We start from the raw sequence: 139,478 nt of genomic DNA, 5'->3' as shown, positions 1-139,478 counted from the left end.
CATTGGAGCAGTGTTGGAGCTGAAAACAAAGCTGTGTCATGTCACTTGCCATCAAGTGACTACTTTTTTTTCCTGGTGTATTGACGTCCGTTTGAAGTGAGTGAACTTGAGCAGATGTAGTTTGAGCTTCCGTTTGATGATGAAGTTGAAGATTGGAGAGGGCGGCCAAATTTTGAACTCGTTTGTCTTGATTAACATCCATTTGAAGAACGGTAGATTTGTATAAAGAAAAAGAAAAAACTAAGTTTTGAAGATTGCAATATTATTGTAATGACTAGAATATTACGTGTGCCAGAAACAGATTGTTTCAGAATATCACAGACAAGCTATTTGATAACCAGGGCAAGATCTCACGAGACACTAAGTATCATAGATGGGATTTAAGAGTATTTTAATGATTATGTTCCAAAAGTTTGATGAAAAGGAAGAAACAAAAATATTGCGACAGAGAGAAAACAACCTGTTGCGCGCATAGTGAAGGTCCATTTATGGACAATAGGCCTTACAACTAGAAAGCGAAATACACATCGGATAATTTAAAGAGAAACCGGCGATACGATCTTGATCCTAGGGATTAAGCTTCTATCGTAGGTCCGTTCTTGATCGTAACTAAGTATGTATCCTGTTTTGGAAAATCTAAATCTTAGGCCCCGTTTGGCACTGATATAAATACAGGTGATATAATCACTGGTTAATTCAATAAAAAATACAAAATTCAACATAAAGCCTCCAAATTTTTCTTGTAGGCAACCTACAGTGCTGGTCTCTTCAACTGTGAACCCAGAATCAACTTATCCAGCCATCTTCAGCACCATAATACCAATATATCACTTCATATTGGTCAAAAGTGATATAATGGTATTATGGTGCTGAAGATGGCTGAATCAGTTGAATCTGATTTCAAAGTTGAAGAGACCAGCACTGTAGGTTGCCTACAAAAAAAATTTGGAGGCTTTATGTTGAATTTTCTATTTTTTATTGACTTAATCAGCGATTATATCACCTATAATTATATCGGTGCCAAACGGGGCCTTATTAGTGGCTTGCAAGGAAATTGGTGGATGTGAGCAATGAAGCGGGTACAGGAGGAAGAAGGCAAAAAAAGGCAGTTTTCAGGCCAAATCGAAAAACTCATCACGCGAGAATTTCGACTTAAGGTACAGGCCTCCACTGGCGTGGACAGCTCCGCTGCTCGCTTCCGCTCCCGCCGAGGCCTAGTTAAGCTCGCCTTGCGCAGGCATTGCACAGTGCATTCTGCCTTGCGCAAGCCCGGCGCAATGAATTTGGCGTTGCGCAAGCCCGGCGCAATGAATTTCCTATTGCGTCGGGCCTGCGTCAAAATTGTGTTGATGCAGTGTCATTGCGCAAGGCCTACGCAGATGATATGCCGATGTCGGACCTTAATGCAAGGCCAACATCGGTAGATATGCCGACTGCGGCTCCGACGGCCTCCCGCGTAGAGACATCAGGTCGGCCACCAAACTTTTTTGGTGGGGTTGGGGAGGTCGGGCTGACACAATCTTCTACCTTAAGCTTGCGTCGACTGCGAACAGTGGTGTAGTGTAGCGAGTCCGTCGGAGATGCTCTCAGTCGCTGTCGCTGGGTCGTCCTCGGCGGGTCGGCTGTGATCTCCCAGCGGAAAGTCTCGCCAACCGATCCTCCCCCGGGGCGTCGATGGCACCTCGAGCTGAAACCGGCCGAACGCAGTGCAATCCTTCGCAGCACCAATACTTCTCTTGACAGCTCTTGACCTCTCAACCTTCAACAACAACCAACATCTACAAGTGACTCCCTCGCTTGCATCAGATCCAGCTCAGTCCAGTTTTCTCGCCCTCCGATTGATTTTCCCCGTCCCCATGGCCCCAGTAAGTTTTCCCCTCTGCTTCCTACATACGTATGTACATGTTGAAATCTCCATGTCCGACCTCAGCAGTTAAGGGAGAAATCGAAAGCTACTCCAGCCAAACCCGAATCATCAAAAACTGACGATGAACGCGAGCTCTTTGTGGAAATCCACTCCCAACACGTGAAACCAGACGATCTTTGGAAAAACCTTCTTGACACTGCTGGACGTAAGTGATTCTTTTTGGTTGATTACGAGCTACAGAATAGAAACTGATCTTAGTTCATACTCCTAAAAAAATCTGAAGTGGAAAAGGTGCACGAGCACACCGACCAACTAGCCAGGGTGTTTGACTTTGTGAACCTGGCCACGGCACGCCGCGCAATTGTTGCCTCGCGCTGGAGCGATTTTACCGCAGGGGAAACGGGATCCTGGAAATTGCTCCAAAAGGAGCTTGGAATAAACAAAAAAGACCATGTCGATAGGACGGAGACACTGATCCGGCGTGCCTACTTTGTCCGATTCCCCGAGCGCGACGCTTCTAAATTGGATGGAGATCAGATGCTTGCTGAAATTGAAGGTTCCCCCGCTCCCGCCAAAAATGTACTCGACGCGGCACAAACGTCATCAAAAATTGAGGAAAAACGCGAGCTCTTTGTGGAAATCCACTCCCAACACGTGAAACCAGACGATCTTTGGAAAAACCTTCTTGACACTGCTGGACGTAAGTGATTCTTTTTGGTTGATTACGAGCTACAGAATAGAAACTGATCTTAGTTCATACTCCTAAAAAAATCTGAAGTGGAAAAGGTGCACGAACACACCGACCAACTAGCCAGTGTGTTTGACTTTGTGAACCTGGCCACAGCACGCCGCGCAATTGTTGCCTTGCGCTGGAGCGATTTTACCGCAGGGGAAACGGGATCCTGGAAATTGCTCCAAAAGGAGCTTGGAATAAACGAAAAAGACCATGTCGATAGGACGAAGACACTGATCCGGCGTGCCTACTTTGTCCGATTCCCCGAGCGCGACGCTTCTGTATTGACTGATCAAGAGATGCTTGTTGCACTGGGGTTTCCCAGCGCCGCCGAACAGATAGTTGCGACACCACAGATCAACTGGTCGACCGAAATCGTCCAGCAAGGGTTCGACGCAGAATATCAGGGACACGATCTTATTGTTATCCCAACCCTAGAAACTCTACAACTTTATGCAGGTCAATGGAAAAAAGATGCATACAAAGCACCCTACACTTCAATCATCGGCCCGACAATGACCGGTAAAACCCGCTTGCTCAAGGAGCTGGCTAAACACGTGTGCGTGGTGTATATCTGTCTCCGGAAACAGAAATCCACTGGCCAGCCCCCTCGTTCCGACCTAGCTACACACTTTACCCCAGTGAAACCAATACCGAACATGATTCAGCACTATTCCTACCTAATCATCGCAATTCTCAAGGCGGTGTATGATTTTTTCAAACGACCCGATATACGTACTAAAAGCTTGGAAGAGCAATTATCTGAGTGGTTCGACTACAGTTTTCAAATGAACAATATTCCAAAGGATAAATTCAATGCCAAGGTCGAATACGAATTGAATAACTTGAAAATGAAAACCAGCTCAGAGTCGAACCTAACTTGGGAGGACATACAAATAGGTGACCTAGGCACGAGGGACAAACTCGCTGCTGCGGTATCAGAAGTGGATGAAATTATGGAATCTACAAAACATGGAAATCTCAAAGTCCTCTTGGCAATAGACGAAGCCAGCAACCTGATAGATCATACAGACGAACAACTCCAGATTCCATACTTTCGCGTGTTTCGTCGAGCTTTATCGGGAATACCTTCCGCAATGGGGTTCTTTAGTGTTTTCATAGATACGACCTCCCGCGTCGCCAACTTTAATCCTGCCCTAGACCGAGACCCCAGCACAAGGTTCCACGGTGCTGGTGTTGATTTATTTGCGCCAATCTACAAAATCTCAACACTTGATGCGTTTGTCCCAAAAGAGAAGCCCAGCTCGTGGAGGGATTTGCTATCGCCCGAACGGCTCTTTAGCTATGGCTGCCCATTTTATGGGCTGTATTTCAAGGGTGCAATGATAAAAACGCCGAAAGAAGCCGTCCAAACCACGGCGATGATTGCTGAGGCAAAATTACTGTTCAAGACTCGATCGGCTTCTCCTGAAGCATTGTCTAGCCCGCAATGTTTCGCCATTCTGGGCTCGATCATACAAACTCGGGTATCTCTACATGCGCCGATCAACTCGGAGCTTGTTGCTAGTCATGCGGCGCATTGTATGTTTATCGACCCAAAGAGAGAAATGATTGTCAGCGATTATCCCCCGCAGTTCGTCTATGCATCAGCGGCTAACAGAGTTCTTGCATCCGACGATGAGCGTTGGATCGAGTGCATCAATACTCTTGCTTCCGCGGTGAGCAAAGGACTCGTTGCCCTCGGAGACGCCGGAGAAATGGCGACGAGATTGATCTTGATACGCGCTATGCAGAAAACAAAGCCAATTCCTCACAAGAACACCGACTCGATCCCAAATGGATACTCAGTGCGATTGATAGATTTCCTTCAGACATTGAGCGGCAGAAACCCAAGCGACATGAAATTTGACTGTATCAATCCAGATGACAGAAACACACTCTTGAAAAACGGGCGGATCTTCTTCAATCACTTTACCCGGATTTCATACACACCCAGCGCCACTGACTTCTTGGAGCTTTTATACCGAGGTGTTGCGGTGCAATGCAGAAGTCAGCAACCTGGTCTTGACGAGCTCTTCACCATCTATCTCGCACCTCCATCCGCACCTCAATCTTCAAAGCTAAAATTAAGCAACATCACATTTTGTGGTGTTCAAACAAAAAATAGGCAAGGTCCAGTTCGCATGGATAAGAGTCATCACTGGTCCAAAAGCTTTGCGGGAATTGAAGGCATCAACAATCCCTATCTTATTCTGTTATTCAGCTTGAGAGCCACCTCTGGTAAGGTAACCTGGAAGCAGCCGGAAAACAAGCCGGAAAAACCTGTTGACGGCCGAAGAGTTGCTTACCAGTTTCTTGGTCTGGGCGAAATCGCTTGCCTTACGTCTGAAATGCGCGCTGGGCTAGAGCGGTTGATTACCGCGATACCAGACGACTTGCTGAATCTTCACGATAATCGCGATCCAAATACCGAAGCATGGATCAAAAAATTGACCCCAGTCTTCTATCCGAGGGCTCCCGAGCAACAGACACCTCAGTCACCCTTACCTTCCCCGAACCCATCTCAACATCCCGCACCCGAACCTCCCCAGAAACCAGCCAAACGCCGAGCGGCAAAAAAATAGTCAAGCAGAACCCAGAAGGTGTTCAATCAAACCTGTGAGCAGGCTAGCACAAGTACTGCCCAAGTCGAATAAGATTCTTATTAGCTTTTGTTTTGCAGGATGAATCTCTCCGATCATTCCGGAGCTCAGACACTCCCTCCTTGGATCTGGACAAGACTTTACGTCGACCCTATACCTACTAGCAATCACACTACCCTTTGCTTTTCATTGATTTCTTGCTCTTCTCTCGTCATCCGCACTATGCTCTTTTCATCAAACCGTCTTGCTCTTCTCGTCCTCCTTGCTCATTTATTCCATCGGTCCCAATACAACTCACAACACAGGGTAGCTACGTTATCGCTACTGTATCGATTTTTTGCGTGTTACCCACGTCGGTAACCGTTTCCCGTTGCCGCTAGGGTATTTTTCTCTATTTCTTATTTATGTCCCGATATGTTTTAAGATTTAATCCAAAAAAAATGTTATAGGGGTTTAACTTTTGGTAACAAGCTATGTATGTAAGAGTGAGGAAAAGACATGCACCCGCTTGGTTCTTTGGCCTCGGTACCAAAGATTCCAAAGCTTCTCTCGACTTCTGTGCTCAATCCTGAATTGATCCTATCCACCCGGAATACCCCCCTAGAGTGTCATCACTCGCATTGAACGTCGCCCGCCAGTCAGCAACCCAACACCTAGCTTGACCTGGCCCGCTCCCGTCTTCCGTGGCTTGATCACTTTGATATGAAAATGAAGATTGGTCTCTAACTCTTGATGATAAAGAGAAATACCAGGATGTGATTTATATCCAAGCCAAACAGGCCCTTGACCGGCTAACCCAAGAGGTCAGCAGACCTCATTGTAATTACAAACTCTTCGAACTCATCCTCTCTGCTTTCCAACCACCTCCGCCGGCCTCCTGGGGCATATCACTTTGCTAAAAAGCGATTCTCTCCAATTCTCGCTCTCGAAGATCTTGATCACCAACCAGCCGTCAAAGAAATCCAGTCAGTTCAAAAATGGGCCTGCGAACCGGTTGGCCGGAAATGGGTGATCGACTTCGTGGTCATGGCTACCCCCCAAGATTTAAAGGCCAATGCCTGTCAATGCTGGGAATGGCCGATCGATACTTGTCCAAAAGTATTGCTTTGTCCATTTGATTGTTAACAGACTTATTCTTGTCGATTCTGCCATGGTTCAGGGGACATGCATCTGAGAACCCAAGACTCCCGGACGCCTCAGCGGCTTCGAAACAAAAAAATATCTTCATTGATCCTCCTGGCTCTGCATGGTACTCCATTTTTTTGAGAAAATAAGCTTGAATAAGTAATTTCTGGTCTCTGATCAGATTGATTTTTTCGCATCTCTCATCCATGGAGGATTTTTTGAGCTTAAGACAAACCGATTACCTCAGAGTCGGCTCAGATTGGATGGATCAACTCCTGTGGCTCGACGTAACTTGGCAATTGACATTTTCCAGCGATCCAAAACAATCGATACTCTCAGATCACATGGATATTTGTCTCCACCTGTCGTACCCATATTCTTGATTTCCACTAAAGCGGGTGGCTTTAGGACCCTGGAAACCCCCTATAGATGTGGGTAACCAAAAATCCAAGATTTTGGCAAAATTCATACATCGGGGGGCACCGGGGAATGGCTTTTTTTGGCTGATTCATACATTTTCGTGCCTATGCCTGGGGCAAAATCGCCCCGGGGAGCCCGAAATCCCCGAAGTTAAGCCAGGTTCTGCGGGTTTTAGGGGATTTAACTGAGTATCAGCAGAAATCCATACATAAATGCCATCTTTGGTGTGTACCCTTTTGGGTTCCAAACCCCATTCATACTGATTATGTGCCTAACATTTTGCAAAAAAATGTAAAAATTCATACATTTAGGTTACCCACCTACATCGGGGGTTTCCAGGGTCCTGTGGCTTTGGCATCAATCTCACTGCGGCCCACATGGTCGTCCTCTACGACTCTTCTTGGAACCCTCAGGTTGATATCCAAACAATAGCCCGAGTTCTTCGAATCGGACAGACCCAGAAGGTTACCGTCTACCACTTGATTTGTGCAGAATCAGTCGAGCAGCAGATGATCGGCCGCCTACGTAAAAAACTTTATCTTTTGTTGAAGATCTTGGACTTCAAGGGAACTAACCCAGATAACTCATTGACAACTAGCAACGATACAAATGATGAGAAAACCACTATGAAAATGTCGGTGTCTACTGCCGACCTCTGTGCAATCCTGCGTGGTGGTGCTAGTTCCTTACACAAGCACTGGAGACAAGCAAACGACTTGGATGCAACTACTTGACCATGACGAGTGCTCTGGATATAACGAATTTGTGAATGCCTCCTTCGACAAAATCTTAAGTAGGGCCAAGGAATTCGCCAAGATTGAGCAAACAAAACTTCAGATAGAAGTTGGCCATTGTGAACCATCACAATCTGATGAGGAAATCGTCAAAAAGATCCAAGAAGAAGAGCTAGCCCTTCTGTGAGGCGCTGAAGTAGTCCGTTGTTGGCTCTTCGAAGGCAAGAAGTGCGCGGCCAGCAACAAGGACATACTGGACGTTGGTTAGTGTTATGAGCCCAAAAGAAAGCCTGGATGGCTGATAATCAAGCCTCTTTGACATGTGATTGAGGCCAAAGTTCACAAGGGCCTTTTTAAACAGCCAGCTAATTGGTTGACATCATTGTACATTCCAATAGTATTAACAGTACTATTATTTAGAAAGGATTGGCAATGCTAATCAAGATTCAATGAGTTATGGTTTTTAAAAAGCAATTTGTCCCCTGATGTGGTTTTCTTCAGCCCTCCCAGAAACGGTGGGCCAGCTACAATAACTGGCACAGGGCCCAAAAAAGCGCCCGCTATAGCAGTTTTTTTGGCTAATTTTGCTGCTAAAAGTGCTGTAGCGCAAGCGCTGTAAGACTTAAAAGGTGTTGTGAAACCCTTTTGCTGAATGGCGAAAGGTATAGATGAGGTGCAAGCTCTGCCTTTCTAGTATCAGAAAACAAGACCACCAAGGTAAGCTTGGCAATTTATTTTGTGATAAAGGATATGTTCAAGATGAAAGTATAGTTGGATGTTGAATGTGTTGTTGGCGAGAGTTAATGAGAGTCTTGTTGAGTTATATGTGAACGCAAGGTCTAGATGTCTTTGATGGGGACCCAGGTCAAGAGGTTGAGAGTATAAAAGTTCAAAAAGAGAGGGCCAGGATGGGCACTTGGCTTTGGCCGGGATTGGATCCAAAGACGTTCGTCACTTGTGAAAGGTAATGTGAAACTGAGTGGTGATTCTGATATTGCAAACTAATCCGTGAAATTGATGTGAAATAAATAAACTGTAACACTGAGTGGGGGTGATATATATATGTGTAAGGTGAGATGTGCCAGATGGCATGAGGAGGAAGGGGGTGACCCCTGAGGGAATTACCCAATGGGATGAGGAAGGATACAACTGGCAGGCAGAGGCCTCCTTATATAGGGAAGAGTGAGGGATTTTGGCCCCATGGAAAACAGGCTATGAGGGATTTTCAGCTAGTCTAACTACAAAGGAGCCCTTCACATGCAGAAAAAAGTCTAATATATTCATACAAGGATTTCCTACAACCAATTAAGGTATGCAACTAGAACTCAAACATATGCAATGGAAAAATAGGAGCTAAGAGATAAAAGGAACAGAAATAAAAGAAACAAAGGAATTCAATACGCTGTATGAAAGGCTATTCTTGAGTTTGAGATTGTGTGTGAACCGTGTGTGATCCTTCTGTGAGACTGTTGGACTGGTGCGTGAAATGTGTGATTTGGCTATCTTCTGATCCAGTAGAGATATGAGGGTGGTTCCAGTGAGTGACTAGGGGTTATTTTGTGTATAGAATCCATTTCTGAGGTCATTTTGGGTGTATCTTGAGGGGGTTAGCTTATAAAGAATAAATTTTTAGTTTTTTTTTTTCCTTCAAACACAGGAATATTGACCACATCCTCCCCCAACTTATTGGCTGTCCCCAGCCAATTCCGACTGATGACTGTGTTTGGTTATTCTGCCTGGGCCTTTTTTCCGGGGAAGTTCTTGGGGGGGGGGGGGGCGTAGTGTCTGGTGATGAGAGGTTGAATAACTTTGAGGTGTTGAATCCTTCTGCGGATGAGTCGTAGTGAATTTTTGGTTGAGATGGAGGCTTGAACCAGTATCCTGTTGGTTGATTAAACTTTTTGTTGAGGGTGGGGGTTGAACCTGCGTGCTCGTGGTGTCTGAACGTTGTTGTACCAGGTGGGAATTGAACCCGCAGCCATAGTTGGTTTGTTGTGATTGTCTCCCTTGGGGCTCGAACCGCGGTCCTGCGGGACAGTCCGCAGCGTGTTACTGTTGTGGCCATGCTCTGCTTGCGCGCCTCAAGTATTGAGTACTATTTGTTAGGACATAGGTATGCTTATACCTATGGCCTTATGGGTAGCCGACTACGGCACAGTTATGCTTGTACATAGTTCTATATATAGTGTTCTCCCCTCTTACATATGCAATCATCATCCTGTGTGCGCATCCACTCACAACAGGTTATGAGCCCTTAAAGTTCTCCGCTCAAAACAGGCTTTATTCAACCAAAGTCAACCTTATATACACCATTAAACTCAATCTCTATTCCCTTACTTTCTCTAGTTGCAACACGTGAAGGTTGCGAGGTACCAACAAGATTGAACCCTTGTTGCAAGTATTGAAAAGTTCTACCTATCTGTAACCGTTGAGATTAAGCTTTCTCCTGGCCAGTTTAGGCGCATCTTCACAGTACGGACAGATAAGTAGTCCGGAGTATTTACTAGCTTCATAGATTCTTTCTCTGTAAAGGTACGAGGCTTCCAAGACCCGCCTACCTGAGTTAGTCTTCCTTTTTTCTTTTCAACTTTATACCTATATGTCTGATCCCACCAACCCATCTCCCAATACCGTTCCAACCGGATCCTCTCCATCTTCTTCATCTGGACCACCAGGCTCCCAAGACCCGCCTACCTGAGTTAGTCTTTCCCTTTCTTTTCATATTCATACCTACATGTCCGATCCCAACAATCCTCCTCCCATTACCGTTCCGACTGGATCCTCTCAATCTTCTTCATCCGGACCATTGTCTCCAAGTGTTCAATCACAAACCAGAGTTTCCACATCAACTCATATTCGGAATCAACAAATCGATAAACACAATGCTTTGACTATCCCTTTCCTTTCTCTCTCGACATCCTCCCCATCTCATCCCGACAACAAAAAACCTATTGTAACTCTTCCCCTCAGAAACCCTACTCCTCATATTCCCCACTATCATTTTACCCCCACTCAGTTCAATACCCCTGCTCCGACCCACCCTTCCGTCGACTCATCCAATCCCGCTATGTCAACCGCTTCATCTAATCCCATCCCTACCACTCCACTCCTCCCTATTGTTACTCCTGCTCCCAACCCGATAACACCGAACACAACTGCCCCCCCTGTGTCGAAGAAAGACGAGAACCACGAGATCCCTCCACACATGGCTCAAAATCCCGCAGCTCAAGCAATCAATCCGCCGATGCCCGATTTTGCCAGTTCTCCTTACAGTTTCTATCACCCCTACCCCTATGCTCCCTATCCTTACCACCCTCTCCCACCACACTTCGCCCAAAGACAGTCTCCAATCACCCCTTCGCCGGTTTATCAACAACCAGCGGCAGTCTCGCAAACACCAGTAGCTCAAACCCCGCTCCAGGCACAACCTCCGTCCCCTCGACTCAAGCAAGACAAGACGCTCTGGATCAAGTTCTGGAAGAGACACGCACCCTTTGTCTTGCGGAAGAAGATTGCCAAAAAACGGCGTCCATCATAGCATTGGCGATCAAACTGATCCGCGACCGGGACGTCCTACTTGCAGATGGAAGCAACTACCGACAATGGGTGAGAAGACTTAGAGAACTGGCATCCCAACTCCTCTACAACACCGATTTTTTTGTGAAGCCGTCTACCAATATTCACCATGAGAAAATCGGCCGGGCAGGCCTCTTGCACTCCATTGATCAATCACTAGAAGACGGCATATCGAGCATGGCTACATGCCATGACGGCTTCAAATCTCTCAAATTGTGTTTCAACTCGATCTGTCGTGCGGCTCAAATTTCGACACTTGACACTCTTCTCTGGGTTGAACCGGACTCCTTCGCAACGGCTGCAGCATATGGCGCCCGGGTCAGGGACCTCATCACCGATTTGAAGGACCTCAACGTTCAATTCACGGAGGACAACATTCTCGGTCTTCTCCTGCAACGCAACCAAAGAGCGGGACCAACCAAGCACGAGATGGCCCAACGAGTGGAACACATCATCTATACCAACCCTCTTCAGAAGGTCCCGTCTTTCAATGACCTGCTGAAGATGTACGACGTATGTCGTAGCCAGGTTGCCATATCCGAGTCCTCGAACAGCCAGGCTTTGTTTCCCAATATTCAAAGTCCTCATCACATGATTGCTGACATGTCTTCTCAGACTCCTGATCCTGATGAAACTACCAAACCAAATGGTAATGCTGCCAATGCAGCTCGCCCCAACAACAACAACTGCCATATATGCCGCCAACCTGGACATTGGTCAGCCAGCTGCCCTGACGCCACGCTAACGCTACGGTTAGCGTAGCTGGCCCACCGTTGTGTGTTGGAATCAGTGAGCAGCTTACGGTGTGCACGGTGTACGTTACGGATTTGTGCGCGGTGCTCTACGGACTCGGACTATGACGTCAACATTGTGGACGCACTGCGAACACTTCAATTCTAGAGCGCTGCTGACCGTCCTTCATTGATTCCAGTTTACCACTCTTTCTTTTTCTTCCTCATCTCGACACCTATCTCTCAACCCGCAAGACATCTCAAATTGTCAATTTCGTCTTGGGGAATTTTGTCGAGGTCATCTGTCTAGGCGGCTCAACAATAAGTTCTTATTTGCTTTGTTATTATCCTTGTTGACCATGTATTCCATCATCTAACCTTATCTTATTTTATTAGCCATAAAACCTAGTGTGTGGTGGTGGTTTCCTGTTCTGTTCTCATCTTATCTTTTGTTCCTGTTTCTTTTAAGGTAAAACTCATTCTTTTTGTATTTACATTTTTATTTGTTTTTACTGAAATCTATTTCTTTTAAGCCTGATTTTATCAGAAAAGAGCAGAGCGGAGCGGGAAAGAGCGGAGTAAAGCGGGAAAGAGCGGAGTAAAGTGGGAAAGAGTGGAGTAAAGCGGGAAAGAGCGGAGTAAAGCGCGAAAGAGAGGAGTAAAGCGGAAAAGAGCGGAGTAAAGTAAATGGAGGCTGTGCAGAGGACTGAGGATCTGGGGTGGGTGGTTTCATATGGCGGAGGCGGAGTTTATTTTGAGGATTTTCGATGTCCGTGGAGCCCTGTACCGGTCTGGCTACCACAATGGCTGCAAGAACGTTACAGGGTTTGGAATAACCCTTTTGGGTCGGCAGAACATTTTCAAAACCTCATAGAAATGTTTGCCCACACTGCAGGGTTTCAGGGACGTTTCAGAGTGGTCAAGGAAAAATTTGGTTATGGCGTGAGAAACATTTCCAAGAAATGTTACGGTGTTCCGGCGCAATGAACGTTTGGCGTAGTTGAGAACTCCTGGGTGCAAGATCAGGAGATTCTTGCATTTGGGGGCATTCAAAGTAGAGCCCCCAGGTTGGTGTTTTTGGCAGTGATTTTTTTTCCTGGAAATCAGACCTGATTGGGGTCCTGCGCGACCTGATTTCAACTTTGTAACCCCCTATTTTTGTTACTGTGTTCTGACCGTGCTTTCATGGGTCTTGTCCAAACCAGACCAGGCCAAAAGTGCTCTGGGGCTGCTGTAACCTGGAGTTTGGGATTTGGTGAGGACCTGGCAAAAGGACCCCGACCCGTTGCAGGTACTTTGATTATGAAATCTACACCCATCCACCTCTTCAACCGTTTAGGATGTATTCCTTCAAGTTACTGGGGCTGTATGTTGGAAACCAGAAAGAAACCCTCCTGGTTTCAGGGATTATTAAACCTGGGCAACAAGAAGGAAATCCTCCTGGTCAAGAGGTTAGAAAAAGTCAATATATTTTCTGAGCTGTAGCAGGTGCAGGTACCTGGCACCCATGGGGATCCATGGGGATTACCCTTTGTGCCTTCTGTGCACCCTCCAGGAGGTGCTGGTTGTGAGCCTGTGTGACAGCAGGACACAAGGAAATGGGTGGGCAGTATTTGGATTTCTTGGGATAAAGAAATTACAAATAGTAGAGTGTCAGCCGGCAAGCAAAACCAAGTTACCCCTTAACTTGCCAACTTTCTGTTTTGCTAAACCATCTGCAATTATTACTAGTTTCACACTCATTTCACATTTTTCTTCACATTTCACACTCTTTGATTTTATTATTGACATAGCTTATGAATGCTTGTATCTAGTCAAAATCAAGAAGCCTGGTACATAAGTTGTACTCCTCAAGCTCTATTGTTCCCTAGACTTTCAGAAGAAGCAAAAATAATAATCATCTTTTATTCATTCCTCTTTATTTGAAGATAGCCATTTTTGCTCATATCAACATATCACTGTCCAGAAACTCAAGCCTGACTGTCTCAAATACTTATCACCATCTGGGCGTAAACTCTTTGGATCAGATTCAACCCCATCTACAACTTGGAGCCACCGGATTATCCCAGTGAACTTCCATTGAGTGCTTCCCCAGAGTAACCCATCTCTGACATACACAGCGGGGCAAGTGGGATGTCAGCAGGGCGGCCAACCCGACGCCAGCAGGGCCCTGCAGTTGTCGGACGCCCTCACGGCGCCGTCCTGCCACACGCCACCAGGACACCATCAAGCCAGGCCCTGCGGCCATCTCTGGTCGCGCACCTAGGGCAGCCCAGGGGGGCGCCAACCCGACAGAGGCGCAGGGTGGCCGACCTCAGGCCGCCATGGTTGGATCTCCCGCGGGCGTCCATGCTGACATTCTTGTGAGATCGTTCTGGAGGATGGCCTCATGGCGCCTACGGCGACGCAAGGTAGACAGGCTTGAGGATGGCAGGCTCCCGCCTCTGAAGTCGCCGGGATGACATGCCTTGAGGCCGCTGTGAGGTTAGCAGTTGGATTGGGCCCCAGAAGGTCATCTGGGCATGATATTGACAGCAGTCATAGAAGCTGACTGGGGTAGCATCTGTGCATCGGTGTGACACGGTGGACGCGGGCACTGGGCTGCCAATTTGCATGGCTAGGGTCTCATGGGCAATGGTGCCTGACTGAAATGCTCGGATGTATTATATAAATGTGTAATTTTACTTCTACAAACAACATGGAAGGGGACATCTGAGATACAACAAGGTGCACATATAGGCTATTTACACGGCAGGGATACACATGGAGGGGGAGGGAAGGGGGAGCTACATAGAATAGGGATGGGATCTTCCGGAGGACTCTTAATGGGGGGAAGGTGACATACATATCTGCAATCTTGGCAGCAAGGGCACTGAGAAGAACATCACTACAGGAGGATGTTGAGGAAGAGTTGGGAGAGGTTGGTGGTACACCCCACGCATGGGGGTATCAAGCAGCTGAACATCAAAGACGGGAGTTGTTTGGGGCACAAGGAGAGCAGTCTTTATAGACCTGCGCGTGCTGGTCAACCACATTTTTTTGTGGCATGATTATTGAATATGCATATGAATTAAATCCAAGCTGGCTGGATTGCAACATGGGCCCTTCAATGGCCCACACCTGGCCAGGGCGCCGATTGGGCGTTCTAGCACCTTGGGCAACCCCAGGACGCAGTGGGGGCCTCCCATATCCAGTGGCGCCATCAGGACTGCTGCGTCAGCCGGACAGCCGGCATGGACGACCCCATGACAGCCAGTGATGGCGCCTCCCCTACCGGTGCGTCACACAGGCATCTAACTGGGGTGGCCATCTGGCACCCAGGTCGGTGGCATCTCATTGGCGCACCAGGGGCGCCACCAATGCCCACAGTCCCGGTGGCGTCCTGTTGCATGACCGAGTGGCGCCAGTATGGCTCTGGGTCCCTGGCACGCCACCATGGCGCATGGACTGCTGGGACACCTTCTGGACGCATTGGCTTTTCCCAATCTGCCCCGCTGTGTAGAGAGAGAGAAAAAGAGAAAGAGAAAAAGATCTGAGAGAGGATATTCTGAGTTTCAATGATAATCTGGTGGGTACTAACTTCCACCAAAGGAAACGTGGAAGGACTCTGAATTAAACAAGTCTAATCAGCCACAATTTTTTAGACTTCTCTCTGGATAGTCAAGGTTCTTTAAAGGGAAACCTATGTGGTTTGTTTCTTACAAAAACCACAGAAAAAGAAGGATGAATAGCAGCAGAATCCTTTGGTTATGAGGTCAAAATATATGAAGACCTGTGATCAAAGAAGAGCAGGGAGAGAGAAAAGTCAAAGAGGCACAGACTGAGATAATCAAGGTTCAGTGAAATATTGATGCTGACTGTCAATATCCTAGGCGCCTGTGATGGTAGCTGGTGTACTGGGAGCGTGGTATCCTCTTAGGTGGTGATCCTGAGTTATCTGGGGGTGTGGTTCTGGGTGTCTGAAGTCTGTAGATCCTCCTCATGCAAGGGGGATCCTGACTTCAAAAATTTTCACAGTTTGCTTTTGTAATTATATCTGAACATGTGGTTGGTGCACCTAGTAGCGCTTAGATGTCACAACTGCGCATGCGGGCCATAACTCAAGAACTCAGGGAAGGAGTAGAGTTATAAAGAAATGGTAAGTTGTAAGTAGGGTTAAAATTCCATGAGAAAACAGAATATGAAGTCAAAATAAGGATAACTCTTAAGGTAAAAAAGACATAAGGTACTTGGGGTATAAAAGAGTAGAAAAAGGCAGACTTTAGGCCAGCTGTGCTGGCTCTAAGGCTGACACTGGGTGCCATGCTGGGTGTCAGGTTTTGGTGAAAAAATAACCTGGCGCCCGGTTAACCGCCTTCTGTACCTGCAGAGCCTACCACAGGCACCTGAATTTGCTGGGCAATTGGGGATTTTGGCTACCAATACCTGTCATCAAGAGAGAACATACACTCCCCTAAGGGTCAATATTTCAAGACTGTCAAATGAAGATGTGTCTTTTGAAAGTTGAACTCATGATCCCGGCTATGCTGAGACACACATTAGAATGTTGCCTTTACCAACTAGGCTACAGACGCTTGTGGCTTCCTGCTGAGTAATGTTAAGATAGTTGGTTATAGTCCATGTATGCTTCAACCATAATACTTACTCAATCAGAATCCTGTATATAGTCTATACTGGATTATCTTTGGAGTTTCTTCTCTCACTGAATCACAACATTTTAATTTCTCACATCACCAGTGTCACAGGATTTCAAGTCTGCAAAATTCAGTCAACTATCCTGTCTTCCCCTCAATAATTAGTTCTGTATTACTTCTCTAGGTACAACTTCGCAGCTGCTCCAAATTATGGTGGTGCATCATGTTAGCATGTTTAACCTCAACACAATATTGGCAGTTGAGAGAGCATACACTCTCTTAATAGCCAGTACCAGCCCTTGGGAGAGTGTATGTACTCTCTTGATTGCTGGTAATGCCTCCCCAAGGCCCAGTACTAACCATTGAGGGGGTTTAGGAATGTGAGCTCTCCTAATGGCCAGTAAAAGCCATTGGGATAGCTTAGGGTTGCTTACGGCCAATACTGGATATCAAAAGAAAGTTTTCATAATGGGAGTTATTACCACCAGACACCTTCCCAGCAGTGGTGGGTGCGGTGGCTGGTTCCTGTCTTGGGCTGAAAATGAACCTGGTACCCATACCTGCAGGTGGTATCTGGGTCCCAGTAGATGAGATTCCTGAACACCAGTCTTAGGATTATACACAATCCTAGAGATTACACATGATGCAAATGTATTGTTGATTGAATATTGTAAAGTTATCTTGCTTCTGCATTACGGACTTGATAGAGTCTTGGGTCCTGCAGTTAGGGAGATGAATTTGGAAACATTACCAGAGAAACAGGGTCAGATTTATTTCAAAATGAAGTCTAAAAATAGCCACATACCTGCTCATACTTGATTTCAGGACATCTGATTTGGCAAATGGGACATCTTCCTTTTTTTTGGAGAAGTTTGTCCACACAATTGCGATGAAAGGTGTGATTACAACGTTTCAAAGTTCTGAACTTCCAGGGCTCTTCAATGTCAATACTTTCTTCACAAATTAAACAAATGGACTGGAAAAGACATCATCCAGATCAGAAATTAAGTAAATAACCTGAAGGGTATTTAATTTTTGCTTCATCTTGACATTGTGACTTGTATAAGGAATAGCTGAAATTATAACTATAAACAGGTTTGATGGACTTACACTTTCCAAATCAGGATATTCTGTTTTACAAATTGGACAGTGACATTTGATACCAAACCATTGACCCACACAACCACGATGGAAGCGGTGGCCACAATGATGCAAGGTCCAATTCTTTGTTTTGCTGGTGAGTTTTTCTAGGCAAATTACACATTCCGTCTTCCAAAACAATCACATGGTACCAATGAGTAATCAATAAAATAAACAAAGGAGGTAATTAGGTGGATATAGTCTGTATTGTTTCTTGGAAATAGTAAGCAGAAGGCATAGGTAGATTGAATGGACTTACAGTCTCTGAATTGCTCTTTGTAGAACTTGGGGGGGCTAGATTGAGCTCTAGATTCACTGTCTTACCCTTTGCATCATTTAAAAAACCCTCTGTTAGGCTTGATCCAGGCAACATGCCTGAATGTGAAATCTATTGGGAAGTAGGTAAATTTGCAACCCATTCAGAATCCATTACTCCAAGGTGTGATTAAAAGGCAATACATGATTATTTCACCTACATCCATAAATATCAAGATACCAAATGTGATAAAAATGAGATTGAAGGAGAATCTTGGAAGCTTCATTGTGGCTTCTGGTTGCCTGAATAAGAATGTGGGGGTGGGAGCTTTTACTTATGTATACAACTTGGTTTATTGAGTGGCCAGTTGAGAAATCTCATCAAATAAATTTCAATTCAATTATGAAACAAAGAAATTATCATAAATTCTAAGTTAGACAAAAAACTTAAATTATTTTCAAGGCTGTGCAGCACTAGGCAACATGAAATAGAATTTAACTGTTTTTTCAACAGTAAAAAGCTTATGAATTTTATATTTAGACCTGTTCACTATAGTCTGAGACTGTATGATACACCAAATCATATTTATATGAAACCAGGGCATTAATATTGAGGTGGAAATAGGGGCTTTAAAAGTTGCCCACATGCAAATTGCATGCACTTTTACAATTCAGTGTTAAATTTTTTTCTTGAATTCAGTGAGGCTCTGTTTATCTGCCTCAAAAATAAGGAAGAGTAATATCAAATCACACATCACTACAAGAAAAAGTTGCACAACTGCTGGAATTTGAAATGCAAGATGCTCCAGGATAATGTGTGAGCCCCACCTTTGGGGGTCTCACAAGAATCTTTCACAATCCTTTCACATGCTTACATCATCCCATAATACTTAGACTCAAATCCTCCCCTTTCCTTCCTAGTCCGGCAGAGAGTTTTCCCTCTCTCCTGTCTAGGAAAGCCTTTCCCCCCTTTTCCCTCTCTTCTCCCCCTTCTAGTTGTACCAAGAATTTCTTAATTTTTAAGTTTTGAATGCAAAAAAATAAATATCTCTATGGTGTATGCAGTTCTCAAGAGATTTTAAAAAGATCTTTGCAAGGTACCCATTCCATTAATGTTTCATTTTCTAAGATTTGAGGCGGGCAGTGCTGAAAGAGGTCAGCTTGGTTGTCAACAATTCTCAACATGGAGATTCCAGAAAGGAGAGAATGGTTCTGTAAGTAGCTTCAATGGCTGGTGCCAGTGGTATGGTTAGTGTTGTGACATGTACATAGGTCATGACTGCGAAAACTGTCACAGGACTCTTTTAGATACTATATCTACATGATTTTATCACTTAGTAATAAAATCATCATTTCCTTGCAAGCTACACTCTCAACAGTTATTTGTATGGTGGGTATAATTTTGTTAGATGATAAATATAATGTCTTGCATTGTTCTTGAAAACTATTTAGAGCTATTGATTTAGTTTGAGTATTTGAGTATTCTCTTTTCTTTCAGCTTGAAGTTTATGATTTTATGGTGTTATGATTTTATGCAAGTCAAATTTGAAAATAAATGCATAAATGATTCATCCAAGCAGTGGCCGCAACATGTGGAGGCCTGGTTTCAGCTTCAATGGAAATTTTTACTTCACAAAAAGAACACTTTCCCTAGAAAAACCACCATTGACCACATTTGTCAAATGCAACAACATAGTTCTTGCTTGTCTGGTTTTCTGTTTATGTTGCTGTGAGAAGAACCAAATTTTGGCTTGCAACACCATCTTCTAAATCAGTCAATGTGGAAAAACAATGGTGCTCATTTACTCATGCTTAGTATTGAGCTAGGAAGCAGTGAATGAAAGAATACACTGATATTTACATCATGTTTTCTCTGACAAAGTGGACATCAAGAGTTCACATCAAGCTATTGATCTACACAATACCAAGGAGAGACTACAACAAGGCTAAGTCCCATTCTGATTTTTGTCATTCATTTTGTTCAGACAAAATGTACATCCTGGCTTTCAAACCCATCAATCCATCCAGATCAGTCATCAAGAAAAACAACCACAAAGGCAATAAGATATTACTCTGTCTTAGATCTTGGAATAGGCAGAAGTCCCTGATAGAATAGGCATAGTTAATAGGCTTACCATCTCTGCATCTGTTTTGGTAGAACTTGAAAGGGTGAGCTTGGGCTCTATGATCACTTTTTTGAATTTTGCATCTTCAACTAATTCCTCTGTTAAAATTGAGCCTGTCAACATAGCTGCATGCAAAATCTAGTGGGAACAAGGGAAAAGATTGCAACTTGAATCGGCTTGCATAACTTCAAGATGTGATGACAACAGAATGTTTGATTAGATCATGTAGCACAATAGATATCAAGTTGTGAAAATTGAAATTGGACAAAAGCAGCTTGAAGGGGAATTTTGGAAGCTTCATTGTGGCTGCTAATCTGCAGAAGAAAGTGGTAGTCTTACTTTTCAGATCTGGGTTGGATCTCAGACCTTGAGATTTTGGATCTTGCGGATGACTTCCCGTCACATCTGGGTGTGCACTTGTGGATATGGACCCAAAAAGTCTAGATTTTTGCTGGGAAATATAGCTTTTGGGGCTCCAGATCACTTCTGGTAGGCTCTCAGATCCCAACAGGAAGTCAGCCATTCACCCACGCATCCAAAAGGCCCCTTATAAATACACCATGAGTTGTTAATAAGCCAGTGGACACGCTTCACCAAAGCAATTTTTTTGTCAAGCTAGAAGCAACATGAAAATTAATTGATGGTCATATTGAGAGTAGATTGTCTGCTCAGTTGCAGTGTACCACAATGCCAATGATAAATGTACTTAGTTTGCAACCTCTTGCATATTACGTGTGTAATCACCTCAATCTCATTTCCATGCAATGTGTACTTAGCTCAATGGTTAGAGCATCACTCATGAATGCTGAGTATGTTTGACTCTCAATAGGTCAGGCAAAAAGCTTTAAGTGTGATAAGTGATTGAGGCCGGGCTGCAGCACAAAATAGGAAAGTGGAAGTGACCTGTTTTGTCGGCATCTGTGCCTTTGGTATTTAGACCTATCAATAATAGCCAATGAATCAATGTCACACCAAGTCATATGTTTACGAATCCTGGACGGCAGGCGGGAGCTGTGAGCTTGGTCTGCTACACCAGAGCATATCTCTCCTAGTGCTTAAACAACTCTTGAAGCTGATTACATCAAAATTTGGATTTTCTGCATGGCTTTTGTTGACACCAACCATGTCCACTGTAAGTCAGTACATCCGCAAGACTTGAGAGCCTTCAGGAGATGAGCAGTCTGCGTATGTCTTGTTGAACGCAACACAATTTAACATGCAAACAACAATGGTAGAAAGCAGGAGGGTAGTTAACTCGGAGATTTATTCAGTGATGGCTCAGCCTAGATGTAAACACATTCAAAGGAAGTGTTATTAACACTGATATAATTACCGCCATCCTTGAGCTATATAATATTGACGGACGTGGCAGGGTGGTTCAATTTCACAAATCGCACTCTCGTCAAGATCAACCTCTGGAAGCCAGTTTCCATCCCAAACCGATTGATAGATAGCCTGGGTCCGACGAGTCTGAGCCAGGCGCCAGCGGAATTGGTGCAAACGAGCCGCAGTTTGCCAAATCTCAGCCTGCAGTTCACGTTCATTGATGCACAACGGTTCTCTGAGCCTCTCGAAGAAGTCGAGGATGACGTGTTTACTCCATTTTGCAACATGCTGAGCCGATCGGACTTGTCTGTTGAACGGTCTGATGCGACATGATACGCGCGGTGGGTCGGGTAGTTGGATGCGTCGTTGGACCGGGGCTAGGATCCGGCTTTGTAGTTCCTCCGAGCTGTTTGGGAATCCGTCATCGCTGATCAGTCGATATCCAGCCGGAGTCCGCTCCAGCAAGTTCTTATGGAAGCAATCGACTGCTATACTGTCATCGTCCCAGTCTCCGGGTAACATGTAGCATCCACCGAGGATAGTTCCATCAGGCGCAAACGTCAAGATGTTACGGTAGTAGTATTTATCGGCTCGTTGATTATAAAATGAGGTCTCCATGCTGTCGGGCCGGATTGTTCCGATCAATTGTTTTGCGACGATTATTCCGAGGAAGACAAACTGTGTATTTACTTACTCATCTTCCCCCAGTACGAATACAGGTAGATTGAAGCCAACTGAAAATCCGAAGGCTTTCTTGAGGAGTGGATATTTCCGCTCGATCGACATGCAGTATTCGCGTAAGCTTTTTTCCTTAGTCGGCCAGTAAATTTTGGCGCCTGGGAGCTGTTTGAGGACGGCCAAGAGAGCCTTCCTGCCTCTGGTCCAAGATTGGGCATATGCGCGGGGCGAGATGGCAAAGATATCTTGGAGTTGAAATTCGTCCATCGTCGAGCTGAGCCAATGCAAGACCAGGCCGAGTGATGCAGCAGCGTCCTGTGGATCCATCTGGGCCTGACCCGGCGGGACCTCGGCATCTGCCCAGGGGATCGGTGCTTGATGCCAGTGTGCCGAGAAGGGTACGAGCAGGTCCTCGAAGGTCTGGACATCAACGCCCATGGTCTTGATGAATGCTCGGTCGTCTCGAGTGTTGTACAGCCAACGCCAAGCACTTCCGGGCGCCCGGACGGGATCTTCGGCCACATCCTCCCCTTCACTGCTCACCGAACCACGTCGACCGAAGAGCCGCGAGTGGAGATTGGACGCTAACGCATAGAACTCTGTTTCTCGTGTTTCTTCTTCGTGGCGTACCTGCTCCTCTAACATGAATCGGGTGAAGTTGTTCTTCTCTTTTGGCCTGAAAGGTGTTTGGGGATGGAGGCGACGGTCCAAGATAACTTGTGTGTTTTTGGCATCTGCTGCGCGAGAGCTTTCTGGAAATTCTTGGAGACTTCGGTGACCGGAGTCTGATCCGCCGGTGGGACCGAAGTTCGGTCCGCTCGGATGAGTTTGCAAATCATTTGAAATTGGTGATCTATCGACTCGGTAAAAATACATAGCGTCTGTTCAAGTTAAGGTATGTATATACACAGGGCTGGCAAGTTAAGGTATGTGTCTACACCCGGGTGCGGCTCGGGCTGCCGCTTTTTTCCCCGGCGCGCGTATTTTGCATTTGCTCTCGCCGACCCTCCGCTTTCCCCTTCGTTAATTGGCGCGGGCGGTCGCCGTCCCACGGGACCCTCCGAGCGACCACTATTTTACCACTCTGCGGTGGGACTCGGAGGTATGTACTTCGTTAACTTATCCGGGTCCCATAGGTGGAAGTAATTCATGTGCCAATTAGCGCTCACCACGGAAAGCTGCATAACAGTCTGGTGTTGCGGAATCAGCGGACTGGATAAGATGTGTGGTGTCATGGTGTGTAAGCTGATCTTACGAGCCCCCCCCCCCCCCCCTAAAAAGGCTGTTCAGCTCAAAATTCAAATGGTGGACGATGATTCAGAGATCGGAGCCAAGCCTGGTTTGGTGTATTTAGATAAGCTTGTGGAGGGTGATAAGCATCATTGGATGTCCCTCTAGCCTTTTTTGTTGATAATTCCATTCAAATGCCTCCCGCGATGGGCCTGCCGATGCTGGCTGGGTTGTTCAGCCTGCAGTAGCCGACCGGCAGCAATGGCCTCTGCAATCCCACTTCGACCAAGCAACCTCAACATGGCAAGTTTTTATTGTGCCTGGAAGTGCTTTCCTGTGGGCCAGGCAGACAGAGAGAGAGAGAGACTGGTGCGTGCGTCCAAAGGACCAATCCAGCCATCCCAAATCACACCCTTAGATTTAAGTTCATTATAACTCGTGCCCAGCGACATCAATGCTCAAATAATCCGGAATTCCTTCCGCCATCTCAGTTTGATATTTATTTTTTTATCTTCTCTTGGCCGCAATATGGTCGACATCCCCGCTCAGCTAACACCTGCGACACCATCTCTCGGAGGACCCGCTCAACCAGTTGCTGGCCTTTCATTCCAGTCCAGTGGACTCAAGAGCTTCGAGCAGGTCGACAGGCAACTTCCCGGAGAGGGTCTGTCTACCCCAACTACACCAAATGGCCCGGCTCAGGAAAAGGCCGCCCACAGGCTCGAGTATTCGGCTGACACTGTCCATCGTGAAACCCATCTTCCAAAGGGTGACGAGGAGAAAGCACTGCTAAGAAAAATCGATGCACATATGTAAGGACTAGATGGTACATTGGTTCCTCGCTCAATCAGATCCCATCATTAACAAAAAGAAAAATGCGATTTTCTTTGGTGCATCTCTTGATCCAATTCAGGTTCCCTTGCATATGTCTCTTGTATATGCTAAATCGTGAGTTATTGGACCGAAAGGCTCATACTTGAGTTGAATCATCCAACTCAGTTTGATCCTTCTCTTCAAAAATAGATTTGGACAGAACGAGTGTTAGTGGTTCAAAATAGTTATCAAAGGTAAAGAAGCTTATAGAATTAAATTCGAACATAATCGATGTGATAGATTGCAAATGCACGAGTAGGAGGGATGGAAGTGGATCTTAGCTTGAGCTCGACGGACTACTCGACGATTGTCCTGATATTTTTTGTTGGATACCTGTTTGTTACGACTTGATTTTTATACCGACCGGAGTGGAATCAGCTGAAATTCAGTACTGCTAACCTAAATTGGTAGCTCAGCAGAAATTCCATCGAACATGCTTCTCTCTCATGTGCGACCCTCTCTGTTCTTACCTGGACTGACTTTCGTCTGGGGCATAGTGGTAACGCTGATCAGTCTGGTGAAAAACAAAGAAGGCCTGATCGTCGCCAGGCTCTTCCTAGGATTTGTCGAGTGCGTATTTGTACCATTTCTGCTTCGACCTACCACTCGTTGGCTAAACATCCCATTCATTTGAAACTCCTTCAGGTCTGGCTTTTTTCCAGGTGTTGTGAGTGGAAAGAGGTTGATTGATTGAAAAATAAACCGAATAGCTGAACACCAACCAAGGCCTTCTAGCTCCTTCTCCTGTCGTCTTGGTACCGGAAAGCAGAGCTGGCAAAGCGTATCGGTATCTTATACAGTGGAGGTATTCTGGCAGGCGCATTTGGTCAGTGGACAGGTTATGTAAGTTGTCCTGGGGCTCACTGCTGATGCAATTTTATCCACAGGTGGGTTGATATCTGGTGGGGTAATTGATGGCTTAGAAGGCGTCGGCGGCATTCGAGGATGGAGATGGCTATTTATCAGTGAGTGGACGTTGAGCTTGGTTTTTTTTGTAGTGCAAGGCCAATCCAATTTTAGCTAAGCAATATCCCTTTGCGGTCCTTAGTCGAAGGACTCATCACAGTCTCAGCCTCAGCAGTCGTCGTCTTCTTCCTACCTGATTGGCCATCTAATACCAAGTGGCTTTCAGACAAGGAGAAGAAGCTAGCCGTCCTTCGCCTGGAAATCGATCAGGTCGAACATGGTGCTTCTGCAGCAGACTCGACTAAGTTGAGCCATCGGCAGGCCCTAGCGGCTGCCAGTAAGGATTGGAGAACGTATCTCTTCTGTTTTATGTGTAAATCGTTTTCTAGAAGCAGAAAAAGAGACAAAAACTTGCGCTCATTCAACTAACATTCGAAAAAAACCCATTCCAGATATCATGCTTCTTAGTTCACAAACCATCCTGTACTTCATCCCTAGCATCGTGGTTTCATTGGGCTACCATGGACAAGTGGCCCAATTCATGACTGTTCCGCCATACATAGTCGCGTGCGCATTCGCTCTGAGCATCTCCTTTTCGGCTGATCATTTTGGGGAGCGGATGTTTCATGTGGGACTACCGATGGGCTTTTCAGGGCTACTCTACGCCCTCTGCCTGGCCATCCACGAGCCCAGGACCCGTTATGCGCTGGTCTGGTGAGCTCACATCTAATGCTTTTTTCTATCAGTCGGCTCTCACTCACCCTGATCCCACGTTTTTTATTTATTTTTAGTCTGGCTTTTGGCGCGACCTTCGGTGCCTTGCCTGTCGTCTTGGCTTGGGTGTCTAGTGTCGCCGGGTCCCAGAAACAAAAAAGGGCAATCACTCTGGCCATCGTCAACACAGGTCAGTGTGGGATTCAGCCCATCTCAAAATACAGATTGATGAGGCTATTGACTGACGGTGTTTTTCTCCACCTGTGAACAATTCACTAGTTGGTAACTCTTCCAACTTTTATGGAAGTTTCCTCTGGCCCAAATCACAAGGTCCCAATTTTGTTCTCGGATTTGCAATGGCTACCGTATTCGGATTCAGTTGTGCTCTTGCTGCAGTGCTCGGTACGTTCCTATTGGATCGCTTCCCTCGCGTCGAAAGTCTTTCAGTCGAACCCGAGAAACCGATTCCGGCCAAGGATGATTTAACTGGACCAAAGGAATCTGCGATCTAGATTTGGAATATTTTTCTTGATCTGTTTTAAAATTAATCAGTGGGTCCAATATACTCTACTATCGGTTATGTATAATCCAAGGTCCTTCAATTTTCAGCTGGCTAAGATTCATTTTTAGCTCGACTGTCCCTTTTCAAGCCAATATTTTGATTTATCAATCCAAAAAAAGACTACACTTCAAAAGATCTAGAGCATCATATCTATGAGCCATTTCCTACTCAAGATAATTTTGTTATGTGCATGCAGCTCAGGGGAAGATGGGAAAGGAAACAGGGGGGTTCATGACATTTCCAAAACTTTTTCACCAGTTTATGAACATTTTTTCAAAAAATTGGTAAGCTGCACTGATTGATGAGCAACACCCTATCCTTGATCAAACTTGAGTTAGTGGCAAGGGCAACAATGGACGACTTATTGTGGACTAAAAAGATAGATCTAGAGGGCAGGGTTATTTATGGCTTACTGGCTGGTGAAAATTGGCCAAGATCAAGTTTTCACCAGCCAACAAGGTTTAGTGCACCCCACTAAATCTATAAGCCAGTTGGGCTACGGGAAGTCGTCCAATAGTTGAGACAAAGAAAATAAAGAAAAATGATAAAACATCAACAGACTGGGTGACTATCTGAGGGCCTCCCAGAGGTGATCTGGAGCCCCAAGATTTGCCTGCAAAAGTCTAGACTAATTCCATGCTTTAATGTTCTTGATGGTTGTTACTGAGCTGGAGCCGTGTTTCTGTAGTATGACGTCATTCGTGGTGTTATATTCCAGCACACTTGAATCTGGTTTCCTTTGGCCAGGTTTCTGTTCTGGATGTGTTTTTGGTGTGGGCGGAGTTGATTGTGAGCGGAGTCGTGGTGTGGGCGGAGTTGGTTGGTTGTGTGCCTGCAGCTGGGTTGATTCTGGCTCGGACCAACCCAATGTGGCACTCCTCCCCCTCGAACTCCGCCCCCCTGGACCCGCCCAGCGCCTGGCGAAGGATGCAGCCCCAGCCCGCCGGCGACCGCCACCCGGGACAGCCGGCCGACGCACCCGCCCGCCCCGCCGGCCTGCTCTGCAGCTCCGACTCGATCTCCTTCGCCCACCACGAGGTCCGCGGACGCACCAGCCACGGCCCCGCCGCACTCGCAGACGGCCCCGCCGAGGACGACCAGTGGGCCGCACCCAGCCCCGCCGCCGGCACCTCCACCATCAGGCTGCCCCCCTCGGCATCCGCCTTCCAGAAGACTTTCAACCACCAGCACCCCCCGCGCAAGCCCCGGGCCGCCCACAGCCGCAACCGCCCCTGCACCCTGCTCATCCTCCTCCTCACACCCCTCGCCTGCCTCGCCCTCCTGCTCCTCTCCCGCCCCGGCGCATACATCTTCCAGCCCCAGAACAGCAGCCCGACCGGCTCCTCTCCGGCCCGCAATCGTAAGAGATCCTCCCTCGTGCACCCATCCAGAGAGCTTAGCTGACTTCCCCCCTTGCAAACAGCTGCCTCGCACGCGCTCAAAAATCTGTCCGCAACCCACCAAACGCCAGCCGCACTGAACGTCCTGCTCTTCAGCGCCCCCTCGCTGGATCCGGCGCGCGCGCTGGACGCCATACTCTCCTCGCTCGACGGCCTGCCGGTCCATTCGCTGGCCATAGTGTGTTCGCCGGCGCCGCAGTGTCCCCAGCCGGGGCCCGTCTCGGCACACGCGCTCATCGGCTCTCTGAGCGCCTACACCCCCGCGCTCACCGCCGACGCCATCCTGGTCCTCGGCGGCGCCTCTCTGCAGCCGCACCCGCTCGACCGGCTCTGGCTCGCCGCCGCCGCCCAGCTCGCCCTCAGCCGCTCCCGCATCGTCGCCGCCCGTGCCGCGAACCCCGCCCGGAGCCCCCCCGCCTTCGCATGCTCCTCCCGCCAAGCACCCGCCGCCGTCGCCATCCCCCCCTTCCTCCTCCCCACCAGACAATGGCCTCGCATCCACCCCGACGCCCTCGACCGACTCCTCCAGCCCCTCCCGCTCGCCTTCCACCTCGCGACAACCCTCAGATGGCCCACCCTCGTCCTCCCTCTGAGCCAGAACCATCCTCCAGATTACCATCATCTCTCCGAAATCTGTCACGACTCCATCCGAGAACTCGCAGAAATTCGAAGCTCCGTTGCTTCGTCTCGGGATCCACAGGAGGGAGACGAGGATGTGGACTTGATCTTGCGCGGCCATCTGCAGCCGTCCGTCGCCATCCTGGTCACCGAGGCCGACCTGGACGAGCCCGGCCGATCGCCGCATGAGCCGACGGACTGGCTGAACCTCACGTGTCGGCTGATCGAGCGCTTCGATGCGGAGATCTACCTCCTGAGCTCCTGGGACCCGGAAGCCAGCGCGGGCTTCGAGCAGCACGGGGAAGAAGAAGACGAGCGGGAACGGATGCGGGCCAAGATGGGCCGCTGTTCCCGCGCGCCCGACCTCCCCATCCATCTCCTCCCCCACACCTCCACCACCTCCAGACTGCCCCATCCTTCCCTCCTTGCGGCTATCGAACAACTCATCCATTCCCAGCCGAGCCTCGAACTCTTGCTCTATCGCGTCCGGAAAGACGACCCGCTCATGCTCCCCAACAGTCTCCTCAAGCAGCCTCCCCATCGCCAGCCCCCCCGGCAGCAGAATGATCAGCCGTTCGATTCTGATACAAACGATCAGGCGCTTCCCGATCTCGAGTGCGTCCTGATCGGGCTGCCGGAAGATGAGCTCTCGGCTGCCGATTGGATCCTTGGCCTCGAGTTACAAGCCTTAAAAAGTGCGGGGTATCTTTCTCTGCTTCTGATCTTCCGGCTCCCCTTTGCATCGAGTGTGTATCCAACTAACTCCAACGCTGAGTTTTGTAATGGTTGCAAATAAAAAAGAATGGCATCAGCCCCAGATTGATATCTCGGTGATTACGAACGACCGCTCGATGTCGCTGGCGAGGCTATTGGGCTCATTGGAGCGAGCGGCGTACTACGGAGACCGAGTGAACCTGGTGATCAACATGGAGCAAACGGCGGACCAGCAGACCCGCACGTTAGTGGAAGGGTTTATGTGGAAGCACGGATCGAAGACGGTCCGGAAGCGGATCATCCAGGGGGGTCTGTTACCAGCGGTGGTAGAGTCGTGGTACCCTTCGTCGGCGCACGACTCGTACGGGGTGTTACTGGAGGACGACGTGGAGGTATCGGGGTACTTCTACGGCTGGTTGAAGTTCGCGGTGCTCGGCTACCGATACTCGGGCCGGCCGGCGGGGAAAATCTACGGGATCTCGCTGTACCAGCCGCAGCACAGCGAGCTGCGCCCGGAGGGCCGTCGGCCGTTCCATGCGCCCGACCTTCTCGCCGGACTCGGCGTCCATCCCCCCACGATGCCCTACGCCTCACAGGTGCCCTGCTCCTGGGGCGCACTCTTCTTTCCCGAGACTTGGACCGCCTTCGAGCGCTACCTCACCTTCAGACTCGCCAACCAGATCCCCGGCCTCCCGCTCCATCAGCCCGTCATCCCCAGCCCCATCCGCTCCAACCGCTGGCCCAAGAGCTGGAAGAAATACCTGATCGAGTGGGTCTACCTGCGTGGCCTCGTCATGATCTATCCGAACTACCACCATCTCCTCAACCGCCCTAACCCTCCCGAGGGAGACCAACAGGACACTCCCGAGGATGCCCGGGCAGGGGATCAGGTGTGGGTGCCGATCGGGCTGTCGACGAATCATCTCGAGATTGGCACCCATGTCCACAACCGGGCGTACCGGGCGAAAGCTAGCCACAAGGCGGAGTACGAGCAGCACCAACGAAGCAAGCTGCGGTACACGAAGTGGGAAGACACGCGCGGAGGAGGCCAGGCCCGGATGGCATGGGGAGCTGTCGATGCTTCGGAGGAGCGAGAGAGGAAGGCGGAGCTGGCGGCGGCCCAAGTCAAGCGCGAGTTCGCCATCGCCCTCAAGCCGCTCTCCCCCGCCCACTCGCTCCTCGACGGCCTCAGCCCGCCAGGCTTCCCGGCCCGTCTGCCCACGCTCGACTCGCTCGTCGTCTTCGACCTCTGGGCCGAGCCCGGCTCCCTCCTCATCCTCCAAAACCGCGGCTTCTTCGCCGCACTCGCCTCCGGCATCTGTGACCCCTTCGACAGCCTCCTCCGTAACCATCACGCCGCTCGGAACTCTCCCTCTTCCCTCCCCCTCCCCTCTGATCGCCTCCAAATGCTCGCCGCTATTTGTCAGTAATTTGTACGCTTCGCGGCCTTTTGTATCGACGCTTCTGCTCTGTCCTCTGTCTCCCTTTAATGTCCAATCAGCTTGTATCACCATAAACATAGACCTATAGACAATAGAAAAAAAAAAAAAAAAAAAAAAACCGCACACTTCGTCTCTTTTCTCCAGTAGTGTATTTTTTGATTGATTGTGTAGCATGTCAGTTTTGTAAGACTGGTTTCCTGACCCTGTACATCTTTTCGTTTTTCTTTTTCTGTAGACTTTGTCCTCACCTCGATTGATCAGGCCCTCCGACATGGAGGCCCTGAAGCGCCAATCTGGGCACTTTTTTGACAATCCACCAAAGGTTCGAATCCGGTCAATTTCTTGGCGCCCATCTATTCAAAACTTGGCATGCGTCTAGATTGACCCATAAAAAAAAAAGCTGACATGGATGAATTGCTGGGTTTGAAATTTGGCTGGCAAACAAGAGAGATTCAGCTCTCCAAATTCTTTTGAAAAACTTACCTTGGTTACACCACGGGTGCAACAAAATATTTTGAAAACCAGTTTGATTGGTCTTCAGAATATTTTTTTAATTGAGTCCGGATGTCCTGAAGAACGAGTCGGACTAACCATTTTCAGATATTCTTAAAATATTTCTGGAACCATCTGAGGTGGTTTTAAAAATATTTTGGAAACCAATTTGGTTTGAAAAATATTTCCAGAACCATTTGAAATGGTTTTTGAAACCATTTGGATGCTCCTTCTCTCACGGCACGGTTGTTGGCACCTTTTTGGCAACGGAATTTGTCCACAAACCAGATCCAGACCAATTTGGTTCTGACAACCACTATCCAATCAATTTGGTTTTGACAACCTTCCCAAAACCTTTTGGTACACCCGTGGTGTAGTGCTTGGCAAGTTTCAAGTTTCACCAGTCAGATGTATGTTCCAACCGTTGAAACTTGAAACTGGCTTTCTGAGAGGAACCTTGGGGTACATAAACTTCATTTCTGCGTTTTTTTTTTTTTTTTTTTTTTTTTTAAAGTGCAGTTTGTTTTGACATTGCACCAGGGGAGATATGTTCCCACTCCCCAGGGATTGCCTTACCGTAACTTTTTTCCATAACTCTGAGCTGGAGGCCTTTGGTAAAGCAATATTGAATAGGTATGAACAAGACTGGAAGTCAGCGTGGAAATCAGTTGGAAATCATCAAACCATAACTTGCCAAAAAATCATCCAGAGCTCATCTATAATTCATCCAGAACTCATCCAGAATATAGTCCTTTCTTGGCTCCATGACCAGTGTGTCCTTTCCATGGAGATGTGAAAGGCCCAGCCTGTGATTTTTTCCCCCTCATGTACTCGCGTACATCAGGGGGACAATTGGTGTCTCAAAACAATTTTTTTACTTTTCATGTGGCTTTGAAAGGCCCATCCTGTGATATTTCCACCTCAACGTACGCGCGTACATCAGGGTGACTATTAGCAAAGTGCAAAAAGGTTAACTTGCATGTGCACATGTGAATTTTGAAAAGCAAAAAAATACAAAATTCACTAGATCATTTTCGTGAGGAGGACAGGATATATGGCCAAAGTGAATTGGCACCGCAATCCAACCTTGACTTAACTCAGACTTTCACCCTATTAAAACAGTTTTTTGTCATTTTTATCAGCCAAATTCAAATTAATTCCCGCATTTCCAAGAAAATGGGTTTCAATTTCAATGACTGCAACATTACCACATTCCAAAAATCTAAACCCAATAATACCAAGTCAACTTTTAGTCTAATTTTGTACATCAGGGCATATAATGTGAATTAAAAGAGACCCATTTTTTTGGAGGAATTACTTTTGAGAATGGGAATTTTGCTTTGCTATCCTTAAAAAGCAGTAAACAGGAGCAATTGATGAGTTGGACTTTGGTGAAATATCATTTCATCATATTTCTTCCTACAGTTGAACATAGAAAACAAAAGAATTCTACACAACATTGTGTTGACTTCCAAATCAATTGTGACTGACTTTTCACTAACTTCTCCATCCAATTTACTATTTTGGGGATGAGTTACTAATCCACATCAGGCTCACATCCGACCAAAACTCACATAAAATTCAGCTCTGGCACTCCCTGGGGAGTGGGAACATATCTCCCCTGGTGTTGCGCACTATGAGGTACCAGCATTGAGATAGAAACTATCCCTAAAGACAAGAGAGGCCCCAAGGGCTACAGATTTTCCGACAAAACTTTGCAAAAATTTTCCATGTGTAAGAGAAAAAGGAAAGAAGGAAAAAGGGGGAGAAGAAAAGGATAAGAGGATAGGAAATCCAGAGAATTACATTTTCCTTTGACCAAAGATCAGCACAAAGTGCTTCACTTGGCACTACTCTACTTGTCAACAAAATTAATCATTAGCAGGTTGAGTAAAGAGTTCTGTGTTGCATGTGAGAGATCCCTCCAATAATCTATACTGGTACATAGAAGAATAGTTAAGACGTAACACCTCCACATCCACCAGAACTCAACAGATCATGCTTTCCCAATTCTTGGTTGTTGCTCTAGTTTGCATTACCCATGTCTTGGGGATGAATAATCACATCCATCCCATTGTTGAGATTGATCAGGCCAATCCAATTGTTGAGGCCAAGCAGTTCGAGCGATTTCCATTCATGATGGTCCGCGGCACTCTCAATGACGATGATCTCCACATTTATTATTCAACAACAACACCAATCAATGACAGTGAAAATGTGAGGTACAGATGTTTGAACTGGCAAGCTGTGATCACCGCTTTGGACAAAGAAACAGGCGGGGCAGAAGCTATTGAAGAACTGAAACTCGACTCAATTATTTGGCTGGTTGTGGATGAGACCTCAGAAACATCGGAAAAATTATATATGCACTGGTTGTACTGGGAAACTGGCATTGCAATCCGCGGGAGTCAAACTTCAGAAATATTGGATTTGATCAATAAGGTCTGCACCCAGTGACTCAACGCCCAATAGCTGCCAACCATCATCCTCCTTCCCTTGATCAAGGACCATGCATGTACACATACAGTACCCAAAGACCACCCCAAAACAGCAACCAGAAAGACAACAAACACATATGCAAACCACACAGTTTCTCTCTGCCTTGAGCAAAATAGGTTCTGATCATGCAACCCAGGCTTCCAGAGAAATTTATTCAGCCACCTATGTGAACTCAAACGCTCATATCTTTCAATCTTAATTTTTTTTTTGCCCTCTCAGTATTGGTCTTACCAAAATACCACCAAAATACCAATGTCAAGTTTCACGAGATGAATGATTGCTTGGCAGAAGTTTTGGGGCACCATGGCTAAGGTTTTGGGGCACCATGGCTAAGGTTTTGGTGGTGTTCCTTAGTAGGAAAACTGCCAAAATGGGCGCACAGTAGCACACCCCATTCTTGAGGTGTGCTAATGCCATTCAGCTAACCCTATTGATTTTAGGGCTTTTTCTGTGCAATAGGGGGTATCAAATATGAGAAATCCACAATTAGAAACCAGTCAATTAGCCAGAAATCAAATTTCTCACCAGTGGTTCCCAAAATTGAGTAGAAGAAGGACCAGCATGTTTTAAAAATGGTGGGTTTTTTCAAACCCGTCAATTACATAATGGTGGATTTTCTCATATTTGATACCCGCTAATGTAAAATTTTGGGACCCTTTGGGGCACTGTGGCTAAGGTTTTGATGGTGCTCCTTAGTAGGACACCTGCCAAAATGGGTACACAGTAGCACACCCCATTCCTGGGGTGAGATAATGCCATGCAGTTCACCATGTGCTCTTGAGAGGGGTTTCTGACCTCTGTAAAGCTTTGGTGGGGATTGGGCGCCGCAGTGAGGAGTTATAATTTTTCTTAATTTTTGGCATTTTTGCAAAAATTAAATTTCTGGCTCCCAAAAAATATTTGGGGCCTGTGCCATAGCAGCTCAATAAGCAGTTTTTTGTTGAGATACAGCAACAAGTCACAGGATTCATGAACAACAAGGCTGAGAGGGGAGGAATAACTGGAGCACATTGTTCTCTATCATCCGCTTAGGTTTCACCAGTCATTTATATTAGATGATAGCTAGCACCTTGTTTTTCCTTTTTCTCACTCACTTCTTTCTTGTCCTCTCATCACCCGCACCCTCAACAGGTGCTTGTTCTCTCTTCATTTGCTTCTCACACGTCCCATCATTTGGCCCACTGCTCACTGCCACCCATTCAGCATTTCACAAGTATCACTTCACTTCTTGTTTTGTTCTTTTTTCGGGTAGCTTTCTCTCTTTTTTCCTTGAACTGCCATTCACTCACTTCTTTCTTGTCCTCTCATTGCCCGCACCCTCAACAAATACTTGTTCTTTCTTATTTCACTTCTCACACGTCCCATCATTTGGCCCGCTGCTCACTGCCGCCCATTTGGCATTTCACAGGTGCTTGTTCTTTCTTAGTTTGCTTCTCACACATCCCGTCATTCAGGCCCCTGGTCACTGCCACCTATTTGGAATTTCACATTTTTTGGCCAGAAATCAGCTTTTCTTACAGAAAACAGTTTCCCCTCAAAAATTTTCCCCTTCTCCCTCTCCACCTGATATCATTAGATTGTTCCAAGAGCAAGTAGGGGAGTGCCCCCCCCCCTGGACAAATAAGATGTATAGGTATTGGTATGATAGGATCTGTCTAATCTACTCCCTCCAGGTGTCTCCCTTGCAATCCCCCTTGGACTGAACAGTCTATGTACATGTTGGTCAAAACCACCCCTTATTCCTCTCCTCCAAATTTAACTAGATCAGCCCAAGAGGAAGAAGGGGTGTGTTCCCCTTGGACCAGTACAATTTTTTTGTCTGAGGGGATTTGTCTCCTCTTTTCCCTTGGACGGAACAGTCGGTTTATTGGTCAGAGTAGAATCATCTCCCTCTTCCACTCCAACCAACACAGCTAGATTGGTCTGAGAGGAAGGGAGAGTTTTGGCCCTCCTGCCTTTTCTTGTGGACCAATACATGTATATTGGCCTGGTGTTGAGGAACCCTGTTGGCCTTGGACTACATAATTTGTTATGTATGTATGTACATACACAGTCCAAGCAGCAAAGATTCTTGCAGCAGGGAAATTGTGGTTATGGTACAAATTTATGGAGAGCTGTTTTTATTCCTTGATAAACCAAATATTGAAAAAAGAGAAAGTTGTTTTCCTCATGCAGGAAAAACAAATTTTGTATGGTACAGGCCCTTATAAATTCAAATTCTGACTCCCAGAATGTGCCCAGGTCAATTTTTTGTCTGTGCAACCTGGGTACAACATTGACAAGCGGTCCTCCCAACGCAGGCGCCGTTTGGGATTAGGGAGCCAATTAATCAAGACCCATAAGATAATAAGGAGATATGTTTTGAATAAGAAATTATTCCTCAGAGTTCTAGACTACAAGAGGCCACCATATAGTATAATATTAGATCAATTACAGACTAAAACATTAAGGCCCCGTTTGGAGCCAATATAAATATGTGGGTTTACTTCGCGCACGGAGGGAAACTCGTTGCGCACGGGAATTTCTGTTGACTTGACGTCACGTGACATTGGGCCCCCCTCCGTGCGCTCCACCAGCTTCCCTCAAAAACTATCCGCACACGGGGTGCGGTGACAGGTGGCCGGGGTGAAGCACTCCGGCCATCCGGTGTAAGACTCAAAAGCGGTTGCAAAACCCTTTTGCTGAATGGAGAACGGGATGATGGAGGTGCAAACTCTGCCCTTCTATACTATCAGATAACAAGACCCACCAAGCTAAGCTTGGCAAGTTTTAATCAAGTGATAGGTCTGGTCTAGTTCCAGATGAAGTTGTTTGATGACAGGTATGTGAGAGTTGAGAGGGTTTATGATGACGGAAAGGGTGAAAGTTGACTTGATGTTTCCAGTGGGGGTTGAACACAGGTCCTCAAGAGGGTGATATAAGAAGTTGAGAGGAGTGTCTGGACTGAGAAGGGTATATGTCTCAGTTGGGAGTTGAACCAAGAACCGGGTAACTCGTGACAGGTGCGTGATATGCAACCAGGAGATATGAGAGTATGAGAATATGAGAGTGAGCTCAGTGGTTATTGCAGATGAGAGGGATGATATGGTAATGTTATAAAGTGTAAGGGTGATGATAAAGGCTAATGGGTGTTTTCTGTATAACTGGTGGGTACTGAACTGAGGGAAAAACAACTGGGGGGGAGAGAGCTCCTTATATAGACAAATGTGAGGGATTTTAGCTACAAGGGGGACCCTGGATGAGGGATTTTAGCTGGTGGGCTGCGTACAAGTGGTGTCAGAAGATACTAAATACAGGAAAAAAGTGGGGTGAGAAATGAAAGATGATGTCATACTAATGCAAGGAGTGCATAAATGAAGCGGGGAAATGTCAAATACAGGGGTACTTCATGCAAGGGGTGCATGAGTGGTGTCAGACTAATTCAAGGAGTGCAGAAATGGGGTCAGAAGACTGCATGCAGCTGCAAGGGGTGCATAAATGAGGCGGGGACATGTCAAATACAGAAGAAATGGGGTTGGTCCCCTGCATAAGCAGTGGAGATAAGAGGGATAGAAAAGATTATGTGTTTGTCTGGTTCTGAGTATGTGTATACCTGGGAAAGGTGACTTGAGGGTTGTGACAGGTTGATGACTGGGGCTGGCCGTGTCCATGAGGGTCCAAGAGGGTGTAACTTCCAATCCAGCAGGGTTCCAGTGACGCTTCCAGTGGTGAATAAGGGTAAAATTGGCCGTAGAATCCATTTCTGAGGTCCATTTGGTAGTATCTTGAGGCGTATTGTGAGTAAATATGTAGTATAGAAAAAACGTCTGATTTTTCACTTTTCCGTCTACCACACCGGAGGAAACAATCCCCTCAATGACCGGCACAGACCGGTCATTGAGAGGGTATATCACATCTCTCTTGATGACCGGCATTCCGGTCATCGAGAGGACACATCCCCCTTGATGACCGGTACAGGCCGGTCATCGGGAGGCTACATCCCTCTCAATGACCGGTACAGACCGGTCATTGGGAGGCTACAATCCTCTCAATGACCGGAATAGACCGGTCATCGGGAGGCTACATCCCTCTCACTGACCGGCATAGACCAGTCATTGAGAGGCTACATCCCTCTCGATGACCGGAATAGACCGGTCATCGGGAGGCAACATCCCTCTTGATGACCGGAATAGACCGGTCATCGGGAGGCGACATCCCTCTCAATGACCGGAATAGACCGGTCATCGGGAGGTTACATCCCTCCCAATGGATGACCGGAATAGACCGGTCATCGAGGGGACACATCCCTCTTGATGACCGGTCTATGCAAGTCATCAAGAGGGATGTGTTCTCTTGATGACCGGAATGCCGGTCATTAAGAGAGATGTGTCCTCTCGATGACCTGAATGCCGGTCATTGAGAGAGATGTGTCCTCTCGGTGACCGGTCTACTCCGGTCATCGGGAGGGATGTAACCTCCTGATGACCGGAATAGACCGGTCATCGAGAGGCTACATCCCTCTCGATGACCGGTCTATTCCGGTCATCGAGAGGGATGTAGCCTCTCAATGACCGGTCTGTACCGGTCATCAAGGGGGATGTGTCCTCTCAATGACCGGAATGCCGGTCATCAAGAGAGATGTGATATACCCTCTTGATGACCGATCTGTGCCGGTCATTGGGAGGGATGTAACCTCCTGATGACCGGTCTATTCCGGTCATCGAGAGGGATGTAGTCTCTTGATGACCGGTCTGTGCCGGTCATCAAGGGTTTTGTTTCCTCCGGATGGCCGGAGTGTCTCAACCCGGCCACCTGTCACCGCACGGCACCCCCGTGTGCGGATAGTTTTTTGAGGGGAGCTGGTGGCGCGCACGGAGGGGGGCCCAACGTCACGTGACATTGAGTCAACGGAAATTCCCGTGCGCAACGAGTTTCCCTCCGTTCGCAAAGTAAGGGCCTGTACCATACAAAATCTGTTTTTCCCGCGCAAGGAAAACAGTTTTCTTTTTTTCAATATTCAGGCCCCGTTTGGCTGCCGCGGTATACGTCATAAATGGTTGAATTTATGACGCCGCGACCCAAAGTTTGCCCCCCGTTGCCACCAAAACTTTGAAACCCCCGGGGGTTGCGCGTCATAAATTCGACCATTTATGACGTATAACGCGGCAGCCAAACGGGGCCTCAGGCTTTGTTTGGAGCCAATATAAATATAGGTGATATAATCATTGGTTAATTCAATGAAAACTACAAAATTCAACATAAAGCCTCCAAATATTTTTTCCGGGCAACCTACAATACTGGTCTCTTCAATTATGAAGTCAGATTCAACTGATTCAGCCATATTCAGTACTGTAGTACCATTATATTGCTTTTGACCAAAACAAAGCAATATAATGGTATTATGGTGCTGAAGATGGCTGAATCAGTTAAATCTGACTTCATAGTTGATGAGACCAGTAATGTAGTTTTCCTACAAAAAAAAAATTGGAGGCTTTATGTTGAGTTTTGTATTTTTTATTGAATTTACAAATGATCATGTCACCTATATTTATATTGGCTCCAAACGGGGCCTCAGTTTATCAAGAGGTAAAAACGGCCTCCCATAATCATGTACCACAACTGCAGGCTTCATGCACTTCTCTCCTGGCCCAAACTGTGTATGTACATACATAAATACATAACACATGGGTCCGGGGGGGATGGAAGGTCCTCAACACTAGACCGATACATTCATTGTGTATTGGTCCAAGATGAGATCCCATCAGACCAATAAAATGTATTGATCTGAGGGAAACACTCCCCTTCTTCCTCTTGGGCCAATTGTATATCGGGCAGAGAGGAAGAAGGGGAGGATTCCTCTTGGACTGATCCAATAGAGCGGTCCGAGAGGAAGGGGGAGAGAGCTACTCAATACATAGTATTGGTGGCAGAACCCTCTCTCTTCCTCTCCAACCGATCTAGTTGTATTGGTTGGAGAGGAAGGAGAGAATTCCTCTCAGACTGATAATATCAGTCTGGGAGGATAGACGGACCGAGTTGTTGAGTTGGTCCAAGGTGATCATGGGTCGGTCTGAGGTGAGAGATGGACCAATACATATGTTGCATTGGTCCGAGATAAGAGAGAGACCAATACACATGTTGCATTGGCTGAGAGAGGCCCCGGTGTCTTGGTTGAAGGGGGCTCAGCAGAAGGAAAACACACATGAGAAACAGGGTCAGACCTGTTTCTGGAAATTGATCGTTTTGAGCAAAAAACAAGTTCTGATTTCCCCCAGAAACAGGTGTTGTGGTACACATTTTTGAGGGGAAACTGTTTTCTGTGAGGAAAGTTGTTTTCCAGCCAAAAAACAGCTTTTTGAGCCGCTATGGTACAGGCCCTAAACCCGTAAATATAGGTGATATAATCATTGGTTAATTCAATGAAAACTACAAAATTCAACATAAATCCCCCAAATATTTTTTCTAGGCAACCTACAATACTGGTCTCTTCAATTATGAAGTCAGATTCAACTGATTCAGCCATATTCAGTACTGTAGTACCATTCACCAGGGAAAAATTGAGGTCACCTGAGGGCAGGTGATGTGAAGAAGACTCTTGTTCAGTCTCCAATCATACTCCAAAACCCATTGAGTGGGACTCCCCAATGAACAAAAAGGGGCCATTGTTTTGATAATGGAGTCTTGCGACAGTAGCTCAGGTGTCTGAAAATGTTTTACTCAATGTCACCTGCCACCAGCTGTCATCACATTTTCCCTGGTGATTATATTGCTTTTGACCAAAACAAAGCAATATAATGGTATTATGGTGCTGAAGATGGCTGAATCAGTTAAATCTGACTTCATAGTTGATGAGACCAGTACTTTAGGCTTCCTACAAAAAAAATGGATTCTTTATGTTAAGTTTTGTATTTTTTATTGAATTTACAAATGATTATATCCCCTATATTTATGTTGGCTCCAAACGGGTCCTAAATAAACATGAACATAAAAGAAAAGTGATTTTTTGGGGTAAGTAAGAGGAGAGAAGCTGAAATTCTAACATTTAGCCTGGTTGGGGTTTAGGGGTTAGCCCTCAGCAAGAGTGTGTGAAATTTAGACTTGAGAAGAACCACAAACTCAATTGGCCATCCAACCCAAATGACCTTAATCCACTTTTGATCACATATCAATGTTCAGATTTGGGTTTTATTGCTGAGAAAACAGAACCAGACTGAATAAAAAACAAGTTAGAAAAAGATCACAAGTAGAAGAGTGGAAATCAGAAGATGAGGACAAAGAGATGAGGTTTACCAAATATGAGAAAACCACAAAATATAAGAGAAGGAGACAAGGTAACTAACACCAGGGGAGATATGTTCCCACTCCCCAGGGAGTGCCTTACTGTAACTTTTTTCCATAACTGTGCTGGAGGCCTTTGGTAAAGAAATATTGAGTAGGTATGAACAAGACTGGAAGTCAGCTTGAAATCAGTTGGAAATCATCCTGAAATAAACCATAACTTGCCAAGGAATAATCCAGAACTCATCTGGAATTCATCCAGAACTCATCCAAAATATAGGCCTTTCTTGGCTCCATGACCAGTGTGTCCTTTTCATGGGGATGTGAAAGGCGCAGTATGTCATATTGTCCCCCTCATGTACTCGCGTACATCAGGGGGACAATTGGTGTCTCAACACAAAGTTTTTACTTTTCATGTGGCTGTGAAAGGCCCATCCTGTGATATTTCCACCTCAATGTACGTGCGTACATTAGGGTGACTATTAGCAAAGTGCAAAAAAGTTCACTTGCATGTGCACATGTGGATTTTGAAAAGCAAAAAAAACAAAGAAATCACACAATCATTTTTGTGAAGAGGCCAGGATATGTGGCCAAACTGGGGTGGCACTGCAATCCAACCTTGACTTACCTCAGACTTTCACCCCAATACAATAGTTTATCAACATTTTTTTAGCCAAATTCAAATTAATTACAGCATTTCCAAGAAAATGGGTTTCACTAATTTTACTGCAACATTACCACATTCCAAAATTCTAAACCCAATAATACCAAGTTGACTTTTACTTTAATTTTGTACATGAGGGCATATAATGTGAATTACAAGAAGCTCATTTTTTTTACAGGAATTACATTCAAGAATGGCAATTTTGCTCTCCTATCCTTCAAAACTCACATCAAATTCAGCTCTGGCACTCCCTGGGGAGTGGAAACATATCTCCCCTGGTGTAAGGAAAGGAAAGAGAGGGAAATGAGATCAGCCAATGGCCAAATTGGTGGAAGAGTTGTGTGGTGACAAGTGAAGCTTGAAGTTATCAACAAAGTTTAGAGCAAGGAGCTTTGAGGAAGTGAAAGGGTGACAGAAAGAAGGCAAGTGAGCAGATAGAGATGAGCAAGAGTGAGTGGGGAAGCTTGAGGAGTAAGAAAGATGAGCATGGAGGGAAGCTTGAGGAGCAAGAAAGGTGAGCGGGGAACATGAGCCAGGGACAATGACACATTCACAGAGATGCCCCATCCTTTCACACAACAAACTCAACAATCTGCCAACTGGATGACCAGTTTGTGCTTGTCATTGAGCCAGCAAAGCCACAGCCCAATGACCAGCACATGCTGGTCATCAATCTGGGCCTATCTGAGCTTGGTAGGCAGTTACTGGGTGTCAATTGGGACTTCTATAGCGCAATGAACATCACACACTGTCCATTGAGTCCCAGTACATGTGCAAGCTACTTGCCAATATCCACAGCTATGTTTTCCCAGATGTGAGGGTGGACATTACAGAAGAAAATAACAATCCCCGGGGGACACTTCAGAAAACCCACTGGGTATGGTTATGAATATCCAAGCAAGTATACATATGTACATGTGAGGCAAGCTGCCTCCAACCCACTTCAGAATTTAAAATTCTTCAAAGTTCCATAACGTGGTAAAAGCAATAGGGAAATTAAGTGAATCCAGTATTTTCACATTTCAAATTGCTGGGAGTCAAATTGCATTTCACACAGGTTTTCCTAGCTTTGACACTGTTTGATACTTGAAGAACAGAAATTTGATGTCAAAACAGTTTCCTCCCCAATAAATATCAATTTAGATATCATGGCAGAAATATTTCACTCACTAGGATTTGTTGGCCACAAGTTGGGTGATCCTCTGAATTTGCTATACTTTAAATGTAGTGTTGTTTGTTTTTTGAATTAAAACAATTCCACCATGCAAAATATTGCCTGTCACTTGGTTAAAGATATATTTTAGCATAAGGATATGTAAATTCTTGGCAACACTTCTGTGCATTGACACTTGCATCCAAAATTGTGGTCATGATGAGCCAAACAAAAAACCTCAACAGAGAGATAATGATGTGTTGACATTGAGTGATAGATCATTTCACAACAACTTCACCTACAGTTACCCTTGTATTGGATAGAAAGTTGAGCAAAGTTACAGCTGACATTGAGCTCACATCATACCTAGCAACTGGCAAAATTATGGTCTGGCACTCTCTAGAGAGTGCAACAAATCCCTCCCTAGTGTTTATACATTCCCAGTGTCTAATTTTGAGTCATAGTTAGGACTAGAGCTTCAGAAGGTATACCAAGATTTTATTTGTTTATCTTTATGTTTACCTTACTGAATGTCTTGTCTTCCTATTTTTGTTAAGTTGTTTACTACTATTAGCTCTTGGTACTTGCTGTAATAAAGTGTTTGATCTCAAATTCCTATAATGTGCATTGGTGTAGGGGTGTAAGCTGATTGTCTCTGAAGTGACACCTGGTTGATGATTTGAGAAAAAAAAAAAGACAGTATTTTGAACAGTAGTTTGGATATTTGTTGAGAACTGGCAGTGAATTCTACATACAAAAAAGTTGTGCATTAGAGATGGAAATCAGTATTCAGCATGTACCTGTCTACCCTTGCAGGAAGTGGTACCCATGGCAGGTGGGCAGCTACCTGGATGACTTTTCACTAAAATGGAACACACAGCAATTGCAGGTGGGACCTTCAAGGGAATAAAAGTACCTTCCAAAGTGTGGCAGGTGCTCATTGGCATCTCTAATTTCAGGATGAGGAAGCTGTTTGGATCTCCAGCCTCTTCAACTACGAGTGTGCAGTCTGTGAGAACTAGATACAGAGGGGAAACCTGGCTGCAGCTCATTAATGATATACGACCATCTTTAGATCCAGATGAACTGAAGTGCTTGAATGAGATGATAAGAGTAAATTATTTCAGTGTAGAATGGGTAGCTATAGATACCGTCGATTTCTTGAAGATAAGGAGCACTCCATTAATCAAGCACTTTTCCATGCACGCAGCCCCAGGTTGTTCTGCTCGAGGGGCCCGATCGACGGGCAGGCTGGACAAGCTGATGCCCAAGCCTTGATGCTTGCATGGTAGCTGGCCGATGTGATCGTGATGAGTTTATTTACCAAGCCCGGCGATTGCGTTTGTGCACCATAAGCGGTGTCAGTGCGTCTGAGTTTCTTGATCTCCCGATGGGCCGATGGGGGAAGCATGCCCGGTCCTAGTGGGTGGGTCGATCTGTATCGAACTGGATCAGTCCCTTGAATGAGGTGGCGGGAGAGCTGGACCCTCTCTCCAGGAGAGGCTTGCACGCGGCCAGCACCAGCCCAGGCTGTACCGGATTCGACAGGGAGGGGGCCATGTTTCCTGCTCGACAAGATGGGGAAGGCAGCTCTCCGCGGGCCATCATGGGCACGTGATGAGGAGCAGTCTTGCTTAGGCTCGGGGCGGTAGTGGATGGCAGGTGTGTCCAACGTAACAGCTGCCCGGGCTACGTGGGTGGGGTCGGTTGGGCTGGGGCTGGGGCTGGGGCTGGGGCTGGGGCGACTGGCCCAGCTCGGGCTGCTTCTGGCCTGCACCCTGCCCGCCATCCCCCCCGGCGCGACCGTTGGAAAGTGTGCATATAGCCAGCTGCTGCTGCTGCTGCTGCTGCTGCTGCTGTGTTTCTGCCCGCCCAAAACCACTCCCCCTTCCTCCCACTTCCCCCTCCTCCTGACCATCCCTCCTCCTGCCCATCTCCTCCTCCTGACCATCAACAAACCCCCTCAGAAGCGATGGATCCCACGCTGGCACGGCTCAACGTCCTCATAGTCGACGACAACCACCTCAACCTCGTAAGCGCCCCCTCCCAAACAGCCCCTCCACTCCCACACCAACACTAACACACTCTCATCCCCAGCGGGTCATGAAGCAGCTCCTTAAAACCAAGCTATCCGCCTTCCTCCACCTGGACGCCCTCCAGACCGCAGACTCCGGCCTCCAGGCACTCGAGCTCCTCCACTCCAACCACTTCGATCTGCTCTTCCTCGACATCTCCATGCCCGGCATCTCCGGCCTCGAGGTCTGCCGCAGACTCAGAAACAACCCCAGCCACCCATCCTCCAACATACACATCTGCGCCGTCACAACCGACCTGGCCGACTGGCAGGTAGGTATCATCCATCACACCCCCACCGCCAAACCACCATCTAACCCACCCATTCCCCACCCACAGGTTCAGCTCTACAAATCCCTCGGCATGCATGGCGTCATCGGCAAACCCCTCAAAAATCATGACCTCGAGTTCGCTCTCAAAGCCTGTCTGCTCCATCAAGACCAGCCCCAGCCAGCCGTCCAGCCAGCTCCTTTCTACTTTCGTCGCCACGGCGCCCCACAGCTCCTCCCCGATCTCCTCCTCAGCAGCACCCTCAAACCCCTCGCCGATCCCGAGCCCGACCCTGCCCCCTCATCCCCCATCACCTCCACCCCCGCCCCACTGCTCTCATCCTCCTCCATCGCTCTCCTGCCCATCACCAGCTCCCCGAGCACCAACGACCACCGCAAGTTCCGCCAGCAGTCCGTCGTCAGTGACACCAGCCTGGTCGCCGGCGTCCTGGTCCACGAAGAACCCGCCTCCTCGACCTTCCTGCGGATCCCCCGGCCGTGCTTCGACCAGCTCGACCTGATCGACGAGGCCCTCATCTCAGACTACCGGCCCTCCTTCGACTCCTTCGACACCTGCAGCACCTCCGGCTCCGTCATCACCTGCTCATCCCTCGGCCCCAACTCGGCCACCACCATCGAGCCCTTGAGTCCCTCGTACTGCTCCGAGCACCCGCCCTTCGAACACTCCAGCCACAAGCGATTCCCCGCCTTCCCCACCGCCCCCATCCTCACCTCTACCCACGTCCCCTCAGGCCTGCGCTCACCCCGGAGGTGGAGCTCGCCACTGTACTCTCTCGGCTCACCCTCGGCCGACTCGCTGCTTGCGCGGGAAGAGAACGACGTGTTTGCGGCCGGCTTCCAGGCCGCCCTGAACCACATGAGTTCCGACCAGGCCTGCACCCGGTGGGGCGAGGACTGTCTCTCGGCGGCCACCGCCCCTCCGACGACACACGACGAGTCGGCCTACGACGACCTGGACTCGCACGAGCACACGATCACCACGACCAACCTGGCCAGCTGGATAGCGTCGGAGGAAGAGGGGGAGAGGAAAGAGCGGGCGGCGGCGGCGGCGGAGGAGGACAACATGTACCGATGGGCCCGATTGGCCGGCCCAATCGGCTGCGACGACGCCCCCAAGCTCTCCTCAGTCACCCGCCAGCTCATCTCGCGCCGCTCCCACCCCATGCTACGCCTCGACCATCTCGACCACTCCCGCACCAGCAGCTCCGCCGAGCCCAGCCCCACCGAGCTCCGCGTCGCGCCCGACCCCGACTCGCCCTTCATGCGCAAGTCCAAGTCCGCGGCCGGCCTGCCCATCCGGCCCAGCTGGCAACTCGTCCAACTCAGCGCTATCAACTACCAGTCCATCCTCAAGTCTGGAAACCTGCTCGACGAGGTCCTCGTCGGATTAGACCTCGAAGACACCCCTTAACCCCCTCCCCCTCTCCCCTTTTTTTTTAATTATAATAAAATAAAATAAAAAAAGAATTAATTCTTCGCCGTGCTGCCTTAATGATTAATCATCCCTCCCCACATCTGTATGTCCGTACCCCCCTCCTACCCCTCTTCCCCTCGATGGAAAGCACCGTTACTTTCTCTCTTTTTCTGTTTGTCAATATCACGGACCTTGTTCGCCTGTTTCCCTCTCCACGCAACACATACACATATATACTACATATATACACGCACCTTTCCCTGTGGTCTGTTTTTAATGTACATCTATAATGTATTCCTCATCTTCCTCTTTCTCTTCCCCTCTTCTTACTCCTACATACCACGACGATGACGACAACGACAGCGATGATCATGTCCTCTCCCTCATCTCGTACATCTCATCCCTACAAAAATGTGTCATTAATGTCTGTCGCTCCACCCTCGCCGCATGTCCTTCCGTCTCTCTCTCTCTGTGTGTCTCATCTCTTTCCTCCGGCACCTGACGCATTCTGCCCCCTCCCCCCCCCCAAAAAAAAATAACATCACAGGAGTAATGTGTACTCTTGGAGCGCGCTGGCCGCATGGCTCACTTAAACACTTGTACATACACACCACATCAAGAAGAAGAAGAACAAAAATGAAACTGTTGTTGTTGTCCATCCACCTTTTCTCTTGGATCTGTTTATGTGTATATGATTGTTCCGTTTTGTTGTCAATGCATCATTTACTCCCACTACATACCAGAAAAAGTTGCACTGTGGACATGTGAGATGGTCCAGAACAAGATGGCTGTTGGAACTCCATGTGATCCTATGAGCAATGGTGTTCTTTTTGCGCAGTGACTGTGCACGGAAGCTTGATATTAGTATGCAACCTATGCCAAAGGTTCAACTGACACTGGAACATCTGCCTATCGAGCCTCCTGCGTGCCAGCTGGTGGCATCTGAGAAACCTTAAACCCCCAAGCAGAGGTATGGAAAAGTGGGTATTTTGCTTGGCCTGGCAGGTTGTTGGAATATGGCGGGGACAAATCAAGGAAGTTGCCTCCGTTCTGGGGTTTGCACCGTGCCAGATCTATAGCGGCATGGGAAACAGACACCCTGGTCTTGCCTACGTTTGAGGGGCACCAGACATCAGTGGATAGCAAGTAACAATGGATATTGCTTTGCTCTTGCTCTGGTGCTACCACAGCTAGACTACAATCGCCCCTTTGTTTCCTTGACATTCTCTAGGTTATGCCTCTATACAAGTACATATATGGTGTTACAATTTTGTCTGTGATAGTATTGTATTCAGTGAGCAAATGGACTGGGTGAGAGACTGGTAGCTATGCAGCCATGGGCTGCTTCCTAGGAGCTTATCTGTGCACAAGAATGCAAAGACTACATATGGCAATCCTCATCTCAGCATCTGCCAATCTTTGGGGATCATCATCCACTCCTTTCCCCAACTCATCCAAAGATGATCAGTTCACAATTTTGTCTGGCCATGTGGGGATGCATAGAGCATGCCTGTACTGGCGTGTGGGAAGACCCCCATGGCACTCCCTTTTTTTTGTGGGGTTTAATGAAGAGGGCAGGATGTGGATGAGCTTTGGGAATATGTACTCATTGCACATTCCATGGAGAGTTTTGGATGGTTTTGGTCAAGTAATATAAGGCCAAACATAAAAATGTGTGTTTGTGGACAGACTGTCAGTGCCACCACAAAATTAACAAAGTCCTCCTTGCTTGAGGTTTTGCCAGAGGTACTTATGACTGATCAGGAATGTTTGCATGAATTGAGAGATTCAGATAATTGACCACACTCATTGTTATATTCCTCATTACTCTATCATTTCTCAGCCCCTCCTCACAAGACCCATTTTTTCTTACTGAAATTCCTCTCACCAAAATTATCATGTATTTTATATTCCGGGCATCCAGGCTCAGCTATCTTTAACAAAAAATACAGACTTACTTTGCACACTGCAAAAAACCAAGTTTTTTTTTTTACAAATCAATATATCCAGGCCTCTGATTGTCCTTGGTGCATTTTTTGGGAGTTTTTTTAAAGATTCCTTGTATGCTGAAAACACAGTCCTTTGGGGACCTGGAATTAATGTTCCTGCATGCTCAAATTTCCAAATAATTTCTTGAATCATGATAGATATATATTCAAGTGTCAGAACGTTTTGGACACTTTGCAGGAATAAGGCTTTGGAAGACTAGGTGATTGCACCATGTACCGGTGCACTATGACAGATTTCATGCAAAATTTCCCAATTTTTCAAAGCCATATTCATGCACAAAGTGGAAAAAAAAATCTGAAACACTTGAATAAAGTGTTTGGAAATGCGCGCACTGCACAGTGAGCAAAGAATTTCTTTGCCGTGCACAAATTAAGTAAGTCTGAAAAAATGCTTTGAAAATCAGAATAAAAAACAAACTAATTGTGATGTTCATCACATCACTAAATTTCTAACTTAACACAAGTCCCCCCTGGTGGGAGCGCTCTGGCTGGCGGCGAAGCCGCCCCTCCCACAGGGAGGGACTTGCGCATTATCCCAAATTTTACGCGGGAGCAGAAAGTTCATTTGGCTGAGAGGTTTTTAAAATTTTTATAGCTCCTCCCCCAGCCTCTCCACCAATATGCCCTATCTGTACCCTATGCTAATTTTCTTTCTCTACAATTTGGTCTACTCAGATTTTTTCTATCCCAATCTGTTGACCTTTTCAAAAGATCAAAAATGCACAAGTCTTCCAAATGAGGCTCCACTTGTTTGGGACTCCAGGAGTTGTTTTTCTGGCTACAAGATAAGTGAGTGGCTCAAATTCCTTGCAAGAACAGAACCTAAAACTCTGTGTATTCAGTTTTTCTATATTGGTTGGGATTTTTAGTGTAGCAGATCCTTTCTGCTCCTGCTTAAATCAAGACATAACACATAAGCCTCTCCTGTGGAAAGCCCTCCGGGCGGGGTCCCCCGGACCCTCTGCTCGAGAGGCTTTGTTAAGCTAGACTAAATTTCATCTTGATTTCATTGAGGCACACATACTTATATCATGTTGTATCAACAAATTGACCTTGAGATGACTGCGCACGGGAAGTTATGCTCTGATCTGGTGGAAATTCCATGAAACTCAAGGAAATGGATGTTTTAGAAAAATAAAAGATGGAGGAATATGGAGGTGAGGGAGCCTGAAATTATATCAGGAGGAGGGGCAGATTCAGGTGTACCATCCACCAAAAACTTAGAAGGTTTAGCATGGTCAGAGTTGAGTTCTGGTGATTCAAAGGGAAACACCACCTAAACCAAAATATCTCTCATGTGAAAATTCCTGAACTTCACACAAGACTTCAGGGGTGAACTTGCGAAGCAAGCCTTTGTCAGGAGGGACTTACCCCTTAGCTCCCCAAACTCGCGCACCAAGAATGGATTTTGAAGGTAGTTTGTTCAATTTTTCTACAGCTCACCTACCACACCCTCCCCTATATTGTTAGCTCACTTTCATCAGAAGATGCTGCAGAAAATAGTGCAATTTTTTATATTGCCAATGATCCCCTCTATGTTCTGATGGAGAGCCAACTGTGGAAACCAAGTTGGTGAGCACAGACCCTCTCCATGCAAAATCCATATTTTGGGTGGATTTGATGTATTGATTTGGAATGGAAGGAATATCTTCAGATAGCTCAGATTCTATAGGTTGGACAGGCACAAGCCAGTCTTCAACCTCAGAAAATTTAATCTTGAGAAAATTGTGGAAGCAAGGAATTATACACATCTGAAAATTCCTTCCACCCAAATTTAGAATCTAGCCCCCGCAAAAAGGGGCAATAGGGCGCAAGTCCCTCCTGCCAAGGGCTGTCGGAGGCTTGCTTCGCGAGTCACACGCCCGCAGCAGCGAGGGACTTGGGTTAAGTTCGGAAAATTCCTGATTATCCCCCCGGCAAAGCCTCAGGAAAGAGAGGAACTTAGTTAAGTTTGGTGTCACTAGCCTGTCCACCTTGGCCTTCTCAGCGCAGGTCAGGCTGTTTGTTGTCAGGGATGCCTCAGAACCACAGTGGCTTGACTACTCATCTGTCTCTGAAAACATGTTCAACTCTGCGCCACCACTGGGTGGCAAATCACTTGTACATGGCTAGAATTTACTGTCCCTTAAGGAGCGGAAGAATTCTTGGCAGATGTGCGATACTTATTGAACTTGTGAAAAGTATGGTCCGATTGAAGTGGGTATTGAACCCACAACCTCATGTACTGTGAGAGTCGAACTCACATACTCAACATTCATGAGTGATGCTCTAACCATTGAGCTGAGTACACATTGCATGGAAATGAGTTTGAGGTGATGACACACATAATATGTGAGAGGTTGCAAACTAAGTGCATTTAACATTGGCATTGTGGTACGCTGCAACTGAGCAGACAATCTTCTCTCAATACTCCCCCTTCCTAGTTGCAGGGTTAGAAACAATGCACCTATCTTTTCCAAGTTCATTTGAATAGCAGCATAGCGCTATCTGGGCTCATAACCTATTGAACTTGTGAAAAGTATGGTCCGAGTGAAGTGGGTATTGAACCCACAACCTCATGTACTGTGAGAGTCAAACTCACATACTCAACATTCATGAGTGATGCTCTGACCATTGAGCTGAGTACACATTGCATGGAAATGAGTTTGAGGTGATGACACACATAATATGCAAGAGGTTGCAAACTAAGTGCATTTAACATTGGCATTGTGGTACGCTGCAACTGACAAGGGTGAAACCGCTGCGCTGCGCTGACATCAGCGGCACTTTTAGCGCAGCGCAGCGGTCCACCGCTGATTCTCCAGCCCAATCAGCGTTAGCGCAGCGGTCTGGCCGCTGCGCTGACGCTGATTTCAGCGTTATACCGCTGACAATTTCCGGTGATCAGCGTTAGCGCAGCGGATAAATGAGCGCTAAAGCTGACAAAAAGCGCAGCGCAGCGGAAATTGCGCTGAATTGCCGCTGACCGCTATTTCAGCTGTCAGCGCGCTGTTTCCGCTGTGCAAGCGCTGACGGCTGCCGCAGCGGAAGCGCCGCTGTCAGTGAGGCGCAACACATTTTTCCGCAGTGCAATCAATGATCACTGCGCTTATTCGAGAAACCTTTGAAGAACATGAAATTTATCTGAAATCACTTGAAGTTGAACCCAATCCACCTTTGAAACATACCAGCTCGGAGCGCCCACCCGATCCGGAGTCCAAAAGTGATGGGGACAAGTTTAATTTTTATCCGGAAAATTCCCAAGCAGTCCAACTCAACACCGAGATTGAGCGCTACACCAATGGTGATTTTCCCATAGACAAGAAGGGTTGTGTCTTAGCTTGGTGGAAGGTCAGTCTCAAACTTCCTTTTCTTTTTCCTCCTTAGTTCCTAATTGACTAATATTGATATTGAAAATGTTTGATCAATTCCTTTTGTCAAATTATTGACGCTGCTCAGAAAAATCCCAAGTTCAAAAAATATCAAGAATCTTCCGCCGCAACAACCTTGAAACCCCATAAATAGTAATCTACTTTTGATTTTTTCTTGATTATCTTTCCCCAATCTTCTCCCCTCCAAAGCCCCATAAAAAGTCACTTTTTTCATTGGTTTTTTTTAGAATGTTGTACCTAGATCAGCGGTTTTTAATCGCCGATATCAGCGGTTAACCAACTAGGATCAGTGGTTTTTAATCGCCGATATCAGCGGTTAACCAACTAGGATCAGCGGTTTTAGACCGCTGCGCAGCGCCCCACCCGCTGATTGTCAGCTCAGCGCAGTGGGCCCAAAAAACGCTGCGCTGACCACTTTTTGCGCTGTTTTCAGCGCAGCTGTTTCACCCTTGCAACTGAGCAGTCAATCTACTCTCAATACTCCCCCTTGCTAGTTGCAGGGTTAGAAACAATGCACCTATCTTTTCCAAGTTCATTTGAATAGCAGCATAGCGCTATCTGGGCTCATAACCTATTGAACTTGTGAAAAGTATGGTCCAAGTGAAGTGGGTATTGAACCCACAACCTCATGTACTGTGAGAGTCAAACTCACATACTCAACATTCATGAGTGATGCTCTGACCATTGAGCTGAGTACACATTGCATGGAAATGAGTTTGAGGTGATGACACACATAATATGTGAGAGGTTGCAAACTAAGTGCATTTAACATTGGCATTGTGGTACACTGCAACTGAGCAGACAATCTAATCTCAATAATACTGCGGGCTTTTGCTCCGCAACATCTTTGTGGATACACTTGATGAGTGTTGATCCTATAGCTGTTTGAATGATGATGATTGTCTCTGGAAGTGGCATGGCTGGAGATGAATGGTCTGTTGACAAAGGATTGAAATTATTGTCCGCAGAAAATGCAGAAATGAAAGAATTAACTAGGAACCCCTTATCATAGATAGATACATATTTGGATAATTCTGGAAAATTATGCCGATAAATTAGGAGTGATTGTAGGAACAGAATAAATAAGTAATTGTAATTGTGAAGGGATGTGTGTTGCACTTAAAAGTGTTCTTGAAAGTTGGTTGTTTATGCACGGTGATGCGATGAAGGTATCTACTGGGCGGTAAACTAATTCATGTAAAGATAAATGATCATCAAAACCTCTCAGAAAGATGTTGAGTGTATTGAGAAATCAGAAAGTGCTTAAGATCCCATTTGCTTGGCCATTGCCATGCTCCAAGGTCGAACTAGACGCTGCAACTTGCGGAAATTAGGGGTTCCCAATCCAGTTACCCTTAGGCGCGCAACAAAAGGCAGCGTGCGCGGACGAGGAATAAGTATTCAGGCAGATCGCAAGAATTATCACGAGCAGAATTTCAAAACACTTACGGGTCCCAGCCTCGGATGGCTGAAAATCCGGTGGTGTTGCATCCACTAGAGCTGCCGCTGAGGACATCATTCAATCCACGGTATCCAGTGCCATATAGCCATGGGTTGAGGTAGCCCAGCGATGGACCACCTAAAGACATGCTGTAGTCGTTGAGCAATGCGATGATGGAGGCGAACGTGGGTGCCGATGCGGATGTGCCTCCGACTGGAAATGTTTGAAATCATGAGTGCTTAATGAATGTTGAGGCGGTGCTTCGCGCGGAGAGAAGTGCTCACCGGTCAAGAATGACTGCTGCCAAGCGATAACGTATTTGGCACCCTGTGCGGAAACATCGGGGAATCCTCGACCGGTTCGGTTGTAAAGGCCCTGGTAAGTGTCGGGTCCCAGGTAGTTAAGATAGCGGTCAACTTCTCTTTTCTGCCACTTGGGTGTTGCAAAGTAGTTCGCTGAGTAAAGTTAAATGATGAAAGAGATTCCGATGAGGCTGCGCGTCAGCTCTTGCACATGTGCTGGGCTTGGAAGCTGTCAGAGCACTCACAAAAACCGCCTCCACTGTTGAACCCTCCGGGTCCGCTTTCAGAAACAGCTACTTCTGGAAAGAATTTTTCTGTAGCACCGACAGATGTGACACTAGGCATAGAAAAGATGGAGTTAGGTGAGTGCGATACATCAACAACACCACATCAGCAACCAAAATTACCGACTTACTACGGGCAAGTTGCCGGGAAGGTTGGCAGGAAGGTTTCAGTTTGCTAAGAAAAATGACACATCGTCGGGTGAGAAATCCATGTTACCTCAAAAGCTAGACCCTCAAAAATGAAACTTACGTCTCCTCCATTGGCGTAACAAAACCCAGTTTTACCAACGCCAAAGTCACCCGACGAAAAGATTACCGACACGCCGCGGGCTCCCAAAGCTGCAAAGCCTTTACACACTCGACGCGCATAGCTGAGCGGAACAGTTTGCTCGTTGTCGCCGTCTACATGGTTTGATTGTATGAAAATTTGAGTGGATCGCGAATTTCTTACACAAGGGTCAGAAGAAAAAGGGAAAGACTGACACGAAGTGCTAATGACCTTAGGGATTTGGTCCTGTGGTTGACCAAGTATGTACGTTAACCACTCAATGTACGGCTCGTTGGTATTGTAAGGGGTGGTCAAATCAGGCGTGAACGGCGGGCTGCCTCCAACAGACCAGAAGATGTTGCGCGTTGGCAAAGTAAACCCTAGAGCAGTTTGCGTGTCCAAATTTGCCTGTGCGTAAACACGACGCGTATTAATTTCAATGATGGGGCCGCGCTGTTTGGAAGAATAAAACTTGCCTCAACACCGAGCTGGCGGTCGATCTGATCCTGGTCCAAATCTTGACTGTCTCTGCCGTTGTTCACCGACACGACCTCAAATGTCCCACCCACCTGGTCCTGTCTTTGATTTTTCAAAAACATTTCGGCATCTTTGAAGTTGCCTACTTCCTCCAGGTAACCGGTGATGCCAATCATATTGGACTGAGAAGCTTGGACTTTATAGTCATCAGTCTTGTAGAGCTGTCGTAAACAGTCATTTGTTACACTTGATGGGTCGGTACATGTGTTGGGAATGTCGGGATCGAGTAACACTTTACTCTTGGCTGAAGGCAGCTCTTCGATTACTCTTACGGAGGAGCGTTGTTTTTGTAAGCGTCCAAACTACAAATCCAATCCAGCAGAAGAAAAGTGATTAATCATGTTAGCGGCGTCGCGGTTTGATGACAAGATCGCGCATACCATGGTTGTCGGCTAAAAATGGCAGCACAAGCAATACAAAATAAATGTTAGCAAGCAGGCTATAACCACATCAGACCTTTCGCCGTTAAGCGGTTCAAGAGTTGTGAAGGGAAAAAGTGAAGGCTTACTTGGATCAACTCAATGTGGGAATGGAGATTCTTCGGCAGACTGTATTGCTCAGTTCGGATCAAATGTTCACCATCGTGATGTTGATAAACAGAGTAAGTCGTGTCAAGCATGTATTCGACCTTCTTCAATGGTACTTTCTCCAAGCTGATCCAATCTTTGTGAGCGGTCCATTTCATCTGGTGGTTGGCGAATCCGTGGCCTTTGAGCCATCCTTCGACGGCTTCGATGGACTCGTCATCTGGTTGACTTAATTCTGCCAACTCCTTGTCGTTGAGATGAGGTCGGAACTTAGGATGGGCTGGATCAGACATCTGCTCCAAGAGGTCGTCAATGGAATCTTCAAAGCGCGTATTCCGCAGACCAATTTGAAGGGTGATACTGTGGTCATCCCCGGGGGCCTGACGTAACTTTCTGAAGGTGGCTGGCGCTGAATGAGTTTCAAACAACGTGCTAGGTCCTTGTTCCGACGGTGACGTCCTGACCCAGTCGACATTCGCTCCGTCTGCTCCAAGAAGCATAGCTACCAAGGTAGCCAATAGAAAAGCTCTTTGCATGATTCGAGTTCTTCAAAATGTCCCCTGGGTGATTGAACGCTTGCGCCGAAGGTAATGAATCAAGAGGGCGTCCTGATGGGTAGTTGGTCAAGAACAAATGTGTCGTTTGGGTGTTTACCTGTGAATCTGCTGACGAAGGAATGAGAGGATGGAAAAAAGGTTACAGGCCGATTGAATTACGGGTGAAATAACTTGATTTATGAGAGTCGATGGCCAACAGCGACAAATTCAAAGATTCTGATAGAAAGGGAAAAGCGACTGTGCGGGAATCTATGAAGTACGGCTACTGGGAGAAAGGGTACATTTATGAAGGTAATTTTCCTTGGTTTCGCGGTTCGAAGAAGTGGCAAATTGGCGGGTACATCGTATGAAAATTGGTGGTTAGACATATGGTTTGGCACGGCTCTCCAAGCGGGTGTTTTGCTTAAAAAAATCATGACTTCAGATACAACATGGCTAGATCTGTTTGGGTGCGTCCAGCCGGAAGGCTGGCGAATCCAGAGGTTCAGATCACATTTAGTTCTACTTCCATCATGAATGTCTACGACATATTGGGTGTGGACCGACTTGGCAGGCGATGCGCCATGCCCAAGAGCTCGAGTAATACCAAGGAGGTGTTCGCTTCGGTCTATAGCCTCACTATTGTTTCTATTTGTGACAAGAAGTAGAAGATTGTAGTCACGAGGAGAATGCTCACAACGAGCGCATTTCCTCTTGCCTGCCCAAGGCGTTTTCACAAAGAGTCCTGACTAGGAATACGCTGGGCGATCGTGGTAATGGTCGATTAAACTGAGGTCAAGCTCCATGCTGCTGCTGCCGAAGTCGGAAATGCTTGGTGTGTTACCGCCAGCTACGCACTGCTCAGACCACCTGATAGCTGAATCGCAACCCAGCCCTGCTATGAGACCGAGCCTCCGAGGTTTCCCTTGGGGCGCTTGCTTGAGTCTATCCGTAGATTCACCTGGGACAGGTAAGCTGTACTAGAGTTTAGTGGTATTTGAAACGATACCTGCAGTAGAATCTGGTCGACACTTTAACCTTGAGCTGGCGGCTGAACCCTGAAGTACCAAGCCAAAGTTCTTGTGTAGGCATGAAACCTCCGATGGGCGATGTGCAGTTTTGGTGTACATTATGTAAATTTCTCGCAGGAGAAGGCGCTGCTGATACATGGCAGCTTCGGGGCGGCAATGTTCGATTCGGTCGACCGTCGAATGATCCACAGTTCCACTTTTATGCTCGCTTCTGAATTTTGATTGCTGATGCATAAATTCGTAGACAACCATTGGTCAGCATTGGTCGGGACCTGCTTACAAACTCCCAGCGAAACTCGTTTTCTGATTTTGTGCAGGCATCGGCGGCGCGGCGCTCACCTCAGGTCTCCAAAAAGGCCTGCACAGGCGGCCTTGAAAGGCAGGCATACCCTGGTTGGTATAACCGTGTAAATGTGGGGGATGCAACATCCCAAAAACTCTTCATCCCGGATATTTGAGAGATTACCAGTGCTGCGGCAAGTGCTGGACATGCATGTAACACCCGTGTAACTATTGTGACATTGTCACATAGCCTACTCGGCTGCGGCTAAACTTGGAGGTGAAGGTACTTCCTCTTGTGCTCTGGGATGCCGGTGAAGAGAAAACAAGAGAGAGTGAGGAAAAGAGGAGTTCACCGGCACCCATGGGACTCGGAAGGAGTCTTTTAGAGATATTGAGAAACAAGATATAAACATAAGCTAAATACCTATGCTAGTAGTGAAATATAATCCTATTATCTATACATACCACATTTCCCCTCCGACTGCCACTGGGCACCGGAGTAAAATCAACTGCTTATAATACAACAGCAGCAACACCACGGATACCCCAAACAGGGTATGGACCTGCCAGTGTAAGTTGAACCTTTTTCAAAAGGCTGGTCCAACCAAGCTATAATGCACAGTGACACGGTGTTGAGTTTACTGGATGATTTCCCGTCGAGATCTGCGGGTCTCCCCGAAGTGATCCAGAGCCTAAAAAGCCATATTTCCCTGAGAAAATCTAGACCAGCATCTGCGGGTGTCCCAGACTGCACGGGAATTCCTCCACTGTTGCATGCTGCAGTGCAACACCCAGACAAACACATGCACAGTCACTGTGGAAGCTGCAAAGTGACCGCAGATGTACCAACAAACTAGTCTGGTTGTCGCACACTGTTTGCAACACTTAACCCCTCACCGTGTGACTGTATATTGGACAGTGGGTGTGTATATGCCACTATCATGCAATTGGGTGGGTTTACTAGCCTAGTAGCAGTTTGTGCTGGATTATTTCATCTGCCAACATGTGGTAGTCAAGTGGCTTTTTCACGTAGTGTGGGACTATTTGGCAAGCTTGTGATCACCTAGAAAGCATGTTACACATTTGGTGAACTGAGGATGAAAGGATTGCCAATTGGATTTCAGCAGCTCTATGTGCTGAGAGACGGGCCTTATTATTCAATAGTTAGGTGGCTAGGCTAATACATCACATGAAATGAAGAATAAGAATGTGGAACAAAATTGGTTCCAGTGAAGTTGATTTAGATAGCTTTGATCTTTGCGCGAAAAGCCTTTGCACCTTGTGCCATAGCCAAGCTCCAAGGTCTAATGAGTTCTTGCAGCTTTTGGAAATCAGGGGTTCCTAGGCCGGTTACCCTAAATTGATGGAACGCACATGAATTAGGTGTTGAGTGCGCAGTCTTCGGTGACAGAAGGAACAAAGGAATAGTTGTTTGTATATATGCTCACGGATCCCAACCTTCGGCGGCTCTGAACCCAGTGGTATTGCATCCCCGGGCGTTTCCGAGAGTGATGTCGTTCAGGCCCCGGTAGCCGGAAGCATACAGCCATGGGTTCAGATAACCCAGTGAAGGGCCACCCAACGAAAGGCTGTAGTCATTCAGCAGTGCAATTATCGATGCGAACGTCGGCGAGGAAGCTGAGGTGCCATCGACTGGCGGTAAGCAATTTCGAAGACTCGTTTTCAGCTGTCCCCCCACCACTTCTATGCTCATGTCCAAGAAGGAGAACGTGACTCACCACTCAGGAAGGTTTGTCGCCAAGCTATGGCGTACCTGCTGCCTTGAGCAGATACGTCCGGGTAAGCTCTTCCAGCTGGATTGTAAAAGCCTTTGAATTCGTCAGGCCCGAGGAATTGGAGGTAACGATCTACCGCATTTCGCTGCCATTCGGGCCTTTGAAAGTAGTTGGCTTCGACGGTTATTTTAATCGTAAGTGGGTATCCCGCAATTTATTGACGGTTAAATGAAAATGGTTAGATGCGAGAAAACAGTCTCAAACTTCTTAAAGAAAACGAGGAGAAGAGTAGTCAGGTGCTCACAAAATCCACCCCCGCTGGCGAAACCAGCCAGTCCGAACTTGGATGCCGCTACTTCTGGGTAGAAGTTTTCAGTTCCACCAACTGTTGTTACGCTGAATTGATAAATCAGGGAAGCGCAGGAAACCTGAATTTCTTGAGTCTTGTGGAACCATCGCATTCAGAAGGCTGTGACTTACTAGGGGCAACTTGCGGGGAAATCTGGCAAGAAGGCCTTCTTTCGCTAGCAAGCAGAAAACGAAAAAAAGATCAGCTTTCCAAGGTATCCCAGACGGTGAAAAATCTGGTGGCCGAGATTACAAAACTCACGTGGCCGTCATTGGTATAACACGTACCGCTTTCACCGACTCCATAGTCGCCCGATGAGAAGATTAATGAAACTCCACGAGCACTAAGCGCCGCGAAACCGTAACAAACTCGGCGCGCGTAGCTGAAGGGGACAGACTGCTCCTCGTCACCGTCTAGTAGTTTTGATCATCGGCAGAAAATTTCTTAGCTCAGGAAGTTGTGTTATGCATTCCCTTTTCTATCGCCCGGGTGTGGAGAAAAAGAGTGCCTCACAAGATGAGCTGATAACCTTGGGTATTTTTTCTATAGGCTGCGCGAGCATGTACTGCAGCCATTCAAGGAACGGTTCATTATTGTTTTCAGGAGTCGCCAAATCCGCGATGAAAGGCGGCCTTCCTCCAACCGAGTAAAAGACGTTCCTCGTTGGCAGAGTTAGTCCCAGGGCAGTTTGGGTGTCCAGATTGGCCTATATTCAAGGGGGGGGGGGGGGGGTCCAAGGATCAATCTCGCTGGAGCATGGCGCTCGTGATTCCCTCCAGAATGCACCCAAGAACTCACTTCTACACCCAGTTGCTTATCAATCTGTTGTTGATTCAAGTCCTGTGGATTACTTCCGCCATTAACGAGGACAACATCAAACGTCCCTCCGACCTGGTCAGCTCTTTGTGTCCTCAAGAACAACTGAGCGTCCTCGAAGTTTGCACTCTCGCCGAGGTAGCCGGTGGTAGCAATCATATTCCTTTCCGGGACCTGTACTTGATAGTTTTCGGTTTTATAGAGTCGGCGCAAACAACCGTTCGTCACAAGTATTGGACCTAGGCATATGTCTGGTATATTATCCAGAAACCTCTTGTTATTTACTTCTGAGACTTGCGATATCTTGCTCACTCTTGATCGTTGCTTGTGCAAACTACCGAACTGGATATTTATTTCAATTAATCCAGACAAGCAGACGCATGTTTCCGCACTTGTGGGTTGAGTGTTGCTCCACTTTTGAAGTTCATGAACTTGAGAAACTCACCATTGTTGTGGGCTTCAAGGTTAAGAGAGCACGAGAGCAAGGAAACAAGGACAAACATGAAAATGGATCACAACAAATGAGGGGATGGCAAGCCCAGGGATGGGTGCTCACCTGCACTAAATCAATGTGGCGATGAAGATTCTTTGGCAAACTGTATTTCTCAGTTCGAATAATACGTTCACTGTCTTGATCTTGATAAACGGAGTAAGTCGTATTAAGCATGTGCTCAACCTTCCTCAATGAGACTCTCTCCAAACTAATCCAATCTTTGCGCGCTGTCCATTTCATCTGGTCATTTCGAAACCCGTGACTTTCCAGCCAACCAACGACGGCTGCCACGGACTGGCTATCTGGCTCAACCAGCTCGGCAAACTCGTCGTCGTCCAGATGTGGGCGGAAGTCAGGATGGCTCGGATCTGACATCCGCTCCAAGAGCCCATCGATCGAATCTTCGAATCGGGTGTTCCTGAGGCCGATTTGAAGCGTGATCCTGTGGCCGTCCCGCGGCGGCTCCCTGAGTTTTTGGAAACGCGCCGGCGCTCGATGGGCCTCAAACAGCACACTGGACTGGGGCGCTGCTTGGGCGGCATCCTCCATACGAAGTGTGGCTCCGCCTGCGGACGAAATCGACGCTATCAATCCCAATACTCCCAACTTCATGATTCCCAGATTTCTCCGGAATACGCTAATCTTCGAAATTAATGAACACTGGGCCTTGGAGGGGGATTGAATTGTGTGACGGGCACGAGTAAGTCAAATCGGATGGAACGAGCAGTGACTCCGATTTACTGGGCGGCGAGACAAGCGTTTATGGAGGAAGGTAAGTGAGAACTTGGGGTCGGTTCAACAGACAGAGCTTTCGAGAGAGACACTCAGATCAGTAAGGAGGTACATTGATTACCCTCGTAAAGGATACCTACGCAAGCACCAAGCCGTAGAATAATGATGCGGGTTGGAACCAAATGGGCGCGTCTGCGGCCAGGGGAGACGCCCTATCCGATTCGCCGACGAAGCCCACCAAGGCGCCCGGGACGACAGCGTATGAACTGATGGATAGTCCGCCTGCAGATGGATGTCTTGCTGCCTGATAGATGCCATATGGTTGGTGTGATCAGTCCTTGGTCTCGCCAATCTCGCCCTCTGTCCACGCCGGCGGCTTGCCTCCTTGACCAAGCTGCATCCTCTAGTCCAAGCATAGAGTTGTCGGATGATGGACGCAGACACACCCTCGCCTCCCTTCTACTTTCTGTCTATCCCGGGCTGAACTTGCAACCAGCCACGCTTGGTCCTGAACACAACTCCACACCCCCGGATGGTCGACTCACGCCCTGACTCGAACTTAACTAAGTCCCTCTCTCGCCTGAGGCTTTGCCGGAGGGACTTATGACTTATTAGGATTCTTTGCGTGAGAGAAAGGAAATTCCACAAAACTCGAGGAAATGTATGTTTAAGAAAAATAAAATAGGGATGAAGATGATGACAATGGGGTCTGAAATTATATCAGAAGGAGGGGGAGATGGAGGCGTACCATCCACCAAAAGCTTAGAAGGTTTGGAATAATCAGAGTGGAGATTTGGGGGTTCAAACAAAAACACCACCAAAACAAAAATTTATCTCATGCGAAGAATCCTGATAAGTCATAAGTCCCTCCGGCAAAGCCTCAGGCGAGAGAGGGACTTGGTTAAGTTCAGCCCTGACTAATGATTCGGGATTTACTTTCGCAAAGGCGCCTCTCTCGCGTCCTTCCTTCCTGCACATTCGTATGCATCCGGAGATACTTGGCGGCACAGGATGGGGATGGAGGTCTGCGCGCGCCTGTCGAATACTCCGCGCAGCCGCACTGCAAACCTGCCGCGTGCACCGATCATCGGCCCCCAAAACATGTTCGTGAGCCGTCGTTGGAAGCACCGTCTTCTTTTCGAACCACATCTATTCGGCGAATTTGTACAAAAAAAAGCAAAGAAAGGGTTTCTATTGTATGTATGTATGTATATTAAACATTTTTTCGTGGGGCGTGACATTGTGTTGGTTTTGACAACAGTGGAAGAAGGCTGGACAAGAGAGACAAGAGAGATGCAAGGGTGTGTGTGTTGTGTGGGTCGGATGTGTGTGGTAGAAACATAATCGTAAAGAGAGAGATACGAAGCAAAGAGAATGATTGGACAAGACAACAAAAAAATGGAAAAGAACAGGTAGACAGCATGAAGAAGAGAAAAGCAAGGAATGATTGGTGATCTGGGCGGGGAAAGGAAAGCGCCTGCGTTTAAGGTTTTGGTAAGCAGGATGAATATTCTACCACGCGGCACGCCACAAAGATCCGGGGTCGATGAAGCTCGCGGCATTGCCGCCGCCGGCGGCGGCGGCCTGGTGGTCGTCCTGTTGGTAACTAGCTTTCGAGGAGCTCCCGGCACCGGAAAGATCGTTCTGGATCTGCTTATGGACGAAGCAGAGATAATCGACACTACACAGCGTGTCCATCCCCAAAGAAAACCTCGATCAGCGGAGGAGCGAGCGAAGAAGACGAGAGGGGAGAGAGGGAGAGGACGTACTAAGACATGGCGTCGTTATTCTGGTCCTCGACCAACAGATTAGCGAACTCGAACTCGGTCGAGTCGAGCGATTGGCGAGAGACGAGGAGTGGGAGGGCCCGGTCTCCCCTTCGGAGGTCGAAGGTCTTGAGGAGCCGACGGACCTTGATGGAGAGCGGGGCAGGGCGCTTGGGCAGCCGGGCCGCGAACAGCTTCGGGTCCAGTGCCTCCAGAGACGTCACTCCGAAGAGGTCCGATAACACTTCCGTCGATACCCCTGAGCCGATCCACATGATCATCATGTCTCCGTTCTCTGCACAGACCATCATCATCGATCCAGTCAGTATCTCTCTCTTGTGTACTGGGCTCACGGAGGTATAACTTACCGATCAGATAGACCCCGTCGGCTTCCATCCGCAAGTAACTCGCGCGCATCAAGGGAGGGAGGATGAACTTGTGGTTGTGGGGGTTGAACTGACAAGCCTCCGGGACGTCGTTGAGGGAGTGGATGGGGACCATTCGGGGGTAGAGCATGAGGATGGTCTGTGCGACGCCGAGCGACTTGAGGTAGCGCATGTAATGCGTCCGGACGTCCGAGGACACATTGCCGCCCTTCACCGCCTTCGTCTTCATCAGCCCCAGTGCATATAGCGGGAACAGCTTGTACGACTCCGGCAGGATGAGCTGGCCCGGTGAGGTCGACGAGGCACAGTGCTTGCGATAGGCCAGGAGGATCTTCACACAGCTCTCCGTCAACGTCGCCCGGACATCGCGTAATGGGACTTGCACGATCTGCGCAATATCTGTCCACCCCCACCATCTCCATGTCAGAACAGCACCACTAAATCAAGACTAATAAGCAATGTAAGACGCGCACATTGTTTTGTCAACAGGGCCATCGTCGCGTCCATATCGGCGGACCGGAAGATGTTCCCGATGACCCTGGTGACGGGCAGGGTCAAGTTATGGCACCTGACCCTGCGTTCTCCGGCGGCCGAGGTGTAGAGAAGGGCGCATTGGAGCTGGGCCTCCACCGAGCCGTTGTCCTCCAATTTGCCCTCGATCTTCAGCAACGCCGCGATCGCCTTGTCCGCATCGAGGTTCCCAAACTCCAGGTCGGTGACATTGCGTTGCAGGAACGAGCCGAAATGCTCGGAGATTCGCAGCCCTTTGATAAACCAACATCTGTGTCAGTCCTTTTATTCGGCTGAGTAGTAGTAGTAGTAGCAGCAGTGGTGGTGGCGGGGAGTAAGCAGAGAAATGATGTGTGTGTGTACCGTTGGAGCACCGGATCCGCATTGTCACACTCGCCGCTGTCTCCCTCGTCAGCACCCTACGCAGCTCGGAATGGACCTTGAAGCAATCGCGCTGGGGGTTGAATCTTGGGTGAAAGAAGACTTCGCCGCCGGTGATGCCGGACAAGACACCTACGCGAGAAGAAGAAGCCGGTCAGATTTTGCTCCAACCTGCATTAAGAAGGAGAGATGATTGACTGATTGTGGCGACATCGATGTATTGGGACGGGAACAGAAACATGTTGATCCCGATCCCGGCCAACGAGCACTCTTCTGCGACTTGGCGGTACCACGGATCGGCGGGATTGAACAGCGTGCTCTCCTTCTCGGTGTTATACAGCTTGGTATCTTCTCTCTGTTTCAAGCCGCCCGGTCCGATCGTCGGCAATGAGGTGAGGAAGATGTTCACTTGACCACCCAGTCGTTTCTGTATAGAAGATAGAACCCCCAGTCAGTTAGTCAATAAACCAAGCTTGGGGCAATGACTTACCAAGCTTGAGAAGGCAGCTTGGACCGGGCCGCCGAGGGCGGATTCCATGATGTTATTCTCGGCAAACATGGATGGGAGGCTGTCGAGCAGATTGTGGATCATAGCCGGGGATTCTGCGGGGTCGACGTAGAGGGCGTCCTCGCCGATCGGCACGAACATGTCGTCGAGGTCGGGGACGACGAGCATCTGGGCCTGGTCGAGGCCAGCTTTGAGGTTGTAGAAGTGGACGGTGCGGTCGAAGGTGATGAAGCCCACGTGGGCGCCGGTGGGGAAGGTGCGGGTGGGCTTCAAGCTCTCCTGGGGGAAGTCTAGGTCGTCGTCTACCTTGAGTTGGTCTTGCGGGTCTTGGTTGAAGATGATGGACTTGATCGACTTGGTGATCTGCTCGAGCATGCCGCTCTTGCTGGCCGACCAGCTGACGTCGATGGCGAACAGGTATTTCATCGGTTGTGGGGGTCTGGCGGTCAGCTTGGAGTCGGAGGAGTCCGACTGGACCCAGTAGTCCTGGTTGACGATGAAGTCGACCGATCCCCTGCATAGCTCCGGACGCTGGTAATGGTCCACCCTCCGCCCGGACATGTCGAGATGGCAAAAGTAGGCCGAAGGTACTATAAAGATGATACGGGATCAGCGCTGAGGGGTTTTCTTTTTTTTTTTTTTTTTTTATACATGTGTATGGTGAGGACTGACCATCGCTTGGTTTGCCACACAGGTTGCATCTGAAGCGGTTTCCGCCGTCGATGAATGTACACCACGGGTTGATGTACCCGCGACAGCTGCTACAGCGTGGGGGGCCGGTTGGGTCCTGGCTGAAGTCGGCGACGGGCACGCAGTCGCCCTCGCCCTGAGCGAGTTCGGCGAGGGGCTGGATGACCAAGCCCAGGGGGAGTTCGGCGGCCTGGGCGATGTCGTCGGATGCGGGCAGACAGTAGGTGGTTGCGCGGATGAATCTGGGGGAGCAGTTCCCCTGGTCGATGGCCACGTAGTCGGTCAGACTGAGCGGGATCTGTGGGGGGGGTGGGGGAGGGTTGTTGGGGGCGAAGGAGGGTGCGGGGTAGAGGGTGTGGGCGGTGCGGAAGGGTTCCTGGGCGAAGATCTCGGCGTCCTGCTCGTGGACGATGACGGGCGAGGGGATCTGGTTGGGGTCGATCCGGTTGCGGGGGCCGGCGGAGCGGGGCTGGCTGGGCTGGGGGAAGAGCGGGGGGTTCTGCTGCTGGTGCTGCTGCTGGTCGAGCGGAGGGCCTGGGGGGACGACGGGCATGGGCTGGTGCTGGTAGCGCTGGAGGTGCTCGGGACGGTCGGGGCGGTGGCGGAAGGTGGTGTTCAGCTCTGGGCGGGGCGGCATGGGCGAGTTGAGTCCGGTGGCGGGTGGGGGCTGTGTTTCCTGGTGGAATGCCCTGGCGGGTCGCTTGGTCTTTGCGGGTGTTCCGTCTGTTTGCTATGGGCGAGTGCAGTCAGCGTCTTGCTGCTGTTGGGCTGGGATCTCTGTGCTTACGCTGAGGCTGATGTTTGCGAGGCCATGGGCGAGGGGCTGTTCATGCTGTTGGTATTGCTGCTGCTGCTGCTGTTGATGCTGCTGATGTTGTTGCTGTTGTTGATAGTGTTGGTTTGGGTGTGGATAGTGTGGTGGTTGCTGGTTGGCCATGCTGGGGGAGGGTGGCTGGGTGTGGCTTGTGCTGAGGCTGGGCCGAAGACGGAGTATTTCAGAAGTCGATCGGATTACCTAAGCAGCCGCCACCGCGCACCCCCCGCGCACCAGCGCACCAGCCAGATCATCAGCTTCCCGGAAACTGCTGATAGAGAAGCACTTCTAACACTCGAAGATCACCTGTTATGAGCACAATCCTCAAACAGCCCTCACAGCCCTCTCCGCCCGCATCAAGACAGGGCCACCCCCTCCAGTCACCCTGACTCACCCTCTTGCCACCCGAGCAGTCGCCGTCCTCGCACAACAAATCTACTTACGTTGCTTTTTTTGGGAGCTCTATGCATCCTTTCTGGGGAGGCTCGCAGCTCTCAACGCCAAGCTACCTCGCAAGCCCAACATTGGATGAGATGAACAGAAAACGCCATCAAGCAAATCGACGTGAAAAACCTTCCGACGCCCCGAACCTTGCCCAGGAAACGGCAAAGAAAAAGCGTAGATCCATTTGGCTCCTGTCTCCTTTACCCTTGATCCGGGGATCTGGCCTTCAGAGATTCATTCGGTAGTCATCCGGAACTCTTGGGTAGACAAACCGATCAAACCATCAATTCAACAGGCACTTCCCAGCCGACGTTTGAGAAACCAAGCTTCCCTGTGAAGCGCCCCCGTTTTCTGTTCTTTGTGGCTGCAATCCACTACCCCGGCACACAACCCTAATCAGAACGAGGACATACGTACATATTGTGTTTTGAATAATCCTAGGACAGTTGAGCAATCCAATCACCAACTTCACTTGATGTATTCCAAAAATGAGGTTCACCCACAGATTCTGCTCATGTCCAACTACCAGTGCCACCCAGAACCCAAAGGTGTAGCTTCGAAACTTTCCACTGTAGAACTAGTTGTGTAAAAGTGTCCAAGCTTTTTTCAAAACACAATACATGCTTTGTTGAAAATATCACATCCTCTGAGTTTGCCAACCAGTCGCGGGTTTTGAGATTGGGAAACTGGCAGTAACGCCGTCGTCGAGAATAATGTAACTTTGAAGCAGGGCCCAGCTGCGGTCGTCTAAGAAATATGTACCCGGTTCCCGCAGGCTTGGGCTGTTGCCCATCTAGGCCGGCCATCACCCAGCAGGATATGCCTTGCGCAGCGAATAATTAGAGCGCGCCTCTGCTTGATTTGAGGAAGTCATGGCCGTTTTGTTTTCAGCCACGCTAAGCTGTTGAGCAGCGAGTATGGCTTTGTTCAGTGGACCAAAAAAAGGAAAAAAGAATGGCATGGAAGCCGTGAAACATTAAGCTACCAGAGACTCGTTGCTGCAACAGCGGTGTCAATCGGCAGATTTTGGAAAGGGATTCCATTTCTCACTCCTCTAAAGGACTCGAGTATCACCTAGCTGCTGCGAAGATTAGAGGCCGGAGGCAGACCCAGATGACGACTGACCAGGATAACTCCGGCGCGGGTATGTAGTAATAGAAGCGGGCCTACGCTGGCTCATTTGAGGAAGTGATATCCGATTGGTTTCAGTGAGTTGGAAGTCAATTGCCAAGTGTTGGTCCAGTAGCGAGCACCCGCTTTGCTCGATCAACAAATCACTCAAACGGTATGCTGCCGCCGACTCACTATAGTCTATTGCGATATCGGCATAACGGATTGTACGCGGAGGAAGCTGTAGGATTCGGGCATTCATCAGCCAAGCTCGTTGGAGTAGGCCAACTGCTACTTTGCTTCGGAGCCAGTTAAAACTCACTCGCCTCTAGGACAACGAAACTTGGTCTGATAATGTGCTCAGCAGCAACTCACTTCCGCGGCGAGTGCACTGAGAAGTATCATAACTAGAGACACCCAATATGATGTCCAACATTACAAACTGGTGTAATTTTTTTTTTTTTTACAGAAGCACTGCTTCCCTTTGTGAGTATAGAGTCTGCCTGAGTGGGCTCATGAACTGCCAGCGTCTGGCGCGTCGCGGCTCGTTGCTGGAACGAGATCGTGCTGAGCCTTCCACACCAACACGCAGCGTGCTGCTTGCCTTTGTCGAGGCTCAGCAGTCGCGGCACGCGTTTCTTCCCTCATCAGCTATTTATAGCCCTCCTTTTCGTCCCTTCCCCCCGCTCCCTCCTTCCCCCCATGCCTTCCTGAAAACTTTCCACACCACCCGCCCCACAGCCATAAGCTAGTGTAAGGATATCCCTAGAGCCCTCTCCCATCCCCCTCATATCCGCACACCACCGCCACCACCACTTCTCCCCCTTCCTCCCATCGGCCTCACAATACTAATTCCTCTCGATGACTCTCTCCCCCTCCCTCTTCTGCCCACAGCCCCTTCTGCTTCGCTCGTGCCCAGTCCCCAATGGGCACCAACGCCAAGTCAGTCATATCTTCCTTACCCTTCCTTCCCATCACCGGGCGTATCGAATCCAATCTTTCTTCTCTATCTGACGCTTTCTTTCTGGCTATCAGCCGCGACGGGGGCAGGGCACCCCACCCATACGCCGACCCGGCAATTGTTGGTCCCCTTCACCGGGCCCCAACTGTGCCCACCTCCCCCCTCCGCCCCAAGTCAGTGATAGTTTACTTCTCATCTATTGACTTTCAGTGCATTCACCAACCACATCTAATCCAATCCTCTCTCTTCTTCTCATCCTTCCTTCCTGGCTTCCAGCCGCGACGGTGGCAGGGCACCCCACCCGTTCGCCGACCCGGCGATCGTTGGTCCCGTTCCCCGGGCCCCAACCGCGCCCAACTTCCCCCCTCTTCCGGCTCCGCGGGTTGCTCGCAGCAATGCCATTCGTCGGGCTGCTCGTCCACCACCCGGCCCAGATGTTGAGCTCAAGGACATCGAGATCAATGGTGACTGGGTCAACAAGGCTCTCGGCCTTACCCCCACCCACCGCACCTACCCTCGTGCTCGAACCACTACTCTCACTCAACCTCCTCCCCCCCTTCGGCGCGCCCCTCCAAACAGCTCCACTCTCCCTCCCCACCCAGCTCCTCGTGCCTCTCGTCCTCCCCTCTCACTTTCATCCCGTCGCCGCGGCCTCCCTCTCCCTCCTTCCCCTCGCCCCCCCCTCTCACTGTCATCTCGTCGCCGACATGGAATGACGATCTTGATCCCGCAAGATCTTCCTCAAGAGCTTCGGGACATTCAACTCAGTGCAGCCATGACCCGAGATGATGACTCGACTTGAATGCTTCGACTTGGTATGTTCCTTCTACCCTTACCATTGAGTAATAAAGCTGAGTCATCGTCTTTTGCCTCCAAACCAACACAGTTTTCATTCCATCTTCCTCTTTATCCCTCTCTTTTCGATGTAAACTATCATCCACACCTTACAAGCCTAGTTTCAAAGGCTTTATGCCATTACCTTCCCATCTACAAATTATTTATCCCTTCGCTCCTATGTAAACTATTATCGACACCTTATAAGCCTAGTGTCCAAGGCCCCTAAGCTTTTTTTATTACGAAATATGTACCACGCTCTCCTTGTACTACCCTCTTTGATACCTATCAGCCTAGATTTGGAGGCCCTTACTTTTTTACTTGACGAGTATCGCTCTCCTCTTGGATTACATACATCGTTGTACACCTTACAAGCCTAGTTTCAAACGTGCACATGCTTGCAGCATCCTTATTTTCGGCGTCCTCTTTGTACTTTCAGTCTTTCCAGTGTAGCTTTTCCTCCCTCCGGAGTTTTATGTATGATTGAAATAACATTGAGCTTCATCATGGCTCTGTCTTATTAACCTGAGCCCCTAAACCGATCTATGTGTACCTAACGGGCGCAGTTTCAAATCTCATCATCTTGTAATGCTATCCTCGGCATCCTTGATGTAATCCTGTACTCTTCAATGGAATCTTTTCCGGATATAGTCATTTTATAGTGGAATATACATGGTTCCTAACTTCCTACAGTCCACCACCGTGACACGCCTAAGATTTTAAAGGTATTTATTCATATAAATAGATGGAAAATGCCACCACACATTCAGGAGTTTCATGAAACTTGCTGGACGTGAATTAGGATATAAGGTAGATGTGGTAACTTTCCGTTGAAATACCCCTTGTTCATAAAGGCCTTTGTTCTGGAGTCATAAGCTATGCGCCAATCACCGGTCTTCATTGGGTGGAGAAGCGGATGACAGACCAAGTCAGGTTGTACTCTACATATAGGTATTCCTCAGGAGAACTGCACTCTTGGAAGTTGGATGGTCAATTACAGTGGTGGTGGTTGGGTGTGATCGCGGGGTGGTGGTCCTGTGACAGCTGGCTGACAGTGCGTGGATAGCTTTCCTGCCCAGCTCGGGATGGCCCACTTCCTCTAAGAAAACCAACCAGAACCACTCCAGAACGACGATGGCCAGCACGAACCAACCATCAGCAACCCCAAACGACTGCCTCCTCCTCTTCTCCTCCGCCATCTCCGCCCAGCCCGGATCGATCACCCAGCGATCAACCCTCACCAAACTCAAAGACACCCTCGATCGCAACCCAGCCTTCATCCCGATACTCTATCCCTCACTGCTCTCACTCATCTCCACCAACGCAAACCAGCAACTATACTATCGCACATGGATCTCATCCGTCATCCAAATGGCCATCTCAAAAACTACCCTCTCCGCCGATCAAAGGCTCCAGAGTACGTCAGCATCTGCTACACACATATCCAGTCTTCTTGTTTCCTCTGCTGACTGACTGTCTTTTCACAAAATGGGCTCAGTTGTACTCCAATCAACAGAAACAATACATCGACTCATCACCCTCCAGGACCCTTCAGATCATCAGCTGATCCAAACCAAGAAAATGGCCATCCAAGCATTCTCATCCGCATACCCCATCCTATTCAAGCACACCTGCACCAAATCAACCACAACCAACGACTCAAAACAGTGGGGTCTATCCAACCAGATCAAGGGCACCATCCTCAGCTTATGGAGGAACGAGAACAGCTCCCTGGGCATCAGACTCGCCGCTAACAAGTTCGTCCAACGGGTCATCCAAGTCGGCACACGCGGCCTAATCGACCCCCGGAAACGGAACGAAGACCCCAGTATCGTCATGTGTGGAAGTAGTAGTAGCGCTCAGCAGCATCCCTACTTGAAACCTAAGGAGCTCGAACAAGAAGCTAATAACTTGCTCGAAGAATCTACCCGGATCATGTTTCAATCAAAGTATGATATCTTCACTACCCACTCCGTGGTGTTCATTTGTCGATAATTATTGACCCATGAATCCCTCTTTTTCCCATTTAATTGATTATTAGGATACCCGAACTGGTAGCCGCCATCGTGATTTCATTGGGCTCACTGGTTCGACTTCGACCTAGTCTATCACCTATCATTATGACCGCACTAGCAAGCTATAATCCATCAACCTCACCACTCGTATCGCGAACTATCAGCGTCTTACAGTTAAAAGGAATCGAAAAGACCTTGCGGATCACCCTCTCCCACCTCGATCGCAACACACCTGCCTCACCTTATACTCAACAGATCAGGGAAGCACTGGTCAATCAAACCAAACGAATTGAGGAGTTGAATGAGAAAGAACGCGAAAGGAAACGGCAGAGAAAGGAAGAAGAAATGTGCGCGAAGAAGCGTGCTCGAGTCACTCAACGTCCTGAGATTCAAGAAATCAATCCTCCTCCTGTCCAGATGATACACCCGACAATCATATCGACCAACCAACTACCCGGCTTTGATGTGACGAGCTTGCCGGTAGAACTGGTGGCTGAGCTGGTCATTGCAAACTTGCAAGTCTTGAGCGATCAAGCACTGAATAATGCCATTAATGTAATAATGTATATATCCTTCTCAGTGGTGGAGAAATCAAGACTGATGAATTTCTTATTATTTATTTTTTTTTCAAAGGTTTATCTCTCTAGCATGCATGGAGAACGGTCTAACGTACTCAACGAACCACCATCTATTGGCCAAACACAATCAAATCTCTCTCAACCGCCACATCCAACGGCCGTAACACAGCCTCTCGATCATCCTCATTTCATCCCTCCTGGCTCACCTGTTCGCCCGAAGATGGAAATCGACTCGCCCTCATCCAAAATAGATACAGAAAGCTCCCATCAGCAATTGATTGAATCCTCAAACTTGAATAAGTCAGAAGATACTTTAGAGAATGATGTGGCCATGGACGACGAGGAACTAGTTTTACAGCCGAATCCGGATCTCGAAGAAGGCGAGACAGAGGCCGGCGATAAGCTGATCTTTCCGGAAGCCTGGCAAACCGATGCGCCCACCGAACTGAGTGAACTCAGTCGGAGGTTGATGATCAGAATGACTCTCGATCGGATCGTTTCTAACGGCCTGATAGCCGATGGATCGAAAGTTCAGAGTGGCGTTTGGAGCATGCTACTATCAAGATTGGTCACCCGAGGGATGTCCGGCAGTGGGGATAGTACTGTCGAAGAAATTGAAATGCGAAAAGAGGACATCAGACAGTCCTTATTTCAGTTTGTCATTGCTGATTTTTCAAATCGGTCAGCCAACTCATATACCCATCTCTGACCAACAAAAAAGACGCTGATCCTTTGTTTTGAAAAAAAAAAAAAAAAAAAAAAACAGTGTGCACTTTGCCAGAGCATGGTTGATGGAGGAGTGGTTGGCTAAGCCCACTGACCCTAATCAATTTGATCACCCCACTGATTTGATCAGTGCGACTCCCTATGAACGGTGGCTCACAATGACCTTAGACTACATCGTCAATAACGTTCCCCCCTCCAACCCTGTCCAATCTGACTCCACGAGACCGGTACTCTCTGCCTTTTTGCTGGATCTTCCCTATGTATCAGAGAGGGAGCTGATGCGATTACAGCAGATGTGTCAAGACCCCAATAAACTGACCGTTGGATTTACAACATTAAGAGACCTGACGGCCACGCGACCAACGCTCCGGAATCGGACCCTGGACGTCTTACTGGGTCTGTCTACTCATTCCCGGCGACAAACAAGGACGGCTGCGATCATGTCAGTCAAGAGTTGGGTGTCGCCGAACAATCAGATGAATAATCTTGGGGAGCGGGTCGTCAGCTTTGCTGTGCAGCTGTTACAGAAGTTGGAGAAAGGCGAAGAAGAAGTAGAGGCAGAAGGCAATGAGAACAAAATGTTGGCAGCTGAGGCTAAGGCCGGGACGATCAAGAACGAAGCCAATGATCGACAGCAGGAAGTCGAGATGGAGGACGGCGAGACAACCGAATGGGAGGCCGCTCGACAATCAACTCCAGAGCCTCCGATCACGTTTGCTAAAGTTCAGAATGCCGTGATTCTTTCCGGCCTTGGCAAAGTGAAGACTGAAGATGTCGTTGTTCAACATTTAGAACTCTTACTTGCACTCTCCGCAAAGAATCCCGATCTACTTGATCAGTTGAGTTTTTATTTCTTCTATCTTTTTCTCCCGGCCATTCATCTGACATGTGCTGTTTCAAACTATTGCTTGCTGCTTGGCCGTTTATGCTTTGTTTTATTTGTTTGTGATATTGCAAAAATTAACTTTGACATCATTAGTTTATTCCGGTCATATCCACTGATGCCTGGCCAAGTTCAAGAATCCGTGAATGAGCTGATCACCCCACTTGTACGAACCTTGGGAGGCAAACACCCGAAGATCGTCTCACTAATCCAGAACTGCCTAAGTGGATCGGAGTCATTAGTCTTAAGGATCTTATCGATCCTGACGGAGAAGGGCAAACCACCGGCAGGGATTATCGAAGCCGTCAAGAACCTGGCCTCGAAGTCGAGCGATCTATCACCACGATTCATCATCCCGATGATCGGCGAGCTGACGAAGAGCGAGATCATCCACCATCTACCTCGGATCCTGACCCTGTTGAACGGCAAGCCGGACGAGAAGAATCTCGTCCGATCGGTCTTTGACTTGATCATCCAACAACCTCCGACCAACTTCGGCTCTGTCTCGACCAACGCACCCAGGGTTAAACAGTCCGAACTCTTGACGCCGGTCGAGCTCTTGGTGCTCATCCACAGGACCGAGGATGCACAGTATTCTATCAAACAGGCTATCGAAGCTATCGGTCTTTGTTTCTCGATGACCGAGGTCTTCAAACCTGAGGTCCTCGCCGCCTTCATGCAACAAGTGGTTGATGAATTGACCCTTCCCACGCTTTTCTTGAGGACGGTGAGTCAAATTCTTAGAATGTTTTTACAATAATCAAACTGATCATCATAGAGTGATACAGGTGATCCAAGCCGTTCAAACCTACAAATCCTTGCAAGCTTTCGTCTCAACGACTCTCTTATCAAGACTGATCTTGAAGAAGATCTGGACTCAGCCCCAGCTATGGGAAGGCTTTATGCGATGTGCCAAGATCATCGCCCCTCACAGTTTTGGTGCTATCCTCCAGCTGCCTAGAGATCAGCTGAAAGAGTTGGTCGGTAAACAGGCAGGCCTTAAGGCCCCTCTGAGAGATTACGTCAATAAAAGTTCGTCATAGCCCGATCATCAGCCAACTCATTCTCTTTTTGCGGATCGCATTTTCTTATGAAGTGTCTTGATTTTTTTTTTTTCCTTTTTGTAGAGGCAGGAAATAACAAAGGACGAGTGACGAGCCTGTTGGAAATCTTGAGCGACACGAACCCGAATTCGCCCAAACAGCCACCAGCAGCGGACGCGATCCCAATGACGCCTACAGGAGTGACGAGCATGGGGGGGACGCCGCCGGGCTCAGCAGGATTCGGATCGATGTCGACGGCGAGTGGTTTTGCGACGGGTGGGATGGTCGACGGCGCGCCGGGTACGCATCTCCCTCTTGGCCCGATCCACCTGGGCTCGCTCGGCGATGACCGCGGTCTTTTCCCGGACTTGGCCAGACATCACGCCGACATCGTTGGCCCTCACGCCCTCCCTCTGCGCCCTCCCCATACCCTCCCCTTGAACCCCTCGGGGCTCCCCCCATCTGTCGGCCACGACCGACTCAGAATGGTCCCCGCTGAGCCGTCTCCTTCCGTAGACGGAATTCCTATGGTTGATGGCCCCCCCAATCCGCACTCGCAGAACTCTACCACTACTCCTACTAACAACAGTAATCCTCAGAATAACGAGAACAACCATGCCAACAACAACGGGAATAACAACAGCGGCGGTGGTAACTCTTCTGATCCTACCTTGTTGATTCCGGCCGCCGTCGGATAATTTGTTTATTCCCTCCACAACTACTGCTAATCACTGCGCACTCCTTTGATTCCTCCTCATTCATAGTCCTCATCCTTCTCCTTTTATTTCTGCTTCTCTGTTCCAAAGATAAACACTCACACCAAAGAAACTTGGTTAAGCATCTAACAAACCACCGCACCCGTGAAAGAGAAACAAAATCTACATCTATCTATCTACATATATATATGCTTTAGACGTTAAATAAACAGACTTTTGCTGAACTAGTCTTTTTGTTTTAGTGAGACCTGGGGCTGTTTGTGAAGAGATAATGATGGTAAATGAATGAGTACTGACTGGAGTGTATTTATCATGTGGTGTTGGATGTTGTGAGGAAGTGTGAAGAGCAGATTACAAAGTTTTTCCTGACATGTGGAGTGTAAGAATTGCCCTGCTCTGAAATTATATAATTCCATCTTGCAATCACCAAGGTTACAGTTGACATGCAGAATACTCCAGCCAAGCTGCCAGCCATTGTAGCTCTAGCTGGTCACATGATGGATTTTTGTGGCACAGTCACTATGCCATGTTGTGCATTGGAGCTTAGGTTAATTTAAACTTTGAGAAAGGCTGGAAGAACACCACAAGCTTACTCTTTCCGCATGTCAACTGCTCACAGTTGACCCAGTTTTTTTTGCAGTGTATGCACCAGGGGAAAAAAAGCCACCTGATGACAAGTAATGAAGAGCCCAAAAAGTTAGATTTCCCTGCAAAAATCTAGACTTTACGGTTCTAAACCAACATTTATGGGTCCCAGATTGCACGGAAAGTTCTCCAGTGTTCACATGACACTCAATTGTGACACGACAAAGGGACAGTACTATAAGGACTACATCTGTGATACCTGACATTGTGACACCCATGAGAAGTGGTTCTTTATACTGTAAGGATGATTGGTTCACTAATATCTTCTGGAAAGGATTGGTTCATGAATACTTGCTAAGAAGGATTGGTGCATTGATCTTGCGGGTTCCACGAGGGGTCAGGAACACCTTCAATCATGAAGTAATCCGAAAGAGTGGCCAAATGGGTAACCGAATGTAACTTCCAACCACTCTTGTTCAGGATTTCTACAAACTCAGCTTGGCTACGCTCCTCTGCGTTAAGAAGAGTCATCATGGCGAGGTTGAGAATGTGGGATGAGGAGGGAGTCATACCGCCGTTGGAGAGGATCGGAGAATCATGATTCCGGACCGGCGGATTCAGGACAGTCTCGCATATCAATAAGGATGTCGTCGATTTCGCAGCTTTTCTTAAGCGGCTCAAAATCTTTACGCAGAATTCAAAGCTGGAGAAGTAATGATTGGTGGCCATCACGTTATATTTATAGCCCAGAAAGATATGGGTCAGCGTCACGACCATTTAAGATGCTGGACTCAACTTCAACAGTTCAACTCACGCCCAATCGTGTAATACGTGTCGGAGGAAGAAAGTGTCTGCTTCCCCGGAGCGATGCGCCGGTTGGTCCTGGAAAAAGTCGACTTCCTCAAATTCCAAGTTGGCCGATGAGCCTATCTGTCGGTAGTTCTGAAGTTCCAGATCCAGCAACGATTTGAATAGTTATTGCGCCGAGCAAAAAAACTAGTGTGTGCTACTCTAGCAAAAAAAAAAAAAAGCTTACTTCTTTCCCATCTTTGACCACCTCAGCACGATCTTGCACTACTACTTTCCATCCCGGAAGGTAAGTAGAAATAGCATACGCAGCCGCACCAACCCCACCACCAACATCGATTAAGGTGCCCTTGGGACCAAGCTTCTGCCAATCAAAGGCTTTATACACCGCTGCCCCGGAGCCCCTGGCATGGGACATCTCCAACTATTCATGTCGGCAAAGATTTGTTTTTTCTTGGTTAGTGTTGAAACTCGTAAGGTGCGCTCTAATGATCATTTTTTTGAAGGAAACATATTTCCCGCCTACCATTGCTTTCCCAAATCTCTCGGCTTTATAACCACCCTCTGACTTGGCCAAGAATTCAAAAAAATCGCAACCGGGCTGATGATACTTATAGAACGCACTGTGGTTAGGATCCCTGCTGAAAGCTCCGTCAACTTGTTTGTCCAACAGAAGCTTAGGAAGAGCGACCAAGGCGGGCAGTGAAGTTTCCTCTCGAATATGTCCAAGGGCATTTACAATGCTATTGGAAGAATCAGTTCTTAGTGGGAAAGAATGTCGATTATTGGCCCAATGATTTTCGGTCAATTCGCAGAATATGTTACGCAAGGCGAGGAAGCGTAGGATGTGAGACAGTTTGCGAGAATCCATCATGGTCTTTTCGGCGAGTACGTTGACATGGACGCCACCCATACTAGAATCGGGGTCGATCGAATGGATCAAGTCTGCAATGCCCGCACCAACAACGGTATCGATCGCCGTTTTCTCGAAAAAAGAGGAATAAGTGTCGAGCACGTACACGCCTGCGGGCATGATAGTCGAGATTAATTCGTGAGTGGCCGCATGTAAGGTTCTGATGGCTGCTCGACGCGTTTCAGTTGCCTCCAGTCCGTCTTCTCGAGCAACAATTGGCAAGTTGACATCGGTGATCGTACCACCTGAGATTTGGCTGGCAATATCGCCTTCGATATCTTTGACTGCTTGGGAAATCAAATCCACAAGTTGCTGAGCCGCTGATACTGACATCTTGAAAAGTTAAGAGCTTGGAAGTAGGGACGTGGGGCTCTGAGGATTATATTTACAGCAGATTCAAGAAAGGTGGTAAGTGGGGCCATTTTTTCTCATCCTCCAAAACTTTTCCCTTCTCGCAATTTCAATCCGCATGCATAAGGTTTGAAAAGTGGACTGAGTCCGCCTTCATTTTCTGAGTCTTGTCCCACAATCACTAGCACCATTTCCATATGCACACGGGCAATCCATTCACAGGACCGATCGCCAGTCCGGCTGGGCCTGGCTGCGTTAAATTGAGATTCTCTGCAAGAACACGCAAAACATGGAAAGGAAGATTTTGGGTTGTCTCTAACCGCTAGGTCTTGACTGGGGATGTAGTGGGATGACATTTGTCGCTATTTTACCGGCTTAGTCTTTTCTGTTTCTTGCTGTCGCTCCAGGTTTTCCTCCCTCTCGCTCTCGCAGTTTGAATCTTGCTCTTACCAATCAGGCGGTTTTTCCCCTCTTCCTCTGGGTGTGTTTGGTTTTTGCTTTTCTTGCTCTCGCTCAGAAGATTTTCTTTCTTGCTCTTGTTCAGGGTTTATTTTTCTTGCTCGGTGTTTTGTTTTTAACATGAGATCTTTTTGGGGATTTGACTTTGTCATCAGTGAGAAAATGAGAGGCCAGTGAGCAACGAAAACCAATAGAAGGGCAAGCACACTTGCTTCATATACAAACAGGAAAACCCTCTCAAAATGAATATTTATTGGTATGTAGATGGTCATGTTTGATCCATATGAGAAAATTACAAGTCTATACATTCTACTTTTTGGTTTTCTTCAAGACGGGAACGTTGTTGAATCGAGCTTGGGTAATAGTTACGGATTTAAAAGGTGGGAAGAGCCCAATCGGCCCCATTCCAGTCCAATAAGGAATCCAAGACCCGATCAGCGGTGACTCGAGATTGCTGATCGTTCTGACGGAGTATGACGTTCTTAAGTTCTGGGTCGGGCACCCAAATGACCTTCATTCCGGCCGCCTGGGCAGCTTGGACGCCCGCCAATCCGTCTTCAAAGACCAAGATTTGATCGGGTCTAAGGCTGGTCGATTGGTCGGACTGCTCGGCCGAGGGGGGTTCGAGGAAGCCCGTGACTGGATCCGGCTTGAGTTTCATCCCTAGATGTCGACTAGCTGCTAGCAAGAATGGATCCGGGTGCGGTTTGCCTCTCTTTAACTCTGGATCATCTCCACATACGACTTTTCCTTCGAAACCTGAGAATAGTTCACCCAAGTTTTCACTCTTCAACTTGTAATTAGTCGAACTTGAGCCAGTCGCAATCTACAAGATGAGTCATTTGCCGGAAAAGCCAAATAAATAATTGGGGAAGAGATGGTTTAGAGATGTAAGTTTCGGCTCATATTGGTCGGATAGGTTCACGCGTCAATAAGAAAACGGTTGTAGAGCAACTGACGGCCATAGGAATGTTCGACTTTTGAAGATGTTGAACTAGCTTCAAGGCACCAGGCATAGGTTGGACGGTTGAGAACAGAGTACGTTGTCGGGTTGCAAACATCGAGATTAGCTCTTCTGGGGATAGTGGGATTCCGGTACGTTCGATCAAGATCCTTGCTGATTCCTCTGCTGGTCGCCCCATCAACATCGCCTTGATCTCCCAGGTTAATTGCTTGTTGTAGGGCGCCAAGACTTCGTTGGTGACTTGGGTATATAAACGCTGTAGAAGTGTGGTCGTAAACAGTTGAATAAGATCACGTGTCATGGCTTTGGAAGAAAGTGGACAGTTTCCGTTTTCTTGTCACTCACTTCCGAGTCCAGCAACAAACCATCCTGCATGGAGTTGACGGGCACGCCACAAAGCGCGATCAGTACATGTATCGCTGAGGAGTGTTGTATGATCAGAACGAAGCAATACACACCATGTCGAAGATGACAGCCTTGATCTGAGCCGGAAGTCCCTTGGATCGATCACTGTCGGCCATGTTGCGTGGTTCTGAACAGGAGAGCACTATCCTAGATATTGTATTAACATGGTAACACAGGATCGGGAGATGTCGCATCCCCCCAGACTCCAGAGTGCGTGACAGGCTGTATGTTACATCATTCGGGCTCCAGCACTGTGCGGCGATCTGGCATCCGGCTCGGCCAAGCCATTCAAGGATGACGCTGGCTGCCACCATCCTCATCAGTGTCGCCATCCTCACCTGGCTGGCTTGCTTCTACAAGAGAGACAAGAACCATGACCGGAAGTATACAACCCATACTCGGAAGATGCCCCAGCCGATGGGCTCACCATTGGTCGGCAACTTGTTTCAAATCCGCCAAGCGAACCCGTGGATCCAGATGTCCAAATGGACCAAAGAATTAGGTTGGTATCAATCAATCAGTCCCATTAGTGATGGTAGCCGATATCAACTGTGACTGATCTTCTGTTTCTAATCATAAAAAGGTCCTATCTATCGTTTGAAAATGGGCCGCTCCGATCTGATCGTTAGTGCCCGTTTCTTTTATTCACCACGGAATAACAATAGTCAAAGAATATTAATATACTACCTACTTCTTTACGAATGTTATTAGGTATTAGGAACGCCCAAAGCAGCAGTAGAGTTATTAGAGAAAAGGTCATCCAAATATTCATCAAGACCTCGAAACATTATGACATCGGAATACGTCTCGAAAGGCCTAAGGCTAACATTCATGCCTTACGATGACCTGTGGCGACGACAACGCAAGTTGTTACACCTGCTCACTCAACCCAAAGCCGCTTCAAACTATCATCCCATTCAATCTCAAGAATCTGCCCAGCTTTGTTTAGACATCTTCAATCATCCCCAAGAACATTGGAAACATTCTCAAAGGTTTATCAAACTTGACTTATCCCAAATCTGCTAGCTTAATTATTCGGCTATCAACTTTTCCCGAGGACTAACGTCTGATTATGTCTTGGACTTAACTTATATTCAGATATGCCGGCTCGACTGTCTTGCAAATCGCCTTCAATCGACGAGCCCTAAGTATCGAAGATCCAGCGATCACCAGCATGAGGGAATGCAATGAGAAGATGATCGAGACGGCGGTACCAGGAAGATATCTAATCGATTCGCTTCCGATCCTGTCCTACTTACCATCGATCCTCTCGCCATGGAAACAATACGGTAATCAGCTCTTCAACGAAACCCTCGACCTATTTGGAGAACTTTACCGAGGAGTCACTCAACAGTCTCATCCCCTGCAGCAACCCTTCGATCCTGCTCATGGTGCTTGCTTCGTAGCTAGAATCGAGAGTCTGAAAGATTCTTACCGATTGACTGATAATCAGGCTATCTTCTTGGCCGGCGCAATGGTAATAGTTGGATCTTCATTATCATTAAATATGATCCAGCCGTTCATTCATATCTGGTTCCCGCCTTCCTTGTTTCACATATCCTCATCACCCCACCCACTCAAGTTTGGTGCTGGTAGTGACACGACAGCGGATGCGATCGAGACTTTTATCTTTGCTTGTGCAGCTAATCCGGATAAAGTGGCCAAGGCCCAGGAGGAACTCGATCGAGTTGTAGGGAGAGACAGACTCCCAGAATTCTCGGATGAGGAAGCACTAGTATATTGTGGGGCGATGGTCAGGGAGTTGTTAAGATGGAGAACAGTGATACCCGGAGGTCCGTCTGACATTTTACTTCTCATTCAAAAACTGCAGCCCAAAACCAGAATAGAAAGTTGACGGGCAATTTGAGAAATTAACTATTTCAGGTTTAGCACACATGTCGACCGAAGATGATGAATATGAAGGGTATTTTATACCCAAAGGCACGACAATTGTAGCTAACCATTGGTCGATCCATTTGGATGAAGAGACCTACAAGGATCCTCAAAGATTTATCCCTGAAAGGTTTATTGATACCCAAACTGGCTTACTGATTGGTACCAAATGGTCTACCTATGGTCATCATGCCTTTGGCTTTGGTAGAAGAATTTGTCCAGCTTTACATATTGCAAACAAGTTGAGTCTGTTGTCCTCCTTGTCCGTGTATTTATTTGATTTCTCATTGCAGGCATTCGAGTGACCCCCACAGCTGATGTCTTTGATAAATTTAAAAAATAGATCATTATTTATTACGTTTACAAGACTCTTATGGAGCTTTGAGATTAAAATTAAATCATCAAGCGCAATGAGCACGGAAGAATTTGTAAGATCAATCAAATTTTCTACGGGATTCTCTTCTCATCCAATCAACTTGAACGACTCGTTTATCGAGATCCTGCCACGAGACTCTTCAACCTTCAAAGTCTTGACCGAAGCTGTTGAGCATGCCGGAGTTGATCCTATCAAGTTATGAGTCTTATCTTGAAATCAAAGTGAATATTTGTATTACATAGTCCAAACCAAACATACACATGCTAACTTATCTATCAAATCTAGTCTGTAATCAGCAATTCTTCTCTTGCTTCTTGCAAACATGTGCTTCTATGTAATTGGTTTTTTTTCTTGTCTTGCTTTTGTTCTCTGATAGGATGGTTTAATGAAGCAGATTATGTAGTCATTTTGTGAATTTGTTGAAGTTTCAGATGAGCCTAGGAAATGGTTGGTACATGTTTCCTTTGTTGCTATTCAGTCTATCTTTGTATGCTGGTTGCATAGTGGGCGACTTCCCTGGAACAGTGGCTAGTGACAATAACCAGGATATCCAGTCAGTCTTTTTACAAAAATGGAAAATTATTTCATCAATTATTAGAGGAGAGCTATGACTTCTTGATCTAGCTGAAAAAATCACTATGTGGTTCTGAATTTTAAATTAAAGACAAAACAAACTGATAGTAACTGTTATTGTAACTACTGTTCCCATCACATCTGTGCCCGTTGTACTTGTGGATATTGGCCTGGAAGGTCTAGATTTTTGCAGGGAAATCTACCTTTTTAGGCTCTAAATTGCTTCTGGGAGGCCCACAGATCTCAATGGGAAGTCATCCACTCACCACTGTAGTTCTTTGCACATGAGCTGAAATAGATCCATATTAGCACAAGCAAGTGGGCAGCTAACACCTCTGATATTGTTTTGTACCAAACCACCAACTCAGCTTGTATGTTCAATGCTGAGAGCATGTTTGCTTGTATCAGAGCACATTGTTCATGGTGGGCCATCAAACCAGGAAGAGAATCAAATAATAAGCAATTTTGATTTTTAGATAACGTGTAACAGACAAAACCAATTGTGAGGGGGCTTTTGTGAAAGTATTCCTATGATCATATTTATATGAGTGTTTCATACTCCAACACGTTGTGTTTGTTTGCGTTATGGCCCCATTGACTAACCACCGAGAATTTTGGTGAAATCGCTCAGAGAGACAGATAAGATAATTCGAAAATTCAACTGCACTTCCAAGCGGGTCAGACGGATCCTTCTGCAAGAGAATTTTTGATGTCAATCAATAAATGTCAACTGGATAAAGGTTTCTAAAAGTCCTAGGGAAAAAAGTAATAGATTACTGACTCGAAAGGTGGCTGATCGCCGATCTCCGATTTACGGCTAACTGTCTGTGTCAGGATCAAGTTGATCATCGTCCGTTACTTGATTTTCTGCCGGGTCGTTGGGGCGGCGGGACGTATTAGAACCAACCGCCATGAATGTCACAGAGATGATGATAAAAGCTGCGAGGATCGACCGCATATTGGATATTTATTCACAGATTTCTGATCTACTAGGAGTGATAACGGAGGAACTGGGCTAGCGTGGTATGAGAGCAAGTGCGCAGAAGCAACAGCTTTGACCTGCCACTGGCTCCTGTTAATATTAAGGGACTTAACCGCTCCACTAAATCCAAAATATTCCCGGGCAGAGAGTTTGAGCAAAGCACAACAAGGTATATATCGAGAGAGGTTTCTGTGAAGCTAAGCTGAAGGCGTAGATGTTTTTGCAAGGTCTTCGTCGGAACAGTCTTTGGTAGGACTTGTTACACTCGCGAAGAGGTAAAGCTATTTCCGTGTGTTTAGAGAGGATGTCTCAACCACTTTGAGTAGTCCAAAGTAGTCCAAGTTAGACGGCGTCGAACTGATATTCCGAATGAGAATCAGTTTTCAATCTTCAATCAAACTAGAAACCAGGAGACTAGGAATCCGAGTGGACGTATTCTGTGATGTACCTTTCTTCATCCCGTCGCCATTTGATCTTTGCTGGATGGAAGAAAATAGTTATGATATATTCCTACAGATGGTAGTTGCTATGTACTTGCTTCCTCGGACCTTTGCCATCAATTGAAGATATGCGGCAGACTGCGGCAGACTAGGAAGCCGCCAGCATGTAGGTGACTCCCGGCCTCTCCCGGCCCCCAAAATCAAAGTTTTATTGGAGGACTTCCCGTCGATCTGGAAATCCAGATCTGAGGCGACAGATTTCAGCTTTCGCAGTGAAATCTCGGTCCCCGAAGCTCCCCGAAGGGATCCAGAGTTCCAGATTCCAGATTCCCCTGCGAAATCTGGAATTCCAGATTTATTCGAAGTCGACGGGAAGTCCTCCATTTCGAGAGCAGAACAATGAAGTATAGACTAGAGTTGTGGTGGTCATTTTGGAACAGCAGTTTTCTCCCGCAACTTTCGTATAATTTTCATATCCGAGTGTTATTTGGTTTCGTTCAGAACCAGTCGTCCGGTTTCTTGGCGGACATTTCAGGGACCGGATGGGAGGGTCAGCATGCTAATTCAATGGCGACTAAAGCTGGCTGGAGAACCCTCCTTCTCACCAGCGATCGCCAGTCAGGATGCCACTAGACGTTGGACGGGTTGCTCTACCGCTTGATTATGAGCCTAACTTAACACAAGACCCTCTTCGACGGAAGGCCTGGTGCAGCCTGGCCGGCGCGGAGCGAGCCTCTTATGACAGTAAAAAGGGTCAGGCTTTATTTTTACTAGACGCACCTTCGACCACTCCAAAAGTCCCTCTATTGGAGGGGGGATGCGGTCCCGCAGGGACCCTCCTGAGGTCGCTTCGCACTCCAGGTTGGTATGGAGTGAACACCTCGGCACTCCCTCTCCTCCATGGCCGGCGTGGACCGGCCATCGAGGGAAGAAAACCCCCCTCTCGATGACCGGTCAGCGCCGGCCATCGAGGGCTGTACATCAATACACAACGGTCATCGAGAGGGATGAGTCCCCCCGATGACCAGTTTGTAGCGGTCATCAGGAGGGATGGGTCCTCTTGATGACCGGTACAAGCCGTTCATCGCGAGGTGTAATGAAAAACAGCAAAAAAACAAAAAAGAGTAGGGCAAGGCCTGGCGCATAATGTCAAGTCCCTCCCTCGGTGGGTCCCTGCGGGACAGCGTCCCCCCTCCACAAAGAGAGGGTCTTAGGTAAGTTAGAGTATGAGCCATCTGCGTCGCTATTAGCAGTTGGTTTGGAAAGCTCCTTAGTAGAAGTCTGCTCGATATCGCTGAATCTGTCTTACTCGAAACCTGCACGATTCCATGACCCAAAACCATCTTTGCCTTCCTCTCCACTCAACAAATACCCTGATATTTTTCCCCAATCTGCCGTTAATTTCAATTTTCATCCGCCAATCCCAGTATCTATCTCTTTCAAAGCGACTGTCCTTTCAACTAGTCTGTTCTCCGAATCCAAGCCACCTATTCCTTTTCTGAACCACACCAACGCACATCACATATACCCCCACACGTCAAACCATTCCAACAAAAGACCAAGGAATTTCGAATCTGTACTCGCAAGTTACCAAGATGAAGAATTTAATCCTTTTCCTAGCATTGATGGTCGTCGTAAGCCTCGCCTTGGCTTCACAAGAATCATCCTCCGTCATTTCAAAGAGGGCGCGCCAATCGTTTAATCTGAGGGATCTCGCGGTTCCAATCGAAAATCAAGGCTGTCCCGTTCCCTTGCGAGCATGTCCAATCATTTCCATTGACAGGTCGCTCGACTTGAGCTTGGCTATTTCAAAGAGAACAATCAACAAGCGCAATTGGGAATGCTTCAACTTACAAACAGACGTCAATTCTTGTGGAAGTTGTGATAATGACGTGAGTTTTCGAGTTGGCCTACAGTAAAATCCCTATGATTTCTGGTGTGCTGACTAGATAGATCTTTCTTTACCGGTATATTCTTTATGGATTTGATACGAAACGACAAAAGTGCATGGAGATCCCAAATGTTGGCCGGGCAAAATGTGACTCAGGCGCATGCAAGATTGGTGAGTTCAACAGGAAGCCTCGGAGCAGATGGGGCCACGAGATTCACTTTGTTGATGAGAAATCCTTTCTCCAGTCACTTGTCAATCGGGATTGCAACCCAAGTTCATCATCAACCACATCACCGGTACGGAGGGCATGAAATGCGTCTGAAGCAGAAAGTAGCCGCCATTGTGCCCAGCCTCCATCGATCATCCTAATTCAAAGCCTGCCATTAGGCTTCGATATCTTTGATAATCTCCCCTAATTGATTTGTTCTCCTCATTCCTCATCGTTAGCCTCGGTGTAATCTTCTCCTCATGTGTTCCAGTAACAGCAAACACCGCTGCCCTCGGTCAATCAACAAAGCATCTCATGATATCAGGTGTCCAATTCTTCAGCAGAAAACTATAATCATAATGATACTGCTGCTCGTACTTCTGGTACATCTCTGTCCTCAAATTACAACCACATGATATAGCAACGCCATCTAAGGAAATTAAGTCTTGAGCGACGTGAGCTAGAAAAAAATAAGGACAAACAGCTGTCGCTGCCAGCCTGCGGGCTGAAGCGTCACCGAACTCCGATCGAGAGGCTTATTTAAGCTCGCAGCGTCACCCTGACGTTGCGGTTGGGAGGCATCCGTGAACTTAACACAAGTCTGCGGCTGCGGGGGCGTGGCTGGTCGGTTCGCGAAACGAACTCCCCGCAGGGGAGACTTGGGCCATACACCACAGGAGCAGGTCAACGTTCTGTTGACACTCCGCCTTCGCGTCCCCCAAACGTTGCTTTCCTCCGCAGGGGGCAACGTTCTGACGCGGTCAGAAATTACCACGAAAGGATTGGTTGGCGTGGTTTTGGTTGTCACAACCGCATCCCGGCGAAGAGGGGCGGGCGCGCCGACGTTGTTGCAACTTACCAACGAGGGTTCTAAACCTTTGTTTGCCAATCACTCCGGCAACGTTAAGTTGACGCCTTTCCCTCCGCGCTCTAGAAGCGCGTTGAGGGATCGAGCCCACAACGTTGGCAACAGCTCGATCCCGTAAGTGCAGATAGACAAAAGGGACTCCCGCGGGCTCAAACCCACAGCCCATTCTTCCCAGACGGCCTCCTTCCAAGGAGTTTCTTGCCAGTTACACTACACAACACTGGCTATACCAATCATGTGGAATTGCATAATTGATACCTAAGCAAACCAGTTTGCTTCCACTGTTCCACAAAAAAAACATCACAGGTAAAAAGAAAAAAGAAAAAAAAAAATCAAAATCAAATTGTCTTCTTGAACGCTCACTTGGAAAAGCATCTTTGCAGGTGGGCGCAGGAAAGCAAAAAAAAAAAAAAGGTTCTGCAACCTGAGTGTCCAGAACTGGTTGGTCAGACCATCCCGTTCCAGAAACGCTCAAGTTGGGGGACCTCGCTGTCATGGAGAAGTTTTGGTTAATGAAAACGTCTTTTTGACGTTTTGCACTATGGAAAAACCTCAAGAAAGTGCTGGCAGTTGACATGCAGCATACTCAAGTTCATTTCTAGCTGATACCAGGCTCATACATATGAATCCCAGGTGGTACACCCTGGAATTTTTGGAAGATCCTCAGCTTTAGTCTACAGTGCACAACACACTAGACTGAGTTATAAACTAAGTCTGAGGTGCACGGACTTCCTGAGGCAAATGCTCAGCTGGGTGCACACTTGCCCCTCCTGCGCGACAAGGTCATCCATACTGGCCCTTGTTGACCAGCCCCTGGGATGAATGCCCCCCATATCAGCAAGAATACACGCCTGTGTTGACTAGGAGGATGCCCACGCCCATGCCCTTCAAAAAAGGGCGTGTTGAGGGGCACACCCTTGATTTCCCTGCTGTACACTCCCACACACGCCCAGCGAGGGGGTGTAGGGGTGTGTGAGGGGGATGGCCCCAGCGAGCTGGTATGACCAGCTTGCCAAGAGAGACTCTCCTCCCGACAAGCTGGTATGTGTATACCAGCTTGCCAAGAAGGGAGAGTTCTCGGCGAGCTGGTATACAGATACCAGCTCACCAAAAGAGGAGCTCGCCAGGAGGAGAGTCCCTCTCAGCAAGCTGGTATACACATACCAGCTCGCCGGGAGGAGAGTCCCTCGAGCTTCCCTCTTGGCGAGCTGGTAAACATACATATACCAACTCGCCGGGAGGAGCTTTCCTCTTGGCGAGCTGGTATACACATACCAGCTCACCAGGGGGCAAGTTCCTCCCGAGTCCTGGCGAGCTTATACATATACCAGCTCTCCGGGGGCTATCCCTTGCACGCCCCTACACACCCCTTCTGGGGCGTGCACGTCCACACCTGTACACGCCCAACAATGGGCATGCATAGGAAAAAAAGGGTGGGCCGCCCCTCTTGCCCTTCTTCAAATGGCGTGGGCATGAGCGTGGGGGACGTGCTTTTATCAACGCCTCTCCCGGTCGGGACTCAATAGAATGTCAACCAGGAGGAATCCCTCCCGGTCGGCAACACAACAGAGCCATCCACCAAGAGGAATCCCCACAGTTGACACATAATACAACCATTGACCAAGAGGAATCCTTCCCGGTTGGCAACACAACCAAGCCATTGACGGGGAGGAATCCCTCCCGGTCGACACGGTTGCATTGTATGTTGACCGAGAGGGATTCCTCCCCATCAATGGTTGTATTTTGTGTTGACCGTGGGGATTCCTCTCATTCAATGGCTCTGTTGTGTTACCAACTGGGAGGGATTCCTCCCGGTCAACATTGTATTGAGTGCCGACCAGGAGAGGTGTTGATAAACGCACGTCCCCCATGCCAATGCCCACGCCCTTTGAAGAAGGGCAAGAGGGGCGGCACACCTTTTTTTTCCTATGCACACCCATTGTTGGGAATGTACAGGTGTGGACGTGCACGCCCCAGAAGGGGTGTGTAGTGGCATGCAAGGGATAGCCCCCGGCGAGCTGGTATATGTATACACCAGCTCGCCGGGACTCGGGAGGAACTTGCCCCCCAGCAAGCTGGTATTTGTATACCAGCTCGCCAAGAGGAAAGCTCCTCCCGGCGAGCTGGTATATATATGTTTACCAGCTCGCCAATAGGGAAGCTCCTCCTGGCAAGCTGGTATGTGTATACCAGCTCGCCAAGAGGGACTCTCCTCTTGGCGAGCTGGTATGTGTATACCAGCTGGCCAAGAGGGAAGTTCCTCCCGGTTAGCTGGTATGTGTATACCAGCTCGCCAAGAGGGACTCTCCTCTTGGCAAGCTCCGTTGGGAGGAGAGTATCTCTTGGCGAGCTGGTCATACCATCTTGTCGGGGCCATCCCCCTCGTACGCCCCTACATGCCCCCGCTGGGCGTGTGTGGGAGTGTACAGCAGGGAAATCAAGGGCGTGCCCCTCAACACACCCTTTTTTGCAAGGTACATATGCCCTTGTTGACCCTTCCAGTTGACACGGGCGCGTATTCTTGGCGGGCAAAGGTATGTTGGCCAGGAGGGATTCCTCCTAGTCAACACGGGCGCGTGTTCTTGCCAATATGAGGGGCATTCATCCCAGGGGCTGGTTGACAAAGGCCAGTATGGATGTGTATGGATGACCAGTCAGCATTGCAGGTGATGAGGTTTACAGATCAGGACACCCTTAGCACATGCAAATACTGTGCTAAGTCCAAAGCTGAGCTACAGATCTTCCTATGATGCTAAGCTATCCGGTGATAAACCATGGAATGAACCTGGATGAACTTGAAGTTTCAACCTGGATTGCGCATGTCAACTGACAGCACTTTCTTGAGTTTTTTTCATAGCGTTGTCAAGTGGTCCCAGGGACCCTGGCATCCTATCAACAAGTGGATCCTCATGTTGAATTTCTGATGTTCTCTCTTACTTATCCCAAAAATCATGTTTTTCAAAATGAATTCCTTCTTGTCTAGAATCAATCATTAGTATCAATAGTAAGTTAAATAGTACAACCTTCTCACACCCTGTAGTCTTTGAACCTTGAGTAGTAGAGATTGTGTTTGTCAGTCTGACTTCATTTGTAGACTTGTGATAGTATTCATATTCATTTTGGTCTCTTATTCATTTATCTCAAAACCACAAGTCTGTTGCGTGCACATAGTCTATTTATATCATAGCATTGTCATGCAAATCAAACCATTGGTTCTCTCCTTCATTCTCTGCCTCCATACCTGAGCTGCATCTGGTGAGAAAAAAATTCTTGCTGCCCCTTTTCTCACCAGTCTCTCAAGACTGTTCTCCTGCATCGTGCCACTAAAGCCTTGTCAAAAATCCTAGTTTCAACACCTCAAAACGTTGTTTGGACGCTTGGGCAGGATGTCCTTGCAACCCAAGTGTCCTATTGACCGCATGGCTCCAGCAAATGTCCTACGGACGCCGGTGAAAGCGTCAGGATAACCCAGGTATCCCGAGAACAGCTGGGTTGAGGCCATCTTCCTCTCAATGCCAAATCTTCCGTCAAAGGGACTTTGACGTCCCAGAAACCCCAGATCCCGCAACCATCGCGGTTGATGAGGACATCAGTGAATATGTTCCGTCTAAAATCTGTCCTGCGGACATCAAGAAAACCACAACGTCCCCCCGCGGTCCTAGTGGTTGCCAGGACGCGTGATTCCTGCGACTGTTTGGACAACGTCCCGACTTCTCTCAATTGCTCCTGTAGTGTAGGTCAGCAAACTCGCGTGATGAGTGGAGGACTTCCAGTCGCCTAGAAGGCTTGATTTAGAGGAGGCCGCTAAACCTTGTTTGCTGGTGAAAACTTGATATCAATCAATTTTCACCAGCCAGTAAGGTTTAGCCTGTCCCTCTAGATTAAGAAATTTAGCTGACAGGAAGTCCTCCAGTTTCCCACTTTTGGTGGGAGAAAACTTCAAGCTGCACTCACCCGGAATCCTCAAAACTTTGAGGATGTTTGGTCAAGATTTCTGGAAGAGCTGAATCTTCTTTACTGCAAGAAAAACTCTAGAAACTGCTTGCAGTTGAGATGCAGCAAGCTTCAATCAAGCTTCAGCTCAAGCTGGAGGCAAGCACCCAAATTCTGTTATGGAGCTCCGCTTGGTGCTAGGCTGGGGGCAGTGCTGGGAGGGGAATGGGTGCCTGGGGGCTGCCCTCACAGATGGTCCGGAAAGGAGTCGTGGGATTCGAGTGATAGCTTGTGGTGGGGTGGTTTTGAGAGTTTGCCGAGGTTGGATTCACGGCGGCTGTTTTGTTGGGATTCTTGAGGTGATTCAAGTGATTCATCAAAAGGAGGTTTTGTAGGACTCGGACTCTTGATTCTCTAGATCAATAATATTCAATGGCGGATCAGAATTCCATGCTGCTCCCCTCCTCCAAGCTCTGCGAGCTTGGACTTGGGGAGACAACATGTCACATGCATTTCATCATATCCTTGCGCGCAACGCGCGCACACAACAAAACAACCACAACAACCACAACAAAACAACCACAAAGGAAAAAAAAGAAAAGAAAGAGGAAACAAGGAAACAAAAACCAAAAAGAACAATCAAAAAAGGAAAAAAGAAAAGACACCAGGCATATAAAAAAGAGTTGGTAATAAAAGAAGAGAGATCAAGACTGAAAGAAGAGAAACAAGAAACATGAGGCAGAGGAAAAGAACAGGAAAGACTCAAAACAGCTGAATAAACCCACAGCACAAGCTGTGTTAGGACCAAGAAAATAAAAGAGACTGGAGACTTGAGAGGAGGGGAATAAGCTGAGAGGAAGAGGGAAAGAAGGGAGGAAAGGAACCAGACAGAAAGGTGAGGGGGGGGGAAACATAATAGAGGAGAGAAGGCTTGGAATAGAGACTGAAACTTGAGGATTGAGCATTGAGGGTTGAGTCTTGAGGAGCGGTGAGATCTGAGGACTAAAGCTGCTTTGACCACCGTATTGACCACCACACCGTGCTGGTGCACCTTGAGTGTGCACCTTGTTCTGCATCTCAATGTTGAACATGCTGTAGTGCTCATGCAGTAGGCTGAGGCAAATGAGCATCCCCCTGAGCACCCTTTCATTTTCTTTTATTAAACACTCCATGCACCATTGAATCCAGCCAGAATAACATAAAAAGGGTATGTACACGTGAAAGGGATATGTACAGATGAAAGAAATATGTACGCATGAGAGGGGAATGTGACTCTAAAGAGGTGTATTAACACATAAAAAGGATATGTACACATGATGAAAGGGGTATGTATGCATGAACGGGGTATTTATACATGAAAGGGGTTTGTGCAGAAGGGGTATTTGCACATGAAAGGGATATGTAAACATCAAAGGGGTATGTAAACCTGAATGATAAAAGGGGTATTAAAAGGGATCTAAAAAACTGAAAGGGGACATGTAAACATGAAAGGGTCATGAACACATGATGAAAGGGGTATGTAAACATTGTGAAAGGGATACATGCACATGAAAGGGATATACACACATGAAAGGGGTTTGTGCACATAAAGGGCTATGTACAAATTATGAAAGGGGTGATTGCATACAAAAGGGATATATGCACATGAAAGGGGTATGTGCACATGAAAGGGGAATTTGCACAGGTATCAACTCCTGCACTTAGTTTTTTGTACCTTAGACTCACTCTTGCATAAATTAGACAATGTGCATGGAATCAACCAGTGCTTGATTCTTGCATGAGGCACAGCTTGCCTTGAGCTCTTGCATCTCAACTGCAAGCAGTTTCTAGAGTTTTTCTTGCAGTGCTTGTTCATCCAACCCAAAACCAGAAGAGATGCAGAACCAATTGTGATTTTATGATGAATTTTATAAAATCATACTGTTAACTTTTTTTGGCTCAAACAACCCGCGCACGCCCAAACAAGTCCTCAAACATTGAAAAGTAATACTTTTCAAAAATCACTATAAAAATTGTGAAAAGTCATAAAAAAAGGGACATAACACCAGGAGAAAGACAAGAAGCAGGCATTTATGGCCTGCAAAAGGAATTCAGTCAAGACAACAAAGGAAGCGGCTATAGGAGGATAAATGGAACAAAGAGGATTTTCAGGCCAAATCAAAAAACTCATCACACGGGAATTCCAACTTAAGGCATAGGCCTTCACTGGTGTGGACAGCTCCGCTGCTCACATGATTGATACAACAGGTCTGTTTGATATTCAAAGAACAAACATATTGTGGCCATAAAGAAAGGTTAAATGAGAACAGAATCAAGTAAAATGTTGAGATAGTGCACTAGCATCACTCTGTGTACTATTCTTCTAATCTATACACTCACAACTTAGCCTATACTCTACATGTATATAGTCTAGTTGTTCCCCTCACTGTTATCCCTCCTTACTGAATGATGATTATCATTTGACTCACTGTGCTTGGACTTTGTCCTTGAAACCTCTTCAAATCTCTCTTAGTCACGTGTCACCTAAGTTCCCCTCAACATAAGAGACAAGACTAAAGCAAGATATGGGACTAAGAGTTGCAAGGAATCAAGCCATTACGTTTGTCAATCCCATCTTTTTTGGTGGTGGAGAAAGTACAAGAAAGAGGATCCACATTGGACAGATCCTTTGACATAATTAATTGCACCAGTAGCGGTAGCAGTCGTAGCAGCAGTAGAGGTAGCAGTCCAGCGCAGCAGCAGTCTTAGTAGTTGCAGCGGCTGATTTTTGGGCCTTGATGTTCTCATTTTGGCAGGTCTACTCCTTCCTTTGCAGGTGGGGTGAAGTTGTTAAATTTCTGGAGAGGGTGTCCTTGGTGGAGGACTAGGAGCAAGATCTTGAAGACTTGGACTAATCATGTTGTTGGTGAGGAGTGGGGAGTAGGCAATACTCTATAGAAAAGTGGTGCCTAATGTTCAGACCAGCCAAATGGGCAAAAGCTGTACTCAGGACTCACACCAAATTTTCCTTCTTAGCCCCAAGTCCCTCCTTCGGAGCTAAGTTTGGGAAATGTTGAGCAACCTGCCAAACAAGTCTAAGCTCTGCTGGAGACAGGGCATAGCACAGTGGTATTCAATGTGTTTTTTGGGCCCCTCAAATACTGATTTGTTGAATATTCAAGTATTCAGAGACATTCAACGGAAAAACTTCCAAAATACATTAGGGGGTTCACAATAGGATAAAAATAAAACTTTAGGGCTAATTTTAAGGCCTTTATGAACAATTTTTCAAAAAATAAGGAAGTTGCTCTGATTCTCAGGGGATACCCAGTCCTGTACACCTTGCCAGATTTTTAAAAATTCATTGATAAAGACCTTAAAATTGACTCTAAAATTTTACTTTTATCCTATTGTGAACCCCCCTATTAAAAACACCAAAAAATTACATTTTTTGTGTTTTTGACTTACTTTGGCCCATTTATGGGCCATATAATTTTGAGGGGGTCATCCGTCAAAAATATCATGGTGCCAAAGGCACTTATAATATTGCCAGAGGTATATCTCATAATGGCAGACACACTATTCAGAGTGCCGGATGCACTTTTGATAGTGCCAGACGCACTTTTCATAGTGGTGGACATACTTTTTGTAGTGGCGGACGCACTTTTGATAGTGGTGGACTCACTATTCAGAGTGCCAGACGCACTTTTGATAGTGCCAGACGCACTCTTCATAGTGGCAGATGCACTTTTCATAGTGATGGACGCACTTTTGATAGTGGTGGACTCACTATTCAGAGTGCCAGACACAATTTTGATAGTGGAGGACTTCCCTTCAATTTAAACGGCCATGTAAAGTCAGATCTGGCACTCGTAAAGCCAGATATGACTCACCTTTAATTTTTAGCTTTAGAAGCTGTTCCGCAGGCTTGAGATGCCAGAATACCTGCCAGATTTACAACCCCAGGATTCCAGCAACTCGGCATTGTTCACCCGGTCATCAAGAGTACACAACCCTCTTGATGACCGGCCTGTACCAAGAGGACACATCCTCCTCGATGGCCGGTATAAACCAGCCAACAAGAGGGAGGGCACCACCCTCTTGATGGCAGATCTGTGCCGGTCATCAAGAGGACACAACCCTCTCGATGGCCGGTACAGACCGGTCATCAAGAGGACACAACCTCTTGATGGCCGGTACAGGCCGGTCATTGAGAGGACACACCCCTCTCAATGGCCGGTACAGGCCGCTCATCCAGAGGACACACCCCTCTCAATGGCCGGTACAGACCGGTCATCAAGAGTACAATGGCCGGTACTTCAGCCTTGCGTAAAGCGCAAGCCTCCGGAGGAGGGACTTGGGACTAAGCGGCAAATTTTGGCGCGAGTCCTGAGGACCCCATTTTTGATTTTGGCTGGTGTCGAACTTTGGCACCATGTTACTCAATCATCCTGTGGACCAAATTGGCCGCCCAGTAGCCAAATTGAAGGCCTACATCTTGCCTTCAAGACTACATAGGCCACCATTTTTTTTCTCTAACGGCCTTGAACCAAGAAGGCATGTAACTTCATGACTTCAGGATTCAAGGATTGATCATACACAGGTACATGTGTGGTAAATCCATGAAAGCTGTATACACCACACCAAATTACATAAGTATCAAACTGCAGGACAATGTTGTACCAGAGCTGTATCTAGCACACTGCTGTTTTCAATTCCCCTGGAAGAGTACAGGGATGTTCATGGAAATAGTTCCTGTACACAAGTAAAAAAAAGAAAACCCACATCCGTTAAAGAGAGCTCATCGGTGTTTTTGCAAGGGTGTCCAGGAGTAAAGCTGTGACCCGAACCCCGAGCCTCGGGTGTTTTCACGGGTGGTACCACCCGGGTGTCGGTCTACGGGATGGGTCCCTGGAAACACCCGAACACCCGGGTGTTTTTGAAACAAATAATTGGGGGGGAAGGGCAGATTGCCCTCGTTTTTTGAGCTTGGGTGCTTGTTTTTTGAGCCTAGGGCTTTAAGTTTCATTCAACTTTGTTTTGCAGGTTTTTTGGCGGAAGCCGAGAGACAACAATTAAGAGGGAAGAAAAGAAAAAAGACAATCAAAGAACAGGGCCGTCAAAGAATTTGTTCCAGCCTTTGACACAGAGAAGCTGTTCAATGGTACCCGGACTGAGTGAAGAGCGGGACCACGAGCAGACCCGACGTCCGTTTGAGAAAACACGTTCCGATGCAGCACTTGTAGCTGGTATGGCTAGATAGCATCGAGCCATTCTAGATAAGATAGGAAAGGTTTGCTGTCAACCGCTCCAGTAAGCAAGGATTTTACTACCTTTGGGCGCGGGGTCTTCTGCCAGATATCGCTTGATCTCCGCTTCAACTGTTTCCACTGGAGCGGCAGTATCATAAAACTCCGCTGAAAAGAAATCACATGTTGTTGATTTTTCTGGAGCTTTAGTATTACTGGGATGAGAAGTTGGATTTGTGTCCGGAGTATTGCTCTTGCACTTGATATTGAATTCGTTTGCGGCATCGGAAAATATTTGAAGAACTTGGTTGGATGAGGTTTGGTAGTGTTCATTGATGAATTTAGCGTGTTTTGTCCAGAATGTAAGCTTGAATGTCGGATCAAGAACCATTGCACAAAAGTAGGCGGGCTTAGACAGTGCGTTGCAAACGTAGAAATCAATTTTTTTGATCAAATTGTTGGCTGGCTCAATAAGTCCAGCCTGGTCGATGAGACCTTGTTTAAACGAGTGAAGATGTTTCATCAACACAATATAAACTGGTAAGGCGGTGTTCAAGGTTGGATACTTTGAACCACAGAGGATCTCGGTTGCTTTGCTGAGTGGTTTGAGGAATAACAAGAATTTTTGCGCTTGGTCCCATTCAGCGGATGTTAGAAGATACAACGAGCATTCCTTATTTGTTCGACAGAAGTGATCGCACGAGTCCTTTAAATCAATTGCTTGCTGGAACATCTTAAACGTTGAGTTCCACCTTGTCGCAACATCGATATCGAGGCAATCAAACTTGACACCGTTTTCTTGAAGATCAGGCTGTATAAAGTTGACAACTGCCTTTTTTTTTTTTTTTTAAAGTGAATTTTTGCCTATGGCATTGCACACTATGAATCTAAGTGACATCTTTGTGAAAGAAAACAAACTCCTGATCCAACACACAAACACGGGAACCGTAAAGTGAAAATACAACGAGTCTAGAAAAGAAAACATTTAAGGAAAATAAAGAGTGTAGATAGGATGGAGGAGGAAAGAGAGGATGAGACTATTGAGGAGGGAGGTATTCCGAGAATCGCTTGGTGTTCCATAAAAAGGCCGCTAAGGCTGGTTCAGCCTTCCGATTGTTAAGAGTCCTGTCGAGCCTGTCAGCCTTGAATTGAATCTTGAGGTGGCGGAGATGTTTTCGGAAGAGTGCCCGCTGGCTCTTGACTTTTGGACAGAAATTCAACAGATGAAAGACCGTTTCTTTTGCCCCACAGTTGGGACAAAGAGGGTCAAAACTCCTACAAATTCGAAAAAGGTGTCTTTTCAGTGCGCAATGACCTGATGCCAGTTGATTGATCAGGGAGCTAAAGCCTATGGGAAGACCCGAGGGAGCTGGTCGCTTGGGCAGGAGCGGGGCTGTGGCCTTCTGGTGAACCTTTCTGTAGTTGCTTTTGACCATTAAGGATTGCAAGGAGGGGGACTCCAGTGCCTCCTTTGCTAACTGATCCGCCATTTCATTGCCAAGAATGTCCTTGTGACCTGGGCACCACACAAGAGACACCTCCAGCGCTGCCGGGAGCTCTGCTAGCGCAGAGTTGATCAATTTGAAAAGCCGCTGCCCAGGCTTGGGAATGTTAGGGTCCTCGGTCCTGGAAATAACTCCTTGATTGTCTACAAAAATCAGAAGCTTCCGATATCGCGATTTCACAACCAACTTCTTTGCCAGTCCTAGGGCAGCTAGAACTCCAACCGCCTCGCTTTCATGGTTCGAAATAACAGACGCCCCCCCCAAGGAATATGAGCTGAAACTGTTCAAGCTTGGACAGACAGCTGCCCCAGCCCCTCCTTTCTCCGGGTGATATGACCCATCACTGAAGATTAACAGCACCCCCGGGTCCAAAGACAACTGAGAGACAAGAGACTTAACAGAGAGAGTTGCTGCCTCCTTGGTCAGCCCCATATTGACATATTCCAGCTTCCGCGTTAAGCCGGATCCAAAGTTAAAATCAATGTGTATGAGTTCTGGGTCCAATTCCATGGCCCTGTCCACATTACCCGTTGCCAGGCCACTCTGCGCCGAGTCCGCATATCGCACTGAGGAGTCAGCCCTACTAGAGAGAATGGATGATCGAACCACATTGTTAGCTTTGATCATCACAATCTTCCTAAAGAAGAAAGAAAAACTTGTCCGTAAGATTTCATCCAAGAAAAACGGCAGCGCCAATCTCCTCTGGATGAACACATTTGGTGTTGACTTGAAAACCCCCAGAGTGAAGATTCCCGCCAGTCAATCCACCTTGCTGGCCAGATTTGCAACCTTGCCCTTATTAGACTTTGTGGCCCATACAGCCGCCCCGTACGTGATCCTGGGGAAAAGCACACATTTAATCAGTTTAACACGATCCACCTCCCTAGTCCCCCAGCGTGAGGTGCCAAAAATCTTTAGCTGGTTAATCGTTTTGTGAGCCTTCTCTTCCAGGGCTTTAAAGTTACGGTTGAACAGAAGTTTCCTGTCCAACCAAACTCCAAGCCACTTAACCTCTGACATCGGCTCCAGTTGAAAGGCCCCAAATGGTAAAGCTCCATCCAGAGCCTTACCCTTAGTTAGCCAAAGAAACTGAGCTTTTGCCTGGTCAAAGAAAGCCCCATGAGTCTCACCCCATCGGAGTGAGCGAATGCCCTCTTCAATCAAACCCGCCCTTGCTGTCTCAGCCGAGTATCCCGCAACCAGATGGACGACATCGTCCACATAACCTATAGAGACAGAGTCTAGGGAAGTCGAAAAAGATTTCTTCAGCAGCGAGTTATTATACAGGATATATAGAATAACCAAAAGCGGGGATCCTTGCGGTAGTCCAATCCGGATCGGGAAGGCCTTGGAGACAAAATCATCCAGTCTGATGGTTGTCGATCTATCTTTCAAGAAATCCGCAATAGTTAGCACAAGGTACGTTGGGCAGTTCATTTCAAATAGGTAATTGATCAGCCTGGCCGGGTGGACTGAGGGGTAGGCCAACTTGACATCCAAGAACAGGCCTGCCACTACTTTACCCTCCCTCCACTTTGTCTTGACCCAGTGCTCCAGGGAGAAGATCGCATCCTCCGTCCCCAAACCCTTCCTTCCTGCAAAGTGGCCTTCTGCCAGCACTCCCGACCTCTCGGCCCACACCGTTAGTCGTCTAGCCAGGATTAGCTCAAAGAGCTTGCTCGATGTGCCAAGGAGAGCAATCGGTCGGTAGGCCGACGGGTTGGTGTAGTCCGGTTTACCCTGTTTCCGGATGATAGTGGTCACCGCTACCTTCCAAGAAGCAGGGAATTTACTAGTTATTAGTATGTTATTGTACAAAACTGACAGAGTTTCCGAGAGAGGGTCTGAAAGAGACTTAAGAAGCTCATTCGCTGTCCCGTCAATCCCTGGTGCCTTTTTAGGACGGATCCTCCGGATGGCCGAGCGGACTTCCTCCCTTGTTACTGGAGGGTAACTGCCGAACCTGCAGGACAAATCAAAGCAAATATCTGCCAAGTCAATCGGTACATCAGGGGCAGACGTGCCTCTAAACAGCAACTCAGCTTGCTCGTTCTTGTCGTGTACAATGGCCCCGTCATGACCTTTCAGTGGGAGAACTTCTCCCCCTACCGACTTGGATGTGAAGCGTAGAACACGAAACAGATCCCCTTCGGACGGATCTTCCAGAAGTTTCCGCCAGTTACGCTGTTTCAAAGAGTTAACCAGGGAGAGGAAATAGTCATTCCACTGTCGGTAGCATTCACATGCCTCTGGTGACTTAGCTAATAACATACAGCGCCGGGCTTGGTTGCAGGTTCGTAGAACCGGGTCAAGGGTCTTGCTACACCACCAGGGCTTGGCCTTGGCCTTGTTGGACCGTGTCCGGCGGCCGAGCTGCTCCTGGGCCCGTTGAAGAAAAGAGGTCAGGGCTTCAGCTTGTGCGTTGGGATCTGAGGGCAATGTGGTTGAAATTGAGGACAACTCAGCAGATAGGGATTCCAGTTTCCCGCTATCCAGCTCTGTCCATCTGGGGAGTCGCCAATGATAGGTCGGGGCTGGACGGCTCATCCGCAAGGTGGCACGCAGGGCTTGGTGGTCCGATCCGAAGTTCTCGCTTGACACCGAGACCGTCTCCAGCAGTTTGGAGCCTAAAAAATTTGCCCATATCAGGTCAATAGTTGAACCTCTTCCTTTGGATGAGAAAAAAGTGGGGACGTGTCTGGGAGACGCTATCCGAAAACCAGAAGATGAAAGGGAACTTAGCAGGTCTCTAGCCTCGGGCTCCGTTTTCCTACAACCCGGGGGGTTCCAGTGCTGATGGTGCAAGTTTGCATCCATAGCAATAATCATTGGGTGTTGCCTAGAATAAAAGGAAGACAGCCAGTCTTTGAGCTCTGCAACTGAAGGGAGTGAAGATGGGGGATTATAAATATTCAAAAGTCGAAAAACCTTCCCAGTCGGGTGAGTGATTTCCACCCCGACCAGGTTCTGGGAGCCCCCCTCCAGAAGTCTAATTGACTCGGAGGGGATCGAGCGCTGTACATAGATGACAGTCTTATGTCTCTGATTCCAGCAGCTAGGAACATGTTCATAGGCTACAAACGCCCGCCATGCCGAGTGTTGAGGTGGTTGGAGGGTGACCGAGTTGATCCACGGTTCTTGAAGAAGGAGAAAATCAAACGAGAGACAGGAATTGAGAACACTTAGCGTTACAGCCTTGGAGACGTGGCAGTTCAGATGCAGAAAGGATGAGGATTCAGGATTGGAGAGGGGGGAAGCGGACGACGGTTCAAGGTCTTGACGGAAATCAGCGGTTTGGATGAGTTCGGGGCGGATAGCACGCGGAGGTGTTTGAGACGGTGGTTGGTGTGTGTGGTGGGGCTGGTCAAGGGTTACCGGAGGTGTACCTATCATTGAGAGGGCAGGGGTTTCTTATCGAACCAGGCCTTCTTGTACGGGCAGGCCATGCTGAAAGGTGTGTGATCGACGCTGTTGATGCCTTCTGTCTTGTTCTTGAGACCAGCCTTGCAGAGAACGCAGGTTTCGACACCGCCAATGCCTTCGGGGCACTCGTTTGTTGGGTGGCTGTTTGCACATTTGGCGCATCGGGCAGACTCACGACACCATTTGCCGAAATGTCCCATTCTTAGACATTTGAAGCATTGCGGGGGGCGCGGCTTGAAACGCTCCGTCCTATGGAAGTCGTAATTCAGAAAAACACCTGCTTTCTCGATCCTAGACGCGAGATCTTTGCTGGTAAAGGCCAGGACAATGGAACCGGCTTTCTTTGCTGTCGGCTCGCTCGAGCCCATCCACCTGACACGAGCCAAATCACTCGCCTGGAAGCCATTCTCGGAAGCCAATTGCGCTAGACTCGTCGGTTTGCCAATGTCGAAGCTCCTGGGGACTCCATGCGCCATGACCGAGTATGTGCTCGGGGTCGCCTCAAGATCGGGGTGTACGGTTTTGGACCAGGCATGCTTGTTGTCCATTAACCATTTCTGATGAGTCCTGTTCTTCGTATAGAAGGAAACGTCTCCGGAGGGGAGCACGCTGGCTCCTCTGATCGCAACCTGCTCCCCGTCGACACGAGCATCTAAGCCAAGCAAGGCCTCGTTCGCCTTCTGAACCAAAGCCCCGCTGGGCATTTTCTTCACCTCCGTGCTAGCCGGGTTCGAGTGGATGATAACCCGCTTCGGCTTCAGAGATGCGATGACCTGTTTGGGTGGAGGACGCGTCGTCGGCGCGTGGATGGAGCCATCGAGGGCCGTCGACGCGACGGACGCAAAAGATTTGCCCGTGCTCGCTACAGGTTTGGGGCCAGCCTTCAACATTTTCTCGAATTCAGCCATCCGCTCGATTATGGGATCGACCTTGGCATCGACCTTGGCGTTGAGTTGGTCGACCGTGGCCTCCAGACGCTGAATCATCCTCTCGTTGTTGGCCGAGAGATCAAGGATAAGTTGCACGAACTTGGCGTCTAGAAAAACCCCGCCGTTCGCTTCACGGTTCGCGTCTTCGCCAAGAATCTTGGTCAGGAGTATGTGGAGGCTGGACGCGGGGGGCATGGTAGGCGGGCGAGGTGGAAGGCGGGCCTCGATGTCGTCCATCATCTCCGAATCGCCTGCGATGGGCGCGTCGGGCGGTCGGATTGGGTCGGGGGGGCGATGTGCAGGAAGCATAGGCTGCCTGGGGGGAAGGGGAGTGGGAAAAGAACTTTTCTGATGAGTAGGGGGAGGGGGTGGAGTGTTGAGAAATGTCGACGCGTAAAGTGGTGTTTTTTGTGGTTCGCGGCAGAAAAGTGACAACTGCCTTGAACCGTTCTCGCCGTTGGGGAGAGAAACGGACAAAGTTACATAGCCCATGCACTCGCTTGAGAATTGTTTTCAAGTTTAAGCTGGTTCCATCAGATTGAGTGGGTAAGCTGGTGACCCTCGCGACGGATTGAGCCAATCGTTGATCCTCAGGCTCAAGATCCTCAACATTGGTCGATGAATTCATTTCTGAACTCGAAAGTTCTTGAGTGGCTTTGTCTTGAAGGCCAGTTCCTAGCACACTCAAGCCCGCCTGAGCTCCAAGGTTAATAACATGCGCAATACAGCCGAGTAACTGCTTCTTGGTATCGAATCCAGGAATTTGAAGTTCTATATCTTTAGCCATCTTATTGTTAGTTGTCGCATTGTCAGCCGTGATTGTGTGTATCTTCGAGGTGCAGTTGTATTTCTCAAGAACATCGTAGAATAATTCAGCAAAATTTTTGGGTCGGCCTTTAGGCACGCCAAAAAAATGCCGGATGCACGCCAAAAAAGGCGTGAACTCCGGACCACTCCAAGATTTTTGGAGTGGAGGATTGTTCACTCCAAAACCAGCCCCCATTTGGAGTGCCCAACCCGGCACTCCAGGCTGGTATGGAGTGAACACCCTGCCACGCCAAAACCAGCCCCCCCTCGATGGCCGGTCTGCGCCGGCCATCGAGGGCAGTATGTACACTCGATGACCGGCACAGGCCGGTCATCGAGCGGACACACCCCTCTCGATGACCGGCAAGACCGGTCATCGAGAGACACACTCCTCTCGATGACCGGCATAGACCGGTCATCGAGAGGATTCATCCCTCTCGATGGGACACACCCCTCTCGATGACCGGTTTGTACCGGCAATACTGGGCTGATTGAGAGAGGACAGCTATATTCGGATACACAGACAAGAGGTGCTTCCATTATGCCGACCGATCGAAGCCCCCAAAACCTCTTCAAGACCAAACACGTAACAGCGGTGCCACTTCGACTTAAGCACGCACCACAAGCTACGATTAGTTGGTCGTATAGCCAGTCGGGTTTGTCGTTGCGAGGCGAAGCGACAGGGCGCAGTATGTTGGGACTCTTTGTTTTGCCAGCTGATCAAGACCAATGGATCTGTTCGGAAAATATTCCATCCTGCTCGAGCACTTCACAATATGCCATTCGGGACTGTCGACTGGTCGTTGATTGGTTGGATTACAACGCTTCTGCCCCAGAAGATTACGTTCATGGGCTCTACCGATCAGCTGAGTCGGAGTGCCTGGTGAGAAGGGGGCCGAAGAAGGAAAGCGAAAAATCAGCCAAAGCGTCGAAAGAGGAAAGAAAAGAAGTCGAAAAAAGTGGGGGCCAAGAATCAGGGGAAGGATGCGCCGATGAGAATCAGATAAATAGAGAGGTGGTCATCCAGGGGTTGATAAAAAAGAAGAGAGACTCTAATGTTTTACAAGACACGCTCTTATGAAAAGAGGGCGCTACCCATATGACTGTTGAGCTTGACAAAGGTTTGATCATCACCTTCTCATCGGAAACAGATGTGTACGTGGAGAGACGGGATAGAGGACTGGGAGTGAAGGATTGCAGCATGTAGAAGAGGAACTAACCTGGTGCAGAGGAAATTTTCGCGGTGAAGCGGCCACTTGGCCGTAGAGACACGTCAGTCACTGGGTCATCTCGAGCACCGAAGTTGCTGGCCGGTTGATGGAGGTTTCCAAACTGGGAGTTGAACTTGAAGGAAAATGTCCTCGGTCGGAGGTGGGAGATCTGTCAGATTTTTGAAGTTGGCCATCGACTTGGTTAACCTGTGGGTCTTGGCTGCTGCGTGCGTAGCTTGTGGGCTCCCACATGGCCGGGCGGGGTTTAAGCTGAGCTAAGCCGATTGCCCGGGCCAGCCCGGGGGCTCCCGCGGGTGATGCACTCACACTCAGACTGTCGATTTCCGGCTGGCACACGATTGTCGTCGATTGTGGCCGAACTATGTTACTGCTAGTCAATACTTTGACATTTGAAATCGGGCAGTGTAAAATTTGAACACCAAGGATCAAGATCAACTCAACGTGCTTTCGGGTTTAAATACTCGAGCACCATGCAGTCAAATGATGGCAAGACGGGGGGGAAAGATCATAGGATTCAGGTCAAGGAGATAGATGATGGTTCCATACTGCCCTCGCGTTGGTCGACGATATCCAGCACTCATCTTTCTCCAGCTTTCGATTTGCTTTTCTCTGGCCTGCATCGTGCAATCCTCAGGTTCTGGTAAGCACATTCGAGTCACTCCATCATTCAGTTTCCCACTACAAAAACCAAAATTCATCTTGATTGTATTATCCTAGATCGGCCAGGCTCATCTGAATCCAAATGGACCTATGAACCTCAACCTGCCTATCTACTCACTGAAACCAATGGTGTCGTTGCTAGTGACGAGATTCGGTGCTCTACAATTGGTATCAATGGTGAGTCCGCTTTCTAGACGACGAAGTCATCACCAATGGCCTAGCAGAGTGTGCTCATTGTGTTTTTTTGGGGCGGTATGAAAAAAAGTCTTGAAAGATAACGGCACCGCAACTGATGCAGCCATAGCTACCGCGCTTTGTCTTGGTACTGTTAACTCTTTCTCATCCGGCATTGGCGGGGGCGGGTTCATGATCATTAAACCGCCAGCTGGATGTAAGCAGACATCAACCAAGCCTTGTTCAGCTCAAACACCAATTGCTATCAACTTCAGAGAGACTATGCCCGATGGAAATTTCTTCGCAGCGAGTACCCTCAAGAACTCTTCGGTCAGTGGGGTCGGCGGTCCATCGATCTCGATACCTGGCGAATTGGCTGGTTTCGATGCGGCTTATCGACGGTTTGGGGGTGGGGTGAGTTGGAAGAGGATCTTCCAACCTTCGATCGATCTCGCCAAAAACTTCACAGTTGGTTTCGCTCTGGCGTCCAAGATTTCTATCCCAGACATAGAATCTTGGATGGAATCCAAACCAGAATGGCAGACGGTCTTTCAGCCCAACCATCAACCCGCCCAATCAGGTGACTGGATCCAAAGACCCCACTACGCAAGGACGCTCGAGATCATAGCCGAACAAGGCATTCATCCGTTCTATCACGGCGAAATCGCCGAGCAGCTCGTCGAGACGATCAACCGCGAAGGCGGTAGAGTGGATTTGAAAGACTTCCAATCATATCAACCTGTGATCGAACAGGCCATCAACACAACCTATCATGGATACAACGTCTGGACCACCGGGGCGCCTTCATCGGGCGGGATCCTACTACATATCTTGAACATCCTCGAGCGTTATTCTCTACACCATCATCCTCGGGACGCATTGTCCGAACACCGGTTTGCCGAATCACTCAAGTTTGCCGCGGCAGCTCGAACCGAATTGGGAGACCCCAAATTCCTGAACTCGACCCATTTGGCGCGACTCGAACAGATCAGATCGAAAGCCTACGGCCTAGAGACCTCGCTGAAGATCGACGACAACCGAACTTACGACTATTCGCACTACAACCCCAAGTATGATAACGTTGAGGATCACGGGACAACTCATCTGAGCGTCATAGATCGCTTCGGTTCCGTCGTCTCACTCACCTCGACCATTAACCTCTACTTCGGGTCCAACGTCATGGACCCTGTCAATGGAATTATTCTCAACGACCAGAATGATGACTTCGGCGTTCAAGGCCGTTCAAACGCCTTTAACTTGTTATCCTCCCCATTTAATCATCCCGTCACCGGTAAACGACCCCTCAGCTCGGCGGCCCCCACCATCGTTGATTACCTACATCCTCAGCCTAACAAAAAGGATGACGAACCGCAGCTCGAAAATCAGCCACCCGAGTTCTTTTGTGCGCTTGGGGCCAGTGGTGGTAGTCGTATCTATGGCGCTGTCGCTGGCACTTTCCTGAAATTACTCTGGGGATATGACATTTCGCATGCCATTGAAGATCCGCGACTGCACCACCAACTTCTCCCGAATGAGGTACATCCGTTTGTTCGAATCTATAATTTGCGCGACTGTTTTTCTTACATTTTGACATGAAAATTATAGGCTTCTATTGAAAAGACTTATCGAGCTGATTTCTTGGACGGTTTGAAGTCGAGAGGACACAAGATCGCGATGATTGAATTCTCCAAGATGGCATCGTCAGTCTTATTCACATTCATTCTCTGTTTTCCATATCTCACTCGCCTTTTATGTGCAAATGTACTCATCCTCGATCCTTCTATTCCAACAGAATCGTCAATGGGATCCACAAACGGATCTCCGATAATGTCTTGTTCGGATCATCTGACAGTCGCAAGGGCGGCGTCCCTGCCGCTTACTAATCTGCACCACCTTACACGTTTATACCTCAAAGCTACCTACTTTTTTGTTCTTATTTGGCTGGATGATAATGTCAAGGAAAGCTAGCTGAAATGCAGCGAATTAATGCCAAGTAAAACTAATATGCAGTCAATATGATTAAGAAATGCAGAACATGTAAACCACACAAGGAGAACAAAACTTAAAACCAAGAATCCTACATTTTAATTTTGCAGCATTGGGTGTGTGATGCAAACTTGAACATCCGCCCCTCCACCAGAGGGACTTCTCTAACTTAACTAAGTCCGAAGTTGGAGGCGCTGGATAATCTGAAAGCCATACATCTTGGCTAATTTTTGATGCACTTTCATGTCACATTTCTACCTGCCCCACCTCTTAAAAAAACATCAAAAACTCAGCTGTCTTAGCTGTCATGGGGTTTTCTCAATTCTACATTGACCACATTGTAACAGGTAACAGATCTACCTCAACAAGTCTGTTACTTTTTAGTATCTTGGCTTGTTTAACTCCTCAGAGAATATGTGTGGCAGTACATACAGATGAAAAAATACAAGGCTTTTGAATACATAGCACAAGGCAATAGCCCCCAAATTTGGGGCTCCAGGGGGTGTGAAGTAATAAATGTTGAGTCTGCTCAAACGGACTTGGGGACAGGCCATAGATTGAAAATTGAAGGTTCTGTTCATGACCATGTGGAGGTGGTTAATACAAAAGCAGAGCATCAACACCGGTGTTACTTGCATGACAGATATTTGTACTGATTTGTTTGGCCCCCAAAGCCTGAGGCCATTTCTTTAGTTATATGTAGATGTCGCGCTGACAAGCAGCCAAAAAAGATATCAGAAATTTATATTATGAAAAGTGTACAACAAAGATAGTCAAAACAGGCATGAAAAGCTCAATCTTTGTGTGCGATTTTGGGAAGGTACAGTGGAAGTCCCTCCTGAGGGAGGCTTGCTTTGGCAGTTCAAAAATTACATGACAGGTGAGGTTTTAGAGTTTCAGTCCTGAAAATTTAATGGATGGTGCAAAGAATCAAAAAGAAATTGGAAAGCTTTTGGTATGCTTGAAGGACCGGAATCATTCCAATCAAAATTTGGGTGAAACCCAAACTCAAAAAAATGGGGCTGCATTGGAATGAAGCTGAAATTCATTTGACTTCATTCCATGAAACAGACCACAATCTCATTCCGGTTGTTTTTCTGGATTTTTCCTGCCTTGATGACCGGTCAGCTCCAGTCATCAAGGTACACTCACCCCAAATGATATGCAGCTGAGGTTTCTGGGGGCCGCGCGACACAAGTTCTGCTGGAAAACCACTAGGTGTGGCTGCAGAGAAAACCACACCAGTTTGCAAGTGGTAGTAGCTGTCAATTATTTCATGTGGCATGGATCAGCAGTGGCTTGCTGGTTCAATCCCCTCTTTTACCCATGTAACTTTCTGGTCACTCATTTTGAACCTTTGGCAGCGTGTAGAGTCCCAGAGCAACTCGTGATTGCAATTCATTGCCAGCATAATTGGCTGGGTTGAAGCTTTCTCAGTTTAACTGGGATGCATTCAACCAATTTAAAATGAGTTGATCTCAACCAATGAAATATGAACCCAAGGGGGGTACCTGGGATTTATATTTCATCAGTTGAAATCAAACAATCTTAAATTGGTTGTATGCATCCCAGTTTAACTGGGATAAATTCAGCCCACCCAATTATGTTGGCAGTGCAATTGAAAGCAATTTGGAAACAGGTTGGCAATCCAAAATAAATCTGGAATTCCAAACAGGAATTTTTCAGATTCCTTTCTGGTGAATTGCCAACTGTCAAGGGACAGTCTGCCCTTGGAGGCAGGCAAACCAAAACCATTTTGGTTTCTGATTGACATCATTTTGATGCACTTCACCCATGTTGTAGCAACAACAAGTCCATCAAATTGAATAATGACAAGTTTAATCCTTATGTAGCTGTTACCATTGATAAAAATATGTTATGTAAGAGTAATTCTGTTGCCATTCCCTCTGGCAAGAATGGCAAGAAGGTACAAGGATCATCTTCTCAACAAAGAAGACAACACCAGCAAGCAGACACCTTGCTACATTGTGTATCCGCTTGCCGGGGCCAATGTCCTTCAAAGAAGAGACAAAAGGGTTCCTTCTTGAGGAAGATGAAATTGCTGGCAAGCGGATTGCCTGTCAGCAACTCAAGTGGGCTATTAAGGAGGTGTGCCCACTTTCCAGTGAGGTTTTCTCTGGTGAGAAGATATGAGGTCCCTGTATGAATCCTTGCCAAAGAGGAACTCCCCAGATGATGGGTACATGTGCAAAAGTGTGCCGGGGAGGATTCCTCCTCAATAAGGACCTTGTCCCTGCCAGTTGAGAAAGTTTCCTCCAGCACCAAGCAGCAAGGTATGTATGCTCAATTTTGGGGTGAGTATTATCCTGTTAGAACACCTCAGTCCTAGTCTACATACCCACCAGGAAGGTTTTTTGCTGGCAAGTGCCCAAAGGGCAGCTTGGAATTTGTGGATTGCTAGGACCAGTAATGGGCCTATACTATACTTTATGATAACCGGGCCTTTCTGTTAGTGTATAGGTCTGGGTGTACCACCTTATACTAATAGCTGTACTAATATTTACCCTTGCTGCAAGTGGCCTGTATAGTATTCTGTGTTTTTTTTCTGAAACAAAAAATACAGGTTTAGTAGCTTTTTTTGCCCCTGGTTACTGTGATAACACAATCAACCAGGTGTAAACATAAGGCAATGACATGTGGGCTCCTGATGATTGTACAGGCAAACCATGCCACCTACCTGGTCCTTGTGGTAATAGAACGGGCTTATTTAGGAATGCTGGGTAGCTCTTGTTCCATTGAGAGATTGATATCTGCCGCTGCAGATGTGGTTGTTTGTTCCCTTCAACTATTTCACAATCCTTCAGCAGCCTTATGTGGCTTTGTGAGGATTTTCTCCTCTCAGGGGACTTTGCCTAACTTAGCTAATTTCCCTCCTTGGGGGAGCAAAGCGACCTCCAAAGGAGGGACTTACGCGCTATGTCAACCCCGCGGCCTGAGAGAATTTCAACTTTTGGTGGGCACTTTTTTATAATCAACATAGCACATGGGTCTCTAGACCAAATTCCTTCTAGTTTTCATTTCTGGGGCCACCCAAGCTGTCCCCATCTATGTACTATTTCCATCTCCCCCCATCCCTTTTCTTTGATCTGCAATACCCTTTGTAATATCATTAGTTTTGGATCCTGTACAGTGCAAGATGTGTAATGAAGGATGAAGTAGACATGATGGTGGTCATAAAAAAGTAATTTGAGTGCCACTCAAGGCTTCAAAAAATTTGAAAAATATGTAGGAAGATTTTCCATGGTCTTCTGCATCTTTTGTTCCCCCAACACCTAATCAGCCAACAAGAATTGGTGCTGCTACAAAACATCAAAAAACAGCATTTTTGAAATTCTCTCAGGCCACAAGGTTCGCATAAGTCCCTCCTTCGGAGGGTCCCTGCGGGACGGCGTCCCCCCTCCACATAGAGAGGGACTTAGTTAAGTTAGGGACTTTGCTGAGGCCAGAAAGGCTTTGGGTGCTCTGAGTCTGATCCCCAAGCTCAAGAAATAGATAGATTTTCATCCCTACTGATTATTGGTACTGGCCACATCTGGCCAGTATAGTATTGAGTTTTTTTTTCTTCCTTCATTTGGATATAGTATCTTCCAAAACAAAAAATCCTCATGTAATTGGATATAGTATTAAATATCCATTACAGGAAATGGAAATAACAGTACTGTTATTGGATCAAAAAAAAACAATAACAATACTATACCAATATCTGTATAGTAAAGGCCCATTGTTGCTAGGACATTTTGTCACACCATATGAGAATGGAGGACTTCCTGTCAATCTGGGAACTCAGATTTTTCCAGATTTTGCGGGGAAATCTGGGCTCAATCATCCCAAATCCTAGATCTGCCTAGATTTCCCTGCAAAATCTGGGAAAATCTGGGTTTCAGATCGGCGGGAAGTCCTCCAATACTCAAACATCAACCAACTCGACCAAACACCAGTCAACCAAACGCTAGAAATACATGATACAATTTGCTGACTCCGATCCACTTTTGCGTATACTTATGACTGATAGATAGATGAATGAATGAAAGAAGAAAGATCCATGCATGAGAGAGAGAGGGAGAGGGAGAAAAAAAATCTATGTTTGTGGAAAGAGACGATGTATGTAAGAAAACAAGGGATCTGAATGCAACCAAAAATAGTGATGAAAAGAAAGAGTAGGTCAAATGTGTAGGGTGTCCAAGATAAAGAGACGCGTATCTATCCAAATGACGAAAACAACTCCGGTTTACATAATGAAAAAGAAGGGTGGGATTGCGGATCTGAAGAGAGTGCATTGATAATTATTTAGTGATGGTGTTGGGGGAGCTCAATACGCATCTGGTACGCCGTGCTTTCGACTATCGCCAGAGCCGAACATAGTAGCTTGGGATAACGGCTTGTGAATTCCTTGGACAGCTCTACAAACAAGCACATAGCCATCATATCGACGTAGTTAGCAGATGATTGAAAAAGTCGAGTCAGATTCGGATAGTTGTATGCAGAGATGTGAAAGAAGAGGCAGAAAGACCCACGCTCTGCCGTAGAAGATGTCAATCATCGTGATGTTGTGACCTTTGGACTTCAAAGAATCCAAGAAATCGGATCGATAACTGGTTTCAACGTAAACCTAGATAGTCAAGAAAATCCGAGTCAGAAATCCAGACGCTTGATAACCGGCATATTAAGATAAGGCCGAATGGCAAGCCGACCTCATTCGGGAGCAGCTGGTGATGCAGTCGCGCATCTTCAATTGCGTGAGATATGTCATAGCCCCAGAGCAATTTCAAGAAAGTGCCAATGACTGCACTAAAGATACGACTGCCGCCACTAGCACCAAGAGCGCAGAAGAATTCTGGCTCGAGTGAGTCGGATTGTGGGTGCAGATAATCGACGATGACGGGAGCCATCGAGCTAACCGGCCGTTTACCGGTGATCGGATAGTTCAAGGGGGAGGAATATAGATCAAAGGCATTTGACCGGCCCTTGATACTAAAGTCGTCGTTCTCATCGTTGAGAACTACACCATTGATCGGATCCATCACGTTCGAGCCGAAGTTCAGGTTGACGGTCGAGGTGAGTGAGACGGCGGAGCCAAAGCGGTCGACGACACTCAAATGGGTCGTCCCATGATCCTCAACAATGTCATACTTTGGTTTGTAATGCGAATAGTCGTAAGTCCGGGTGTCATTGATCTTCAGCGAGGTTTTCAAGCCATAGGATTTGGACTGGATCAGGTCGAGCCGCGCCAATTCACTCGAGTTCATGAACTTGGGGTCGCCTAATTCGGTACGAGCTGAGAATGCGTACTTGAGCGATTCAATGAACCTATGTTCGGCCAGGGGGGTTCGAGAATGGTCGTGTAAGGAGTAGCGTTGGAGGATGTTCATGGCGTGCAATAGTATCGCACCTGAGGAGGGTGGTCCGGTGGTCCAGATATTGTAGCCATGGTAGGTTGTGTTGATGGCTTGGTCGATGATCGGTTGATAGTTTTCAAAGTCCGCCAAGGTGACCTTACCGCCGTGACGATTGATAGTCTCGACCAACTGCTGTGCGATCGTCCCATGATAAAACGGATGAATACCTTGTTCGGCTATGATTTCAAGTGTACGTGCGTAGCTCGGCCGCTGAATCCAATCTCCCACTTTGGCTGGTCGATGGTTGGGTTGGAAGACTGATTGCCATTCTGGCTTTTTTCGCATCCAGTGTGAATTGATAAGTTTATCAGCCAAGGCGGGACCGACGAGGAAGTTTTTGGCGAGATCGATCGAAGGCTGGAAGATCCTCTGCCAACTGACCCCGCCGCCAAACTGTCGATAAGCGGCTTCGAAGCCAGCCAGTTCGCCGGGTATTCCGATGGACAAACCGCCCTTTTCGCTCTTTGAAGGGTCCTTTAAGAACGCTGCCCCATAGAAATCTCCATCCGGTATGGTTTCTCTGAAGTCAATGGTGATTGGAGTTTGAGGCGAGCAAGGTTTGTTGGTTGTTGATTGATTCTGACATCCAGACGGTGGTTTGATGATCATAAATCCACCCCCGCCAATACCTGATGAGAAGGAATTAACGACACCAACGCATAGTGCGGTAGCTATGGCTGCGTCGGTTGCAGTACCATTGTCCTTCAACACTGGATAATAGCAAATAGTCACAAATCAATGCTAAATGCATAACTGAGTTGCAACAAGAAGTGAATGATGCTCTTACCGTTAATCCCAATGCTAGAACATCGAGCCTCCTCACTTGACACCACGCCATTCTTTCCAGAGACCAGATAAGAAGGGTTGCGTTCGTGGGTAGGGTTGAAGGTGGATGAGTTTGGCAGATCTGCAGCGAATGTGTGTGTGTGTGTGTGGGTAGGTGGGTGGGTGTTTTGATTAGCTGAGGCTGGAAGAAATCAGTTCGATGAGGAGCTGGACAGACTAGAGTTTGAGGGATTGCTGGCTCTGAACCAGATCAAGGATGGGATGGCGATGAGAAGCAGGAGGCAAGCCCGATTGCTGGGGTTCCTGAGTTTCCCGCTCGGACATCGTTTGTCGGTGTCTTGGCTGTTGTTGTGGCTGGGTAACAGGGGCTCGTCTGGCGGCAGAGTGGAGGAGTGCTTCGCATCCATCTCGGCACTTCTTCCGTCTTTGTTCTTCGGTTGTTTGTATTTATCCGACGTGCGTATTCACTCTGGACTCTGGTCTCGTCTCCTTCGTTCCGTCCTTCGTTCTGAGTTCTCGCTCGATTTCTTGTTTGTTCTGTTAACCGTCGGCAGCAGGGCTCACCGGGATTATGTAAGCCCAGCCTTCGCTCAGCAGGGCACAGTCTGTCACACACCTATCACAGCCCCACCTTCCCGTCCTCACTTTGAAAACACAAAGCTAAAACAAGAAGGAAACACAATCTCAGTAGAGGGACTGAAGCCTCAACTCTTGGATTAATTGAGGCCCCAATTATAAACACTATTTTGAGATATTTTTGAAAAGTTTTTGAACTTGCCCAAAAAAGAAATTGAACTTTTTTTTGAAATCTTTTGAATTTCAAAAATACTGCAGATGCACTCAAATACACCCAGGAGGTGTGTTTGAACCATTTTTGGAAAAAAAAATGTTTTCATTTTGTTTCCATTTTGTTTTCAAATACTTTTCAGTTCATTTTCAAAAATATCTCAAAAAAATGTTTATAATTGGGGCCTGAGACGACTTGGAAGGACTGCAACTAATATTGATTCTTGCTGAACTACTGCCAAGATGGTATGACAACTGGGGGTGCAGTTTTGGGACCAAGAACATTTCATAGTATGTGTATGGATGGAGATTAAGAACACAGTAGTGGTAATATTCCAACATGCACTCCCCTTTATTCAAACTGCTAGTATTACTGTAGGAACATCATGGATTTGTGATGAGGTTACAGGAGAGAAAGATCTTCATTCAGATCTGTTAAAAGTCTGAGTTTTTGGGAACTGGGATCTCCGAGGACCCCGTCAAGCCTCTATTGAACCGGCTCATGTAAATATGGGCCAAAATGCACTTTTGCTAGGGGGAAAAATTGGGTTTTGTGCTTGAAAATCCATTTTTGATACCATTTACATGACTTGAGTTTGTTTGCAAATGTAATCTTCATCCCCTTCATGAAATGTTTGATTTTCGGCCATTTTCAATTTTTTACAACTTTTTTCGGCCTGCTGATCAGTACATTTTTCTCTGACCTGAGGCTGAAGCACCTCTGCTACCAACTCTGAGCAGCTAAATGATTACGTCAGTTAAAAAAAACTGAAATTGCTACCAAATTGCAATTTTTCATGAGCATCATTTTGGAAAAAAAAGTGTTTTGCTACCGGTTTATACACAAGCCGGTTCAGCAGATGCTTGCTGGGGTCCTGATCTCCGTTCCCAGCATGTTTTGCGTTACAGTTACAATTCACCCTGGTGTTTCTGAAGTGATGTCAACTAGCAACTTGCCAATCTTTTTCGTTGACATCATTCAATGCAGAATAAGTTCGATGCCAATAGCGACAGGAGAAGATACCAACAATCAAATTTTTGAAACCAAAAAACAATTGAAAAGTGTACATTGAAGATCCGTGAATTACTAACTTCAAGTTGCAGCCGTTCAGCATGGTCGGCCTCCTTGTTAGGTATTTGTTTCTTACCGAATTCATCGTCTAGTTTTTGTTTGGTTTTCGCAATCGACCTCAAGATTTGAGCTGTCAAAGAGCAACCAAACTTTGTGAGGCCTATAATATCTCCAACTAGCTTGATTTGAGTGGAACCCACCTGATAAATCATGTTGAACAACCTGTAATGCTAGACAGACTTGAATGCGAACTTTGAATGAACTGCTACTTTCCAGAGTATCACTCAACCTCTCGCATATGCGACTTTTTATATCTGACGCCTGCCCATCTGGCTCTACCGGACCATCGCTAAGCGCAATCAGTATTTGCCGTAGAGAGCTTGCCGCGTTCCATTGAACCTAGACAAATGACCTTGTTATCTCTCGAAGCACAAGAAGATTTACCACGCCGAAATGTTTACGCACCTTAGGAAGTGTGGCACCCAGGAATTCAAACGCTTTCTCTAAAGCTTTGTTTACCGCATCTTCAAGCTCGACAGGAAGGGGTTTTTTGATCGGCAGTTGACAAACCGCTACACCAATTATCCTAACACTGTTTGTTTTAAGCTGTTCGGTGGTCAGCTACAAGCCGCAATGCGGCATCAACTTTGGAAGAGAAAGAATGATGCTGATTACCGTGTTGGAAGAGCCTCCTCTGGATAGTAGACGCCGTGTAACATGAAGGATTCCCATCCAAAAGCTGAGGTCAAATGGTGGATTTGAAGCTTGTCTTGAAGATGCAGCAAGTTCGAAAAAAAAAGGCGGCATTAGTGTAGGGGCGGGGATAGAAAGTGGTAAGATGATTAACCCATTAAGATATTCATTGATCGTATCCAAGCAGTTGGCCAACGTCCAGGTGTGAGTTGAAACATCATTCTCGTCTGGATTATTTTCTGTCGGGATGTTTTGAAAATAGCACAACAAATAAAAGGTGACTTTTGTAACTAACTCCTAAAAGAAATCATTTCAGCCATCAGTGTTTTAGACAATGTTTGAATCGAGGAGTGATGAGATATTTTGGTTCAAGAGTTGAGGAACACAACTCGTACCAGTGGTTGACTGATACACCTTTTGGAGACAATGATTCCCAAGAGCCGTATGGCACGAATATCATCCCAGACGGCTTGCAGGTCCCAGACAATGGTATTGAAAATATGTGTCAAGTTTCTTTTGCTTTTACCATTGACCACAAAATCCAGCGAATCCAGTCCGACTTCAACAAGGCGAGCCCTCACCCACTTAATATAGGTGTCATCGAACCTCATTCCAGGAAAGAATACGATGAGCGACGCGATAAGGAAAAGTTTGCTTCTCAGTTCTTCTTCATCGTCAGGGATCTCCTCAAAGAGACTATGAAGTTTCAAGCTGAAACGGAAATGGGTCGTCAGCTCCTAACAACCCTCAGAAAAACGCGACGATGTAAATTTAACCCCTGTTTTACAAGGAGCCAATAGCGTATTTTGATATGGCAGCAATATCAAATACCGCGGGTAATCTAACAAATATTTAAAATGCTCACACTTTTTCAATCAAATTCTCATTCCAATTGACAAATTGCAAAGAAGTCCTGAGCAAATCGCCCCATAGCAAAACGGAGGTTTTATTCAGTTCTGAAAGGAGACATTCACATCCAATCGTGGTGATCTCGTCGATGAGGAGTTTGTGATCTAACGCGGAGGACTTGGACATTGACGCTAAGTGCTTAAGTATGGTAGTCAATGTTTTCCTTGACTGAATGTTGATCTCGGAATCTAGTACGGAAATTTTCTTTAACTCCAAAACTGGAATATGCAGCCTCTTGGCTTCCATCAATGTTGAGCTCTACCGACTCACCACCCGATGTGAGTAGACCAATTATGGGCTTCAAGAAAGGACCCAGGATGGGTGTAGATATACGGTGGTAAGCAGAAACAACGTTCAAAGCCTCACAGACCTGGAAAAGGTACATGTCAGATTCTGGCAGTAAGCCAGCAGAAATGCGGCGAGTTTGCTGAAAACTCACTTCCAAGAGTTCTTTGGTCAGCGCAGGCGCAACTACCGGTGCGTGCAGAAGGCAACCCAATCGGCGATGAAGTTCTATGGTAATTGACGCAATTTTGGCGGATAAGGAAATGTAGGAAACCCTCAAGTTACTGGATTGGCAGAGGATCAGTTCTCCTAAATTGACCTGGGCTTATAAGAGCAATTCATTCGATCACAATCATAAGCAGCTCAACTTTTCTTCAGCAATAGCCATATAAGCCCCTGCGCCATCGAGCATCATTTTCATGACACTACATGCCCTCAGGCGAACCATGAGCTGGCAGTCACGTTCAACTACATTGAGGAGGGTGTAAGGTTGTTGGGTTCTGTATTCATGAGCTGGGAGCAACTGAGGCCAGAACGGATATAAAGCTTTTGGATCTGATTGTGCGATTGTTCGCAAATAATTTAAGGCGTCGAGGCGAGATTGAACGGCCTGCACATCGGTGTTAGGGATCCTAGTCCCCTCACCTTCTGAATTTGTCTCCGAGTCTGAGGATTGAGGATGTATTCTAGGAGCTCGAGAAGTGAGATTTCGTTGATGAGTCTGTGAACCTAAGACGATTCGTTCTGGGGGATGAGAGAGTTGGTTGGGTGTGATTGGTTGATAGCAGCGTTGAATACAATCGATTTGATCAGTTAAATTGATGAGGGCACAAGATCCGGCTTTAGCGATCATGGTTGTTAAGATTCGGATGAGATATATTATTTTGACCAATTGATCTTTGCTAGGTATTGAATGTAGATGTTGGGTAGCCGAGGAGAGTGATGAGAGTACTGGCTGGACGATGGACTGGGATTGTTGACTCAAGATGATCGGAGACGAATTACTGATGATTTGTAGGAGAACTTGGGAGGCAAGTTTTGCCGTGACTGGAAAGGTCAAGATTGAGTTCGCCAGGTTCACGCGGGTAGAGTCTGGAAAATCATCCTATGACCCAAATAAGTCATAAATCACCAGAAGATGAGCTATCTGCCATGCTAATGGTCCGCATTCCGAAGTCGAGATATCTGCTTACCTGGTTGCAGGGCCTCGCCAGAAGGTTTTTTAGTTCACGCAACGCTTTGAGCCTGGCTTGAGAGTCACGAACCAGCACATCGTTGAGAATGGAGTGGATACCCTGAAAAATGCGGCAAGAAGAAACATGAGGGACGTCGAAACGAGGTTGAATTTGGAAGTACTCACCGACAGATCGCAATCGTCGCTTGGCATGACTTGGGTTGTTCAGCTGCAGCAGTTGCTTGAACTTGCTGGTTCGTCGCGAGCCATGTTCCCCGTGGTGGAGCCCGGGGCAGGGGCTTCGACCGTGCGTGACGTCAGGGGCTCGATCACCCGAGCCGACCGGGGAGTACATGCTCGACCTATTTCCTCCTGGCGTCACTCTTTCATCGTCGACAACGACTTAACATGTACAAACTCAAGAATATTTCCACATCGATGACGATGCTTTGCATGTAAAAACTGACTCCAAGCAAGAACAAAACCTACATACCTACACCGAACCAATAATATAAACGAGGTCGAAGGCTCGAACACTCGCAAAACGCCAAGGATGAGGTCGTCTCATGACCAGCTACCCACTCGAAGAACACCCTATCAGACCCGAGACAGCAGCAATACTAGGCTATCAAAAAAGAAAGATCATGACGACGTCAAAGTGGGTCTCAGTATTGGGCTACGACATCACTCGGGCACACCGAACACGTATTCTCGGTCGGCTTTAACTGAGAATTATGATGATCGCGCCTACCAGGACGATGATGAATTTCACAACAAGAGAATGTCAGATTATGATCACGCTGATAAAAAAGCAAGTCCATCCATTCCAGTCTTTGCTTCCTCAGTAGCAGGGCTTTTTTTGTTTTGAACAATTAATTTGATAAACTGAACGTCTATTTCTTACAGTCTCGGACGGATGACTCGACACATGATCTCAATACGTCTAGCGATCTCTGCTCATATCGGAGAAAGGATTTCCTTATGATGCTCATCATCGGCTTATTGGCTGCCTTGCTACGGTTTAAAAACATTGCCGACCCCCCTGGAATCGCGTAAGCTCATGAATTTGGATTTCTAAAACCAATTGCACATGCTAGAGGACGAGGAAGATCTTGCGCAAAAAATAAACCAGAAATAATTTCTAGCAACATACTTTGCTGATTTGACTTTTGCATTGACCTTTTCTTTGTGTATATCTTTTTAACCAGGTTTGATGAAGTTCATTTCGGCAAATTTCTCTCTTATTATCTCAAGCGGGAATTTTTCTTTGATGTCCATCCACCTCTGGCCAAACTTATGTTGGCAGCACACGCTTGGTTAATTGGCTACAAGGGAGAGTTCGCCTTCGAAAATATTGGTGATAACTACATTGACAGCAATGTGCCCTACGTTGGACTAAGATCATTTTCGGCTATTCTCGGTTCACTAACACCTATGCTAGTTTATGCCATCATGAAAGAAAGTGGATATCCAGCCTTCGCTAGCACGATTTCGGCTTGTTTGGTTGTCTTTGGTGAGTTTTATACATACACACGTGTCACCCATTCGAAAACTTGAGAGCAAAATCCCTCAACTAATGTAACCAATTGATACGCCTGTTCTTCTCTAGACAACGGTCATATTTTACACACTCGATTAATTTTGTTGGACGCCCCGTTGATCCTCTTCGCCACGTGTTCTATATTTGCGTACATCAAATTCTACAAATTACGCTACAACGAATTTACCAGACCTTGGTGGACCTGGCTCACTTTGACTGGATTGGCTCTGAGCTTGACCATAAGTTGCAAATTTGTTGGATTGTTTACATTCTTTACGATTGGTTCCGCAGTAGCTCTAGACCTGTGGGATATGTTGGATATTCGGAAGGGACATTCATTGGTACAAGCATCTATTTATACCGATTCATTATTTTACCGCGTTCAGACAAAGAAGTCAATTGCCCTCAAGTGCACTGTGCTAATTCACTCTGAATATCACTGCCGTTTCTTTTTAGGATCACATTGGGAATCATGTGGTGGCACGAATCATATGCTTGATCATTATTCCGTTCTGCGTTTATCTATTTTGGCTCGCGGTCCACTTTTCAGTTTTGACCCGTTCCGGGACTGGAGACGACTTCATGAGTGCAGCTTTCCAGCAAACCCTGATTGATAGTCCTTTGACCTTATCTGCAGAAGGTAAGCAATGATTAGAGATTCCCTAAGTTAATTGGGTTTCTACTAACTCTATGTGGGCGTACCACCTTACTTGTCCTGACTCGACACAGAAATTCGGTACAATGACACATTGCTTCTACAACATCGGGCGACCAAGTGCTTCTTGCATTCTCACCTACATCGATATCCAATTAAATACGAAGATGGCCGAGTTAGCTCACAAGGTCAACAAGTAACCTGTTACCCTCATAATGACACCAACAACCACTGGCTCGTCGAACCTACAAAGCCGGTCCCCAGCTCCGGCCGAGGCCAAATCGTGAGGCACAAGGATGTGATCAGACTCAAACACAGATCTACCGACAGTTACCTATACACACATGACGTGGCCTCTCCCTCAATGCCAACCCACCAAGAGTTTACAACCTGGCCAGATGTCGATCAAACAGACGAGGCTTATAATGGGACGTTGTGGGAGGTGGTGATCGACGACGCTCATGAAGGACAGCAGTGGAAGACTAAAGCTAGCCACTTTCAACTCGTCCATCATCTCACTAGAGCCGCGATGTGGACTCGAAACTTTCCCGCTTTGCCAGGTTGGGGATTCGGTCAGCAAGAAGTGAATGGACATAAGATGTACCATGATAAGACTCTTTTCTGGGTTGCTTCTGATATCGTTCGAGACAGTAAGTTTTTCACACCGTTGGCGTGGTCACTGGTCAATCTTTCTACACGCCGGATCATTGCTTGATTCTTGTTGGACTCGTTTGGTAATCAAAAGCCGTTGTGGATTCCAAGCAGATACTACAAACCATGCCTCGAGACCTCCACCTCCGAGAGCCAAATCAATCAGCCGCCGATCGTTTTTCAAAAAATACTTCGAACTTCAGGTGGCTATGTTACAACACAATTCGGACCTAACCGAATCACATCCATATGCTTCACCTCCCATCAACTGGCCCTTCTTGTTGAATGGTGTCAGCTTTTGGACTAGCACTCCTGATCTAAGACGTCAAGTCTACATGATTGGTAATCCAGCTGGGTGGTGGTTTTGTGTCATGGCTCTCTCAATCGTCGCTGGGGTCTTCGGGGCTGATCAGTTTGCAAGACGCAGAGGTTATTCACCTATTGAAACTCGTGGGTAATGTTTTACTCTTCTCTGAACGATTTGTCGTTCTTCCTTTACTGCTTGAGCCAAGGTCCTGACACGCTGACATGCCACTAATTCAGCTGTCAGGAACCGTCTATATCGATCGGGCGGATTTTTTATTATAGCTTGGGCCAATCATTACTTTCCATTCTTCTTAATGAATCGACAGACCTTTTTGCATCATTACTTACCGGCCCATCTATTCTCAGCGTTGGTGGCTGGTGTGGTTACTAACTTTGTGGTGACAGAGGTCAGCTTTATATCCTTGATCGCTTTTTTCCCTTTTTTTCTCTTCAGAGAATCTTCTACAGCAGCGGAGTATATTGACAATAATGTTTATCAACAAAAAAACTAATCTTCTCACAGGCGATCAACCACCCCGTCTCAGTCCTTGGCCCAACAACCCGACGAAGGCCAAAGATGGTTGTCACCGAATCACCCAAGGAAACCATCCTCCTGGTCGGCATCTCGATCACGCTTTTGTATATCAGCTTTAGCTTCATTGCCCCTTTGACGTATGGTACCCCTGGCTTGCAGCCTGATCAAGTCAACCGTAGGCGTCTTTTGTCCAGTTGGACTTTGGTTAGTTTTTTGCCTCTGTCATCTTTTCCGTTGTTGTTTTCTAAAAAAAAGCAGCAAACGTGCTGAGTTCATTCTGAACCTCTATTTCATCAAACTAATTCCCCCGCCCGCCCCTCTCTGCACGCACATCCACTCAACTTCCGTTTGGGGTTGTTAAATATTTCCAGCACTTTGCGAAGTAAACAAATAAAAAATCAAGTGTACAGATACATCAACCTAATATATATAAGTCATTTTTGTTTGTGTATTCGTGCCATGTGGGCACAGACTCAGAAACAAACATATATAGTTACAGTAATCGACATATGAATTTAATTTTAATCACTATGTCCAGCTTTTAAGATTTCCTGTGTGTTTTTAGCCATGTAACGTATGAATCCCCGATTAGTGAAAACCTCTTTTGCATAGTCAAGCGCTGTCGAGAGATGAGGTGGAAAGAGCAAGAAACGGCTAAATACATAAATACGTCCATCTTTCATGATGACTATTCGAAAGAAGGTTGGCCTTCTGGTCCAATTGCAATGCTCTCAAAGTGCATGAGCAAGTCTGTTAAATTTTGAGTGTGTATCAGATTCTGAGAACCAAACAACAATGAGGAGGCTAATCACACACAGCGGGCTCACTGAAACCAGCGCAAGAGCTCTGTGAGATTGTCAGCCAACAAGGGTGATGTCAATGTGTTTGAGGACTACCGCACTCAATTGGGCAGTTGGATTTATGCAGTCCCCTTGAGCAGCGAACCTTAATTGGGGCGCGACTCCATCGTACTCTCCGGCCAGTCGCGGTGCGCGTCTGAGTTGGGAGAGTTCTGCTTGTTCCGGATGTGTACTGACATAAAAGCCGACTACATAACTCATCCTGACCTCAGCACTTCGACGGCCCCACCACCCCAAGACAACTTCACCAGCCCAGCTGCGCCCATATCACTGGCGATCTCTGACTAAATATCTTCCATCCACCATGGCCTCTCCACCCACAGAACCGTCTTCGCTTGATTCAGGACTGCCCACCCAAACCACGCCAATCGAGGAAACCGGGACAACCCAGCCGGGTAAGCTTTACTTGATTCTTGGCCACTAGCTTCTCACAAGCAGACCGATGACTTTTACTCAGTTACTCACACAGAAGGCCCCACCGCCGTGCCGTTTCAAGAAATTGTCTTGGAAGGAAACGAAAAACCTGAGTCCCGCGATAAGTTAGCTCGACTCAATTATCTTCTGAAGGCTAGTGGCGTCTACAGTAAGATCATTGCTGACAATGTAAGTTGGATCGGGTTGTGAATTTTCCCATTCCGTTCTAACGCACCGCGGCCGTGGCACTCACACAACTATCATCTTTGGCTACTTTCAGATTGAACGCGAACGCGCCTCCCGTGCTGCAGCATTGAAGAAGCAAGCTGATCAACTCAAAAAGAAAGAGTCGGAATCGAAACAGCAAGAATCACAATCAGATCCTACACAACCCAAGCAAGGCGCTTCGCCCGATCCAAAGACTGCCGAGCGCCGCTCCTCCCGCAGAACAAAAGCTGACTGTCCACCACCCAAACCAAACCCCCCTTCGAGAACTAAGTCTTCCGGAGCACAAACGCGTCGACAAAGGAACGCGGCTGTCGATGAAAATCAGGCCGATACTGAAGCAGAAATCGAAAAGCTCCTGGAAAACGTTGGACCGGAAGATCAAGAGTCGACCACCATCCCTACCGACGAAAAACATGACCCTCAATCTGGCCAGCCTGCGCTGATAACTGGAGCCACGCTGCGATCATATCAGCTCGCTGGGATGCATTGGCTGGCGACGCTCTACGAAAATGGTCTAAATGGTATTCTTGCTGACGAGATGGGCCTCGGAAAAACATTGCAGACAATTGCCTTCTTATGCTACCTGCGCGAACGTGGTGTTTGGGGCCCTTTTCTAATCGTCTGTCCGCTTAGTACCGTAGCGAATTGGGTGAATGAGTTCGAGCGCTTCTGTCCTACCGTTCCTGTCGTCCTATATCATGGTACCAAAGTCGAGCGGGAAGAATTACGCTCCACTCGCATGGCTCCGCCACGCGATGACCCCAAGGCCTGGCTAGGAAAGCACCCAAGCTCGAAGGCCAAGCGTGGTGGGCGTGCGGCCGCGACCACCTGGACTAAACAGAATACCAAAGATACGTTTCCTGTCGTTGTTACTTCCTATGAAATCGTGATGAACGACTGTCAATTTCTGCGACAGTATGCCTGGTCATACATTGTCGTTGATGAATCACATCGACTCAAAAACCTCGAATGCAAGCTGGTCCAAGAGCTGAAGTCGTATCAAAGTGCCAACCGATTGCTCCTGACGGTAATTTTTCATTATGTTTTTCATTATTTTTGATCCGCTGACCATATAACACGTCCTAATGATTGCTGTCGTTAATTCATCTACAGGGAACTCCCCTACACAACAATCTCAAAGAACTGTGGTCTTTGCTCAATTTGTAAGGCTATCTGCTTTTTCTTTGATTGCAAGTTGTACCACCCAGCCATTGTCTGATCGATGAACTTCCTCATCCACCAGCATCTTGCCCGAAGTTTTCGATGATTATTCATCATTTGAGCAGTGGTTTGATTTGTCTTCAGTCACTGCCGCTTCGGATTCTGCTGCAGCGTTGTCGACAGCCCAGGCGCAACACATCGTGACCAGCCTACATGACATTCTGAAGCCATTCTTACTTCGGAGGGTGAAGAGCGAAGTGGAAACAAACCTACCTAAGAAGAAAGAGTAAACTATTCTTGCTCACTGAGATCGTGATAGGGAAGTTGATCAAAATACCTGACGTCCTTTCTATAGATATTTGTTAACCGCACCTCTCACGGCTCAACAAAAGGAACTCTATGACGCGGTTATCAGTCGGGACCTTAGGACTTACCTCGTCAAGCAAAAGACTCAGGCTGGACTGGTGAAAAATGCAGAGATCCCCTCAGCCCCGGAAAGTCGCAAGAAGAGATCTCGGACGCCTTCACCCCCGCTAGAAAATGACGCCCCTGGTCAAAACGTCAAAAAAAGCAGGACAGTCGAGTCGCACACTGGTGATTGTCCGTCAGAGGAGGATATCCCCATTTCCACATTGCCCAAAGGCAGGAAAGTTCGGAATGTTGCTCGCCGGGCAGCGGCTACCCGCAAGTCAGTTGGATACGCGGAGAAGTCTGACAGCCAGTTCTTCCAGGAAGTCGAGGCTGGGGAGTGCGATGAGATTGACTACACGTGGGATGAGACTCGACAGCCGAAGACAAAAGCGGACGAGGCCGGAAACAGTGAAGAGCACATCGGCAAGGTGGCCCAAAAAAGCGTCAATCAAATGAAGCTCCTCAACATGGTGATGCAATTACGGAAAGTCTGTAATCATCCCTGGCTGTTTGATTGGCCACTCGATCCCCAGACGGGTGAACAACTCGTCGGGGATGGACTAATCTCTTCCTCAGGGAAGATGCTTCTACTAGACAGGCTCCTAAAAGGCTTGTTCGAGCGTGGCCACAAAGTACTTGTATTTTCTCAATGTAGGGATAGCATGTTTGTTGAAATTCATCATTATTTAGACATCTGACTGAGCTATTCCTCACGTTTTATTAGTCACGAGCATGCTGGATATAATCCAGGATTGGGCCACTGAATTGAAAGGTTGGAAGGTGTGCCGTATCGATGGAGTCACTCGCCAAGACTCGCGTCGAGAGCAGATGAAAGAGTTCAACGAAGCACAGGGCCCTGATGGTGAGTCATCGTGATTTCATTTCTTCTTGACATCAAGACGAATCATTGACCAAACACCAAACCCGTTCATACAACATCATATCCTAGCGTGTCATTTGTTTTTACTTTCCACTCGTGCTGGTGGGGTCGGCATCAACTTGGTAGCCGCAGACACGGTCATCCTGTTTGATTCAGACTGGAACCCGCAACAAGATCTCCAAGCACAAGACCGGGTCCATCGTATTGGTCAAACGAAGCCGGTGCTGGTCTTTAGATTAGTCAGCGGGAACACCATTGAATCGAAGATGTTAGAGAAAGCCAGCCAGAAGCGGAAGCTCGAGACGTTGGTGATAGGCAACGGTTTTGATCTGACCCAGAAGGCTGAGGACGAAGATGCTAATTCGGACGACGATATCCAAAATATCCTGTTGGGGAAACAGAGTAATCGCAAAAAGCAGAAGTCAATGAAGGAGTTGGCTGAAGCTTTATTGAAGACCGATGGCGAAAGAATCACACTTTGTGAGCAAGGCGATCAAATCTTGGGTGACGATCAACTTGACGCCCTGCTGGACAGAAGTGTATGTATCAATCATGTAGCCAAATTTGTTGCTTTGGTGAATTTGCTCACATGTCCTGTCTTCCTGCCTTGCTGATTTGATCAGGACGAGGCCATGGAACGTAAGCTCGGATGGAAGACGGAAGCCTCGGCCACTGTGGCAACAGGTGTTGAAGTTTATCAGACCAAAGCAGCTGAATGAAATTTGGAACATCTCAAGTGACCATAGACAAAGTGGAAGTTATTGAATAATTGTAAACAGAAACATTTTCCCCTTCCGTCTATCTTTCGACGTTTCCTCCTCTAATCGAATGCCGAACCTTCCGGAATCGACATGGTGAACCCTAATCTTTCACTTACTAGCAAGCTGTTGTACTTATTCCTTGGAGGTAGAATTTTGGAATTTCTTAATGCCAGACAAGATGATAACTACCATCTTGTTTTTCAAACGCGAGATAAACAAATAAATTATTCATCCTGTTAACTGACCATCTAAAAGCTCTTGGAACGGCGGTTACGCTTCTCTTGTACCTCTATGAGCCAAGAAACAAACAGAACACACGTCTTACGCTCGAGCTTAAAGTCTACCCTTGCCATCTTGAGGCTTTTTGCCACCACCCGACATTTCGTTTTGCTACACTTTTGAACCCCCGGCTAGCCTGGCAAGAGAAAAAACCCTTCCATAGTGCACCCAATCTTATCATCCACCCTGCAAGCCGCCACAAATTAAAACCACCCGAGTATGTCCATTGGCGGGCTGTGGCGATGGCATCTTGACGCACTATTGACATTGTGCAGCGAGTGCCTGGACGATCATGGCCGGCTACGGCCTCGGAGGATCACTTGCGCAACTCGTGCCTGTTAGTCGCCGAGTGCGCCGGCCCGGGTAGGCACGATGGATGGTGCACCAGTCAATGCACACCGTCGAACAACTGGACTGGGGGACCTGCCATCATGCACCCAGCATAACAGGTCAGCATAATAAAGATGAGTTATAACGATGGCTTTATGCCAAAGCATTTCGTCCCTCATCGTATCCCCTCTATCTTTTCCTTTCTTCGCTATTCCGGACGTTCTACATCCAAGCGCCGCAAGAAATCACCTCTTCTATACCCCGGCCGCCCTTCAAATCTAACTCGCCAGGTTCCCCAGCTCCTCACAGAGCTTTCTTGTTTTCCCCAGTACACCTTCTTGAGACTCACGAAAATCCTTCAACTAGCTATCATACCCTAATAAATATAATCAGACCAGCTCGTCAACTGTCCTGGAAGTACGCGTTTCTTGGTATTCTTTCTACTCTCAAAGCAGTTCAGGCATTCAGTTTCGCACAAGTCGAGTCTCCTATCAACATCATCATCGAGTGAAAAGATCAGCCTGGCCAACATCAGATTTACTCATCCCCTAAATCCGATTTCACAATCACATCTTTTGTTAATCCTTTCCGGGGTTTATCTATCAAACGTGCTTCAGATCTGACGTAGCGCTCCTTTGTTTTTGGAGCATCCCTTATTCTTCTTGAATTACACTCTGCCCCTCTCCCCCCAACACTCTATCACATTCTTTCGACCTTACGTCGTTTTTCTTTCTCATTTTACTCAAGACAATGGAACACCAAATGGACAACATTAGCATGTCTCCATCTTACTCTCAACAAGCGCTTGCTTCAGAGTCAAACGCAAGTGCCTCTCGTGCGAATCGGGCTCGTTCTTCTTCGCATCCAACCAAAGCTGTCTTCCCGACAGCGAAGAAAACACTTCAGTACCAGGTTAGCAACGTAGATCTAGCTCAGCAGTATTTTACAACCACGCACCAGCCATCCATTATTCTTCCGTCCTTGGATCTGCTCAATCTCGATAATACCCATAAGCCTTCAGACACGCTAAGATTCAAATCAACCCTCTTTTCGCCTCTGTCCAACCCCGAGATTTCGGTTGGTTATTTCTCCCGACTGCTTGAGCCTGAGCCAACTCGCCCCCTTGAAATCACACATCGCGAAACCGAGCTTCCTGATAGGCTTCATTCTGTACATACCAAACGTATGTGGTATACTCCTTCTAAAGTCTACCGTTTCGCGTATTTCTGATATTATCCATCTGATTATTCTGTTGGTGGCGTATCAGCAACAGCTCCTCCAACATCCTTGACTAATCTATGTGTACCTGCTAGACTAACAAGGTTGAACGTAGTTTCGCAGGATTTGACGGTCCAGGCTCAATCTTCTTCACTAAAAAAAAGTAGTGTGAATTGCTTCCGAGAGCAACACAGGGACTGCGAGTCTATTTCTACTCAATCTCTTCAACTCCGAGATCACAACGCTACAGATTGGAATCACCCATCAGCCCCGAACCCAATCAGCAACTTGGACCATAACCACGAAGAATCCTTCGATATTGAGGACTTAACGACCCCCACATTGAAAAGCTGTGAGAGGTTTGAAGATGATAACTCAATTACCCCCTGTCAAACCTTCAGCACACCGAACTTCAAAAAGCTCCACCAGGGAATACGAATTACTCCCAGAATGATATACGAAGACTATCAAAGAAAGTTTAATGAAGAAGACGTGATCATTAAATCGAGAGATTCTCACCTTTCACCTTCCTCTAGCCATGAACACCCATACTTTCAGACTGGAGCTAACGGTAGCGCCGGCACAACAATTCCAAGCGGCTCGAAGACCACTTACGCTTTTTCTAAGATTAGCACCATGTGCAGTGATGGGGCGGCCCCAAGCACTTCAGTTTCACTCGACGCGTCTCTCTGTGACACCTCCCTCGAAGACTCGGCGGACGAATCTTTCGAAAGTTTTGGTGATGACCAGATTTTCGGTTCCCTGTTTTCAATCAAAACGCAACTCGCCTATAAACCCAATTCCCAGGTCACAGACGTTTTTCCTTTGCCTCCTGTTACACGTAGTGGTAGCGTAAGTCTCGTAGCCCTTTGTTTTATCTTCAAAGCAGGCCAAGCTGATTTTTGTTATTTTTTAATTTTAATTTCTGCTGTCCAGTGCCATCCAAGTAACGTCCAACGAACTCCGTCTCCGAAACACGTATATGTAGCGGGTCATGAACCGAGAATCACAACGCCAGACAATGTAATCCCTAAGATTGTGATGGATGTAAATGACTCAGAACTTAGGAAAACCCGAATCACATCCCCCTTGGTATTGGGGAAACCTTTAAATGTTAAGCCAAGTATTAAGAACAACACGCCGGGGTTGGATTCTCAACCCTCAAGCCCCAATGATCAAGGGAAAAAACCTTTCCAGCTTCCACCTAGTCCCTACCGTCACGTGGAAAACAAGAGTCGTATTCATGATGGTCCAGATAATTTGGAATGTTCGACCCGGTTGATGGTTTGTTGACTTTTCCTGGAAAATTCATTATCACTCAGGTTATCACTGCACTTGACTGACACTGTTTCTTCATGTAACTTCAGAACATGTTTGACACTTTCCTTGAATGTAGCCCAAAGAACAGTGGTTCAAACGTACTGGCGAGGTCTTCGCTTTCGAAAAAGTCCAATAGAAAACTTAAGCTCGATGAGAGTCCGTTGAAAAAACTAAGTAGCATTCACTTCGCGGAGACTCCCGAGCTAATCTTGCAACCTAAGCGAAGCTTTGTCGGCGACTCCTTCGGCCTCCACTCGCATGGTGTACCTTTCAATCTGCCTGCTAGCCAGCGTCCCTCTAGTCTTGCCTTTGAATCCTCTCAAAATCCGAATGCGGATCCTAGCGCGTCATTGGCTGTAACAAATTCGACACCTCTTCGTAAACGTTTGCCGAATGTTCGGTCTTCACTTTCTCTTCAAGAATGCTGCCCTTCACTTTCAGTCGACGGGAAAAATAAGTTTCTTTCTCGTCGTGTTGAACACCCAAGTCCCGCCTCGGACTCGGACGATGAACCTAGCCAATCACCCAAAACTCCATTTGGGAACATTTTCAATCCGTCCAATCGGTTTGAACCATATGTTCCTTTCGAGTCATCTTTATCCGCGAAAAGCCTTACTCAAAAGCTTGGCTTTAAGCCGGACGTATACAATTCGTTGGATTCTCAGCCTCGCAGCTTGGAAGAACTGGAGGAACCCGGGTCATTTCATGTTTTCTCAAAGGTTGTCAACTCCACGAAACAGAATGGAAACTCAACCTGTACAGCGGACCCGTCTCATGGGCCACAGCTGAAGACACGGAGATCGATTGCAAAATTCATGTCAAACGGGCTTCTATCAAGGTTTACGAATCAAAAATATCCCCGAGGCTCCTTTCCTTCCAGCGATTCAATTGGAAACCTCAGAAAAGGTCACCAGGCCAACTCACCTACTGATGAGGGTTTCGAATCTTCCCCGCACAGGTCCAACTGGTCAAGCATCATTGAGCACGAGTTTGATCAGTCAAGGGCGAACTCCTCGTTGAATGCTCTCAATTCCAGTCGCCAGAAAGCTTCAGGTGGCAAATTGATATCAGGCCGAGTTCTGTTTCAAGAGTTAGACCCTAGATTCGATGTGCAAGATGCCAGCATCATGGATAATCATCGGGCGATAAGAAGTAGCAATACCGCTTCAATGACTTACAATTATTCCCTCCGGCGATTCAAAAATGAACATCCTCATTCAACAACTACGGGCCCGTCAACCTACGACGAAGGCGCTCTGATTCGAAGCGGGAAAGAAACAGCGATAACCCACATGCCAGTATCTCAATCCCGGAAAGCGTTTGAACAAGAACATGAAATCCTGGTGGAAGCCAGTTCCGAATCTACCGAGGATGATTCCAAAGATCCTCAACAGATTCTCAGTCCGATCAGACTCTATGGTAAACAACAAGGTATCCTTGAGACTGGAAACTGGAAAACAAACAACTTGAACTTCCAATCGATGAAATCGCAATATCAACCTCCGACGTCTAAGAATGGTGATCGTTTGAGTGCATTCAAAATCCACGACGAATCAACGGCGAGGAGAAGAGACAGGACAGTGACCGAAGAAACGCAGAAGAAGAAAGCTGCCGGGATCCCGGAGGAAGACGAAGAAGCCGAGAGGGAAAAGAAGGAGTCCTTGATGGTTTATAAGATTCAGGAGGAAGACGATAATCAAATCATCAATTTCGAAATCAACAGATTGAAGAAAATATTTTATAACAAAGCTTTGAAGTCTTCCAAGTCAAAATCCAAGCTGTCCAAACCTCCAGCGAAACTCTTTGACCACTGATCAAATCATCCTGAAAAATTTGTAAGAATTAGTTATTTGTCTTAACTGAGAAGTGAAGTGTTGTTATGTACAAGAACAAATGTTGGCTTTAATTTCGAGTTGTTGTTTCATGTGTATAGAGTCTTCTTGAAAATCTACCAAGCTTTTGAACATTAGGCCATGTTGTTAATCGTGTTGTTCCTTTGTAAATTACAAGCTGCTGTGACTGATGATGATTACAGTACTTAGTATCAGAAAACCTCAAATTAATCGGAGTTGAGATTGTAATCAAGTTGATTCAGATGCAAGTATTTTTATCTCGGTAGGATTGCCTCCCGCGATCATTTACAAGGGCACCAGGTTTTCCAACTACATAGAACCTCTTCCCTTTTCTGATTCCATTTGCCTACAAACTCCGGCATCATCTCACATAATAAAGCTGCTGGAGTGCGCTTTTCAATTCACGAGCGCGGAGTGATCCCAAAGTCTGATCATAAGTTCTATGTACATACGCGACTAAAATTGGTAGGGACATTGGTGCAACACGTTACTAGTTGATGATAAATAAGCTATTGGATGAGGAGATTCAAATGAAAAGATTTAAGCAAAATGGTAATCGAGAACAAAATTATGACATTGCCACCGGATATATTAGCCACATTTTTACATCAAGCAAGCGGCATATGTATTTATGTAAGTTTTTTTGTTCTTCTTTCAAATACTCGTATCGTGTTTCGGTTCCGAAGTGGAAGGCTTGATGATGTTATACCGGGATGCTTCGTCCGAATATGTCGGAGATGACATTGGCATAGTTCATTTGATTCCATTCGTAGGCTGATAGCCAACCTTTCACTACCATCGAGTTAACGAGGTACCGCCCTGTACCGATCAAGACCACGCACATCCAAATTCGTCTCAAAACTGAGGCATTCCTTGTTCCAAAGTACGTCTTCTCAATCAGTGTCCCTACGCCTTGTGCCATGAAAAACAACATCATTCCCGGCTCCCAAAAGATTGGTAAAATCGTACAGGGGCGGCTGAGAGTTGGTGTCGGGTAAGCTCGCGCAAGCATTATAGAATGCATCATACCACTTTCGTATGTGGGAAGGGAAAGGATGAAAATGGGGGGAAAAAAAGTGAAACAAAGTGACGAGTTTAGAGCTCGGCCAAGGTTCGCAGAAAGTAGAGGAGGAAGCCAAGTACCTAAGAAAAAATGTCCAGAGGGCGTTCCCCTTACAACTTAAACCCCCAGGAAACAGTCGCGCAGTGCGGACAAAGCTCCTTCTCCAATTGTGATGCCAGCGATATCCCCATAGCTCTGCCAATCCTTTAGAAAGTATTGCACGTCTGGTGTTACCCAGCAAGGCCGTCTCGGGTAATAATTTCGAGTTCAACAATAGTGGGAAGGTGATAGCTTCCTAGAAGATATGAATAGCAAAGTCAGCATCTGCAAGTGCCCAGGGATAGTTTCCCAATAGATTGTGAAGCAAGTTAGTATTTCCGGAATCACTGATTACCTCCAAGGAGCTGCTCAAAGCAACGATTGCCCCCAGAGCTAACGTGACGAGGATCTGGTCTGGTAGCTTAATTGACCACAGATCTCGCGTTTCGCGTCTCTCGCCGTCGAGGTCCATAGTTCTGATATAGTTGTGCGCCATCAAATGAAAAACTTGCTGGACCAGAGCCAAGAGAAACGGCCATTCGGGCTTGCCGAATTTAAGCTGTTCGCGTCGCTGTCCGTTAAGTGCGACTAGAGACCAGTCTAGAGAGCGTAGGCGCCAGGGAAATAGCCAAGGAGTTCCTGGTCTATTCAACATAATAACATCCAAGCCGTATAATGCTCTATCGAAAGAGAAGAGCGGCGAGTGGGGCACAGGTCTCCAAAGATAGCGGCTTTCGCAGGTGGCCTTGCTGGTACCCTTGCCTTGACGAAACGGGGCGAGCGAAACCTGCTCCTGCTCCTGCTCCTCCTCCTCGTTGCCGTTGCCGTTGTCGTTATCGTTATCGTTGTCGTCATCGTCCCTTTTCTCGTTAATTTTCGAACCGGCAGTTGATTTGGTGGGATGAAGTTTTGCTAGCTCGGGCACACTTCTGGGTTTGATCCATTTTGGTGCCGGGTCTTCGTCCCACAAGCTCACGAGTGCCATGTCTATTATCCGGAAGGCAATCAGACATCCCCAGTACGGGAACATGACGTCCCGGAGAGGACTGCCCAAGCTGTAGGTTTTGTTTACAGCTAGGTCAAATGCACCAGCGAGCAGGAATGGGAGAACTGCGAGCCGGAAGAGTGCTGGCCCAGGACCTTTTTCAGGCAAACTGACGGCGCAGACCCAGAGGAAAAAGAAGCTGGCGGTGAGGGGCATGATGACCGGCTTGAAGTTGACTCGCCGATCGTGAAGGACCATGCGTTGGCCAAATAGACTTTGGCAGTATTCGTATTCCTGCTTGAGCATCGGAGGCCATTGGAGCCGATCGATTCGATCGAAGAACCTTCTAGAATCCATAACGTATATCCGCGGCGAGGTGGCTAGGATAGAGCTAGGAGCGTTAATAATAGGTGCGTTGAAGATATATGAAGCAGGCAGGATATCTAAACAGGTGGAGACTGAGTGGAACAGCCCTGAATCGCCCGTTGGTTGGGAAGGTCTTGGCTCCACTGACGCTGGAGATGATAAGCAGTTGGATGTGAGAGCCGCAGTAGTATCAGGAAGCCAAAGAGACGAGCATGGGGCGTGGGGAATTTCTTGTAGAAGTGGTGTCGTTCCACCTCAATAAATCACCCCAGTCGACTAATAGATATTACCTACAGAGCCTCGCTAGAGCCTCGAGGCCCTTATATTTGTGTATATGTAGGGGCCGCCTTTGGCAGTTGCCCTCGGAAGGGATGTTTTTTTGCCCGCGTCGGCCTCTACATCACATGCTTACATGTGCCCTCCGACTCAGCCAGCCAAGTATCCGCGGGCGGGCCGATGCCCATAGGCCATACACATGCTACCCTGAGCCACCACAGGGCAGAACCAATGGCTCGCCCACAGCTCATGGCGGATTCGCCGTTTGCCTGGCCATCGATCATGAAACGCTCGCCTTGAAAATGTCCCGTCGGAGATGACAGCGTATAACTATACATACATATCCCAAGGAAATGTGTAGTGCTGCCCGGACATCCACCAGAGGCGCACTCGAGCACGCATCGGCTGCCCGCGAGCTGGTTGGATGGATACGCCGCACGCGAAAGCGCACATGCCCTGGCAACTCAGGTGTATGTATCCATGGGTTCAAATTCATACATGAGACGGAATCTACGGAAGGTGTTCGCTAGGGGGAAAGGGCGCTTCGGCGGTTCTTCCAGGCCGTGCTTTGCTCTGCCGCAGGGCCTTCGACCCCACCACAGCCGACCTGCGCGGCGGATCAAGTTGACCGGGCTCGCCTTCGAATCCGGAAACGCCTTCAAACATGTTTCAGCTCTGGGGGGACAGCCATGCAGGGTCCAGGTCGACTGTACATGTCCTCGCCACAGATATCTCCTGGGCCGGCATGGCCATTGGACCATCCGCCCTTATATAAGCTTAGGCTGGGTTTTATCCACCAGGAGACCTCACATCCATCTCTCCCCTCGGACTCTACTCGCTCATTCCAACCATTGCCAATTGCCCAGCCGGCCCGATCTGGACCTACACACTGCAGAGCGCCAATTGTACTCAAATGACTGCCCACACTCTTTGCCGTGCCAATCACTTTCATTTCGCCTTCCGACAGATGGTCTTGCTGGGGTGCTCCATCACATTTCTCATGCTCGAGCTGGGCGTGGTGCAAGGAATGGCACTCAAAGCTGGAGCCGAATTGGGACCTGCCAGCACCGCCGTGAAAGCCGGACACGGCGCCGCAGGTGCAGAGGAAACGTTGGCCGAAACGAAGATCTTGCAGCAGGGCCTCGACACAAAAAATGCAGAGCCACCCATCGGCTACGCATATCCAGCATCATCACTCCCCCACAGTTACTACGGATCCCCAATATACGTCCACCCCCCTCCCCGAAGGTATTCCCTCCATGGACTGTTTCGTCATCTCAAAGGCCTCTACAGATCACTTGCTGATCGTGTCGAGCGGACCAGGGACTGGCTCTGGAATTTTCTATTTCGCCAAAGTGAGCCCTTATATCCTCTGGTAGAGTTCCAGATCATCTACCTATTTATCCTTCCCTTGAGAAAGACTAACAGTACCACTCCTCTTTGTCTCACACCTCCAGATCATCAGCCCCAGCCGTATTTCACCACTTCCGCTCCATGTAAGTTTCCTCAGGATAGGATGTGCAATCATTGCAAGCCCTATTATGTATATACCACCAAGAATAATCCTTGACCGAGTATTGTTCTTTGCCATCAGATTACCACCCTAACTACCAACCACCTTTCCATCCACGTAAGTTTCCGTCATTGCTTCTTATAATCTGCTATGTGCGTACCCCCAATGACAACTTTTGACCGATTGCTCGAACTCCCCCAAACAGCCGTGGGAACCCCCGTCGAGACACTCAACGAGGTCGCCCATTCCTCCACAGCACTCTCCAAACCTCCACTTATATCGACAAGACCGGAGCTCTCAGAGGCCTCAACGGCTTTGCTGGGCACCAGGGTGGAGATGGACGTACCCAAGACCGCCTACGTGACTCCCGTCGAGTATCTCCCAGGTTCTGAACGAACTGACAAGTTCATAGAAGATCGCCAGGGTTTGTATAGAGCATTTGCACACATCAAGCTCAAAGACCAAGAGCTACACGAGCAGGTCAGGCAACAATTGATCGAACACATCAGAAATAACCCCGAGCAATTTTCACGATATCTCACTACGAACGAACCAAATCGCAATACAATTTCAATCGACAATCGTCTTTATCGACTTTCAGACGCTCAATTGGATGGTGTCGAACTTGCCGCGTTCGCAGATCTCCAAAAGTCAAATGTCGTTCTTGTATCGAAGACAGGAAACACCGTGCGTGTTGACAAGCACACCATCGACCCATTCAAGAGGGAATACAAAGGAATAAGTGTGGAAGACGGACACTATGAACTCTTGCGCTACGAGGACCCTATGCCACCAAAATCCAAACAACCGGTTGGCTAGAATGGTTTTTCCTGTTTGGCTACACACTCAGACGGCACACATCCCCAGATGGACCTCCCTAGCTTCATCACGTTCTCCATCCCGAATCTTTGTCAATCAAGAGGAAGCGCAGACACACTCACTTATGCTTGGCATTTGGCAACCCGATCGATCTCGCCGCCCAAAATACGAACACTTAGCACCCATCAGATTGTTAACAAAAACTGTATCATTTCACATTTTCCTTCCTTGATTGCGTAAAACATACATGTACACATGTATTTCTTGGTGCACACGCGGCCATAATGCACGCTTCTGCCAGATACTTGATACACTCTCAGTACACTAGAATAACAAGAATTATGTAGATGATTTTCTTGACCAATGATGAGAGGGGGACTATGGGTGTCCGCAAGCACAGCTCTGAAAGCCTTTAGAGGCCATCTTGCCAGGCGAGATCATAGTCAAAAGAGATAGATACATATGGAAAAAGTACGGTTGACCTAAATGCAGGCCAGGAGCTGACTGCGTGCACTCCAAAAGGGCGTGCAAAGCCCGTGTCGGTCAGGGAGGATTGGACTCGCACATCACGCACGCCTGACATTATGGCGTACAAGGTAAAACGTGCTCCAAATTATGCGGGAGTGGGACTCCGCCTACGCCGAACTGGCCCATTTGCACGAAGGCCCAGGGCCATTCTATTAATGTTGGCGAGGCCTGGTTTGGCACACCCTAGGTGATCATTGAGGTTACTTGAAATGGTGTGCCTAGCCGAGCAGTCCAGATACATCACGGGCCTGCACTAAGGGTTTCCGGATGGGGACCAAAAATATTTCTTGGTTTTTTGTTGCCAATTTTGTATGGAGGCGCTGGACCGACATCTCGGACAGCTTTTTCTTTGTCGGTCCCCCTTACCCACATAGTGAATTCCAGTGGTTGATCAGTGATACTGATATGCTTCAAGTTTAGTGCAGCGATGTTTATGGATTGTGGAAAAAGCACAACAAAATGATTGTGAAAAATAAATTTTATGCATCACCACACTTTGGTGACCGAACTGAGCATATTCTGAATCGACGATGGTATATTTCCTCACAGAGTCGTCTGACGTATTAAAGACTCCAAGTCCCTTGCTCCAAATGTACAACCTGGGCTGGCACGAAGCATCCTCGCGCGAACGCATCGAGGTGCACTGCACCCCAGGTTCCATCGACAGGCCGGAGGCTTGGTTATGTACATAAGTCAGCAGGAGGGAGAGGTTGGGAGATCAGGCACGGCTGTTGTATCCGCCATGAGTCAGGATTATGGCAAGCTGCTTGGTCGAAGGGATTCATACCAAGCGGCGACCCGAGAGACCCACCGAGGAATACCACATCATAGCAGTGCATATTTATGCAATTTTATCGAATAGTGTAACGACCAGACATAGTACTTTAACCGTCTTCGATGGAGTCGACAAATCCAGGCCTGCCGTCATCTTCTCTGCTCGACCGATAACCCACAAGGTATCAGCGGATCTTCACCACAGTGTCTCCTTCGACCCATCCTGACTATGACCAAATCGGGTAATGAGACCGGAAGTTACGTATGATAATAAGAGGCCAGCCCTGCTGACACAGTCGCGTCGAGGTTTGCACTGCAGCCGGAGAAGTTCCCGACCGAATCAGAAGCAAGCGCACCAGGCTTGTAACATCGAGGATCATGAAACTTTGCGTCTTGGGTGCCCCTTATTGCCTGTCTGGCATTCTTGGGTCACACATTATCGTTCCGCGCATATATATCCTGGCCTAATCTTCACGAAGCATCAGCCGGAGACCAACTATTGACTTTCTTTTTTGGTATTTTGAACACGACTTTACTTTATCTCACCGTTGAAGAACACTTGACCTTAATTAGAATTATAAACACCAGTACCAAGAGGAAGATTGAAATGACTGCTTACAAACACCATAGTCGTGTTTCACATCATCCTGGAACCTCTTCCTCCAGACCTGTCTCGGTCAAAAAATTATTATTCTTATGCTTCACATTTCTCATTCTTGGGGTTGTTGTGGTAGAGGGAATGGAAGCTCTTGGGGGAGCTGTTAGAACATCCTCTGCAAGTCGAATCAGCGGGCAGTCCGGCCATGCCAGCAGCCTTGTAGGCACGGGTAAACCTGAAGAAGCTTGGGGAAATCTTAACAAAGATAAGATGGTATCAATTGATCCCCAAAATCTGAATGGAGTCAACGCACGGGGACAGGATTTGGTTGAGCCCAACACGATTTACGGACGGAATTTTGAATACGCTTACTACCCATTTGTACCAAAGGAATCCTGGATGAAAAGAAAATGGAAGGCATTAGTTACATTCTTGACTGATTTCCGCTTCTCACAGCGCTGGATTGATCGAAGTAAGTTTTGAGACTGTTTTCACCTTTTAAACAGAACTTGTGTCATGGCATCTCACCCACTAATCATCATGTGGATCAATGCCTTTTAATCTCTTTAACCAGTTTGGGCAAATATATTTGGCAAACAGCCACATCACCCAGCCTGGGGTTCATCCCATGTGATGCCTCACGGACAACCTCAGTCTACCGTCCCTCCGGGGTCTATCTTCCCTCCACACTACCATATTCGTCCAGAAATCATCCCCAATATTGCAATACAACAACACAATCAAATGGCAGCTGAAGTATTACTTGCAAAGCCAATTACAACTTTACTTCCAATCACCGCCGACAGGAGCCATGTTGATTATCTTCCTGGAAAATTTATACGAACTCACAACCATATAGGTAGAGGTCCAAATAGTCTATACAACGCACTTGCAGAAATCAGGTACGGAGATCAAGGCCAAGCTACCAAAGTCAAGCAGGACATATCTAAATACATATTAAAGAACTACAACAATTTTAAACATCACCTTCCAAAACGCCTTCAAAAACAAACATCGGTGAATGATTATATTGAGGGACTCACAAGTGATGGAAGGCCAGGTTACACACACGA

At 47.4% G+C, this 139,478-nt stretch overlaps 26 protein-coding genes across 26 annotated transcripts; 15 read left to right on the top strand and 11 right to left on the bottom strand.

The window, feature by feature from the left end:
- Positions 1–1,580: 1,580 nt before the first annotated feature.
- Positions 1,581–3,312, top strand: PtA15_2A50 (uncharacterized protein; the record flags this gene model as incomplete). Its single annotated transcript, XM_053166536.1, has 6 exons — positions 1,581–1,617; positions 1,708–1,865; positions 1,931–2,072; positions 2,151–2,567; positions 2,646–3,059; positions 3,191–3,312. The coding sequence occupies 6 exons, from the start codon at positions 1,581–1,583 to the stop codon at positions 3,310–3,312; spliced, it is 1,290 nt and encodes a 429-aa protein (XP_053017294.1).
- A 3,813-nt stretch (positions 3,313–7,125) lies between these two features.
- PtA15_2A49 (uncharacterized protein) lies at positions 7,126–7,482 on the top strand (the record flags this gene model as incomplete). The annotated part of the gene is made up of 1 exon (XM_053166524.1): positions 7,126–7,482. The coding sequence occupies one exon, from the start codon at positions 7,126–7,128 to the stop codon at positions 7,480–7,482; it is 357 nt and encodes a 118-aa protein (XP_053017293.1).
- A 13,712-nt stretch (positions 7,483–21,194) lies between these two features.
- PtA15_2A48 (uncharacterized protein) lies at positions 21,195–22,824 on the bottom strand (the record flags this gene model as incomplete). Its single annotated transcript, XM_053166515.1, has 4 exons — positions 21,195–21,227; positions 21,310–21,889; positions 21,965–22,296; positions 22,492–22,824. The coding sequence occupies 4 exons, from the start codon at positions 22,822–22,824 to the stop codon at positions 21,195–21,197; spliced, it is 1,278 nt and encodes a 425-aa protein (XP_053017292.1).
- Positions 22,825–23,706: 882 nt separating this feature from the next.
- Positions 23,707–26,183, top strand: PtA15_2A47 (uncharacterized protein; the record flags this gene model as incomplete). The annotated part of the gene is made up of 12 exons (XM_053166504.1): positions 23,707–23,990; positions 24,092–24,126; positions 24,202–24,218; positions 24,292–24,386; positions 24,463–24,621; positions 24,697–24,718; positions 24,787–24,877; positions 24,939–25,016; positions 25,100–25,330; positions 25,410–25,671; positions 25,749–25,861; positions 25,951–26,183. 12 exons carry the CDS (start codon positions 23,707–23,709, stop codon positions 26,181–26,183), a joined length of 1,620 nt encoding a protein of 539 aa, XP_053017291.1.
- A 917-nt stretch (positions 26,184–27,100) lies between these two features.
- Positions 27,101–30,716, top strand: PtA15_2A46 (uncharacterized protein; the record flags this gene model as incomplete). The annotated part of the gene is made up of 4 exons (XM_053166493.1): positions 27,101–27,271; positions 28,334–28,946; positions 29,053–30,387; positions 30,643–30,716. The coding sequence occupies 4 exons, from the start codon at positions 27,101–27,103 to the stop codon at positions 30,714–30,716; spliced, it is 2,193 nt and encodes a 730-aa protein (XP_053017290.1).
- Positions 30,717–43,658: 12,942 nt separating this feature from the next.
- Positions 43,659–44,077, bottom strand: PtA15_2A45 (uncharacterized protein; the record flags this gene model as incomplete). Its single annotated transcript, XM_053166483.1, has 2 exons — positions 43,659–43,908; positions 43,983–44,077. 2 exons carry the CDS (start codon positions 44,075–44,077, stop codon positions 43,659–43,661), a joined length of 345 nt encoding a protein of 114 aa, XP_053017289.1.
- A 367-nt stretch (positions 44,078–44,444) lies between these two features.
- PtA15_2A44 (uncharacterized protein) lies at positions 44,445–46,246 on the top strand (the record flags this gene model as incomplete). Its single annotated transcript, XM_053166472.1, has 5 exons — positions 44,445–44,504; positions 44,570–44,818; positions 44,885–44,969; positions 45,070–45,088; positions 45,187–46,246. 5 exons carry the CDS (start codon positions 44,445–44,447, stop codon positions 46,244–46,246), a joined length of 1,473 nt encoding a protein of 490 aa, XP_053017288.1.
- Positions 46,247–52,892: 6,646 nt separating this feature from the next.
- On the bottom strand, positions 52,893–55,524 carry PtA15_2A43 (uncharacterized protein; the record flags this gene model as incomplete). Its single annotated transcript, XM_053166461.1, has 9 exons — positions 52,893–52,983; positions 53,079–53,283; positions 53,355–53,525; positions 53,618–53,709; positions 53,788–53,831; positions 53,907–54,058; positions 54,140–54,332; positions 54,401–54,763; positions 54,970–55,524. The coding sequence occupies 9 exons, from the start codon at positions 55,522–55,524 to the stop codon at positions 52,893–52,895; spliced, it is 1,866 nt and encodes a 621-aa protein (XP_053017287.1).
- A 2,553-nt stretch (positions 55,525–58,077) lies between these two features.
- Positions 58,078–60,780, bottom strand: PtA15_2A42 (uncharacterized protein; the record flags this gene model as incomplete). The annotated part of the gene is made up of 9 exons (XM_053166451.1): positions 58,078–58,192; positions 58,286–58,490; positions 58,577–58,747; positions 58,878–58,969; positions 59,054–59,097; positions 59,184–59,335; positions 59,436–59,628; positions 59,721–60,080; positions 60,295–60,780. The coding sequence occupies 9 exons, from the start codon at positions 60,778–60,780 to the stop codon at positions 58,078–58,080; spliced, it is 1,818 nt and encodes a 605-aa protein (XP_053017286.1).
- Positions 60,781–61,145: 365 nt separating this feature from the next.
- Positions 61,146–61,515, top strand: PtA15_2A41 (uncharacterized protein; the record flags this gene model as incomplete). The annotated part of the gene is made up of 2 exons (XM_053166440.1): positions 61,146–61,222; positions 61,299–61,515. The coding sequence occupies 2 exons, from the start codon at positions 61,146–61,148 to the stop codon at positions 61,513–61,515; spliced, it is 294 nt and encodes a 97-aa protein (XP_053017285.1).
- Positions 61,516–62,475: 960 nt separating this feature from the next.
- On the bottom strand, positions 62,476–66,488 carry PtA15_2A40 (uncharacterized protein; the record flags this gene model as incomplete). The annotated part of the gene is made up of 10 exons (XM_053166429.1): positions 62,476–62,644; positions 62,733–63,024; positions 63,098–63,514; positions 63,589–63,879; positions 63,989–64,138; positions 64,205–64,433; positions 64,497–65,104; positions 65,187–65,934; positions 65,992–66,036; positions 66,462–66,488. The coding sequence occupies 10 exons, from the start codon at positions 66,486–66,488 to the stop codon at positions 62,476–62,478; spliced, it is 2,976 nt and encodes a 991-aa protein (XP_053017284.1).
- Positions 66,489–68,497: 2,009 nt separating this feature from the next.
- On the top strand, positions 68,498–69,335 carry PtA15_2A39 (uncharacterized protein; the record flags this gene model as incomplete). Its single annotated transcript, XM_053166417.1, has 3 exons — positions 68,498–68,514; positions 68,608–68,706; positions 68,810–69,335. 3 exons carry the CDS (start codon positions 68,498–68,500, stop codon positions 69,333–69,335), a joined length of 642 nt encoding a protein of 213 aa, XP_053017283.1.
- A 1,166-nt stretch (positions 69,336–70,501) lies between these two features.
- On the top strand, positions 70,502–75,310 carry PtA15_2A38 (uncharacterized protein; the record flags this gene model as incomplete). Its single annotated transcript, XM_053166406.1, has 8 exons — positions 70,502–70,784; positions 70,866–71,316; positions 71,409–71,937; positions 72,016–72,641; positions 72,727–73,524; positions 73,666–74,296; positions 74,358–74,601; positions 74,697–75,310. The coding sequence occupies 8 exons, from the start codon at positions 70,502–70,504 to the stop codon at positions 75,308–75,310; spliced, it is 4,176 nt and encodes a 1,391-aa protein (XP_053017282.1).
- A 957-nt stretch (positions 75,311–76,267) lies between these two features.
- PtA15_2A37 (uncharacterized protein) lies at positions 76,268–77,966 on the bottom strand (the record flags this gene model as incomplete). Its single annotated transcript, XM_053166395.1, has 4 exons — positions 76,268–76,616; positions 76,728–76,855; positions 76,950–77,144; positions 77,247–77,966. 4 exons carry the CDS (start codon positions 77,964–77,966, stop codon positions 76,268–76,270), a joined length of 1,392 nt encoding a protein of 463 aa, XP_053017281.1.
- An 850-nt stretch (positions 77,967–78,816) lies between these two features.
- PtA15_2A36 (uncharacterized protein) lies at positions 78,817–79,928 on the bottom strand (the record flags this gene model as incomplete). The annotated part of the gene is made up of 4 exons (XM_053166384.1): positions 78,817–79,269; positions 79,403–79,663; positions 79,753–79,776; positions 79,866–79,928. The coding sequence occupies 4 exons, from the start codon at positions 79,926–79,928 to the stop codon at positions 78,817–78,819; spliced, it is 801 nt and encodes a 266-aa protein (XP_053017280.1).
- Positions 79,929–80,106: 178 nt separating this feature from the next.
- On the top strand, positions 80,107–82,283 carry PtA15_2A35 (uncharacterized protein; the record flags this gene model as incomplete). The annotated part of the gene is made up of 7 exons (XM_053166373.1): positions 80,107–80,314; positions 80,396–80,436; positions 80,524–80,804; positions 80,911–81,289; positions 81,395–81,605; positions 81,697–81,946; positions 82,049–82,283. The coding sequence occupies 7 exons, from the start codon at positions 80,107–80,109 to the stop codon at positions 82,281–82,283; spliced, it is 1,605 nt and encodes a 534-aa protein (XP_053017279.1).
- A 3,388-nt stretch (positions 82,284–85,671) lies between these two features.
- PtA15_2A34 (uncharacterized protein) lies at positions 85,672–86,289 on the top strand (the record flags this gene model as incomplete). The annotated part of the gene is made up of 3 exons (XM_053166362.1): positions 85,672–85,968; positions 86,081–86,138; positions 86,213–86,289. 3 exons carry the CDS (start codon positions 85,672–85,674, stop codon positions 86,287–86,289), a joined length of 432 nt encoding a protein of 143 aa, XP_053017278.1.
- Positions 86,290–103,500: 17,211 nt separating this feature from the next.
- On the bottom strand, positions 103,501–104,572 carry PtA15_2A33 (uncharacterized protein; the record flags this gene model as incomplete). Its single annotated transcript, XM_053166351.1, has 4 exons — positions 103,501–103,748; positions 104,089–104,248; positions 104,407–104,480; positions 104,542–104,572. The coding sequence occupies 4 exons, from the start codon at positions 104,570–104,572 to the stop codon at positions 103,501–103,503; spliced, it is 513 nt and encodes a 170-aa protein (XP_053017277.1).
- Positions 104,573–104,631: 59 nt separating this feature from the next.
- PtA15_2A32 (uncharacterized protein) lies at positions 104,632–106,817 on the top strand (the record flags this gene model as incomplete). Its single annotated transcript, XM_053166340.1, has 5 exons — positions 104,632–104,740; positions 104,818–104,937; positions 105,026–106,470; positions 106,540–106,634; positions 106,727–106,817. 5 exons carry the CDS (start codon positions 104,632–104,634, stop codon positions 106,815–106,817), a joined length of 1,860 nt encoding a protein of 619 aa, XP_053017276.1.
- A 4,433-nt stretch (positions 106,818–111,250) lies between these two features.
- On the bottom strand, positions 111,251–113,530 carry PtA15_2A31 (uncharacterized protein; the record flags this gene model as incomplete). The annotated part of the gene is made up of 5 exons (XM_053166329.1): positions 111,251–111,341; positions 111,456–111,550; positions 111,633–113,047; positions 113,125–113,244; positions 113,341–113,530. The coding sequence occupies 5 exons, from the start codon at positions 113,528–113,530 to the stop codon at positions 111,251–111,253; spliced, it is 1,911 nt and encodes a 636-aa protein (XP_053017275.1).
- A 1,295-nt stretch (positions 113,531–114,825) lies between these two features.
- Positions 114,826–118,255, bottom strand: PtA15_2A30 (uncharacterized protein; the record flags this gene model as incomplete). Its single annotated transcript, XM_053166318.1, has 13 exons — positions 114,826–114,870; positions 115,002–115,111; positions 115,182–115,380; positions 115,447–115,587; positions 115,657–115,750; positions 115,829–115,971; positions 116,070–116,385; positions 116,540–116,771; positions 116,854–116,953; positions 117,023–117,152; positions 117,237–117,973; positions 118,062–118,163; positions 118,229–118,255. 13 exons carry the CDS (start codon positions 118,253–118,255, stop codon positions 114,826–114,828), a joined length of 2,376 nt encoding a protein of 791 aa, XP_053017274.1.
- Positions 118,256–118,595: 340 nt separating this feature from the next.
- PtA15_2A29 (uncharacterized protein) lies at positions 118,596–122,115 on the top strand (the record flags this gene model as incomplete). The annotated part of the gene is made up of 11 exons (XM_053166306.1): positions 118,596–118,700; positions 118,797–118,853; positions 118,949–119,094; positions 119,251–119,555; positions 119,652–119,923; positions 120,039–120,222; positions 120,312–120,887; positions 121,003–121,338; positions 121,432–121,601; positions 121,718–121,933; positions 122,101–122,115. 11 exons carry the CDS (start codon positions 118,596–118,598, stop codon positions 122,113–122,115), a joined length of 2,382 nt encoding a protein of 793 aa, XP_053017273.1.
- Positions 122,116–122,893: 778 nt separating this feature from the next.
- On the top strand, positions 122,894–126,402 carry PtA15_2A28 (uncharacterized protein; the record flags this gene model as incomplete). Its single annotated transcript, XM_053166295.1, has 9 exons — positions 122,894–122,984; positions 123,059–123,192; positions 123,284–124,258; positions 124,345–124,394; positions 124,475–124,678; positions 124,748–124,856; positions 125,554–125,665; positions 125,753–126,222; positions 126,307–126,402. 9 exons carry the CDS (start codon positions 122,894–122,896, stop codon positions 126,400–126,402), a joined length of 2,241 nt encoding a protein of 746 aa, XP_053017272.1.
- A 1,401-nt stretch (positions 126,403–127,803) lies between these two features.
- Positions 127,804–131,405, top strand: PtA15_2A27 (uncharacterized protein; the record flags this gene model as incomplete). The annotated part of the gene is made up of 4 exons (XM_053166284.1): positions 127,804–128,236; positions 128,321–129,123; positions 129,208–129,555; positions 129,639–131,405. 4 exons carry the CDS (start codon positions 127,804–127,806, stop codon positions 131,403–131,405), a joined length of 3,351 nt encoding a protein of 1,116 aa, XP_053017271.1.
- Positions 131,406–132,539: 1,134 nt separating this feature from the next.
- PtA15_2A26 (uncharacterized protein) lies at positions 132,540–134,839 on the bottom strand (the record flags this gene model as incomplete). Its single annotated transcript, XM_053166273.1, has 7 exons — positions 132,540–132,587; positions 132,659–132,802; positions 132,902–133,308; positions 133,429–134,046; positions 134,310–134,503; positions 134,564–134,629; positions 134,688–134,839. The coding sequence occupies 7 exons, from the start codon at positions 134,837–134,839 to the stop codon at positions 132,540–132,542; spliced, it is 1,629 nt and encodes a 542-aa protein (XP_053017270.1).
- A 301-nt stretch (positions 134,840–135,140) lies between these two features.
- On the top strand, positions 135,141–136,505 carry PtA15_2A25 (uncharacterized protein; the record flags this gene model as incomplete). Its single annotated transcript, XM_053166262.1, has 4 exons — positions 135,141–135,528; positions 135,631–135,669; positions 135,768–135,803; positions 135,892–136,505. 4 exons carry the CDS (start codon positions 135,141–135,143, stop codon positions 136,503–136,505), a joined length of 1,077 nt encoding a protein of 358 aa, XP_053017269.1.
- Between the last annotated feature and the right edge of the window lie 2,973 nt (positions 136,506–139,478).

Source organism: Puccinia triticina, chromosome 2A (assembly GCF_026914185.1).
Source record: "Puccinia triticina chromosome 2A, complete sequence".
In the NCBI taxonomy this organism is placed as follows: Eukaryota; Fungi; Basidiomycota; class Pucciniomycetes; order Pucciniales; family Pucciniaceae; genus Puccinia; species Puccinia triticina.
Note: the sequence above shows the minus strand (reverse complement) of the source record. Positions and strands in the feature narration are given on the sequence as shown.